Source organism: Trachurus trachurus (assembly GCF_905171665.1).
Source record: "Trachurus trachurus genome assembly, chromosome: 24".
Classification (NCBI taxonomy): domain Eukaryota; kingdom Metazoa; phylum Chordata; class Actinopteri; order Carangiformes; family Carangidae; genus Trachurus; species Trachurus trachurus.
The window spans coordinates 12593393-12737571 of record NC_139910.1 but is presented as its reverse complement, the minus strand read 5'-3'; the positions used below and the strand labels follow the sequence as shown (position 1 = coordinate 12737571).

Here is a 144179-nt window from a genome sequence, read left to right as displayed (position 1 = left end):
GAGTCTACTCTAGACTATAGTGTCATTTACCTGCAGCTTTCAACCTTTGTTTGTATTTACTCATGACATTTATATAAGAAGGGAAATCTGGTCTGATATTTGCATGGCCGTTTGTGGTCGCAATTATATAGATGGGGGTTTTTTTTGTGTGTGGAGTTTTGTGGAGAATCCCCCAGAGAAGGCCGAGTGCAGACACTTCTCCTTTTAAATATGTCAGTTCTCAAAAAAGGAAGAAACAAACAAACAAAAAAAAACAAGAAAAGACCGCCAATTTAATCTTCCTGTTCCTTTTTTTTTTCTCTCCTTCCTTCCCCTTTTTTTTGCTACCTGCCACTCAGGGTGTTAGAGAGGCTGCCGGGCCACAACAAACTCCTCCTGCAGCATCTGGTCTGCGTCCTCCTGCACATCCTGGAGAACGCTGACATCAACAAGATGGACGCCCACAACCTGGCGGTGTGCATCGCCCCCACGCTGCTGCAGCTCGACGGCACACCGCTGGACGAGCAGAAGGAAAAGATGGAGAAGGTATAGAAAGTCACGCTATGAATGTTACTTTCTCACTTTTGCTGCTTTGAAGCTTTGTGGTTCACGGTGCAAAAAAACCTCAGGAGGTTTCAGAAGTAAAGGTGTGCTGGCACCGACGCCTCTTTGCTGTTTGTTTAGTCAGGTGTTACTTTAAAACAAAACTAAAAAAAAAAAAAAAACTGAGAGTAGCGCTGAGCTGTGTCTGGATCGTATCCCTGCTTTTGTACAAGCTTTGATTTCCGCATTTCTTTATCTAATTCTCAGTTTCACTTTTCACTACAGATGTTGATTATGTTTGTGTTTTTCCTTTTTTCAGGCTACAGAGCTGACTGAGTTCCTGATCAACCACTCTGAGCTCCTTGGAGAAAATATCCCACATCTGCTTGACACTGATGAAGGTACATTTACACATCATTGTATTTTGTCCTATTAACCTCTTATCACGTGAGGTTGTGATCTCCTTTTAAGTGAGGAATGAGTCATTATCTCTCTGCTTTCGAGAGATAATAACTTCAGGTTTCTATGGTCAAACAGAGAATAAACAGGTTATGAATATGAGATGTATAAAGATGTGACCACATAATAATGTGACTCACTTCATACATAGTAAATTCTGCAAGAAGAAATATGAAATTAAATGTTAATCTGATGCACTGAACACAACATAACTCACTCTCCACCTCCTGTCTGAAGTTAATTTGAGTTCAAAGTTAAAATTTAAAGATGCTAATTGTCGTTTCTTTTCCTCGCTCCGCAGACTCCTTGTCCTCCCAGCATCACGACTCTGCCTACGACAGCACCGACCCAGATGGAGACGGTGAGGTCGGAGAGAGTACGAGCTCTGCACATGGATGCTCTGGCTCCTCTGGCTCTTCCTCCTCCCTCAGCCCCTCCACCACCAACTCCTCCTGGGCGTCCGATGGCGCCTTCAACCCGAAGGCACCGTTCAACCGCCGCTGCTCCGAGCCCATCATCCTGCTCTCCCCCGACCTCGAGAGCCTGTGCGCCCACGCCAGGAGCCACGAGGACTTCTCCACGGAGCGGAGAGGAGACTTCGAGGAGCAGCCTCTGAAAAAGCAGATCTCCGACGACTCCTTTCTGCTGCGGGGACGAGGCGGACCCAGGTCGGTCCTGTCCTTTTCCAAACTGAGCAGCAGCGCCAACATGGACAGTATTTACGTCAAGAGCTCCTGCTCTTCCCTGGAGAGCGCAGCCTCGAACCAATCGGAGGGCTCGGTTTTCACCAGCTCTCCGACGGGATCGCCGGCCAGCTCCAGGAAAGCAGCAAACACCGCCACCGCCGGCAGCCAGGCTTCGGCGGCTGTGAAGGCTCCGCAGGACGTCGTCGCAAGGCCGATTTCAGAGGAGAAGAGGCGTTCACAGTCGATGAGAGTCGCCACTAAATCCCTGCTGAGGACCAGGAGTTTAGGAGCGTTCGGCCGGGGCAGCATGAAGAAGGACTCTCAGAAGGAAAACGCCTTCCCTTGTGAAACGCTGCAGGAGGACTCTCAGAGCGAAGCAGATCCACCCGCTGAGCTTCCACGCCCACGCCCCCTGTCGGCCATCGAGGTGTTCAAACACGCGGACAGCAGGATGCCCTCGCGGCCGCCGTCGTACCACCAGGCGATGCAGAATGTGGGTCTCCCTCCGCAGTACAGAGCGATGACCGTGCAGGACGCCATCGAGCTGGGGAGGAGATCCCGTCCATCTTCTGTAAATTATGACGCCCTGCCTCCCTGCTCCTCCGCCTACACGGACGGTTTTGCCCAACAACCGGCAGCAGAGGACAGCGCCAACGACGTGGTCGAGCGGCGGCAGCCTTTCCGCCAGAGAGCCATGTCCGAGTCCGTGTCGGGCCGCCATCACGAGGCTCTGTCACGGAGATGCAGCCAGCCGGTGTTTGAGGAGTTTTCTTACGCCAAGGAGTCTTATGTTTGATTTGCTTTTGGGACTGTTTCATAGATCTGGTTTTAGCTGTATACGGACACTTCTTATAAAGGCAGAACTGCAAGTTAGCAACTCACTCACCAAGCTTCTTCTATTCTCTTTGATTCCTTCAGGGCCGTGTCATGCATTGTTAGTCAGGTTCACTCTGACCTACTGTATAAAACTTAACATAGCAGCTTTATAACAGCAGCAGCTACTTCCTGCTCTTTACTCCACATGTTTTCTCTGTCCTGTGACTGATCAGGCAGAGAAACTGTGTTCAAGGTCCCGATCACTGAACTCTGTGCCAGAGCAACGTCTTTATACAAATGTACATATTCATTCTTCACTGTTTCACTTTGAATGTCAGCTATGTGCCACCTCTGAGGTTGCACTGTCTATGTAGTACTATTTGTAGTACATGTATATGTTTTTATCATGATAGATATTTAGTCTATCACAATGAAGCTATCAAATAATTGAATATGCTATGAGTTTATTGTTAATATAGTGTTTATAGTGTTTGCTTTCTGTAAATCCTCTTCACCTTGCATGGGCGCCTTCTTCCACTACATTAAAGCACTTTTGGGATGTTGAACTATGCTTTGTTGACTTGTATGCTAAAAAATGTAAATATGTCACATAGATACAGTATATAGATTTGTAAAGTTTACCAGGGGGTCCTCTGGAGTATGAAAGGTTGTATGTAACCACACAACAAAATGGAAGCAATGATTAAAAGACAATAACAAAATAATATCAAGAGTGTCAAGTGTCCTCTCCCTCTGTTTCTGTTATAGACCTCTTAGAAAAGCTTATCTGGTTTAACTTCTCTCTGCTAGATGTGTTGCATAACAGACAGAGACTCACAGGTTTCATTGAGAGAACAGTCTGTTCTGGCACATATGCTAAAACAGAAGGAAACCAGACATGGTCACATGGACGGATTTGGTTTTTCTCTGAATTGCTGAGTGCAAGATGAGCAGATGCCACCTCGACTTCCTTCCTCTCTTGAAGTATTTTAACACAGTCTTTCCTTCCTCAACAAGCTGATTTTAAATCATCCAAATATTTCAGCGAGATTGAGGTCGAGTGCAATTTGGCAAAACTGTCTTGAATATTAGGACAGAGAATTTCCAAAAATGTCCAATACGTAATTAATAACACATGGTATAAACAAACAAAAACAGCATCTATAATCTAGAAATACATTTTAGTAGGTCAACAGAAACAACTTAGAAGTGTTTATTAAACAGTTTTGCACAGGGGGGAACAAAGACAGGAAGATCTTCACCACGTACTGCAACACAATATCACCACAAGCTGAATTAGCACACATATCTGCAAAAAATAATATAAAGAAATACCTATTTATTGATATTACTATACACACTATCTGGAACAAATATTGCTTTTATAACATCTCTGACACTTCTCAATGTGTATAACTGCAAACTTTTGAGATTTGAGATTTGACAAAGATGTCACATGACTTTGGATTAGGTCAGCAGCTTGAATTCTAACCCCGACGTGCACTACGGCACATTGACTCAGGGGCTGTAATTCAGCATCCAGTGACGCAGATTGTATGTTCATGCAACTTTGTCAAACAACAAGATCTGAAGGAACTCTTATCTGTATCTGCAAAGCCTTCTGCATCAACTGTTGCAGACATTTGCCCACACATGATGGAGGTGGCGTTACAGGTGATTTCCTAACAGCAACTGATGAAATCTTTCAATAAACTCTTGCAGAACCTAGAGGCTTTGGAGAACCAGTGAAAACATCAAAGATATATTTCCATTATCATACTTGTATATGTTATTACTAACCAACTACAGCAGTGACCAATAGTAGAGGTCATATTTGATTATTTGTGTTATCAAATGAGTAATCTCTGAAATATGATTAAAAAAAAACTGGCTGAATGTCCACAGCCACAGCAGTAGGCTACTTTGGGCTAACTGGTAACATCAGCATGCTAACCTGCTGCTGTTTGTATCATAGTCATGTGAACTGACTGAAATCAAGATTACTATGCGTAGTATGTACAGCCTACCCACTAATCTCATGCACTTTTCCCTCAGTACTTTAAAGAGGAACTATGCTACGTTTTTACTTAAATTAAAAATCCTCGGCCCTTGTGATGGTTAAATAAATGACTTGTAACTTTTTATGAGTGAGAATGGAGGCTCTCTGCCTTCTACCTGGCATCTCTTGGCTGAAAACCAACGTTGTAACATCAGTGTGGTACTTGGCCGCTGCCCCGGTGTCCCAGCTCTCGTCTTTGTGGCACAAATGCTCTCCGTAACACGCAATGTTTATGACAGTCAAGACTGCACAAATTGTTGTATCATTGTATATGTTATATAATGTTATCCACCGCTCCATGGATTGCTTTTTCGCCGGCTTTGTTAAAATCAAATTGCACATGGCCAGGTGGAGGGTTAGCAAAACTGTGGAAAAGCGACCAGACTTGCATAGTTCCTCTTTAACGGACCTCCTATGTTCTCCACATGCTTAAAGAAAGCAAAGTCAGAGTGAGTAGAGCTTAATGGCTGGCAACGCTCCTGGACCTGGCTCTCCTCCTTTGGTCCCCCACGAGCAGGAGGCAGCTCCCACTTTTGTGTCACTCGCTCCCTTTGGCGATTCACCAAGCACAGACTCTGGACTCTTTCAAACCGATGCTGAAGGCACCTGTTCTTGCAGGCTTTTGCCCGCTAATTTGGTAGGCCATGTTGGTTATTGTTCATGTTGTTGTAAAGCGACCTATAGGGCCTCATGAAAGGCATTATATAGTCATTGCCTTCTGTGGTCATCAACATCCTGCCAGCTGATGGACAATGCCTCTTTAGATGTTTTTAAAAAAAAAATCAATTTTACTGTGCTCGTCAGTCTACATTGTTCCTGGCTGCTCAGCTCAATCAGTATGAGTAATAGCATGCCAGTTTTTTTTCCACTGGAAAATTTCAAAGGAGGTTAAATCGAAAGCAACTGGACTTAGTTATTTGTCTAGGAAGACGTTTCACCTCTCATCCAAGAGGCTTCATCAGTTCATGTACGCAACTGACCAGGCTGGGACTGGTCCAACTATCTGGTGTGGAGACTCACTATTTAACCTCTTGTGTGGGCGTTCACAAGGGTGATGATGTCACTGGTTCCCTTTTGTGCTCCAAGTGCCAACGACAGTCGTTTAAATGACTGCCTTTGATGGAAAGTTGGTTTCGACTTCGTTAGTGCCCTATTGTGTTCTAACGACAGTCGTTGGAGTCACTTGCCACTTGTGAACAGTGATTGTTCTTTGAGGCTAGATTGTTGAATCTCCTGGGAAGGGATGAAAGGGCAGCATTGTAAATTGGACCTCCTTTGAAATACTATGACCTGGGCAAATGAGAATATGCACCGGCTTCCACTGGAAAAGTAATAGGCCTAGGTTTTTCAATAATCAGTGTTGCACAAAGTGAACTGACGTCACAGTACATACACGTGCCAGTGTGCCACACATCTCCGTGTGCATGCCGCCATTTCTACGAGCAAATGAGATGCGTTTTGAAATGAAAAAGTTGTGTGGACATGCCATTATTTGTTATATATTTTAAACTTTATTTCAAAATAAACGTTTTTGTTTTTACGATAGTTGGGATTGAGATTGAACACAAAATCTATTCATTGTTTCAGTAAGGTTGGTTTTCCAAAAGCTTTCAACCACACGTCACATGGACTTCCTGATAACGTTTTGTTTTTGTCACAAATATAGTTGAGGCCTGTTCTACAGTACCTGTTATACCCATTAACACTGTAAAGTTTATAAATTACAATGCTCTATGTTCTCATCTACAGTAATTTGTTTCACCATCACATTTCACCCTCCTAATGGTTTTTATTATCACCTGTTTCTCTTTCACTGTACATATAGCTACATTACTGTAACTAATAACCCATCTTTTCCACTTGCCTGCCTGTCTGGATTCATTACCACCTGTCTTCCTAATTGCACGAGTTGCCACCTGCTGTTTTAAAAAGGCTGAGCGAGTGAGTCAGCCTGACAACACGCTGAGGTGTGTGATTTACCTTCCTCTACTGTGTGTAAGTTAAGTGAGAAATATTGTTGAAAGTGTCCTAATTAAGATTGTGAATGGTGTAAAGGGGAATAAATGCTACAAGTCTGGAATAAAATATGGAGATTTTAATTTAAAAAAGAAGTAGACGTGTGTACATTAAAGGACTAAAAGTATGAATGTGGAAACATGCCCTGCTGGTTGCGTAAGCTCATGGCTGGCAGTCAGCACTAATGAGAAGAGGCCAACGCAGTGGCAAGCTGAACAGCTTTCCCTTCAATAAAGAGTAATGATTTGTGACAGCTGAAGCGTAAACAATATAACATGCAGAGAGGAGAGCACTTCACAGCCTTTTATGGCACAGAGACCTCTACGCTCATCTGAATAGACATTAATTATTCCCTTTAAAAAAAAAGATCAGAAGCTCATGACATAACTCTGGCAGGGTCGTCTCGAACAGCTGAGGCTATATTTGGTCATTTGTTGTGGTGTAATTTTCATTGAAATGTTATATAATAATCATTTGTTTGGCTATTTAAATAGTGTCAGTGTTGCCTGTTATGTAACAAATATGCAAAATGGCATCAAATAGTCGTATAGTGTTAGTAGTTTATGTTTGTTCTGTGCTGCAGAACTGTGGTACACACGTAGTGACAGTAACAGTGGTTGTGGAAATACTAGTAACAGCAGTGGCAGCAAAATGGTAGAGGTATAGTCGCATACTGTATAAGCACACGCAGAAGCAGTAGTAATAGTGATAATAATAGTAACAGTAGTAGTAGTAGGAAATGTAAGTAGCTAAGGAAATGTTATACAAGCACCCTTTGTTTGCTTAGACAGAGCCCTGTTATGTAATAAATGAAAATGAAAAACTGTGACACAATCATCTTTGATATAAGGATGCAATACAGTTAACAAACAAACATGCCAGCACCTCTGACCACAGAGTTGGCACAGTACCATGTAGATCTTGGTGCTCCGGTGTTTTTTTTTTTTGTGTAGGCCTATGTTTCTTTTACACTTTAAGTTTTTTTGTAGAGCTGAAAATGGTCTTTGTGGTTAACAACATCTTCAGTCAAGTTTCATCTTTCCTCCACTAAATGACTCATGCCACCCACGCTTCAGTCTTGCTTGTGAGCAAAACACATGTGGCACAGTTTTGCTTTGATTGGTCTTACCAGATGTTTGGCCTGCGCCTCAGAACCACAATAATAAATTGCTCTGCTATATGTCAACAAGTGGTATCAACAGAAATGTGTAAATGCTAAATGAACTTTTTAAAATCTAAATCACATTTTCTTCATCACCTTTCACTTAGTGAATGCCGAGAGAGCAGCAGATGGTTTACTTTGTCACCTTTTGACGTTTTGATGCAGGAAGTGGTCCGTGCATCAATACTCAGAACTTCACAGATGTGTTGCAACACAGAAGATACTAGACAGGGTGAAAGTTCTTCCTTTAGCATCTGTGCTTTTGTGTTACTGTACTCCATGTCTGCTGACCTTTGTTTGATATAGTTAAAAGTTTTTTCATTTTATTTTTTTTCATGTAGCCTATATTTATTTGCCTCTCCATATTTTGAGAATGTAAAGCCATCCTTGACTTTGGGAATTGCATTGCATTTAGCAAAAGAGTCTGGCTACATTTTTGTTTTTGTTCTAGAAATTCTTTCCTTTAGTCATTATGGTTAAGACTCAATTAAAGTACTCAGAAAAACATACCTTCACTTCCAGGGCAAACTTAAATCATCTGATGAAGACTGTGTGGTATAATAGAAAGATCCATTAGAGCTACTAAATGACCCAGAGTGAAATTCCACTTTGTGTTTAAAGATACGATACAATATGATACAAATTACTTTAACTCATCCCCCAAAGGAAATTAATTTGTCAGCTCATCTATCATTCGCAGAAGAAGTAGGAGCCTGATGGCTGTAGGCTACAAAGGATTTTCTTCCTACAGTATCTCTCTGTCCTGTGTTGAAGAGAGAGGAGCCGAGCCGTCCACCTCCACAATTTATTTTGTTTCATCAAGGTGTTGGGAAGTGGATGATCCCAGTTGTTTAGGATGGACTCTACCATCTTCAGTCTCCACCACATTCCCTCAGTGAATATATCAGGGAAACAGGACTGAAGTCTCCTGATTATTACAAGTGCATCAGGATGTTTAGTCTGTTTCCTAGCAACAACTTCATGGAGAACTTCACATGGAACTTCAGCAGTTGCCATGGATGGGATGTAGCTACACAAGTGTTGTTGTGATTTGAAAACATCTCAACTTTCTGAGAGTCTTCACCAACATCTCCAGCTCATCACTCTTGTTGGGCAGAGAGTTGATATTTCCCATGATGACTGACGGCAGAGAGGACCTGCAGTAGGCTACATCTCCACTTCCAGCCCTTTAACCTTTGCACCAACCACACGGCAACAATGAAAGCACTGCTTCATCTCAGCTGGAACAGCGTGGCATCCTCCAGACCTTGTCCATTTTCAATGAAAGAAGCTCCTCTCTCCTGAACAAACTCCTCTCCACACTGAAGTGTGGAAGAAAAATAAAGCAAAGGTTGAGTAAAAAACTCTAAGCTGCCAGACTTTGCTGCCAGTTGAAGATTAAACTGATATAGGCTAGTATTAGTAGTAACTAGTAGCCTACTAGTGGTAGTAATAATAGTAGTAGGCTAGTGGTGGTAGTGGTAGTAGTAGTAGTGGCAGTTTTTGTTCTTTTATTTGGATCTCTTCTTTCAAGAGCCCATAGCATAAAACATTACAGAATACAATCATTTTAATTTTATTAGATAAGGGATGAGAGGTTGATGAGGAGAGGAAGAAGAGGAGAGAAAAACAGCAGGATGAAAGAGGCACAGAAGTTGCAAAACAAAGAAAAAGGAAAATGTGCGAAAGAGAAAAACAAAACACACCATTTTTAAAAACGTAAACACGTGATTGACGCAAAGCCACTAATCGTCTCCTGCTGTGAATTCACTGGTTTTAATAATTCATGATAAACCTCAGATTCTTCTTGCCATAGCATTGAAACACAATACAATAGCTATTGAACAGACACAAACCAAAACGTATAACACATGAATGGCATTATACACACAAAAACAACTCATACAGATAGCCTAATATTACATAAAAGCTATACCCTCAATCACAGTCATACAGTTAAAATAAAGGAGTTCAAATACTCCTTAAAAATACCCTAAAATGTTTTTTTCTGGTAAATTCCTATGTAGTAGTAGTAGTAGTGGTAGCTGTAGCCTGTTGGTGGTGATGGTGGTAGTATAAGTAGGAAGAAGGACTAATAGTAGTAGTAGTAGTAATCCTAATACTAGTAGTGCTGCTGGTAGTAGTACAGTATTACAGATAATACTAGTACTACCAGCCATAGATATATATTATTATTAATATATATCTATGCTACCAGCAGCACTGTGGATCTGCACTTCCACGGTTTAAAAATGTTTTACGCGGAAGTGACGTCACGGCTGTTACCTGCACTTCCTGGATACGGTTGCTACAACAACTCGTTGCTCCCCTTCCTCCAGTTTGCGTTTAGCAGCCTGTCCGCCACAAACAATTGTTCACCACTCCAGTGTCTAGTGGTTTTCTGGTGCAGTTTCGGACAGATGGCTTTTGTTTCGCAGAGCCACCGAGAGCCAAACGCGACCTACACCTTCTCCAGTCGGCCCAGACCCGTGGAGAACCGCTCCAAGTACCGAGACCCTCCGTCTGAACAGTACGTGACACTAATGTTGTTTATGCTACATGCTAAATGCTAAATGTGGACAGCTAAGTTAAACTGCTAGATGTTGAATGCAACTCGTCCCATCCAGTGTAATCTGGCCTACTTGCTGTCAGCCTGTGTTTACATCCGTAACTTGCACCTTATGGTACTTTATGTTTCAACAAATGGACATTTTGCACTTTATACTCTCCCATGTTATTCATCAAACTGATATTATTAGCTACCAACGAAAAACTATAGTAGTTAAACAGGCACCTCAGCCAGTTAAATTATTGATAATAAATAGGAAAAAGTTATGCAATATGTATATAAGATTACATAGTGAGGTAAATACTTTTGTTCTTGAACATAGTTTGAATGGAGGACATTTCACTTTAAACTTAAGTGAAAGTACATTTTTAAACTGTAGTAAAATTACCTTTACAGGAAATATTCTAAATACTTCCCCCGCCTCCAGACAAGAGGAAAATACCTAAGACATATCTCAAATACTGTGCCATATTTAACTTTAACATACTAGGCCAACATGATTACAAATTTCACCTTTAAGACTCACAAGTGTCAGCATCAACTGGACTTTTCTTTCTTTTTTTCTTTTTACAATTCAGAACACGCAGTCATTATGGAAACATTTCCTATGACCGCCGTGTTGTCAGAGGAAACACTTACGCGAAACACATCATACCGACTGTAAGTACGAAATAACCCATCTTGCGGTGTTTTTACTGCTGACCTTCCACTTAGTCCTGAAAATGTGTTTCATTGTGCACCCTTGACAGACAGCTCAGCCAGACCCTGCTGAAATACAAAGACAACAGGAGATCAGGAGGAGAGCTGCTGCTCGAAGACGCGCCAGAGAGCAGCTCAAACCCAAGACTCCTGAGGCCATGCAGGGAAGAAAACACATTGATGTGCAAACAGGTGAAGCATCTCTCCTGACAACTAGAGAACTATTACCACCATACATTTGGAAAACCAGAAGCATTAATGCTCTTGACTTTGTTTCCAGATCTTTATCTTGAAGAACTGGGTGATATTATAGTGGCTACAGACATTGAATGCCAGACTGACGCTTTCCTGGACAGACCCGCAACCCCACTCTTCATACCTGCCAAATCTGGCAAAGATGCAGAAACACAGATAGAGGAGGGAGAGGTGGGTAATTTGAATGGCAGGTCGTTGTACCAATTTTTTTTTTTACTTTGACCCAATTATATGTTGCAGTATACAGTATGTCATCTACTGTCTCTGTCAATTGTGAGTCCCCAAAGCGTGTGCAAGAAAAAACTGTCATGTCAGATATCAATGACAAATACGATATACAAATAGTGGAGGTTTAATCAAATCAACGGCAACATTTTGACAACTAGTATCCTCTGCAGTTGTTCAACTTTGACAGGGAGGTGCAGCCGGTGTTGGAGGTCCTGGTGGGGAAGATAATGGAGCAGTCTCTGCTGGAGGTGATGGAGGAGGAGGAGCTGGCCTGTCTGAGGGCCCAGCAGAGGGCCTTCGAAGAGCTCCGAAACAACGAGCTGGCAGAAGTGCAACGCCTCCAGGAGCAGGAGAGACGCCACAGAGAGGAGAAAGTAAGCTAATGAAAGAAAATAGGAGTAAGTCTACACCAGTGAGGATAAAATCAGGAAGTAGCCGCGATGCCATACATGCATCAGTCCTGAACATGCAGCTGAGACCGGGCTAAAGGATCTGAACCCAATGGGTAATGATTTAAACATCTAAAAACCAGGCTAATGAAACTGGAATCTGGATCATATCTGGAGATTTGTTATATGAAACCTTACATTCCCTAACTCTAACTCTTCTACTGCTAGACATGTGACCCTGCAGAGCCACACTGTTGTCTAGCATGGTTAGAAGTGTAATGGTTGTTTCACACCAGAGGTTTTGGTATTCATGTGCTTTCACTGTGCTTATCTCTCTGAGCACTTCTCTCTGTGTGGGAAAAAGGTCACTGACTCAACTGTTATCAGAGTTAGACTTAAAGCAGTACTAAAGAACTTTCAATATTGGTTGCGTTTGGCGGCGCCAGTGGCCCAAAGCGGTAGTGTTTTGCCTGAAGGAAGACTCCATTTCCCATGAGCACCAGCGCATAGCGGTGTAAAAATTCTGATCTCCCAGTGCATGGAAATTAACAGAAGACGTCCAAACTAAGTTTCTGTTACCAGCGGATCATTTCACAGTAAACACACATACACAATCTGACAGAAAGGTGCCGCATTGCCTGCTCCCTCCTCGTCATGACTCGTGAAAGTGAAAGTGAAACTTAAGTGAGAGCCAGTGTCCTACCATGCTCCTCAAAGCTGCTTAGTGCCAGTGAAGGTGATACAGAGACTCCCTCAGGCCATGACAGAGGTGTCATTCGACCTGTTGTAAGTCGATGTATCATCACAAAAGTTATGAAAATATAATATGAAGGTTGAAAAGTTCCTTAGTGTTGGTTTAAATAGTACAAAAGTATTAGACTCTGATAACAGTTGACATGTTTGTTTGTTTATGTTGTTAGGAAGACACTGTTGTTAATCATATCTAATCAATGTGCAAATTTGTTATTTACATAAAAACAGAAAAAGTGTGCCCACCACTTTGATAGCTTTTTTCCCCCCTTTGTCTGTTCCTTCTCAGTTCTTCTTCTAATTATTCAATGGCAATCCTCAGTAGTCAGTCATAAAATACCATTGTTGTACCAAACACGAAACATTAGGACAGTAAATATAACAACTTTAACAAACGGCATATTACAAAAAAAAAAGAGATACCAATGATCTTGTTTTGTCTTGTCTCAGGAGCGGAGAATTGCCCAGCAGAAGGAGGTGCTGAAGAAAGAAAAAGAGACCGCAGAGAAGATTGCCGCCCGCGCGTACACCCAGCAGTACCTGTCTGATCTTCTACCTGCGGTCTTCAGCTCTCTGAGAAGCCACGGCTACTTCTATGACTCTGTGGAGAGAGGTCGGCCTCCTGCACCATTCACACACAGCTACCCCTTTCCAACACATGAGGGCATCAGTGCACTCCATGGACATTTCTGCTACTGGTCGCCTGACACACAACCTCGTTCATACTCGTGTACTGTGTGAGAGTTTTGTTATGAGTGTTTAACCTATTTGTGGTTTGCTTTCCAGATATCGAGACTCATTTCTTCCCATGGCTGATGGATGAGGTTAACAACACTTTGGAGAAGAGATACTTGGCCAGAGAGATGCTGGACAGTAAGGGAAGACCGTATAATATTTTCAAATTGAGGAACTCCTGTGTTCAATTTCTACAAGTCCAGTTGCTTTTTTACTACCAACTCCACAAGAATAAGATGACCTGGATGACTGAGAACCTTCACGGACATATTTCAATTTCTACAGTTACCTAATTTGTGCAGCTGTATTTCTTAGTATTACTTTGTATTTTCTCATTGAGCAGTGCACAAACTCAGCGTTGCTTGGCTACAAAATATCAGACCACACACAAAAAAAAAAAACATAATTGTCTGATGGAAAAATCTAAGATAAGGGTCTCCACAAAATACAAAACAAAACATCTGAATCTTCAATTTAAGAGCATCTGTTTTAAGATTGAGCCAATACGTTTTTAGCCTTTAAAGAGTTCCATCTAAAAACCAAACATGAGTTTTATAGATTTCACTTGTTAGTTTTTTCAAGGCAGACGTTGCTGTCCTTGTCCACTCAAAGGTATTTCACAAGTCCTCCTCCAGGGGTCATCGGGTCATAGACACTGTTGGAGTACCATCTAGTGGCTCTTTGCAAACATTACAGAGGTCACCACTGTCAAGACATACATTATTGTTCACAGAGCAGAATGAAACTAAAACATTTCCATCCCGTCCGTCTGTTTCAGCGATCATCCATGATGTCACCCAGAAGAGACTGACGAGTTTCAAGGAGCTGGAGACACAACCAGCCAAATCTGACACTTAGCACAGAACCATTCAGCACTAAAAAGTTCACCGAGGTACATCGATGATATGAATGTATAAGTAAAAATAAATGTTTGCAAACAAAGCTACCACAGTTTGTTTCTTTGTTGACATAAAACCAGTGTGTTAAGCTCAGGGTGCAACATCGAAATGACCACGATACATCAAGGAACATCTTATACAGTACCAGTGTAATGAGGATTATTCTGCGATCTTATGTTATTTGCTCCAAAATCTATAGATTTGTGGTCAATTGGTAAAATACTGGCAAATTAATATGTTTTATTATTACACATTTTTCGCATTTGCAGTCCTCGTTTATTATCAGTCATAGTTTTCTGTTAATGAAGAGTTTATTCAAATTTTCAATGAAAGTTGATGTTGACAGTTTCTTCAGTGTTTAAACAGTAGAAGCAGTTTTGTGTTTTCTATTTTTTCCAGATACAAAGCCTCTGAACCCTGGCTCTAAAATGTTATTGTTTTATTATCCCTGTTTTTTCGCACTTCATGAATGAGGCAGTATGAGATTTTTTTAAATGAAACTTTCAGTCATATTGTGGCCTATATCGACTTTGATGGTGATTTTCTTTTGCTTTAGCTCTTAGATATTCAGTGACTATAGTCAAAACCAGAACAGTCCAGTTATAATGTGAAATGTGGACGTGTTTCATGTCTAGACTCATTCTTAGTTATCTGAGTCTCTGTCCTTCACCTCATTTTTGTGATAATCAGTCATAACAGTCTGTTTTCTGTTTGGTATGCAGCATATTTGTTCATTTTGCTGCTTATCAGAAGGAAGTTCCTGCCTCCTGTTTACTTTTTAAAACACAAGCCAAAGAAAATCTGACCGAAAAAGTTTTTTTATCTTAAAAACTGTAGGAGTCATAAAGCAGGTGAGCAACAGTTTTTTTTTTTTTTTTTTAGGAACTCTTAATATTTAAAGAAGCATTCAAAGTGCTCTCCTGTGACTTTTGTCTATTTGCATCTGGTATTGCTCTGCAAACAGTTCATTCAGGTGCCCTAACAGGCAAATTCAAGAATATTTTTGCATTGCCGGGACTGACTTCTTCCGTTTTATTCATCTGACTATACACAAAACAAAACAAAACAAAACAAAAAAATAGTGTTATACAGGGTTGATTGTTATACCACATTTTCTTATTGATTATAGGGGTTTCTATGTGTAGGCTACTTAAATGAATGCACTAGACCATTTAATTGTTTGACTTTTTAACTTGTGTTTTTATTTCTATTGATCCAAAAACTATTGTAGTTAAGGACGGGCCTGCCCTGACGTTAATAGCAGTGGTGAATAACGATGATGGTGAACGTCATAGCAGGTGAAATAGTACAAAGTGTTTGGCACGACTGTCACATCACTCTTCGGTTTCGTATTATGGTGAGAAGTAGGTCTAACCTCCGATATATACGACTCTATTTTAATCCAGGCTCCTCATTGGCCAGCTCACCTATGACGCCTCCCACCTCGCTCAGCCGTGCTTCCTTGGTTCATGAAGTGCGGGACAGATGACGCCCATTTCATTTCCCCAGTGAAATACAGAGCAGCAAAAAAAAAAAAAAAAGTTTCTGCTGTGATGCCACTGTAGAGAAAAGGTGACACCTCAGACTTTACACAACAGATAAATGATTGTTTTGACAGTGATTGCTCAATTGTATTCACAGCTTAATTACTCAATAACAATTTAGTCTCAATCTTTTTTATTTTATTATAGCCTATGAGTCTGACTTTTGGGTAAAACTATAAAAATGGAAATAAAAAAAGGTTAACACAGAATACACAAAAGTACATCTGTATTTACTGATAAAACCCAAATTTATTGAATTTAGGTAACAGAATAATTGTACTATACCTCTGACCTTCATATTGTGGCCTATTTGTGATATGAGTGTTACATCATGGTATGGTTTGTCATTCATTGTCTTTTAGACTCAGAAACTGATAGGCTAATGATAACTATAAATGATTCAAACAACAAAATTCTTACAACATAATCTCATAACAAGTAAACCCTAACCCTAATAGATATCAGTATCTTAAGATATACAGGCCTTTGTAGGCCTATCAAACACATTGATTTGTGTGCCAATGTTTAGCCACAACCTCTGTAAGCTCGAAACAAAAGCCATAGTAAGTTTTCACACTGGTTGCCAATTTAGGTTTCAATTTTCATGTCTGAATGAGTTTTATGGGCTCCTAAATCTACCTACCAATACCTTTTGTGTACCTATGTGTGTGGCACATGACCATACACATCACAAACTGGTGTCTTACTTTTGTGTCTGTTATTGACATGAAGCTTTTGTAACCATTGGATTTTTCAACAATGGAGGCCATGGTGATGCTTATTACCTGCACTTGATGTGTTGTTTTAGGGGTCACTAGTAAACATAGTACTGGCCATAATGTTTTAGGTCATTCCCATTGGTCCATGCCAGAAACATATGTGATTTTTTTTTTAAATAGGTACTTTTAAGAGTGTGTGTTTCTATGCAAAACTGAGCTAGACCATCTTCAGTTAAAATGTCCCCTGCACAATTACTGAAACAGCCAGGTGGTGTGGTGCAGGTCCCCGGACCCCGGCTTGTGAACCCTCCAGCCTACCGGTGACAGCAGGAACAGGCTGGATGTATGAGCGCCATATTGCGCCTGGCTGAACAGGGAGGAGGGGGAAAATCTGCGGCTACGAGCGCGGCGGTAGGCTACAACCATCACCCACTGTCTGCCCCCAACAACCTCCACAACACCTCCGGTAAGAGACTTCAACACAAAGTGGACCACATAGTCTGAAGCCTCAAAGTCCAGTTTGCTCGGAGCTGTGCCTTGTAAAAGATATAGCTACACATGCATGTAGTATAGGCTACTTTTTTCACACTTTTTTCCGCGCACTTTCTGCTGCTCTGCACAAAGGAGACAAATCTCACAACAGGTGTCAGTGGGATTACAGGGAGGATGTGGCGGAGGAAGCTGATCGCGCACAAAGAGGAAACATTGTAACAGCTTCAGATAAGACAGAAAAGGTTTGGTATTTAAACAGTATATTACAATATGAGTTATTGTGAAATCTTTGTCATCTGTCCTTTATTTTTTATTTTTTATTTAGTCGCCCATGGGCTGGACTCGCTTCCCAGTCGCTGTGTGGGTGTGTACTCACTTCACCCATGACATAGACGCAGCCTTATCCAGGGAAGAGCTATAGGATATATATAGCCTATATATACACTGAGAGTCACCACTTTGTGTCAAAACAGCCTCTAAATGTGACAGTGTGAGTGGACGATCGTCTTGGTTGGTTAATGGTCACCTGTTAACATTGTTTCTGTGTTTTCTAAAAGCGACTTATTTATTGAGCGATACAAGATCAAAGCGGCTTCCGTAAAGATGAATTTGGGGTGTGGGTTTGTTAGCAAATGAAGACGTCAAAAGAAAAGGCTTAAAACAGAGCAGGGTGGGGACTATAACTTTATCATGACCAGTGGGTGAGGCATGTTGAGTACCATATTTAACCTGCCTCGGTGCCTGGATGATTCAGCCGTGTCAAGGTAGAATGGAAATAGAGCGTTTCCGGTGGCGATTTTCAGAATAAAACTCTTTAGGCTCAGAAAAGTAATTGAGAAATAATTCAGGCATTACGTCATATAATATGAATAATACTCAACATCTGAGGCCAGCTTCTTAAATGTAAGGATTTACAGTTGTTCTTTGTTTTGTAGCATTGTAATTTCAATATGCTGGAAGCAATCTGCGAACCACACTTTGGGTTCTTGAAAATCACTGCAGCACTTTTTGTTTTTAGCGACACCTGTGTGAAAAGCCGAATACATCCAGCGAGTAGCACTCCTGCCAACTGAAATGTGGCTTTGATGACCTAGAGGTCACAGGAGCATGACCACACTAGTTTGACTATAGACGAGTTTCCACTGCAGGAGTTCCTGCACGTCCCATTCTGAGTTTGACTCAGCTCAGGGTAAATTTAAAGCCCCACCCGGGAGTTTTTCAGGGCCGATCCGAGTACCTACCCCCGGGTAAGGACTCCTTTCGGCCTCCTAAAGGTTCCTGTAAATGGCCCTGTGGGGGAAGTTCAGTGGAGACACGCCCCAACGACCCCGGCCCTGTAAAATTACCCCAAATTTCCTGCAGTGGAAATGCGCCTTATGATAATTTGGGATATTCTAGCCTTCTGAATCCAACACATCTCAGTGTTGTTGAAGTGTCAATGCCACGACAAACAGTTCTAGAAACAAAAGTTATTAATGTAAGTGCTCATTAAGTGTAATTAGCAAAAATACATAGATAAACAAATATAATTAATTGACACAACAACAAAAATAATGAAACACGATCAATGGTGACAATTTGTTGAACTTGCCTAAAGTCTTTATACCATTGTATAGCCTAACAATTATCATTGGGCCTCTTTTCCAGGAAGTCTTTAACAGTAGTAATAGTCCTAAATTCCTTCAAACACAGAGTGAGAGAGTTAGTGACAAGGAAAAAACATTGAACCCTGAATTAAATCAGGATCGACCAGACTCGTGCTTTTACTGTGAAGGTCAGTCAGGTGAGCTTCCGGCGCTTCCCTCCGCCAGCTTGTCGGTCGTGGCGGTGATTCATCCTGATGACTGTCGCCTGCAGGAGTGCCGAGCTGCTCTCAGCCGGGTTTAAGTAACGCAGAAGTGGCTGAAACTCGTTTCTCTTCTTTCTCTGTTTCTAGAAAAGACACGGCGAGAAGCGCAGACACACGGAGCACAAGTCTCTCTGGAAACTTCCCCCTTTTTTTATTTAATTGAACAGCTCCTCGCACTAGAGCCGGGAAAAGGACACCAAAATGCCTAAAGCGGTAAGAAGCCATTTGTTTATTGATATTTTCAACACACTGGTTTTTTGTTGTCAAGCTTGACATGACAGGGGGCGTTTGTGGAGGATTGGTTCATGAAGCCAATGTGTTTAAAAACAAATTTAACATCTTTTACCACTCTAGTCCAGAGTAAAGAGTACTTTTTGATTATAGTAAACTGTTGAATATGTGGTACAGTGAAAGGTAAGGTTAATATACTCACATTAGAATATTTTATTGACTGTAAAAATGAATAACTCTGATCTGAGATTTTATATTTTAATAAGTTCACTTTTTGTTGTTCAGTTGGATAAAGTAAACCTCAAATCACATCTTAGCTGGAGCAGATTGCCAGTGTAAAGAGGATGCTATCAGTTCCTTAACTTTCAAGCCTACAGATCACTGTGAGACCATATGATGTGGTAATTCAAATGATTTTTTTCAGAGGGGGGGGCGTTCTGTTAAACTTTTAATTAATGGATTGTAAGAGGCTTTGAAATAAACAGGCACTCCTTCACTGACTGAATCAGAAACAAAGTCCATTTTTTTCTTTGCAATTATGGCGTTGAAAATGACAGAAACAGTGAAGTGTTTGTTAAAGGGGAATGCCGGTCAAATCACACATTCATCTTTTACCCCCAGGGGCTGTCCCATAGATGGATGAATAGATAGATAAATGGATGTGTATCTATGTGAACATCCTCTTTGGTAAAGTTAGGAGCAAGAAACATAAAGATGGATATCAGATAAGCATCATTTCTCATGTGTTCACTGTCACAAGATGCATATCTTTAAGATCACTCTCAGTATCTGGCCCTCAAGCAACATTACATCATAAACAAGAGGGGTGGTGGTGGTGGGAAATCTCTTGTTTACATTAGCATCAGTTTGTGATGAATACACAGTCCCCTCCTTAGTCATTACAGGTTATTTTTCCAGGTTGACAAATCTGGATTCTCATGATCATCTTGGAAAAGTGAAGTAGTCACTGACTGTCTGTGGTTTTTCATCAGTAGAAAAGCAAAAGAAAAGACTAAAAATAGATTCTTTTTTTTTACTCTGTACTGCTTTTTGCCCCACCCCAGCCAGCTAGGCTATTACATATTGCACAGTGGCACATGACACCGCTCACTGTTTGGAAATTTCTGGTAGGCATATAAACAGCCCACGTATGTATATTCTACAGTACGACGGAAAATGGGATGGAAATTTCATCAAATGTGGACATTTCTTTCAGGACTGAACACATACAACTTTGTTCCCTGTAGCCTATTTTGTCCTTTATTTAAAAAAAAAGTGGGATGGATGGAAAGTCGTCAGAGAACATTCAAATGTTGAAGTTTAATCTGTAACACATTTAAATTTGGGAAAGATTTTAGTCAATAACAGAGCAACAGAAGAGTCCTGCTGGTCTCAGACTGTGACAGATGTGCTGCAGTTGAATAGAGCAGCGTGATGACAGCGGCTAAAGCCTGGGTCGGTGTCATAAAGTGTGTTGTCGGTTTGTTTAGAATTGCCTCGGGGTTGTCATGAGCGTCACCGTGGAAATGACATCATAACTGTCAGATAGCAGCTGCCCAGCTGCCACAAAACAGCCTTTTTAGACGATAATCTCGGACTGTTTTATTTTCCATTATATCAAGAACTCCCTTTTTTCTTTTTTTTTTTTGTCTTTCAGTTTACAGGCTGTTCAGTTTGTGGCCTCATAGCCGACTCAGCTTTTACAGCATAGCATGAATGATATGAATTGGACACTAAGTCTATTTTAATGAAGTTATTCCTTTGATGCTGTTTTGCAGCAGAACGCGGAGAGCCTCCTGCCTTCATATTAATCCTGCCAATGCTAAGACTCTCACTTTTAGCATTAGGGTGAGACATGTAAATGAAGGGGTTTATGTTTGGGCTTCTTTGAAAAGTGTGAAATTGGATTTCAAGTTTTGAAGAGTGTCAGTGGTTTTTAGGCCTGTAGCCTGAAGTGGGTGAGGCCGGCTGGGGATGGTGGGAATGGGATGTGAAGAAACAACCCCTAAAGCTACAGCGAGATGAGCCTAAAGCCTGCAAAAATTTAATTAATTACCAGTAAACTAGCAAACACACCCAAATATACTACATTTACTGTTATATGTCACATTTGAGAAGCTGGAAGCAGACAATACAAGATCATTTTGTTGCCTGTTGATTGATGAAGTAATGATGGTTCCAGCCCAAGTTAAATTTCCTACTGGTTTAATGGTAATGCTTTATAAATTAATGGAAAAGTGGATGTTCAAGATACATATTCAGTGGATAAAGTAACTAAAGTATTGCCTTTTAAAACTAAATATTGTTAATATTGACCCCTATGAGTGTCAGCTTTCATGTACTTATTTTGGCGTGAAAACGGGGTTCCCAAAGTCATAAAAGTAAAGTTTCAGAAAAGTAAATGATCATTAAATCTCTAAGAAAGTCTTAAAGGAACAACACCCACGTTGAATGTTTAGAAAATAAAACTATATTCCAACTACAGAGGAGTTAATGTGAGCTGAGGTTAGGAATCTGAATTTGGCATCCTCCTCTTATGTCATCCTGCTTTTGCTCCCGACCTTTCACCTCTCATCTAACACTGAATGCAAATAAATCTATAAGACAAACAGTGGGTGTCTTAACATCTTTTAAAAGTTGCCTTTCACAAACCTGCTGTATCACAGTTGAGAAATTTGAATGTAAAGTCGTACGGACGAGTGACGAGTGTAGTGGCCCTCCTCCTAATCACAGATCAAAGAGGATAACAGTGCTCGCCTGCCTCGGATTTGATTCTGACTGACACATTGACAGTCTGAATTATTACAGTTCAGATACTTGGCATGAAATCAAACATTCCTCCACGGTGTGTTAGGGAAACAGAAACTGGTTTTTATTCCAGAGCGGACCAAGATGCCCAGTAGCAGGAGGAGGTTGGACCAGATTTGAGCAGCGAGTGAAGACTTCTGACTCATGTTTCACTTATCTGAATGACACATTGTGAGAAGTAAAGGATAGCGCTCCTTGGCTCTCCCAGAATCCTGTTTCCTTGCGGTCGCAGCCCCGTGACACAAACCCATTTTCGAGGCGTGGTCACAGTCAACATGTATGGGTGTATCCTTTTTCATGTCCAGTCCTATTGTTAATATTTCTTTCTTTAAATAAATAATTGATAACTCATTCATGTTTGGCACGCCCAACTGTCCTGATTGATGAATCCCAAAATGGTTACGGGTTCTTTAATTGTCATTCTTGTGTTTAATGTCACACAATGTATGTGACTTTTCAATGCCTCACTGAAATCACAATGGGCCTTTTCTCTCCTCCATCCTTGTTGTGCTGCCTGCCGCTCTACATTCGAATGGCAGCAGCTCATTTATGGCTGTACTGCTGCTCCCCATAGCAACTCACTGCGACCAAAGACTCCTCTAAAGCCACGCAAACTATGCAGAGGGTTAAATATTGAATGGTCTCAGCTGAAGAATGCAGTGCAGCCTATTCACAGTTTAACTACTGAAGTGATGACCACCTTAACCCGACCCTCAGCAGCCCCTTAACCTCTCCATTGAAAAGGCGGAAGGACAATATTCACTTTATGATCATCATACATAGTGTGTAGGAAGGCGTGTAGGCCTACGTCCACGTTGGTGACTAAAACTAGAAAATATTTTGCATTCTTGGCAAATGGCTAGATTGATTGTTTGAGTAAGAGAAAAGTCAATGAATCAATGGATTGTCTAGACTTTAGCTATCGGTTGAAATCTCTGTATGTGTCCTCTTTGTCCTTATGTGCTAGTAAACTAAGAAACCTTTGGGTTTTGCAGTGTTTCAATAGATAACCTTTGACTTGTATTGAAAAAAGTGCATTGATCTTTTGTAGACAAATGATTAAGAAAATGATTAGTAATGAAAGTCCTGGTTTATTAAAGCGTATTGTTTTAATTAGGACAGGGATCCTAGTTGGCTACATTGGATAAGTATGTTGTTTTTTTTATTTTGATGAAAATATATTGCACATAAAGAGGAAAAGAAACTGAAAAGTAGTTAATACAGTATGTTATGTGGTTACAACATGGCTTTAGTTTCCTTTGGGGGCAATGCCAAGCTATCTGTTAGCTAAACTAGTTAATCTAGTTGACTATAACTTCATACTAACTAAACAGCCACAGGAGAAGAGAGTATTTATTATTTCTGTCGAAGTGACACTGCACAATTGTCAATCACTATTTGACTCACTGTACTACTGTAGGTTGTAGCTACAAGCTAATTAGCATCTGACAAATAGAGGGAATTTCAGTGTTTCATCCCTATACAGTCTATGGTTTCACCCACACTGCTCTCACTATGTGTATGACATAGATTATTAATTCATTTATTTATCTGTACTTCCTGCGCTACCATAGAGCTCAAGTGTTTTTGTTGTTTCTGTTTCTTGGTAACCAGAGTTTTGTACCTTAAAGCAGTGGTGTGACTATGTGTCATGATACAGTAGCTGCAGCAGGTCAGCTCCGGGCTCCAAGGCCCCTGTGGCTGAAACGATTACGTCACACTTCTTTTGCTACGGGGATTATTTTATACGGTTAAAAAAAAAAAAACGAACGCCTGTACTTTCCTGTGACTAAAATCGCTCATTGTGGAACTCTGGGTCCTCGCTCTGTGTATTTTTAGCACATGTGTCATGTTTTCTTTACCTCTGTGAATGGCCCTCAGTTTATTGTGAGTTGCCGTTGGAGGACTTCTCTTTGAGATCAGATATCACTCACTCAGTGGTTTCTGTTGGCTCCTCCGCTGCTGCTGCTGCTGCACACATTCACATGTTCCATTCTCTGCCTGGTAGGGTGTGTTTCTTTTTTTTTTCCCCACTTCTTGCTCTAAAATATAAACCGTGGCATTGAGGGAATCATCCCAAACTGTCAAAGCTACATCTACCAGTTCCCACAATCAGTTTTTAAACAAGAAAGAGAGGCAGAATATCGCTTCTGCTGCTGTTTTTTGGGGGGTTACTTATTTGGCTCCACTTGGGATATAGATGATGATAGTGAGGGGCTGCTGGGGCACTGCAGCTGAAAGGAGAGCTTTGTTTTGCTCTGGTAAAGTAAATGCAGCGTTTCTCCACCACCCCCTCTACTCCTCCTCCTCCTCATCCTCCTCCTCCTCGTTCCCCTCCTGCTTTTTCTAGCAGTCAGTTGAAGCTGGTGTAAGTCACTCTGACTCGGGGTGGTTGAATCCAAAAGTTTCAAATTGTATGCACATGTGTGTGTGTGTGTGTGTGTGTGTGTGTGTGTGTGTGTGTGTGTGTGTGTGTGTGTGTGTGTGTGTGATGGGGCCGAGCTACAAACTCTAAGCCTCTCAGGGTTTCATTATTTCTGATTTGCGTTGGTAAAGTAAAGTAAAAAGTTTGCCACGCCACAGATCCCGGCCTCTAATCTCCAGAGTGAGTCAGCTCGGCTAACCTTACTTAACATCAGCAGCAGACACACACACACACACACACACACACACACACACACACACACACACACACACACACACACACACACACACACATGGATAAAAAAAATGGGACATCCTTGAGCATCCACTGTCTGGACTGCTGCTGTGTTCTTCTTACATTATCCTGGTTGTTAGGTCCTTTCCATCCAATGCTGTGATCGGATTTGTCTTTTCTGTAGCAGCAGGACTTAAGTCCGTCAGTCAGTTGTGTGTGTGTCTATGTGTGTGCACTCACTGTAGCTCAGCCTCCGACTCACTCAGACTTTAGTCACCGCTGCTGCAGCCTCTAGACTTCCCTTTTTGCAGCGGGGGTTTGTCATTGAATTTGCTCAGCGCTGCTCACAATGGGCCGCAGTTGAAAGATGTCACCGGAGGGTTTGCGTCTCTCTCGCCACTCTGTGTCCGGCGCTCACCTCTTTGTGTCGTTGTCACTGAGCAGTAATAAAGTTCAGTCAATACCCAGAGAGTCTGTGTCTTTTCATAACCCCCCCACCCCCCCATCTCCCACACAAATACCGCACACATTTGACATTATACTCACAGAAAAGGAGATTCAGTTATGTGCATTACCTCAAAGCTGCTATTGTAAATATTTGTGCATTGTTGCATGGCCTTTGTGTGAAATTCAGATGCCATTTGCTGATTACGGACTGAACTTAACAATACTGAATATTGTTTCTTCCCATTATGGGACACTGTGGTTGACGTCAGCTCTTTGTTATTATTGTGTGAGCGCCGCAGCATCAGTCATGCTGTTTGTAATGGTTTTGAAATTGTGCATTAATCACTGGGGTGGATCCCTGTTAGTGGACGTTAAGTGAGGAAGTTTTCACTGCGATGGATGGATGGACCGCCTCTTTTTCTAGGCACAGGTCACGCTGATCAATCATTAAACAGAGAGCTGAATGATGGCTTTTTTTTCTTTCTTTTTTTTCTGTGAATGGGGTTGAGTGAGTGAGTGAGTGAGTGAAGGAGCTGCCTTATTCAGCTCAGTTCATCCACACAGAATAACATGTGGTGCCTGTTATTAGCTTGTGAGTAGCGTTAGTTACTGTATGCCTTTTTTTATTTTGTTCACAGAGCGATGATTATATGCTTCATGTTCGTGCGCTTCATATTACATCCTAAACATTTTGAGTTCCCTTCAAACAGCCCGTCTGTCTCTGAGAAAGCAGAGATAAACACAGAGCCCCGTGTGTTTACTCTGCAAATACACCCTCTCTCCCAAACACACACACACACACATAGAGTAAAGCAGTGCTCTGCAGTACCACCACCACATATTGGTAATTACCTATGAGAGCCTGTGCCTGTTGGTCTGACTGGGTCAGCTTTCTAATCTGAACTCCTGCTTTCTCTTGTTTTTTCCACAGGTCAATGTTCGCGTCACCACCATGGACGCTGAGCTGGAGTTCGCCATCCAGCCCAGCACCACCGGCAAGCAGCTGTTTGACCAGGTACAGTGGGACACCATCAGTAGAGCTGGCATGAATATATTATCCCCATGACTTCAAAAAAATAAAAAAAAGTCACTATAATACTATTAATACAGACAATCAATATAAATCAGCCCATCGACAAACAGCAACTCATGATTTTTATGGGGTTTATGGTAAAAACAGACAAGACATCATGTGTTCATTAGTGAGTTTAGTGTCAGGTTTTCTACAGTATATTTATCCTAACCTCAGTTAAGATAAACTATGCAAAATACTGTAGCCGCAGTCACATAATTAAAATAACTATCTTTTTCAGGAATGTTGAGCAACTTGAATTGAGTTTCTTCTGTGGAAGAGTTGAAGAGTCCAGCTGTATTTCGCTTTAACGTCACTAAAAAAAAACCCACTCACACGCTGCAGCAGCATCCGTCGCTGTGTCCGTTAAACTCAGCTGACGTCACTGAGAGAAACGGCCCATCACGCCTTGTTCCGTTCATTACATCCAGGTCTGAAAAGTTATCTGCTACAGACGAGATTAAAGCAGCCTGGAGAGTCTGACTCCTTATCAGTCTCTGTCTTCTTCCCGGTGAGAGTCGGGGAGGTTAATGGTTTTCTCCTGGTTCATAAACATTTCAGTCTAAAACGGTGCTGTGAGATTATAACAGTGAATAATGACGGATTAACGTAACATAACTGAACGATGAATGGCTGTGGTGATTTTTGTAAAGTCCTGAATGAAGTCTGTGAGGAAGTGAAAGCTGTAATGACAATAAACGAAACCTGAAGATGTTCCTATTGTGGTTGGTGCTCTCTACTATAGGGAACTTTTAACCATGGACATGGAGATAATGATCCCATTGTCCTTAATATTGCTTATTTAGAAAAAGCATGTTGTCTTGTTTATACTAAAATAATCTCAGAATACGTATTTTTAAATGAACCCTGGGATATTTTAACCTTAAATTGATTGTACAGCTGTTAATTTTGAAGTAAACTTATTAATGTTTCCTTATTACAGCAGATGGTGGTTGTGCAATAACTATGACGACTGTATCGCATGATATTTGACTATTAACCTTGTGTTTTCTCCCACTGCTGGTCACATGTGATGTGCGCCTGTTCCTCTTCTGGTACGGAGCTGTTGTGAATCCCGGGAGCTTCAAAATCCAAATGTCAATAACGTTTTATTAGCATGAGCTCTTACAGTCTGGAGCTGTATGACATCACTGGGGGAGGAAAGGCATTGTTTTAGCCACTTCCTGTATAACTCGTTTTTCTGTTATGAGTTTAGCCGACTGCGTGGCTGGCTGCGTGTCAGGGGATTCACTTTCATATCAGCAGCTCTGTGGAGGAGATTTTAGAGAAAAGTGTAAAAAAAAAAAAAAAAAAACAGTCAGTTATTGCTTTGTGTGATATGAATCTCACAGCTGGATGTCTGTTACCACATCAGCAGTTGTAGAAAGTATCAGAAGAGCTCCTGTTTTTGATGTGAACAGCTTTTATAATATGTGGTTTTGTAAAGGAAGGAAGAGCCGTCCACCTTTTGACATCCGTCTCTATTTATGGGAGCTGGTGAATTCCCCACCCTACTTGTTAGAGCGAGCGGCCCTCGGTAATCACTCACCTCCCTGTGAGAGTGTCAAGACAGGTCAGTGCTCTATTTTAAGTGCAAAGATGTAGTAGTTTTTCTAATTTGAGCATGGGGAAACGTGTCTGAAGTCGGAGCGCTCGGCACCCGGGTGTCTGTGGAGGAGACACAGGAGTCACAGTGTGCTCGAGAGGCCTCGTGGAAATGCTGAGTAACGAGCGGTGAGCTCAGCGTCGGGGCGAGCGCGAGGCCTGGTGTGGCCCGTGTGGTCAGGGCTGATCATAGCCTTTAGTCCCTGTCATGCTGCTCTCAAAGAGAAAAAGCTGCCACTCCCCAACAACACGCCCTCGCACAGTTTCACTGCTGTACGACGGCCGCTGGTTGTTACATTTAATAGTGAGAATGACAGCCATCATAGTTTACAATAGATGTTTTCGCTCGTCTTACGGCCTGCTGACCGGTCTCCTCTGTTAGCTGTGGAGAAATGGTTTGGATGTGGTTAAAAATGGAAGAGGATCGGCATGGCAACAGTTTTTAATACATATCTTGAACTGAATCCAAGTCTGAGTTATGTGGCCGACAGGTGCCAAGAGCAACATATGGAACAGATTCATGTAGACACCGGACACGCGTATCAAAACTGCAGCTATAGATATTTGTGTATGTGTATATATAAATAGATATGTATAATATGGCTGCAAAGTGAAGAGAGGGAACACGCTGCAGGATTTTGGTTTTGTTCACAATGAGTGTGTGGTCTGACAGCAACAGAGCAGTTTCCTTTGGGCCAGTGCCCACCCACCTCCCCTCCGACACGCTCCTTCATCTTTGTACCGGTCGGTCCCTATTTGGGGCCCTGCTCCCCGGACGAACCCCTCCCTCCCTCCCTCCCTCCCTCCCTCCTCAGCCGGCCCGCTGGAGGACTGACTCCACGTTACTCAGCCCAGAGAGGATGCAGTGAGTAATGCCGTCTCAGCCCAGTGGCATTCCTTCTCCCTCGCCACAGGGCCGGAGCGCTACCCCTCTTAACTGACAGACGAGTGTGAGACACGAGGCTGCAGACTCACTCGAGTCACGCCGACTGACTTTTGCCCCTGAGTCCTGACACAGAATCTGTAAAGATTTTAGTCCCTTCAACTCGACTGCAAATGTTTCACGGAGTTTACAGGTTTTTTTTTTTTTTTTTTTTTTTAATCATTGCCAGAATGAAGTTAGACTTGTGCTTCTGCTCATAAAACGCTGCTCTCACTGAGTTTGGCCTTCGGTTTTGATATACTGTGTATGGGATCATTTTTTCCGAGGGTTGGATACAGTCACTAACAGATTTACTGTAGCAAACAAAGTCTTAAAAACATTCGAATTCAGATTGAATTTGTCTTTTTATTTAACTAGATCAACCCCTGCAAAAATCCTTCTTGTTGCATGGGAGTGCTCTGCTCTCAGTAATCTTACTTAGAGCGAGTATCTGAGGTGTTAGTAGCTCTTGACGTACATTGGAGCAAACTAGCAACCCATTAAAGTGGAGGCAGCCTGCCAAAGCAATGTCAGTTTACTGAACCTGTGTCCCCAGATTCAGATTTAATCCTCCTCTAATGAACTCTATTATTTTCAGTATCCTTTATCAGCGGGAGCACATAGCATGTTCAGCACATTATGGAAGGTAGTTTATTTATTTGTCAAGTCAAGCGTGCCGTTATTGGAAGTTGGCAAGTCGCGCAGGAAGAAAATCGCTTTTCAGCTTCTAACGGTTAACAAGAAACAATCTTTGCTTCAAGGTGTCTGTGTTCTCGCTGCTCGCTGTCTCTGCCTCCCAGTCTGCCGACCCCAAAGGGAAAAAAGCAGCATGAAAAGGGCCGATTGTTTTCAGGAGGGGCTTACTGTATGAGTTTCATTACAGGTGAGATGCGGCGGCCTCGAGTGCTCTCTCATTTCAGGCTCCATTCTCGCGCTTGTTGTTGTCGGTGGCGGCACTGTGCTAAATACAATCCATCAGAAAAAGCCATTCATCTTCACTCCCACAGGTCGGCCTGCCCTGTATTTTGTGTCGCCCGCTGAGAGAGCGAGACTGGGGGGGCGGAGGGGCAGATTTTTAATTTGAACCTTGGCTGGAGCTTATCATTGGGACCGGGGTTTGGCCGAAGTGCCAGAGTGTTGAGTCACAGTTTATCGAGGAAACTTAGCACCTCACCTGCTGACTGGGTGGGGAATGTGGCAGGGATGCATTCAATAAGGGCCCGTCTAACTTAACACACACACACACACACACACACACACACACACACACACACACACACACACACACACACACACACACACACACACACACACACACACACACACACACACACACACACACAAAAAGATGAATTCCTGCACGATGCTGTTGGAAAAATGACTCTCCCTGTCTGACGGCCATAAAGAGCCTCTGGTCGCTGAGGTTTCTCTCGGAGGCCAGTGGAAAATGGCAGCTCCTCCTGCAGCGCAAGTGATTATTCCAGATCTATAACTGGGTTTTCACTCTTCTGTGCCTCGGCTGCTGCTGCACAGTCGAAAAATACTGGTTGAACAAGTCGAAGAACTGCTGATGTGACGACATTCTTCCGAGGTTAGATTGATGTTTCCAGTGCGGTTGAAATTAAAACTGTGCTCATAATCGGCCTTTTTAGACGTTAATATTAATAACGATAATAACGGTGAGTTCTGGCTGCTGCCGATTTGCCAGAAAACTAACGGGCGGCCTTGTAAAGCTGGGGGCGCTCCGCTCCGGTCGTCTTCTCAGTATGTTCCTGGAGTCGGAGACAGGATGCTGGTCCAGTCTCACTCCCCCTCGAAGCTCAAACAATAGCACTGCTTTGTTTGAAACGGTATAGGAGCTGCTCAGAATGACATGGGTTGGATTCGGTTATAAATATGTCGACTTCCTCCCACGACGATCCTCATACACTTTAAACTAAAACCACAGCCTCTGGTCTCTTTCATTAACGGCTCAGGAGCCAGCTGCAACTGACATTATTAGTTATTAATCAATTAGTAAAGCCACAGAAGTTGTTGTTTTGTTCATTACATTTTTTAAGCGAAAAAACGATGTGATGAAGTGAAATGAATGTAATTGATTTTAGGGGATTTGGGTCAGAAAACAACAAGGAATTTGAAAGACTTCACGTAGAAATTCATCACATTGCGAAATGCATTTTTTTTTTTACAGTTTTCCAACATTTTATGAGAAAATGTATGAATTAATAATTATTATATAGCTATAGTGTTTACTGTTGTTGTTGTTTATGGGTCTTAGTTAAGCATCAATAGGACATCCTCAACTTTAACTGACTTCCTGTAGATATTAAATAAACAGTGTTTTGAAAAGCACTGTGTTTATCTTGACAGTAGTTGACTACAGTTTGTGTCATTACCAGGCAACAGAGGAGGATGTGTGATACTGGTAGCTCAGTACGTCCCCTTAAAAGTTCATTTGTAAAAAAAAAACACCAACTATATTGATAATTAGTTGATCATTTTTAGTGATTTTTATAATTTGTTAAACAAAAATGGTGAAAAAAATGAACGCGAGGGTTTATTTTTGGCTTCTCTTCATAATGTATCACGGTAAATTGAATACTATTGGGTATTTCATTGGCTAAACTGTCAATGAATTAATGAGAAAACAAACCGCAGCTTAACTGACAATGATAATCAATAATAGTCTTTTGTAAGCAGAGCTGCTGTGTTTTAAGACTGGCCTTCTTCTGTGCAGGTGGTGAAAACCATCGGCGTACGTGAGGTCTGGTACTTTGGACTTCAGTACATGGACGAGAAAAGATACCACACCTGGCTGAAACTGGACAAAAAGGTAAGACGCAGCTAAAATAAGATGTTTGCCGCTTGACTTTGTCTCATAAAAATCCTCCACTCTGTGTTGTAATCCTCCATCATGAGTCAGTCATAAATTACAGTACAGTAACTATACAGTAGATACTGTTATACATCATTGTGTTATTTTTAGAAACTTCATCTCATTTGTTTTCAAAGTTGTTGACATAATATTTCCCTTTTTAAACAGAGTAAAATTCCGCTTTTATTACAGTACACATCATGAAATCCTCCACCTACTTTTTTCAATGTATCAAGTCCCGACAATTCAGATTTTGCAACACTGCTCTTTGTGGAGTAAGAGAGAAAGAATGCATTCTTCTGAAGGGGACGATACGATCAGACCTTCACTGTTTGCCTTTCAGTCAATCAGTAGCCACCATATTACAGTATGTACATAATCGTATGCTGCATCGAGGTTCCACTCGGGGCATGGCGGCTTATTTTTGACTTTCTGACTGAGCTGTACGTGTAATCAGCTGGACAACAGTGTGACCTCTCTGTGAACCATAACGGCTTCTGCCTCTTCTGTGTTTTCCCTGAGTAAACACGGGTTAGCTGGATTTGACTAACTGTAAGACCTGAAACCAGTGATCTAACCAATTCAAAGGCTGTGACGGGAACAGAGCAGAAGAATAAAGTCAAAGAGGACACAGGAAAAATTTCCAGATTGTTTTGCTGCCACGGTTTCTATAGCCTATGATCGACCTGCAGTTTTTTTTTGTTTTTAGACCAGTTGGTTCTCTACTTACAGGCTCTTAAAGGAGAACAGGTTTTGTAGAAGTTAATGTAAGTCCGTCGTGTCTGCAGAAAAAAACAAGAAAAAGAAAAAACTGTCTCGTGTCGGTTTGAGTCGTAACAAGTTGCAAAAGCAATCCTTATGTAAGCTGCCAATCACAACCAGCTGCATGATTGTGTGTGAAAGCAACACAACAGGTCAACAGGTGGAAGCTGCACAATACTGTCAGTATAACTAACTTAATGATGATGTAAAAATAGGACTAAATGATTAATAAACAGGTTAATATACAGCTTTAAATCACTGTGGATGCATGGAGCAGCCATCTTGGATTGCAAACTTGGTGTTACTCAGTTCCTCAGAGTTGAAGTTTCAACTGCAGGGGACGTTTCTGATGAAGTGTCCGACTCAGAAGTTGGAAAATCTGAGTTCGTAGTTCTTATGGAGTGCACAATAAAGCAGACTAAACTGAAAATGGTGGAGTTGCATTTCAGTGCAAGTTTTGGATGGGAAGAAAAAAAGTGTGCAATAGAAAAATGGTGTGTTTGGATGATATGTACAGTAGGACTGCAGTGTAAAAATCAGTGGAGCAGTTTTTTTAACATGCACCTTACTCTACTGCCTCTAACGCACAACATTGATCAGACGTTGTGAATAATGTAGTGAGCAGAACGAGACCGTCGCTGTCTAATGGGGCTGAAGAGACGTTTTCTGCTGGATGCCTTCCTGACGGAAACAAACGTAGGAAACCACATTTAATCCATCTAGAGAAACTTCCAACTCGCCTCTTTGCATTTCCTAATAATAAAGGAGGGTCGCAGCGAGAGAGAAAAGGTTACGCCTGCCTCGGTCAGCAGCAGTAAACTCTACACTGTGTGCTGACACTGCGCTGCAGCTCATCAGCACAATGCAAAGCTCAAACTGGAATATTCCCGGTCGTGCACGGCCCCATTCTCTCTATCAAGACCGCTTGGTTCCTGCTTTGAAATTAGAGGAAGAGGCACATTGTGTAAACACATACTGTACTGTAGCTGGGAGTTATTAAAAGTCTATTTCCACTGAATGAGAACGGTAGATCCCTTTTTGGAAAGGGCAGGGCGCCCGTGAAACTGCAGAACGTATTGTTTCCTACTTGTAAAGTGTTGACACACAGGATTTATGTGGTGATACCGTGGTAGCCAGTAGCACAGTGCACAGGTTTTAAAGAGAGGACATTGTACATTGGTAATATATTTACATAATCATCATCACAACTCTCTGAACTATCCACTTTCAGTTTGTCAGTCGTAGCTGGAGCCAACAGAGCTGCTGTCTTAGCTTAGCGTGAAGACTGGAAACAGAAGCCAAGAAATAGTTTGATGCACCAACTTGACGTTTACACTTTATAATATATGTACATAGTTTTATAGCATAAGATGCATAATACTAGGCTAGGTGTTTTTTTCCTGACTTTCTGTAGGCTAAGCCAAAGGCTAAGAGAGAGAGATCAATCCTCTAATCTCACTCTACACAAGGAAGCTAATGGGCTGTCTAGCTATTTAATGTTTATGTTTTCCTTTAAAGGGATAGTTCAACATTTTTGAAAATTGGCCCATCGCCATGATCCCCCTAGTAATAGCAGTAGGTTCGTTACCTTTAATTGTTGGTCCAAGCTGCTTTTAGATCGGGGGAGAAGAATACCGAGCGGCGCAGCTACACTACGGAGGCTAATGGAATTTCTTGGTTTTGCTCATCAAACTCAGCAAATACACAACCAAAAAACTCAATAACGCTGTGGTGGACAAGTTGTGACCTGCACATTCACCACGCTATGAGATAATAGCGGAAAGTTGCGAGATGGAGTTGTTTTAGAGGCAAAGTCGGACTTTACACTCTAGACGGCTGCTCGGCGGAGTGATTTCAAAAGCGCCTGTTTACTGCAGATACGTCCGTATACTACGGCACTGGCTGAGGTGCGCACACTGTGTCCCTCCGACCAGTGGTTCACTGAAGAAAGTAGTTCCGAGTATTTGCTTCACTTCTCTTAACTTTCCGCTATTATCTCATAGCGTGGTAAATGTGCAGGTCACAACTTGTCCACCACAGCGTTTTTGAGTTTTTTGGTTGTGTATTTGCTGAGTTTGATGAGCAAAACCAAGAAATTCCATTAGCCTCCGTAGTGTAGCTGCGCCGCTCGGTATTCTTCTCCCCCGATCTAAAAGCAGCTTGGACCAACAATTAAAGATAACGGACCTACTGCTATTACTAGGGGGATCATGGCGATGGGCCAATTTTCAAAAATGTTGAACTATCCCTTTAACGCTCAAACAGACCTGCTGTAAAACTGTATTTTTTTTTAATTTACTTTCTTTTCCAAACAGGATATATCAAACAAATTTGACACTCACATAATTATTACAGAAAGAAAACCACATCCTCATGTACGGCACACAAGAGGAAGAAGTGAATAAAAATAACATTTAAAAAAACGAACAAAAACAAAACAGTTTGTAACTCTGCTTTAATTCATTCATCGTCAGGTGTCGTCCCAGGACGTGAAGAAAGACAACCCGCTCCAGTTTAAGTTCCGGGGCAAGTTCTTCCCGGAGGACGTGTCCGAGGAGCTGATCCAGGACATCACGCAGAAGCTGTTCTTCCTGCAGGTGAAGGAGACCATCCTGACGGACGAGGTCTACTGCCCGCCAGAGACCGCCGTGCTGCTCGCCTCCTACTCCGTCCAGGCCAAGTTCGGAGACTACAACAACGAGGTCCACCGGCCCGGATACCTGCTGTCTGAACGTCTGCTGCCACACAGGTGAGATCAGAGGGGAGCGAGTTAGAGAATTTATATGATACATTAGGGCTGGGACGATATGCTTTTCTCCCGATTCGATTCTTCTACGATTTTTTGGATGGTGATTCGATTTAAATTGCGATTCTACGATATTGCCGATTCTCTCGATTTTTAGTCTGCATTTTTAACATTTATCTGCACACAAATACTGTAGGAGCCTATAAATGAACATACTCCATTATAAATTGAACTTAAACCCTTTTCAAAGCCTGTACTCCCTGTATGTAAAAGGAAAAATTGCACAATATTTAAAAAAAAAAAAAAAATCGATTTTTGAAAAAAGAAATCGATTTAAAAATCGTCAAACAGGATATCGCGATATCTATGTGAATCGATTTTTTCTCCCACCCCTATGATACATGCATATGCACTTGAGATGGAGATGAAACTGCTTTACATGATTAATTTAATGACAGTACCGGATACAAAGTGGCCTCAGCTGCAGCCAAAAGGAAAGCAGACATTGTTTTGATATTGTCATAATGAGGCTTAATAACGAGGGACAGATAGGAAGCGACACCGTGGCAGGGCGTGTCGGGAACTGGTATCGTCTCCATTCAGCTCCAGTGATTCATTGAGTCTGGAGAGAGGAGAGTCTGGACCAACTGGAAAGTGTTGTACCCGTCAGGAACAAACGGAGCAAGTTGACATTTCTGAATATGTCAAGAGTCGGGAGGTCGTTGCACTTCTCTGCAGCGTGTGATCTGTGTCGGTCCAGAGGTCGGCAGCGTCTCCAGAGATCTGCACAAACTAAAAGAGCTGTCGGAGTGAAGAAGCCTCGACAGTTGATTTGATGTGCAGTACTGGAGAGGAGGACAGATGTTTTGTATTATTGTTATTACAAGCTTAAAAAAAAAAACATGTCTGTCTTGGCACTGGATTCCAGTGTCACTGGTTTGCCACAGCACCCGGTGTCACACCCCTTATTGTGCTTTTCCCCCTCTGGCTGTGGTGCACGAGAAGCAACCACAGCGCCAAACTAGTGCAGACAAGGAAAAACACTGCACCTCAGGGAAATGTCCACTGTGCCATCACGAAGATGAGCTTTGCATAATGCGTTTGTATGAAAATGATCCATGATGTTGCTTCAAACATCAGAGATTATCAGATGGTTTTGTCTGTTAGCGGTTTGTGCGGTGGTCGGGGGCTGATCTTTGTCTTTGTCGTCTTCTCCGTCCCCGTCTGCAGAGTCCAGGAGCAGCACGAGCTGTCCAGAGAGCAGTGGGAGGAGAGGATCCAGGTGTGGCACGAGGAGCACCGCGGGATGCTGAAGTGAGTGGGAAATGTTTTTGATATAAAGTCGCAAATAAAATGCAAATAACAAAAAAACAAAAACTAAACAACAGCGGCTCATTTCCTGTATCTCCGTTGTCCATCCTCGCAGGGAGGACGCCATGCTGGAGTACCTGAAGATCGCCCAGGACCTGGAGATGTACGGAGTCAACTACTTTGAGATCAAGAACAAGAAGGGGACAGAGCTGCTGCTGGGAGTGGACGCCCTGGGACTCAACATCTACGAGAAGGAGGACAAGTAAGCATTGTGTTAGGACAGACCCTCGGAGCAAGCAGCCGTGTTGTTGGTTGGTGTCTGTGTTCTTGTGTCTCGCTGCAGCCCTGTGACACACACACACACACACACACACACACACAGAGAGCTAAACAGGCTGGGCCAGGTCCACGTCTGCACTTAATCACTCATCCTGTTTCTCAGCAAGACAGTATGACAGGAGTGACAATCAAGGCCAGATGGATACAGTCTTTAGGAGGAGCTGTAACATTCACACTCAGCAGTTTACTTAACTCACTCATGTCTCGTTATTATGAAGAAAAAAAAACTGCAGCATCTCAGCAAATCAGTTTTTGGGCACAATTTTGTCAGAAAATATGTTTTTTGCTTGATGTGACAACACAACCACCTGCAGCACACACTAATATCACACATTTATACTGCAGATAAAACCGAAAATCTGTGCTGTCCTTTTGCAGACCTTCATTTTCCTCTTAATCCATTGCTCGTTCCAGCCTCAAGAAACAAGCAGCGCAGGGGCGAGGTCCATCTCTGTAGTTAATCACTACCCACTTCTCCTTTCTCCTCCTGCACACAGTGTGGCAGAAAAAAAAGAAAAGAAATATCCCTGTTTTGTATTTGTTTGTTTAGGTGATTTCTGTCCCTTTTGAAGCAATGTGGTCAAAGGGAAACCTACGTTTTTTTTAGAGACTTGGCAGGATGTCAGCACTGCAGCCAGTCTGGCCTGTGATTGCCACTTTGTTTCTAGGACAAGACAGTTTGGGGAGGTAATCACCAACTATTTGGGTGAAAAAGAGGTCTGAGAGCTCCTGTGGTGGGTGGCCTCCAGTCTGCGGGGTTCACTGAAGTGAAACACACTGTGTCGAAGGGGGGGGGGACTCTTCATCCCCAGGTGACTCGCCTTTCAGTCACTGACCCCGAGCTGGAAATCCCTCCAGCCGTCCTCCTCCTCTGGCTCGGTCGTGTTGTTTGTTCGCTGCCAGATTGTCGCTCTTTCCGTATTAAAAGCACGGCTGCACTGTGTGTGTGTGTGTGTCAGCTTTCATGCCAGCGTCTATTGAAAAGCAGTTTGGTCTACTTTGTCCGCCTTTTCAGTGGAAGGAGTTGAATGCAGCTCGTCGGTGGCAGGGTAATGACAGCGTTTAAGCAGCCGGCTGCCCCATGAGGCGTCTAATTGAACCTTTAACTGGAGCTTCCTCCTCTCATATGAGCACAGGAGGTTCCTGTCAAGTCTAAATGATTTAATTACTCGTAACTGCTATTGTGTGAAAGTTCATCTGCCGTCTCATTCGTCCCAGATTGTGACTTTACTGCAGTATGAAACCTCCCAACAAGTGGGGAACACATTGTGGAGGAACATACAAAGCTCTTGTGTTGTGTGTGTGTGTGTGTGTGTGAGTCTGTCTCTTTATGTGCTCCCTGGGATCAGCAAAAAAAAGAAATGCCTCTCCTCCACGGTGCCCTCTGCTGTAGCCATGACTACGCCGACTGGTTTTTCAAGCTGTGCGGCACTTAAGAATGTGAGGCTAACCTACAACACTGTCTCTCCAATGAGGGCAGCCGGCCCACAATGCAGCAGTGCAGTCAAGGCTTCGCCAAGGCGCAGTGTCTGGTGCCGGTTTAACTCCTTGTTGCTCCGACCACAGCACTGCTCTTTTTCTTTTCTTTTCTTTTTTTTTTTTTTCCAAAGGACAGAGTTTCTAGAGGTTTCCCTGAGCCCAGAGTTTCAGCTCTTAGCAACTGAAGTCAAACACACACAGCATTTCATTTCCAGAGTCACTTATTCAAAATTACAAATCGCAAATTACGACAAATTAAATGATTGAAATGAATCGTACAAAGGTAGTAATTAGTATTGTGTATCTGAAGTTGTTTTTTTAACGCACTCATTTAGAGCAGAAACAAATAGCTGCAAAGGTTTTTCATAGATTGACAGGAGAAAAAAAACAATTAATCATGGAAATAATTAAAGTAATCATTAGTTGCAGGCCCAGAGTCATTTTTATAGTAAACATATTAAAACAAAAAAGCTGGTTTCTGCTTCTCAGTGTGAGGATTTACTACTTTTACCTGTTTTGTATAATTATAATCAGACTATTTCTGGTTTTGTTAATAGGACAAAAGAAATAATTTGAAAATATCTCCTTGTTTTTTTTGTTGTAATCAGACTGTTTTCATTATGTTTGACATTTTGTGGAACAAACAAACAAATCAAGAAAATAATCAGCAGATGCACCAGTAATGGCAAATCAAAATATAATTCAACAAAACATAGAAACAAGTAATTGCAGTTCACAGTTTTACTCTGCATCGGTACCCAGACATTTCTACAACCAAGTGCTAATATATCCCACAATACTTTATTCATCAATACTTTATGCAGAAAAAACCAGAGGCTTTGTAATGAAATCCAGCTGCACCAGCTGTGGTCTGACCGACAGACATGAATCTATCGATCTGCAGCTCAATAAATCTCAAGACTCTCTGACAGAGACATGTTCAATTGTTGTGATAACTTCCACATTGTTTAGTCAATTCCACGAGCGTGTGTCAGGCTCGGGAACGGAGTCAAATTCCAGTCGGGCAGCGGCCGGTTTCACAGCAGAGTTTCGCTGCGAGGTCGTGCTGGATGGCTGCTTTTCTAGATTACAACACTATCGGCTTGTCAGTGTTTACAGTACTACTTTGTATTGTGTTGAATGAGACTGGCATCCGTTCAGTGCGTCTGGCACAATGGAACGGTGAGCCACGCCCGCAGATTCATCCCTCGCACTTCAACAGTGGATATACAGAAATCCATGTTCGCAGTCACAGCCTTCAGACTCGTATGACGTATGTATTTGGCATTTTGCTTGAAAAATGACCAAACCAATCAATCAGTAAATGCAACGTTGCTTAAAAAACATTTAAACTTCTAAATAAAAGCCTGCAAACTGCATTTAAATAGAATAAAAATACAAACGTTCAATAAGATTTGTTAAACTAAGAATAAAAATGTCTTGAATCAGGATTAAGATATCTGTTTCCTCCTTGTCTTAGCTAGTGAACCTTTTAAAACCTGCAGTATTTGATGATTGGAGGGAGAGGCAGTCAGCTAAGTGCTGCTAAACCATTTCAAGTCTTATAAACTAGTGATAAAAATTTAAAATCAATTCCAAGCGAAACAGGAAGCCAGTGCAAACACGCTGAGATGGGTGTGAACTCCTCTCTGGTGCTTCGGTTCAAGCTGGAGTCTGCTCACTGATTGTTTTGGGTTGGGTTGCTAGTGTTGCAATTGTCCTTTTTTTTTTTTCAATGATCCACCTCTTTCAATAATCTTCTAATAACACCTTCAGCATGCTTTCCCTCAGACTGAGTGTGTTTTTGCAGCCATGTATCACAGGATAACGCTCGTGTTTGTGTTGTCGCTTCCTCAGATTGACCCCAAAGATCGGCTTCCCCTGGAGTGAGATCAGAAACATTTCCTTCAACGATAAGAAGTTCATTATCAAGCCCATTGACAAAAAATCTCCGGTGAGTCAACAACACCAACACCCTCCGCCTCCCTTTTTTTCCACGACAGATTTAGAAGTTCCTGTTCGTCTTTAGGTGGAATTCAGCTCTTTATTTCAGCTCAGCTTCCCTTCTCCTGGCAGCAGCAGCATCTCCGTATCATGTATCAAGACCCATTAGACACATCCTCAGTCTGACCCAGCATACACATTATCCAGGGCCAGTTTCCAGGTAGTGCTATTAAGTGCTGGACTCCAAACACACACACACATACACACACACACAGAGAGGAGTATAAGTGGTGTATCTGGGTCCCTCAGGCTGCAGTATAAGTGGAGCAGACTGAGTACAAGTGTTTTCTATCAGTAATCTGTATTTAAGGTTTCCCTGCACCTGTTGCAGTCTTTGTCCTTTATCAGCAGAGCACAATCGACAGAAAGGGAGCAACAGCAGCAGCAGCAGCAGCAGCAGGAGGTTTATTTGGCCCCTGTGTTCACTTGTCACCCTCATTGTTTGTTTGTCTCTTCTCCAAATGTCAGGACTTTGTGTTTTACGCTCCGAGACTGCGCATCAACAAGCGCATCCTGCAGCTGTGCATGGGCAACCACGAGCTGTACATGCGCCGCCGCAAGCCCGACACCATCGAGGTGCAGCAGATGAAGGTCCAGGCCCGGGAGGAGAAGCATCAGAAGCAGATGGAGAGGTATGCAGAGAAACACTGTCAACACTGTCACAAAATAACAGACAACAACGATCTAAATCTAGTTTTTTAAGGGATGTTTTGAGACACTTCGCTATTTGACTTCGCGGTTTGACTTCTACTGGGTGATAATTCATTTAATTGTTCACTGAATTTCAGCTGCATTCATGCTCAGTCTGATTATTTAATGTCTGGTTTTACATAATTCAATTTTCAAAACAATAATATACCAATATTTACAAAATACAGTATATTAACACTGTGAATTAGATTTTATTTATGTGGTCCAGCAATATTTTTTGACTTTACATCTCTGAATATGTTCACTTTTTGCACCAACAAGAGTTTTACAGCTGCAACTAACAGTTATGTGCAAGTGTTTTCTTGATGAATTGATCGATTGTTTTAAGGCCATAAAACGTAAAAGTGAAAGTACCAGTCATTGGGTAATAATGCAGCATTCCTCTTCGACTGTGGGAAATGCACTTCCTGAACTGCCTGAACTGAAAGTGAATGGATGTTGACCCTGGTCTGGGCTACAGCTGTCGGCCCACTGTCTGTCCCATACAGCTGTTCAAACACAGTGATGTAACAGCGCCCAGACGACACAGTAAACACCAGAGGGAGAGCCGTTAGATCACCAGGCCCCGACACACACAGTTACACAGTTGGGGTTCACACACAGTAGCTCTGACCGGTCAGTGTGTGCGTGTGTGTGTTTGACCAGACGGTTTCCGGTGAAGCTGAAATTGAAATCTAATGAAACTGTCAGGGAGAAATCAGCTTGTTGCTGCAGCCTGAAAGAGAAGTACAATAAGTTAAAACTATTTTAATAATAACAATATTGTGGTATGAAGAAGACAACTGAATGTGCTGCACGTGACAAAACACAAAACAAAATTAAGAAATAAAAAGAAACTGAAAAGAAAATACAACTTAAATTCACTGAAATAGAAGATGAGCTGATGATTTTATAAAACTGGATAAACAGGTGAATAAAAGCTGGAGTGCAAAAAAATTGTTTATTTATTTTATTTTTAATTCTCAGATTTAAGGATAAAAGATGAATGTTATTACATCTTGGAGACGTCATTAGTGCTCTCATATTAACGATATCTGACTATTAATCAACCTAATTATCAATAATGAACAATAGCTGCAGCCATGAACTGAGTCACAGTTCAGTCTTTCCCTGTTGGCGATGACCGGACTCTCGTCTCACAGCTGCAGCTCCCGCAGCTGTTGTCATGCCACCGTTTATGGGATGTTGTAAAGTGGAGGTTAATCACAGGTAACTGTCACCCAACGCTTGTGAACGTGCAGCAATTTGACGTCGCTCAGCTGCAAATCACGTGAGATGAACGACATTTGACCGAAAGAGTTCAGTAATCTGCACGTGACCGGGACAGATGCAGAGTGAGTGAGTGAGTTGTGTGTGTGTGTGTGTATGGGTGTGTGTGTGTGTGTGTTGCACCGGCCGTCGCCAGGTCAGCGGTGACTATGCATCAGCCGTGTCAGCGCCCTTTGTGTCGACTCACCACCGGCTGCTGTGTGTTATCTGCAGGGCCCAGCTGGAGAACGAGAAGAAGAAGAGGGAGGCCATCGAGAAGGAGAAGGAGCAGATAGAGCGGGAGAAGCAGGATCTGATGATGAGGCTCTACCAGTTTGAGGAGAAGACCAAGAAGGCAGAGAAAGGTGAGGAGGGGGAGGGGGGAAGGAGGAAGGGAGGGAGGGAGGGAGGGAGGAGGCGTGGCTGTCATCCATCATTCAGCCTGAGAACAGAAAAGTGTGTGTGTAATGTGCACATAATTACAGCATGTGTGATTTATGCAGGCAGATGAAAGAGAGGCTGACAGGTCACATATGCAGGTTTTGATCCTGTTGATGATGATGAAACAGTCACTTCAGTGGTTATATAATCTGTTTACATGAAGCCTGGTCAACAATATATATTTATTAGTTTCCTGTTTCTATTTTTGTCCAAACAAACAAAAAAAAAAACCACGTGTGAGCGGCCTGATGCTTCACTTCCAGTTCCACCAGTTTGTGGTGGTAAAAATCTTGTCTACAGGCATTTGAGCAGAAAGATGCACTGATCGGCCTCAGGAAGTAGGTCACTAAGTGTTGACAAAATTACAGTGTTACTAAAAATTTGAGGCATTAAGATTATGAAGGGCTTTTGTTTTATTATAAAAGTGATTTGTAGGGATTATTAGTGTAGTGAATTGCTTTAAATACCAGTTGATTATAGGTATAGAAAAAACCAGGAGGTTCACGTTGTCAGAGTTTGATGTCCAGGGTGTGTTGGTTTGTAGTTCCCCGAAACTTTATCTTATCAAACGCTGTCTGGCCATTGTATCTCTGTTTTCAGTACAAGCACAACAGTAATTGGTCTAAACGCAGCTGTTAGCACACAACAACAAAATACTGTAGATAATATCTACCACTGTCGCAGCTCTGATGTTGTGGAGCAGCTTTGATATTGGTCAAATGTCACAAATTATCAAAAATAATACCACTCTGGATATGTGTAATAGTAATAAAAGAAATACAATACAACTATAATAAAAGATGAACTGAATACACATGAATCAGTGGTAATACAAAATGACAATACAAAAACAAACACACAAGTTGTATTGTGAGGAAATGTGATGTCATTTATTAAGTTAATCATGTAAACAAATACAGGCACTGTTTATAAGGACTTAATAAAAAATAAACAGAACTGAGTATAGGCAATAAGTAGAAGAATAGCAACAATTAGAATATGTCCAATGTAATCAATAGAACTGTGATTCAGTTCAGAAAATTAATTGACTTATTTTAAGTGATTAATACATTTTGAAGATGTCACCTATCATGATGGACGTTTTTCACTGTTTTCTGTCTAATCGTAGGTGAAACAATGAAACAGTTGATCACGATAATTATTGGCTCAATCACAAATCATCATCAACAGTTGCGACCTCTCTGACCAGTCCGTTTTATCGTCTGTCTCACGTGTCTCCGTGTGTTGTGCAGACCTGCAGGAGCAGCTGCAGAGAGCCATGATGCTGGACCAGGAGAGGAGGAGAGCCGAGGAGGAGGCGGCCCGTCTGGAGGCCGAGCGCCAGGCCGCCCTGCTGGCTAAAGAGGAGCTGGCCCGCCACGCCGAGGACCAGAAGAAGAGTCAGGAGCAGCTGGTCAGTCCTTTGTTTATTTTATTTTATTTTATTTTTTTAAGAGTTAACGGCCCCAGATGTGTCAACACCAGGTTTTCAGTCCACATGTAGCTGTTAGGTCGTCAGCTCTGCAGCAGCATCGTGTGTTCAGCAGCGCTCCGCTACTGCAGCTCCACACAAAACCACTTTGTAGCGTCTAGCTGGACCACACCCCACTTACTTCAGCCTTACCGCCCCCTCACCCCTGGCTGCTCGGCTGTGGACCACCCACGTGTGTGTGTGTGTGTGTGTGTGTGTGTGTGTTTCCACTTTAACAGTCCTGACAGAAAGGCTGTGTTTCCTATACGACTGCAGCACCGACGGACACTCGCTGTAACTGTGCGCTTAAACCTTACTAAGAAGATTGTGCAGTGGATTAACTTCCACTGACTGTGATGGGAAAAGACGGGAGGAAGTCGTCACCAACTTTTTAAAGCACGGACAACTCATTAACAATGTCCTTGTGTTTGCACTGAGTGGCCAGCTCACACCCTCTGTATTTAACACTGCACCTGCTTCAGTGAATGAGAGAGGGAAAGAAAGGCTGTCGATGTCATTGTGGTGCTCAAGAGAAAGCAGGCTCCTCAAAAACATTCAATTCAACATTCACATGTTCTATAGTCACATTATTGCACATTTTACTAATAGGAACAAAAGTCCAGAAAGCTTTTAGAAGCTAAAGTCACTGTACTACCAAACTTAAGATCATTTAACCACCAGAAGACTGTGCCACAACTTAACTGGAAACCACAGTGAATGTTTATCTCAGTGCCTTTAAACCCACAAGTAACACAACACAAACAGTTTACTAACTTCTTTAGTGTGATTATTTGGCAGAAATTAGCATTTTAACATTTTATTTATGATGACGATGTTTTAGGTTGTTTCATACACAGATGTCAGGTAGAGGTTACAATAATATAAGAAAAACTATTTTTACAACACCTCTGTAGGAGCTTGTTTGTGGAAACTGTCTTTGTACAGAAGCCTGTAGGGGACCAGATTCATATGACAATGTGCACTTAAAAATGAAAATGAGTAATTCCTCAACAGCATTATAGTTTATTCACTTTTTTTTTTTTAGTAAAAATGAAAGTTAAAGCAATGATTTTCACTTTCTGTTACAGCATCACATTAGTCTAGCCTGCTGCACTGTGGACCGTTCAAATTTGAATATTAAAATGCATTATCGACAATTTCACTCAGTGTTACGTAACTTGGCTTCACATCCGTCATAAACACATCAGGAGAGGAGACAGGTGTCTAGTGGCTCTCAGTGTTTACACGCAAGTGGATGAAGAATGGAGCAAAATATGAACTGAACTGTTTGTTGCTTAAATCAATGGGACTTTATAATAAGTACACCCTATTAAGCATAAGTTAAGCTTTAAATACTCAATTCATCATTTATAACACATGAATACTCATTAGTATGTAGTTTATAAACACAGTTAAAAAAATGTTTTACACATCATTGATAAACACTAACTGTATTTCTATACCTTGCACAAGATATGTGATTATTATTTCTTGACTGTGCTTCAATTATTTGTTAGATCAAGGTGAGATCATGTTATAAGCCTTTCGGGTTTCAGACCTCACCTGCACATTTCTTTTTCGTATCTTTCTTACTAGTAACAGAGAATTTCTAATATTGTCAATAGACTGGCTCTGCTAGTAAGAGAGATAAGTAAATGTTTTGTTTTATTTTTTATGTGCAAATAAATAAAGTCTAAAAAAAAAAAAAAAAAAATTATAAACATACTAATCAGTATTCATGCGTTATAAACGAAGAATTCAAATTTTATTAATGCTTAATAGTGTGTACTTATTATAAAGTGTTACTGACATTTGACACTGCAAACCTGCCATTCATGTGACATAAACAACAATTAAAAATCTAAATATTCAGAGTGTGTGTTTGTTGTGTGCGTCTAAGCTCTTTAATAATCGTGTCCTGGTGTGTGTCTGTTTCAGGCTGCGGAGCTGGCAGAGCACACGGCCAAGATCACCCTGCTGGAGGAGGCCCGGAGACGCAAGGAGGAGGAGGCCGACTCATGGCAGCTCAGGGTGAGAGGCAGCAGATAAACACACATAAACACTGTAACCAGGCCTGGATTTAGGTCAGTTTAGCCACTTTCTCTGACCTGATCACTGTCCACGCAGCAGGAAGCACAGCGGTGAGTTCAGGTTAACACACACAAACTAGAGTAAACTGACTTAACCCGTGTGTGTGTGTGTGTGTGTGTGTGTTGCTCATCCAGGCCAGGGAGGCCCAGGACGACCTGGTCAAGACCAAAGAGGAGCTGCACATGGTGATGACGGCGCCCCCGCCACCTCCCCCTCCCCCCATGTACGACCACATGGACGACAACAGCGACAGCGAGGAGAACGCCAGCGAGGAGAACGCCAGCGAGCACAGCGCCGACCTGCAGAACGAGGGCATCAACGACCACCGCAACGAGGAGGACCGCCTGACCGAGGCCGAGAAGAACGAGCGCGTCCAGAAGCAGCTGAAGGTGAGCTCGCTGGATCCCACACATCCCATAGTTTTATTGAAGCATTAAGGCCCGACTGGTGTAACGGACTCATCTGAGTCTGGGTTTGATTTAGAAATGACATCAGCTAGAGGAAAATATTGCTTCTGTCATGTTCAGTTTTGGTTCTGTCTCATTTATGCAGTTTTGCCCCACACAACACAGTAGTGTAAGTCTAATAATTCATTGTAGGCTTCATGGCATTGTATGGCATCATAGCCCTCCACTGCAAACACTCAAACTCTTACCAAGAATATTTGTCTTATTTCTTGTCAAAATGTCTAATTTCTACTCAAAACTTATCTCTTTCCACTTAAAATAAGACACATCACCTAAAAAAAAGAAGACTGTCTTTAGATAATTTTCACTTGTTTCAAACATATTTTCACTTGAAATAAGTAGACAAATCTGCCAGTGAAAGCAAGTTTTTTGTAATAAGAAAGGAAAAACTTGCTCCACTATCAGATTTCTCTACTTATTCCAAGTGCAAATATGCTTGAAAGAAGTAAAAAGTGTCTAAAAACAAGCTTTTTTTTTTCTTGTGATGAGTCTTATTTTAAGTATAATGACATTGTTTTGACTAGAAATAATACAAATGTTCTTGGTAAGAGTTTGAGTTTTTGCAGTTATTTACATTTTACTGCAGTGCTGCACTGAGGCCATTTAGAATATTATTATTATTATAATAATGTTAAATGTTAAACTGTAAAATGTTGAGCCTCCAGTTCATATTTGTCACAAGTGTTTGAACCTTATTGGAGCCATCATTACAAAAAAGGGTATTGATAAACATGATTGTCGAATTAATCGGTTATTCGATTTGAATATGAATATTGGCATCAGCACCAAAAAACTCACAAAACCTCAGTTCATTACTCAATTTAATGTAAACTACACCGTGTAAGTGAATGAGTGAACAAGAACACGAGACGTGACAGTGTCTTAATGCTGGAGGTGTAGAAGCAGCAGTGTGATGGTGTTGTTTGTCCTCTCGTCTCATGCTCTTCCTCCTCCTCCTCCTCCTCCTCTGCCCTCAGGCCCTGACCTCGGAGCTGGCTCAGGCGCGTGATGAATCCAAGAACACCCAGAACGACCTCCTTCACTCTGAGAACGTCCGGGCCGGCCGAGACAAATACAAAACCCTGCGACAGATCCGACAGGGCAACACCAAGCAGAGGATCGACGAGTTCGAGGCCTTATAAGCAGCCGTCGGCCTCCGGGCCTCTCGGGGCAACGTACCCTTTCTGAATGGTCACTACATCTCGCTCCTTGGCTGACATAACACAAAAACACACACAGACACTCACCCAACACACACACATACACACAAGTTGCAGACTTAACTGGAGCAGTATAAGCACGGCAGAAGCATCACTTATACGGGGATGAACTCCTGTTACGGGTTCGTCTGGCAGGATGCAGGGCTTTGCAAATCCTCTGAAGAAAACTTAGTGCCAAACCCCTCCCCCCTCCCTCCTTCTCTTCTTTAGTGTCTCAGATCTTATTTGTGTATTTGATTGTGTAATCTGATCAGTTCAGACCAAATCATGATTGTTTTTAACCAGAGGTGTGATGAAGTAGTGGGAATAGCCAAATTTTATCATCATTATTATATTATTATTATTATTATTATTATTATTACTATTCCATGATGTGCACATAGAGTACATGTAATCAAAGCCTGGCTTCTTTTCGATGTCATTTGTTGTGTAGGAAGAAAAGGACACTTTGTCGTTATGGCGACCACTCAGAAAGGGGAAAACAGTATAAGCAGAAAAAATGTATGTTTGTCTTTGTTTTCCATTATATTTGAACACTTCCATTTATGTTTAATACTGCTATACAGTAGTTACAATCATGCCTAGTTAGATATTTATACTGTATATGGGACATTAAAAAGGGTATTTCATCTTGGTTTGTATATTTTTGCTATTTTGCTATCTACTAATGATAAAGAAAACATAATATGTTTCAAAGGTTTTATATATTGACCAAAATAATAGCAGTCTTGTGTTCCATATGTTTTCCTTTAGATCACTAAATTAAAGAGATTTAATTGTAAATTATTTTTATTTTTTACTGTAGGAAATATCCAGCTGCATGCCATTCAATCAGTTAAGGAGATTGCTATCTATCTAGGTACTTTTGGTTTGTTGTTTTTTTTTTGTTTGTTTTGTTTTTTTGCCGTGCAGTTCACAGCATGCTGAGGAATGTCTTTATCTTCAGAGCACTGACCGGGACACTTAGGTTTAATATATTTTATTTCCGTCTGTCGTCATGTCGCTGTTGAGCGAGAGATGAGATGAGCGCGTGTTGTGCGCTTTTACCCTCCCAAGTGGCCTTTCTCTCTGGCTGTGCCTCTGCAGGGTGCAGGCCCAGACGGTCGGTCTTTACTTCATAGCCAAGGTGCACAGTCACAAAATGTATGGATGTAACTCTCTGATTTAGTGTTGGACCTCCACTGAGGTGAAATGAGGGTTGAGGTGAACGTTACAAAGCGTTTTCATTTTTGCAGCGAGGTCACAAAGGACTGACTCAGACAGTTTAACAGCAGCATCTCACTCTCCTCTCTCTGGACATGGACTAGAGAAGCATCTACTTACACTGTAATGGAAACACACAGCTCTGCTGGCCTTTGTACATGAACAGGATTTTATAATGAGGTGTTCATCATATTGGCAATAAAAAAATATATGATTTCACATCAGTGTGTATTTACTTGGCTTCAAAGCAACTTTTCTGTTTTCATTTCTGTTGCTGCTATGAGCCAGACCTCAAAACGTCTATTGGATGGATTTTCACATTCATGTTCCCTTCGGGATGAACTGAAAATTTCAATTTGTCTAAAATGTCAAGTATTTACTGTATGAATTTATTATTTATGAGTTACTCCTAATGTGGTAACAACGATATAACTGTGATGTCTGTGGTTCAATTCTGGCCTGTGGTTTTTGATACATGTCAAACCCATATTCTCTCTCCCTTTTTTATTTTATTTTATTTTATTATTTTACATCAGGGTGAAAAACAGGCCTCATGAAGTTGCTGTACAGTAGTTTGGTATAGTGTGCTATTCAACAGTCAGTACACCTTTCACATCAGGCACAAACATTTCAAGGCTTAATACGCTGTAATCAGTGCCTTTACTACTGAAAAGCAATTTAAGATAATAGCATCTTATTAACTTGTGTAATTATGTACTTGATGGGTTTTTTAAACACTTAGTAGCCTATTAATGTACCATTTAGCCTACTTGTAACGGACTAACTTTCACTAAAGAATTATTACAAATTGACAAACTAATTTTCCTTTAATAAAAATAATGACTTAACACCTAGAAGTGCATAATAGTTGTGAGAAACACATCCATGTGAGATCCTCCAGGCCCATTACTGCAAACCTGATGGCTTTGAGGGGTAATGAAAAAGTGCTAACAATGTGTTATGCTGGAGGAGGATTTTCTTCAACCTGGCAACCTGAAAGTTGCTCTGGTGATGTTAATAAAGCCTCAGTAAATGCTGCCGCACCCAGGTCTTTTCATGTGTAATGAATAGATGTTCAAGGTTTAGAGAGGAACAGTTTTAATGCTCGACAGAGAAATAAATTAAAATCTTTACAGTATGACGTAGCCTGACGTACAGCATGACGTGTGTGACTCATCAGTCATGAATCATGGCTGACTGTAGCTGTTGACATTCGATCAGGTGTGTCTTTACGTTCTCCCGGTGGTGATGACGTATCTCTCAGAACGGACCACGCTGTTGCCGAATGGTTGAATGGTTCGAAAACCCCGGTTACCATGGATACCCTGGAGCGGAGGAGAGCGGGTTAACAGAGAATTCCATGTCAGTGACATCACTGTTCCTTCCGGACCACAGGACACGTTTTTTTCCCCCTTTCTCCTGCTTCTTCGTGGCTCAGTGTCTGAAACCAGAGACTCGTCTTGTGTCTTTCACACGCTGCTCGGACCGGGACAACAAAAGGCTTCATTGTGCACGAGGAAACGCCGCCGGACGGACGGCTCGTCCACTGATGCAACCCCAAACACTTCCTGTAGCACGCGGGCGTGGCTCCAAATTTCATTTGACCTAAAGTGTCTTTGCCGCTAATTTTATTTGCATGGATGTGAAGTTGCTTCTCTCCTCTCACATCACATTTCAGAGGAAACTGAGATGATGTGAATGCAGCGAAATAGTCTCTCCAGTATTAGTTTAACACTGCAGAATACTTTTTCAAATAGCCCAATATTGTTGCTCATATTTCCAAATATTGACCCAGAAATGTAAAGAAGATAGACATTCAAGTATCTATTGAAATATAACTTCTACGATGAAGCACTCTGTTAATAGCCTAAATGGTTCACATGGCTGTGTCATTATAGGAATAGGAACAGTTCAATACTTATTACTTCCTAGACGTTTAGAGGAGAATTGATTTGGCTCTCATTTCTGGACAGCAGAAACAATCCTAACCCTTGGCTAATAGCCTACTACAGTATATTAGACATTTGAATACAGCAAGTACGGCAACAGCAATATCTTAATGTTAAACATAATTGACTCAAAAGATAGAACAAAAAAAAAAGACCCTTATATTTGGTCAATAAAATGTTGATGTTTTAAAATGTTTAGTTTGTTTTAAACTTGGGGTTCTGAACCTGATTGATTAATTTAATTCCACTGTGTTTTTACTCTGCATATGACAGTACATTTGTTGAACTCTTTCCTAATTAATGTTGCCTCATAACTGCCAGTGGTAAATAAGCAACATTTTGCCACCACAGGGGAGTTTTTTCCCCCTATAATATGAGGGCATGTTAGTATGTTACAGCAGTTCCTGCTGCCCCTAGTGGCAAAAAGGTCAGTCAATAAACAATAAAGTAACAAATATCTAACCCACTTGCTTGATTTATGGTCAGGTTGTTGTAAGCAGATTGAATGTTTTCAGCCATAACTGAGAGTCAAGTATTGATAAATGAATACTTTATTAATAAATAGAATTGACAAATTGAGAAATAAATACATAACATGTTCATGTTCTGTACAAAATGTACACATCAGTCATCAGTCACAGAGCTTCACAGGAGAAGTTGTAATTGTTGACAAATACATGGCTAATCAATTAAAACCATAGATACTTACAAATAAGTTACAGTGTGTTATACACATTCAGTTTTTGTTTGTATTCTTATGATGTGAAACAGCAGAGTTACAGGTGAATTGGAGAAAAAGTAAATCTTAACTGATACCAGGGTGTATCAGGGCCCCTCCCAGGGGCCCTCAGGAGCGTCCAGGTTCATGAGACGTCCCGTCAAACAGCAGCTAGTGAGACACCTCACCCTCTCTCCTCTCTCCCGCTCTCCCTCAGAAATGGGCGTCGCCTGGTCGGGCTCTCTGCCTACTCCCAGTGTTGGACACCTAAACACAACACACACACACAAACAGCTATATAAACACACCCTGAAGCGAACTAAACACTTACACTCTTTAATTCATTCTCAAACACACACCAGAACACACATAACACTCCTCTGCAGTCACTGAAATGCGCACAAAGAGACACACAAGGCCACAATGAGGTGTATTTACACTCTGACGCAGGTGTTCTGACCAGTGTTTGCATTAATGGGAAGGTGTTTGGCACCTGTGATAAGGACAGTTAGTCGATCATTGCCATGTAGCCCAGCGGTCACCTCCGACTGTCATGGAGGCGTCCAAAAGAGACGCTGTCCTGACCTCTAGTGCTCTAGTGACCGGACCAAGAGCTGATGCTCTATTCATTTTAAACACTGTTTCAAATTCATGTGATGTAAGAAAAAAAAATCATTTATAGTGTGTGGTTGAATTGAAAGTCTTTATTGTCCACTGCCGTGGAAATTCATCTTTGGCCTCATACAAGATAACTATTGTGTGTGTGTTTTCTGTAAAACGCGTTTTATTTCATGTGAGAAGGGCTGAAGATTTGAAAGGCTACTCTTGAATTATTGGTGAAACACTGGCAGCACATACAATTATTATAATATTATAACCACATCAGATAATACAGTATCATGTCCCATAATGCATCTATTACTCTATTATTACTTCTTGTTTATAAGACAAGAAATATCATTAGCTGTGGATTTCTTCATAAGTGAATTAGTAAGTTGATTGTCATAATAGTGGTGGAAGATAAAAACCATGCAACTCAAGTTTAATCAGGTTCTTTTTGTAAAGCCTGATATCAGATTTAATGTCGCAGGAGATCCAAACCCTGCACCAGCTCCTCTGAAAAACACATTAAAAAAGTAGCTTTTTTTCATATTTAGATTTTATTTCAAATTAAAGATCTAAAACTTTATATCGTTTGAGAAGGTAAGAGTCAAAATAAATAAATAAATAGATAAATAATTAATAAATAAATAACAAAAGCAAGGAAGCTATACACAAAGCTGTTCTCTCTAGAAGCTGATAGTTTATGTGATGTAATATTGCTTATTTACAATTGTACACTCATCCAAACTGGGGATGATCAGCAGCGTTTCCACTGGATGTGGATGTGTTTTTTTTTAAGTTGTTTAATGAATTAAATAACAAAACTGTAACATTATCTAATCTGGCGAACAACAGTCAGATGCGTCTCTTTTTCTTGTAGGCGTTTAAGGGAGCTGAGCCGCAGGAGCTCACCCTGGCTGCTGGAGCTGAACTTGTCCAGTTCTCTTCGGTCCTGCTCCACAGCGCCTCCTTCTGGACCCTCAGCCTGAGAAAGAGAAAGAGTTGGAGGAAAGAAGTTAAGACAACTTCAATATTACTGTTAATAATGTTCTTCTTGTTCATTTTTAATGATTAAAACTGAATAACATGAGATCATACGAAACGTTACTGTCCTTTTGTTGTTAGATGTGCTAAATAAATCAGCACATACTGTAAGGGAGCTGAAGTGTGCGGTCTCCTCTTTTCTCTTTTCTGTCTACATTTATGTTTGAGGCCAGCACCTTTTTAAACTGGATGTGTGTGACCTTTCTACTTTTTTGTAATCATGAATCTGGAAGAATAAGTCTAGATGAAATATATAGAATAGTCAAATGAAGAAATCATCTAATATGTTTCTAAAACTGCTCAAATGTAATAAATATGGGGCTGAAAGTCAGTTATAATGGAGGGAAGGGGGATTGAGTCTCTGGTCCTCTTTTCATATTATAATATTAATCATATCAAAATCTTATATACGTAACAAAATGTGATGTAATTTTGATTCGATCTAGCACTATACGAAAGGTCAGAGGTCATAATAACACAGTATTAAGTAAGAACGTTAATTTCTTCTTGTGTATAATAACACTGTGATTTACCTTTGGACACAGCGGGTACCAGTTGAAACACTGGGACTCTTTGTTCTCAAGTCTCCAGCCGTCCAGCGGAATAAGGACCTCGCCGAGAAACACCTTTCTTCTCAGGGCTCCTGAATGCCACACGGAGGCCTGCAGTCTCTTTCCAAACAGCAGGTGCCGCTCTATTTGAAACTGTAAAAGCAAACAGAGAGAGATAAATATGATGCAACAGCAAAAAATCCAAATAGTTACATAAATGCTTTTTTTTTCTTACCTTCAAAAGCTCATTATAATCTGGATCAGTCGTGTTTTTCTTCACCGCCGTCTTCATTTTGCCGCTCTTTTCCGGAAGCACGTAGATTTTGACGTAACTACAGGCAGAGAGATAACATGTACAGGATGCTGAGCTTTTGATTGGTTATCGCACATCAAAACAAGGTCATACAGTAGGCCTACGTGATGCATAGGCTATAGGGCGTTTACTTATCATACTTACGGGTTACACTTCCTCCTCTTGGCGTCTCCGTAGGCCAGATTCCTGCAGCCGCCGACCCTGATCTCCAGACGGGAGGCGCTGGTGTTGTAGGCCAGAGCCAGCTCCAGCTCTCCGGCCACGTTGATGCTGTCGAAGAAGCCGCAGTCTGTGCTGATGCTGCTGCTGCTGCCCTGAGGGAGCGAGAGAGAGAAGCAGGCTACAGCTTAATATTTCACTTCTGAGTTCTGGAGGGAACTAGGACGCTGAAATTATCTCATCACATCATCTATAGTTTGATATTTCGACCACACAGGATGTTGCTCGTGGTTTTTCAGCTTGTACTCACTCTCTTTCCTCCTGAATACTCAGAGCCGAAGGAACTTTCTTCTTCTGCCCCGGTGGAGGAGCCCTCGTGGTCGCTGTCTTTGTTCTTCTTGAACAGGTTAGGAAGACTTGGGACTTTGAAAAGCTGCAGAGAAAAGAGGGATTGTGATTAAGACTGATAAACAAATACAGTACCAGCTACATTATCACTCACTACTGAGGCTTGAAGTTGCTATTCCACCTTCCCACCACTAGGGGGAGGTAAATGCCCTAGTGTGGATTGTGATAATTCCCAAAAAGAAAATCCATCTCAACCTGATCTTAAGAAGCGTGGTGAGAGAATAAAGCAACCTGTCTGTCGCAAATGACACAACTTACATAAGGTTGACTTCCTGTTTGGCACACAGAGCTGATATGACTGAAATGAAGGCAGGACAGAGACAGAGTGCTGCTGCAGCCGACTTACATGAGCTGTTTTGCTGATGTCGGTGTCAGACAGGCTCTTTTGGGTGCTGTAGATGAAGCGTGGCCCTCTCTGGACCTTGTTGTCCACATGGTCCACCTTCAGCAGGTCGTTTTGAGAAGTGGAAATCCCTGCGTAATGGAAAGCGTTAGATATAGCTATTCAAAATTTCTGAAGAAAAACCCATGCAAGTCATTGCAGCCCGGCCCCTATCTGTTATCTACAACATAATCCTGCTGATGGTGGCAATGTTGTGAGATCAGAGGCGTTTTTTTTTCTTCTATTTATTATTGCAACATATTATTTTCAGGCGAGTTTCCTTTGCGGTTATTACTCTGCATGTATTCGCCTCATTGAGAGAGATCAGATGGCGATAGTGATACCAGCAAAAAGGAAGTGATGTTTCTCACACACGCTCGCACTCCTTGATGTGTTTACTGGTGCACCGTGGATGAAATGAATCTCCACTAACAGTGATAGTTTTATCTGATGATTCGTTACAACTTACTTCTGATGTGACTTGTGAACGAAACCATTAGATCTTCCACTGACTTGGTGAACGGTTTGGCGCTTTTCAGATCCTGCAGAACAGAACACAACGTTATTGACAATCATCACTTAATTTCATTTAAACTCTGTTATCATGGAGTGAGGCAGGAATTATGTCGTCAATTTACCCCAGATCTGCTCAGAAAATGATGCTCCATATGGGGCGGGGGAGTGGGAGGCACCACGGATATATGACTGTGGGAGAACAAAAATAAAAAAAAAGACATTTAAATTCAAGTTTCATCCTCAAATTCTGAGTTAACTGAATCAAAAACAGTTCCACGTGATTAAAATGAACACATGAAGATTCATCATACCTCAGCACATTGTAGGTCTTTAATAGCGTCTCCCCAACTGTTTCATATTTGTCTGTAAAGAAGAGAAATCAAAATGAATGATGCATGACAGCACGTGTTTTAAAGCCACATGAGCAGGGTCAAGATGATGTTCATGATAACAGCACGTGAATATACCAAAGTCCTTCTAGGCGTCTCTGAATATACTCACTTATGTAGGGCAACATTTGACACGTAAAATTGTATTTAAACATCTTTAGTGGTCAAAGACGCCAAAACATACGATCAAATATGGCCACCGTGTCTCTTATACTTTGTCACACTGTAAAATGCTCAGGCTGAATAATTCAGTAACTTAAACATAACCTGGATCATTCATATTTTATTATTCAGTGTTTTTATAACTGGGTGATACCAAGGGAGTATTAATAATTAATAATAAATAACAGTAAAAATAAACAAAAGAAGCTGATTGTGAATACGTGCAGACTAAGTTTTGTAAAGTCACCTGCGCTCGCTGGGAATTTCCGTGCCTTCTCCTCTAAGAACCAGTCTCCAGATCTGATCTTCACCTCCCTGGGAAGAAGAGAGACATTATTAGAAAATGAAGCATGTGCTATTCTTCAACACTGTTGTTTATTTTTTAAATCTTTTACCATCTTCCTTAAACTGACAGAGATTATTTTTTAACATGCTTCAGAAAGTAAAAGCCTGGGGGAAAGAGAACTGTTGACCTGTGGTGAACCATCATAACCTGAACACATCAGTATTTTTAGGTAATGCTGTCATCTAATTTCCTATCAAAGATATTTTAAGTCTAATGGATTGACCATGTCATCCTGCACCAACTGATTCTTGTGGTGGAAACAACTTGTAAATACAACATTGGCATGTGTCATCATCATCACTCACTCTTTGTGTGACTGTGGTGAAGTTCTAAGGAAACTTCTGCATTATAGTGATAATGAATAGCATGGGGAAACATGCAGCAGTTACAGAAAGACATAAGTTTTCATTTGGAGATATGTCTCTGGACTCTTGATCAATATTTATCTCTGGTCTCTAACAACTCCTGGAAGAAATATCTGAATTTTCAGCCGCTTTCTAGTCACCAACTGTGTCTGTTTTCTGCAGAAACAGCGGGTTTGACCACATGACGAGAGCACTGAGAGAAGGGCAGGGCATAAAGTTTATTTTAATTGTTATGTCTATAAAATATCAGGAAAATAAAATGCAGTCTCCCAAAGTGAAGGTGGACATTCTCACATTTTAGAACATGGCACCAAAGATATTTTCTTTTTATGGTCAATTGTCAGATTTGAGAGGAGCTACAGGTCCAGATGACACTTTAAGTCCTGTCCTTTGACATTGTTTTCAAATTGTCATCTACAGTAATATCTTGATAAGATCCAAAATGCCACACAAAGCTGCTTAAAGAAGAGATTTAAGTTAAAATTTCAGATTTAAGGAGGCAGAACAAGTGCTGAAGCAAATGACTGAATTGAATTGAATGATGAGATGACTGAGTCTAATTTTCAAAGAGAGTGAAATCCAGAAATTGCTCTTTGAGAGTTGGACATTTCAAAGTATGAAGCGACAGGTATTGTCACTTTCTCCCTCTCCACTGACTCGTGCACTGTTACAGTCATTTCACGCCGTGATTTCAGCCCAACCGACTCAAACCCCCTTCAGGTCTCTTATTTGCATTAAACAGGTGTTTTGGCATCGTTCCTGTACCTGTAGGCGTGGCAGACTGTGCACTTCCAGTACCCCGATCCCACGCCCACGCGGCACCTGCTGCAGATCCGGTGGCTGCAGCCTCGGCAGACGGCGCCCGAGTTCCAGACCTTTCCCAGAGGCCTCTGGCAGCGGGCGCAGGTTCGCTCGCCGTACTGCCGGCAGTAACTCTTGGCACCTCTCCTGCGAATCTCCTGGAGCTCGCACTTCATCCTCCTGTGGCGAGAGAGAGACACACAGACAGAGAGAGGGACATTTAACTTGCTGCACACAAGTGGAACAAAATACCAGCAGAACTGAAATCAGCCCCAACTGTAGCACTTTTAAATCCAGGTTAAAAACATTTCTATTTTCACATGCTTATAGCTGAGAAGAACTTAAAACTTTATCTATTTTTCCTTTATTTCACTTTTATTTGCTCTTGCCTTTAACTCTGTTTTTAGTGTTTTGTTTGTTTTTATTCTGTTTTATGCTTCTTTTTTAATGTTTTGTCTTTATATAAAGCACATTGAGTTGCCTTGGTATGAAATGCGCTATATAAATAAAGATGCTTTGCCTTGCCCTGCCTTGCCTTAACTTCCAGTTACCTCTGTCGGTGCTGAGGTGACAGGACCACAAACACCATTTTAAATCTTATTCACATGATGAACGCATTATCACAAAGAAACTAACACTGGTTTTGTTCCCAGACCAAAAACACACGTTTCTCCGACCACTTTCAGTTTTGTTGTTATGATGAGACCATGATTGATGACTGACAGCAGGTATTACTGAACTGCAGCATCACTCAGAGGGAGCTCCTGTATTAAATGTATGTAAAGGACTCACCTGATCCTGTCCTCCTCAATAATCCTCAGCTGCTTGTCTCTCCGAAGAACCTCCAGGACTCGCTCCCTCTCCAGAACTTGAAGCACATTTAAATCCATTTTTCTTTGTCTCTGCTGCTCATGTGTCACTGTCTCTGTCTTTCTTCTCTCTGTCTGCCTGCTCTGCTTCACCGCCTCCTTTTTAGTTCCTGTCTCCTCCTCCTCCTCCTCCTCTCTGCTCTGAACACTCCTCCTTCACGGGGACTCAGCATCAAAACCCCCTCCTCCTGAAAGAGTCAAAGATAGTGACATGTAAAATCCCCTCTCCTGTTCTTCGATGTCCTCAGAGGCTCCATCTGCGTCAGTCAGAGCAGGATGTGGACCTCCTGAGCAGATAAGCTTTTGAGTTGTAACGTTTCCACTTGGATGATGAAATGTATTCTTCCCTCTAAAGGCAAAGTGAGGAGCTACAAATCTGCCACCTGATGACGCAGTCAGACAGTCAGTCAGTCAGTCATGCAGAGTAAAACCATGCAGTGCATTAAAGGATCTGTTGACACTTGAACCAAACACGCATTTCTATCTCAATAGAACAGGACATCACACACCCACTCAACACCTACCTCATCCCCCTCCCCTCAGGACCAAGATACAGGGCACTGAGGTGCAGAAGGGCTCGCTTCGGCAGCAGAAGCCTAATACCAGCCGTCATAGCGACCCTTAACAAGAGGCCAAGATAACCTGGCCAGAGTGTAAAAATGTGTGGCAATGTGTTGTAATCTGTGTGTGTTTGTATGTGTCTATGGTGAAACGAAATGTGAAGAAATGGTCATGTGAAAAAGAATTTAGAGTCTAAAGTCTAAAATCACTGTGACTTTTGAGCAATATTTCAAGCTCTGTCCTCACAACTCATGTCTAGCATGTGTTGTCATCTTCCTGTGCTCTGTCCTGCCAGCCACACGTCTTTAATTCAGAGCTCTGAAAGAAAAGAAAAACCCAAACAAACACCACTTCCTCAGCTGCAGGAAGGGCAGTGACGCTTCACTGATGCCAGCGCTGCAAATCAAACCAAATGCCAACTCCTGCATTATTGATGGCTGACGTTTGTGTCTCTGTGTTCTAGTTTCCGTTTATTTTCCTTTTTTGTTGAAGGTCACTAGACATATTACTAAATAAGTATTTTTTATTAATTAATGAATCCCAGTCAAACAACTGAAAATCCATTGTTAGCAGAGGAAGCTCATGGTTCTGTGGAGAAAGTAGGATAGATGTCTGTTTTCTCAAATGTAATCAGACTGAAAAGATTTATTCTAAAAGGAATAGTTCATCAATTTGGGAGATGAACTTAATCCAGTGGTTCCCAACCTGTCGGCTCAGTGTCAGCGCTGCAGGTTTAACCATGAAGAATAAACAAACACTGTAAATGAGTTTTAAAAATATTTTTTGAATACAAAAATATTGGGAAAAAATATATAATACTAAATATACCTATTTGCAGCACTTTATAACTTTACTCAGCATACTCTTATTATACGTCATGCCAATGATCATGGATTTGCATTTGTTCTTTCACATACTATCCATAGCCTTTCGATCTATAACCTTGCACTATATTATATTGTACTGCATGTATTGGTTTCCTTGTGTATTATTGTCTACTTGTTGTTTCTGTAGTGTTGTATGGATGTCTCGAACTTTGTCCCCTTATGCATTATGACCTTTGTGACCCTGTTTTGTGTATTTTAATGGCCTATGGTCTTTTTAACATCATGCCGGAGGACTACAGTTGTAAACTAGCCTTTGACTAACACTGACAGTTACAAAATGTCCATTAATGTGCACTGTCATCTAAATAAATAAATCAGTCATTGGCCTTAAAATAAAAAGTGGTCTCTGTAGCCAGTGGGCCAGGGGTTGGATTTGAGGTGTCAACATATATTTTAGATTTTCAAGTGAGCCCTGAATTAGAAAAGGTTGGAAATGCCTGGTTTAATCACTTTATTGTAGAGTGAGATGAGAAGTTAATGCCATCAACGGGGCTGCAGCCAGAGCCAGCAGGTGGTTAGCTTATAGCTTAGCTATCTCATTTATCTTAGGTTAGCTAACTGTAAAAACAGGAAAACATGGAGAAAACTGGCTAACTAGTTCCCTCCTGATTCCAGTCTGTATGCTTCAGATTTACCACAAAGTGACATCTATCCTCTCCACTCATTCTCGGCAATAAACAAACGTGAAGTATTTCTCCAAAAATGTCAAAGTTTTCATCCTGTAAGTGGGTCTCAGTCATTTCTAAATGGTGCAGGTGTGAATCTGTAGCAGACAGATGAGGCTCTGAGAGTAGAGAGTTTAGCTGAATCTGAATGAGGGGTCTGTGGTGGGAGATAAGAGCCTGTTCCTGTCACTATCCAGAGCTGCCAGGAGGCCTGAGAAAACAATCAGCTGTAATTAGGTGTGATGGCTCACAGAGGGACGCGGCTGTTATCTGTCCTCTGCTGACGTGGTGCCTGAGGGGATTCTTGTGAATGTCAGTGAGGCGACCAGAAGAGCATTTTCTGATGCAAGAGGGCATTTACTGACACTGTGTCTGTGATTTGATGCATCGTCTGATGACGATGACTCATATCCCTCAGGTCGACAGTTTGATAGGAGGCTGATCATCATTTCTGCAGTGCTCAAGTACTCATACCACACTCGCCTCTAACGCTGCAGAAGGAACACAATGATTCAGGCCGCCCGTGGTTTAGTGGGGGGTGTGAGTTCACATCCGAGAACAGAAGGTGGTAACCTGTGTCATGCAGCCCACCACAGCAGTGACAGAAAAAGGACACCTCACTGATTATGCTGGGACCCAAATATGGCCGCTGAGTGGCGTGTGAAACACCAAAGCAGTCGCACGGCCTCTGACATGTTTCCCATCTAGAGCAGGGCTTCCTGGAAGACCTGTGTGAGCGGCTGCCTACCTATAGAGTCAGCTACGACCCGTCACCGCAGCTAAAGTTTAACTTAAGACCCTCATCATGCACGGCCGCACTCTCACACACATGCATACCACAAACTCTGACGCAGAAGCCGTGGGTCTTTTATTATAGAAACAATGACCTGACAAGGTCACGCAAACCTCTGCTACCAGCTGAAGATCTCCCACAATACTTTGCAGGAATTTGGCTGCACAGTGTTTGTTTCCTTTCAGTTCTGAGTAATCTAATATCAGTGAAAAAAATAAACTCAGCAACACTGGAGATAAAAGGACATACAGATTTTGTATTTCACTTTCAGTCCTGACACCTTGGTTTCAAACACTCATATAAATGCAAACAAAAATTGATTTATATAAATTCTCATATTGTGTGACACAATGATGCAGAATGTCAATAAACCTTAATCCAGCAGCAGGGCAGTAACAGGAAAAGTACATTTCCACTGATACAGTGCATTGACTTTAAAAGAAATCACAGGATTTCTCCCCAGACGATGACTTCAGCAAAAATAAGCTGTGATTACAAAACATTTTTTACTCAACCACCCTCTTTCATCAGCTGTAGCCTACATGTGACAATCCAGCCCGTCTTGCAAGACAGAACAAACTCTGGTTTTGGAAACATGAGAATGAGGTCGCTGCAAAGATAAAGCAAAGTGAAAGAAGCTGCGCGGTCTTACCTTCAGGGTGACTGCACCGTCGGTTTGGTCAGGCCGAGGAAGTCGCTGCTGCTTTTACAGAAGCTGCACGTTACATAGACTCAGGCTCAGTTTCCTTCCTTACTGCATTCACACGTACAGTTGCAGGCTGGAGACGCACAAAGGTGCAGCTATACTTGCTTGTTTATATCTTACACTCTGCTCTCGTCTGAACATGTTTCCTCTGCTACATGTGAGATGTGTGTGAGCAGAGAGTGTGTGTTTACAGAAAGCACTGAAGCCACACAGTCAGTACAGAAGAGTTTTTGTTTTTTTTAATATGAAATTGTGTATTTGTCCATAAATTCCACTTCTGGCAGTATTTGAAAAACAAAAAACAAAAAACAAAATAACTACAGTAACACATAACGAAAATATCTAAATCTGTTGAATTTTTCATTTTCCTGAAATTAATTTGCTAAACAGCTGCTGTGAAGTGGAAAATCAAAGACTAAACAAAGAGTGTGTTGATCCCACGAATAATAACCACACACATTTGCACACACACACACACACACACACACAGTCTTGGACACAGGCCTCGGTACGCACAGACTCTCATCTTTAACAACACACTCAGTACAGCTGCAGCACCTGAGAGTCCTGCTTCACCTGCAGAGCATCACTGACAGACTCACACAGTGAGGAGATGCAGAGCGACTACAAAACGACCACAGAGAGAGACACAAACCACTGCCAGAGACAAAAAAAGACAACAAAGAGGCAGAAAAGCACTAAAAAAAAGCCACAAAAGACACAGGACGAACTTCAAAGTTGTGTCGAACGACCACAAGAAAACACTCGAAAAGAAATGTCAAACAAAATTCAATAAAAAGAAAAAGAAACACTATGGAAAAGCAACGACAACACTAGGCAGGTGAAAACGTGAACACAACTTCTTATTGAGGAATCATCATGGTGATTCCTGAAACGCCTCTCGTGGTTATAAATACTTCTTTTATCAATATTTTCTTCCTTATCCCTTTTTGTTATCGTCCGCCACGTTCCCCTCTGAGGAAAGTCAGTGAGCAGATGTGACGTCTAATGTGTCTTTGGTTCAAGGCTCCATTCATAAAAAAACACTCTCTTTAAAAAAAAACACACACAATCAAAAAGCAAATGCACATCTTTCACACTTTGGATACATTTTAAATTCGTTCAGGAATCAGACATACAAATAAAAAATCTAAAAAAAAAAAAAAATGGATGGATTTTTGGATTAAGATCTGAAAACAGATTATAAGTGAGGCACCTGTTGAACCCACTGAGAGCAGGTTAACTGTGTCCACATGGACCGAGGAATATGGCTTCCTTTTGGAGATTTAACCTCTATCTGATAACAGTCTCTGGTTTTAAGAAGTGTTTAGATACGTCTTGAGCTGTAGCGTCTCCTCCACTGATATCCTGTCGTGGTAGAAGCTCAGTCCCGTCAGGAGCTCGATGTCTCGGGCCCGGGCGGTGTGGAACTGCAGCCACGCTTCCACCCACGTGAGATCTGACTCGGTCTGAAGAGAGATAAGAAGAGGGGGGGGGATTTAGGAGAAGAAAAGATCTATTAATGGGTGATGTATTTTAAAAGATCTTATCAGCTGTGGTCATTGTTTCCATTGTGGGATTTCTCAGCAGGTTTCTAAAGAAGAAAGTGACGCGGTGGTGGTTGACGTGGTTAACTCACGGCACATCTCTCTGTGTGGTCGGGTCGGTGGGGCAGGATGAAGGACATGGCCTGCAGCGGACCCTGGCAGTTACCGGGGCTGAAGGTCGAGTTGCCACAGCTGGTCAGGATCACGAAGAAATGTGTCGGGATGGGAGCCTCGGTCCTGGAAGAGACGAGAAAAGATCACAGCTCTCGTCACGTTTTTCTTTTTTTTTTTTTTTTACTGATGATGTTTGCAGAAAAAATAACGAAATGCTTTCATCCGCGTAGCTAAACATTCGAGAACTTCGACGTCAAAGCTGCAGGCCTCAAACCAAGAGATTATTTCTGATACAGTAAAGCTATAATGACATCATGACTCCCATCACTTCAACCAACAAAGAGGAGAGAAAACAGGTTGTCCATGTGTTAACTGGCCGACATTTCCAGGGCCTTTCAGGTGTGGGACAATTCAAATGCACCATAAATACATAAAAAACTGAGTTCAATTCATCATAACAGTGAACAAATCTGGAGAAACCAAAACAGAGTTGACGTCAGACGTCAGATATTGAGAAATGGAAGCTTTTTGCTTTTGGGTTCTGAGTATTTTTAGCTTTGACAAAATCCTCCATTTCCAAATGCGTACATGTGCAAGAGCACGTTTCTGTTTTTTTCAATGTCATCACCGGCTCTGAGACTTCAGGTCTAAGCTGAATTCGTGGGAACCTGAAACTCCGATAGAGTTTCATTATCAACCACAGTTCACTTGAGACAGATAAGTTTAAAGTCGTCTTGCTTCTCTGCTGTTATCAGTAGGGGCATTACAATTATATTTCTACATGATGCTTTTGCTGTTACTCCCACTACTATTGATATCATTACCATCACTTCACTGCATGCAGCCCACCCCACCCCCACCCTCTAAATACAATCGTTCAGGGATGGTGGTTTTATAAGTGAGTTACAAGTGCTTTGACATGACACTATACAAATAAAACGACTTAAAACAAGTGGAAAATTAATTTGCAACTATTTTGTTTAATCTTTTTGGGCATAAATACCAAATATTTTTTTTTACCATTTGTACATGTCAAAAGTTTTTCTTTATAAATGACACTAAACTGAACTGAACATCTTTGGCTTTCAGACAGTTTACTGAACAGAACGATCTTATATTATGTTTATTTATTATCACTACTAAATCCACAAATATCTGACAAACTGTTTGATAAGCAAAGCTCATTGTTGGCTGCCCTTCTGATTGATTGATTGATTGATTGATTGATTGATTGATTGATTGATTGATTGATTGATTGACTCATTATAATTACCGTGACCCTGCTTTGATTGCATCAACGTTTCCGTCAAAGTTCTCATCAAATATCGGCCCGCTCATGACGTTGACTCCGTTCAGCTTCTGTGAATACGCTGGAAGCAGGTTGTGATGAAAATGGTTCCAGACATCTGTGGTTAGAAAGAAGATTCACACACACACAAGGAATATTACTACACAATACACCACAACTGATGATCATGTACAGTATTTTCTGTGCTATTGGCTCCCTGTTGAAGACGACACAGTGCATCAGCAGTGATCGGCCACTAGGGGGCAGCATCTGTTCACTGGTTAATGATCAGGCCTCCAACATCGACACAGTAAAACTACAGTATTTACACGGGGTGTTTCCTCCAGTGGTGGCTCATACAATACGAATGAGAAAGAGTTTCCATTTCCAGCCTGTGTGGCCCAAGTGGAAACACAACCAGAGCCGAGTTGGCTCAAACTCCTCAATGAATCAGCACCAAACCCTCTCCAATACTACGGTATATCGACAAGTCTCAACAGATGCAGCTGTGCAGACCTCGGGGTTATCACATCATGTTGATCCTACATGCAGGCCTACTTTCACCAACGATGACACAAGTAATTCATTCATAGTGAGTCGATCTGAGCTTGCAGGTACGAACACACAATCCTCAGGGGGATTTAAGGTCGAATTAAGCAACATGTGTATGAGCAAAAGGAGAAAAATCAAGAGTGAACCAACAGTGATGCTCATTAAAGCAGAAGTAAGCGGAATGTTTGTGTTAATATAAGTCTTAAATAGTTATATCTTCCGACAGCAATCACTTATATAGAGTGTTTGGTCTGAAACACGGGTCTGTCAGTCACGCTGCTCTGCTGTAAGCTGAGGAGAAAACTTTCCTTGTATCCTACAACCTTTATCCAATGAGGAGAGAGAACGGCATAAAGGGGCGGTCCTCTCTGTGTGTGCAGCCAAGGGATGCGCGTGAATGTGGTGACGTAGGGACGAGGGCGGGGACTGCTAACTCCATCGGCTGACAGGAAGTTAGCCAAAACGACCGGATCACTTACTTCTGCTTTAACACACAACCTGGACCATTTACAGTAAAACACAAAGATTACATGTATGGTCCCATCTACTGTGATGTTGCCTGGTGAGTCTTGTTGTGAAGGAAGCTGTGGCGTCTGCAGCAGGAAAAGATCCCCTGACTAAACCTTTAATTGTACTTTACAGAAGGCGCACAACTGAATGAAAGTACAGTAGTCCCATGTAATCACAGCGGTTAGATCGCTGGACTACTGTTTTGTGTATTTAAGAACCAATTGGGCTAAAATATAGGCTTTTGGAAAATCAGCGTTGACAAGTATAATATTGAGAAATAAAACTTGGCTCACGAAGAGAGCAGGCCGAGTACAATACCTGCTCTAGGAAAACTTGAGTGTTGGGAAGTTTCACATAACAGAGCATGACATTGCTGTATGTCTAGTTGAGATCCAGGGTGTCTTTTCAGTTCACTTGTTAATTGAATTGTTCAGCTCAAACAGCTCTTTCATTCGGCTGGCAGATGAACCCCCTCCGAACTTTAACTCATTCACCGCCAGGACTCACATGTCATACTGTGGTTGCAGCCAGAAAAACAAAAAAAAAGCAGCAAAAAGATGTAAAAATTCGGACTCACCTTTAAATGCAGGAAACATCGGTGCCATGTTGCTTGTGATTAGAGAGTCAGTAGCAGGTCCGCTGACAGGCAGATCTAGAAAGTGGCAGACGGAGTTAAACAGAACATGTCAGCTACTGAAAAAACACAGATGTGGAAAAAGTTTGACACTTGATGTGGAAACAGAGATTTACTAGCTAAAACTAAACATGTTTGAGCTTGTTTATTTGCACGAGTGATTAACATGCTTATCTTATTTTATTAAATCTTAGGTGAAGCCTTGTTCCACAATTCAAACATACTCAATTTAGGCCAAAATAAAACAAAAGAAATCCACTGGAAAAGCTATGTAGATCAGTGGTTCCCAGAGTTTTTAGGCCATGCTTTCTACTTTCCGACTTTCCGAATAATTAGCATTTTGGGTATACACTTTTTTTTTTATGAATCAAAATGATTTATTAAAACGCTAAATTTTTCTATTTACACTGTGAAAACCTCATTTAATATAATGTCTGAGTTATTTAATTATTAATAAAGCGTCACCATTACCCTTTTCAGGGTCATTCAGGTCATTAATCGACTAGTAACTGAATTTAAACCTTATTAAACAACATAAATCACTCTTGACCACAGTGACGATCCAGTTTAAACATCCTATTTTTGTCTGACTTTCGCACAGCTGTTGGGGAGGTTTTACTTCCTTCTTTCACTCTGTCAGTTCCTCTTGTGGAGCCACCTGTATCCAAGGTTTCATTGAAAACACAGTGTTTCTTACTTGGTGGGGGGGTAGGACTCTTTCTGTGTCAGCGCTCTTACAGCACGGGTGCATTTTTACATGAGAATGTGGCTCTGAAAACACGTCAACTTGAATTCAACACCCAGCTGGGGACGAAGAGCTGTGACCCCAACTACCACACACATGCACACAGGGAACACACACACACACACACACACACACACACACACACACACACACACACACACACACACACACACACACACACACACACACACACACACACACACACACACACATACACACTCACTGGGGGGATGCAGCAGGCCATAGGACAGCTCCGAGTTGTTTCTATAGCGAAGACACAGCTGGCTGGCGGTCGGTGGGATGCGGACGTCAGCACGAACACACGCCTCCAACTCCGGACTCAGGGGTCGGACTCTGGTCTGAGAGAGAGGATCAGTCAGCGGTGGACAGTGTGGAGCGGGACCTCGGGGCCGGACGGCCGGCCGGCTCTCTCTCTGGGAGTTGTGTAGTTGTGTAAGATCATTTGGCTTGATTTGGCTTCGCCTGTGTATGTGGGTCAGCCTGGGTGCACTCTGTGTTTGCAGAGCTCCTCAACAACAATAATCTCCTCTCACTCCCATCATGGAAGAAAACGTAACATTCAGACACACTACAGTAAGGGTGTAACCGGTTACAGGGAAAAATGAAAAATGCTACTTCAATGCTTAAGAGAATAAAAGGTCCAATAGAAAGAAATAAGGGCAAAATCACAGTGACATTTTTTTATGAAGCTCATCATTAAAAATTCTGCCTTAGAGCAAAGCCTGTATGGCCTTTTAACATGTTATAATACACCCTATCTTAGTAGTTCTACGTCTCTAGCACTTGTTCGAGCTACCTGTTAGCATGCTAACTTCAGATGGAGAAAATACATGAAAAGTGAACAAACACACAAAGTTGCTTTCACTACGGTAATTAAGTTAAGGACTGAATGACACTGAGGCCTTTTAACAAACTTTACACGATGAAATCCAATTGGAAAAGTCACTTTAGAAATGAAACCTAGTGAAATTGTATGGATATTTAAGAAAACAAGCTACAACAACTCAAGTATCTGCAGTGCTTTAAAAGTATAAACAAATTTGCAGTCATTATTAGGTTTTAGTTTGTCTAACAAAAAGCCTGTAGGAATTCAAAGTTTTTTTTAGAAAGCAAAGAAGAAGCTAACATGCTATAAATGAGGGGATATTTCCTTGGGTTTAAATTGATATTTTCCTTTTACCCTTAAATCACCAATTTATATATAAAAAAACAAAACAGGAATCTTCTTGGTAAGATTTTTGAAATTATTTGTAAATTTACCAAATTATCTGTCCCTGATTACAGGCAGATGAAATGCAGCGTGCAAAGCTAAAGCATATTTCAAACAAAAATAGAAACACAAGCTTCATGCTCTGAGGGCAGATCAGCATCTCGGCCTCGTGCTATTTCATTGATTAACTCAATACCGTGGTTGGCAAACGAGCTTGGAGCGAGTTTTATATGGGGAGATGTTAATTTTGACGAGCTGCGCAATGGAAGTTTTCTGTGGGTGTGCAAGTGGGTTGAGCCTAACACTGTATGTTATAAAACAAAACCATGGTGCCGGAGTGAATACAGTACAAGCCATATTTAGCTTGTACTGTATTTGTATAGAGCTTGAATGGAAACAAATCTACATCGCCACTTGCTCTATCATCCTGACAGTAAAACACAACAGTGTTCGCTCTCCAGGGAATCTTTCACTCTGCCTGAGGTCATGATTTACACTTAAAGCAGAACTATGCAGGATTTGGGCTGTAATTATTGTGGCTCAGAGACACTGTGATGGTAGAGTGACCTATTATGAGGTGAATGGGGTCTAGGCCAATGCGCCCACCCCCCCCACTGGCTGAAAACCGCACTTGCAAGATCAGTCCTCCGTCTCGGTGTTACAAATCTCATCAATGGATAGAACTATCGCGAGAAACTGTCTTACGGCAGTACGAGATAAGAACGCAGATGACGTCATGCATGTCATGAATCGTGATTGGTTTGAGTTCGGAAAGTCGGAGGAAACCATGGAAACATGAAATGTTTAGAAGTTCGGCTTGTGGCTAACACTGAGCTAATGCTAACACAGACACACACACACCATGGATCTTTTATAAGATAATGTAATACATCATGACACACACACGCCTTCGCGTTTTGGAACCTTTATTCATGTGTGTGTATGTCTGTGTCTTTGTCTGTGTGTGGCCGTATTAGCGTTAGCTCCGCGTTAGCGTTAGCTCCGTGTTAGCAGGGCTTAGCAAACACCGCTCTCTACCTTCAGCAGTAAACACAAGCACGTGTAGGGAGGGGGTGGAGGAGGTGGTGGCGGCGAGTTTGTTTTTTACGACAGTGACATGTGCCTCCTAGAACTGTGGTGGGGGAGCTCCGGAGAGGGAAAAAAAGAGAAACCAACGAAGGAGCGAGCTATTTCCGGTCGAGTTGCATAGTTCTGCTTTAAGTACAACCACGTAATGAGAAAGACAAGAGCACAGAGGATGAGTAACAGCTGCTCAGAGAAACATCCTAAACAACCTCGTTTCTATCTGCTGCCAAGACCGTGCCAATGAAGAAACAGAGCTGGGACGAGCTCAACAACCCAAACAGGCTAAACTGCAAAAACTCAAAAATCTTACCAAGAATATTTGTCTTGTTTCTAGTCAAAATGTAATTTCTAGTCAAAACAAATCTCATTATACTTAAAATAAGACTTATCGCATTTAAAAAGTAGCTTGTTTTTAGACACTTTACTTTTTTCAAGCATATGTTCACTTGCAATAAGTAGAAAAATCTGATAGTTAGGTTAGTTAAACTTAGTTAGTTAAGTTTTTCTTCCTTATTGCAAGCACAAAAAACCTGCTTTCACTGGCAGATTCTTCTACTTATTTCAAGTGAACATTTGTTTGAAACAAGTGAAAATTATCTAAAAACAAGTTGAGTTATAGGTGATGACTCCTATTTTAAGTGGAAAGAGATTAGTTTTGACTAGAAATGAGACATTTTGACAAGAAATAAGACAGATATTCTTGGAAAGATTTTGAGTTTTTTGCAGTGAATATGTTTGGAGACAGAAGACAGCTCCAAGCAGAGGACTCACTCACCTCAGGCAGGAGGGTGTACGACACCCAGAGGGGCATGAGGCGGTCGTGGCTGTATCCGGTGAGGTAGTCAGACTGGTGCAGGAGACAAAAGGTGGCGCCTTCTTGGAGGACGCATGGGGTACCGAACGGTTGGTGGAGACGACGTAAGCTGACTTTATCACCTTAGGAGGAAATGTAGAAATGTCACGAAAAATCAAAACCAAAAAAAAACCCACCCAAAAATCACTATAAATGCAAAAATAGTTTAAAATGATTCTTACTGGAGCTGGTCGCTGTGAGATTTTTGTTCAAATCGGCCTCCTGGAAAAAAAACAACACACAATACTTGTGAATATAGTTTCATGCAAAGATGTAAACACAGCTTTAACTGCATTCAGAGATGAATGTAGTTTTGCTTCTTATTCCTGAACCCCCCTGACCCCACCCCCACCCCCCGCAGTTTGGCAAAAAACTTTCTGTGGTCTTTCTCTTCTCTGGACTTGCACGCATGGCATGTTTGAGATTTACCCACAGATTCTCATTTCAGACGTTCATGTCAGAGAGCTGCTCCAAATGCTTCAGCTCATGTTACCAGAAGTCAGTTCATAGAGGATTTTGGAGGTTTGCGAGTTGTAGAAGTCAGACGCAGGACATTTGTATCCGTAATCTGCAAATGTTTAGTGGGAATCTGCTCTTTCCTGTTTCTGTTGCGATATAGCCCAAGAGTTCTGGTGGCTGTTGCCAAAAAGCTTTTATTTAGCTTAAACAAGACTACAGCATTTGTTTCCAAAAGGACCAGATGTTGCTCTGCAGACTCTACAGATGTTGACTTTACAGTACGTGGTGAGGTTGCAGGCAGGATTTCCCTGCGATGACAATCCCTTCAAAAAATGTTGAGACATTTCTCTCCACAAACCAAGTGTTAACCTCTTGCTTGGGGAATTTCCAAAGGACCAAAAGTATCACACGTAAAAAACAAACGCGCGACCTCAACAGCCTGTTACAGCACATACCGCCGCCTCGGTTAGAGATTCACAGGAGCACTGCAGGTCGGCAGCGGGGGCGGGGGCGCTGGCCTCACAGGGGGTTGCATGGGAGAGCTGCGGTGGGTGAACTGGAGAGTGGACTGTACGGCGCAGGAGGTGGTTCAGACTCCCGTGTGTCCCGTTGTTTGGGGCGGGACGGATACCGAGGAGATCTGGAGGAAGGGAGATTTAAAAAAAGAGGAGATAAAGTAGAGTTTGTATGCTGGTTAGATAGAAACAGGAAAAGTCAGTTGGATGAATCACATAGAAATGTGGAAGGTGAGGTGAACAACATGAGGTATCACGCCAACTACTCAAGCTGAAAAAGTAATGAACAGACTCCATTTGGTAGGCTTTATATCAAGTCTCTTACAGTAAAACCCTGTCCATCTGTCCATCAGAGGAACACAGTCTTTAAACACACTGCCAGCTAAAGTTAGAAACTGTGACAATTACACCACCTTTAAACAGACCCTAAACAGTGGTTGAAAACAAGCCAGACCTGGTAACGTCTTCGTCTTTTCTATTTTGTGTATGGACTTTTAACCTTGATGTGAAGCGGGACTTGTTTTTTGTGTAAGATTTCTACATGTTTTATCCATTTGTCATGGTGTATTCATTGTCTGTATGTTTTTTATGATACCTGCCTTAGGACAACGGATGAAACTCTGACATATTTATATTGATGCTTTTTGCTGATATGTTGATTAATGTGCATCGTCCTAATCAAATAAATAAAAATAAAATAAAACTATGCAGATTTGCATATTAACTATACGTAATTTTTACCTAAATTAAATAGCTTTGGAGTCATTGTAATGGTTTAATAAATGACTTAACTTACTGTAGCTTAGTTGTAAACAAATGCACATGGCCAGGACGAGGTTTAGCAAAACAACAGAAAAGCGATTTACATAGTTCCTCTTTAAATTATTAACAGCCCACTATAAAGTACACGCACACACACCTCTCATGCCCACTGTATGGAGTGTGTGTGTATGCACCCATATCCTAATGTGGACTTCAGACTGGATTGTGTTTTCCCACTATACGTGAATATACCATTGTGCTATAATACCAGAGCAAATTCTTTGGAAGTAAAAAGGTAAACAATGACTTTAAGTATGTTTAGGAACGGTTTCAGCAAGTTGTGTAAGAAGAAGGTACGTACAGTATAAGTAGATTTTCATTGTGATGTGATGTGAATTATTTATGTTTTAATGCATTTCTTATTCTTTAAAACTTAGACCTGGTTGGTGTCGCAGCCTTTTTCTTCTGTACCGAACTTAAGTTCAGTTCAGCTTTCACGACTGAGAGGAAGAATGCAACTGAAACTTCATGAACTGTCAACACCAATTTTGTTAATGAGCTTTTTCTGAGTAATGCAACTGTTGCTTAAAAAACAGAATTAATAATTAGCTACTACTAAAAAAAACATCAGTTTCAGCTAAGGAGGTTTTTAGTGCAGTCAGCGTATGTGTGCTCAACGAAGCAACTTACCACACATGAGGTTGTATACTTCAATGTTTTCGAAGGGCGGCACGACTGTGTTGCTTTTAAATCCTGGACCGTGGCCAATGAAGATTGCCTGGAAAAAAAAGGCAAATACACATTAATACACTGACACTCATTCAAACAGTGTTGCTCGACTTAAATAACATGAACTCAAACACTCAACGTCATCATTAGGCCATGTGTAAATATTTGAAGTGAACCAATGACCTCAGGTGACCTCGAAGTTAAGGATTTATATTTTAGGAAAAGGAATTGGTTGGGAGGGACCTGGAGATATTTGAAGGTGAATAAACTGTTTATTTCCAGCACACTTTGCCTTTTTCCTCTGCTAAGTGCGACACTTGACTCACACAGCAACTTTAGTCGGCTAATTATACCAAGTCAAATTCCAGCGTGAACCACATCTGGAAACATGCACAGACTTATTGTTGACTAACTGGAGGTGGCAGACACACACACACACACACACACACTGGCAGACTCAATCCAGAGCTGAGATTGTGTCGGTGGAGAACAACTCCACACAACAAGTCTAATTACTGTCCTTGAGCAGTGGTTTCCAAACCACACAGTGATTGTCTCATTTGTGTACTTAAGATGTTTTTGCTCCTATGGTTTCATTTGAAGAACATCAACAGAAGATGCAGAGAATAAAACATTAAATCATCTAATTTTGACACAGATCTGGGAAGATTACAGAAAATTATGTTGCTGCTGCTTTGATGGTCTAGTATAAGAAACAAAATCTACAGTATACACTGATTTCTACCGACAAAAAAAATAAGACTGAACTGCAAAAACATCCAAAATAGACTTCAGGGAATCAGGTAACTAACTGTGTGGTTAAATGCAAATGAAAATAAGTGAGTAAAAAAGTGCTGCTCTTTGTTCCTCAGCTGCAGTGAAGCTGACCTTAACCAAATCCCTTAACCCCACGCTGAGCCTCTGAACATTAGCAGCCCACAGTAGAAAAACCGCTGTTGAACCTTTGGAGCTAAAACAAATGTATGTGACGTAATGGGAAGGTACTGAATGTACCCAGTAGACCTGCTCCACATGGGAACATATCAGGGATTTATCCTTTAATTTAATTTTTGGATTAGGGTTAGGAGAGCTATTCCTTTGTTCCTCTTTCCCCCTCTTCCTCCTGTCAGCTGCTATAACGTAATCACGCCTCGGGGAATGACTTACTCAACTAGTTCAGAGTTTTCTCTAATATTTGCTTTGCTGTTGTGAAATCCAGGGTAGTTTTGCCCCGTTGTGGCCAAATACAAATAAAACAACCTGGGAAAAGAAAATATCTTTCTCTGGTGAGGCTGCTCACAGGTCAAGTACACTTTGCTTTCTCCAAATCAATCGCAGGACTGCAGCATCGGATTAGACGGGTTTAGATTGAAAAAAACAGTTTAGATTGAAAAAAATGGCTTTTATCTGAGCCTGGAGGAAACCACTTTCTCTATAGAGGCTTTACAAACTCTAATTATTGCCTTTATGAGCGGTTAATAGGCCAGTCGTTGAGCTTATAACAACTTCACACATTTTAATCGGTTGTTTGAAAGTCAGAAGCAACAGGCAAAGATGACAGAAAGAGCATTTGTCCATGACACAAGTCCTACATGGGAGGTCTTTAGTGACTTGTCAGACTATAAATATATATTTTTTGACACTTCTTATCGGAACAGGAAATTCCACAGAACATTTACTGTTGCACGCAACACACACATCCTTCCCGTCTCCAGCCTACATGGTGAGAAAGACGTTATCCAAGTTGTGAAATCCTCCTAAACATTTACGTAATGTCATCATGAGTCATTGACTTATTGTGCTTCTTTTCCTATTTTTTTCTATTTAAACAGGACATAAGGTTTGTCTTGAATGTCTATAAACACACACGTCCGACTGACCTGCATGTTGGTGAAGAGGTTATCTGAGCCGTGGAATCCACCCTGACAATACTTGACCTCCGCACTATTCCTGCAGAGATAAAAACATTTCAGTTTGTCAAAATAAACACACAGACTGAGATAAGTGAAGTATATGTTAGCGGTAGCTTAATACACAGCACATGGAGGTGTTGATCTTCTCATTTAATTCTGGTAAATTAGCTTATACAGTTTGTGCCTGCTATGATTTTCACTTCCACCAGGTCCCATATTTTACACTTTTTATTGCGTTCAAGTATGTCAGTCCAAATCCTGCAAGGTTGAACGGTGGTGGTCCAGGTCGATGTACTTCTGACATCACAAAGTTATGAAAGACCTCATGGCTTGTTTGAAAGCTCAGTTCTTGAAAAAAGGGGTGCATGCTTTTCTCCATGGACTTAGCACTTTGACACTTTCAGAACCTAGATCTGCTATTTAATCAAAAAAAGACACAGGACTTTCACTTTATACAATATAGGACCTTTAATAAGCGTACAACACTATACAAATCCCTGGCACTGTAACCTTTAACAACTTGCCCTCTCTCTGGCTTTCCCCTGTTGTTCCACTGCTGTGTTGACTCAGAGGTAATGTAAAGGATAATCCAAAATTATCACAGCTTGGGTCTTATTATTTTAGTTTTGGCTTTACCTTTACCTTTGTTTCTTTTCCAACAAGTCTGGCTCATGCAGGGTTCATGTTGGATCTCAGCCTTTCTTTGGGTAAATGTGATTTATTTACAGTTGAGTCCGCAACTATAATGAACCAGAATTATGGTTTTTAGAGAAGTAAACTGGTTGTTCACTTACTTCGCCGCCTGCCAGCCCTCGTACATGTAGAGATGTGCTCTCTCTATTCGTCTGTGGTTGGCGAAGTGCATCCTTTTGGGGAGGTGTTCTTTGAGGTACGGCCTCATTGGCTGATTAGGGGTCCTGCACTTCAGATGAGACACAGGAGAGTCGAATCAAAAGGCCGCGCAGCGAGGAATGAGGCTCTGTTTAACGTGAGGCCAAGCAAGCAGATAATTGTTCATTCTTCTTATCAATACAAGAGTCACATTTGGAAATACTTCGCATACCGACAGGTTCTTCACAAGGCCGGCGTAGTCGACTGAGGGGGAGAAACACAGGACAAGGTTAGAGGCAGTGGTTACAAACAAACTGACACTGAGTGATGCTGTGTCTCCTGATAAAAGGGGAGGTCGTCGGGGAGTCGACAACTGGAACTCACAGGAGTAGAAATCCTCTGGGAGGCGAGAGGGTCTGATGCGAGCAGCCGGGCCTTGGATGACATTGAAGGCATCGGTATTTTTCTGGTAGCTGGACACATATGCTGCTCTGTCACAAGAGGCCTCCTCCATGCCTGTGAAAGAGGAAAATATAAAGTAGAAGAAAGCAGTCCAGTTATCTTTTCTAATAAAATGTGACAAAAATGGAGTTTGTGAATCAATAGTGACTCTTTGTGGTTGTTTTCCAGGTCTTTATTCTTTGCTTTTGTGGCTCCTTTCCCTGCAGTTGATGCACTTACAGTAGAGATGTGTGAACACTTGTGTAGTCATTTCCCCTATTTCCCAACCCTTCAGATGGAAAGTATGATTTGTGCTTTTATATTTAGGTTAACATTTGTTCGTCATTGTCTCTCCATGTGACATGGACTCAGAGGAATCCTTCCTTCAGCCTCAAAAAAAAAAAAAAAAATCTAGCAGAGAATGTCAAAATCTTTCCCTGGAAATCATGACAATGTCTTTGATGAGGACAGCCGGGCCACTCCCAATTTCTCCCGCTCCTTCATCTTAAATATAGCAAATTACAAGCCTAAACATCGGGTCTCCAGATGTCCATCTACAGAAGCCTCAGCACAAAATGTCCTCATAACACACTGCAGAGACTGCTTCTTTTAGCCCTAATTTACCCCCAGATAACAGATTCGTTTTTCAACATACTGCTCTCCTCAGCACAGTCCTGAGTTTACTGTACCAAGCAACAGGTGCAGAGACTCAACCAAGATAAACATCTGAAGCTGACGCTAAGCCTGTAAAGTCTCCCCAGCAGCTCTGTCCTGTGACTGTCATACCACAGAGATTTAGGAAGGAGGCAGCAAGTTTGCAGTTTACAGCTTTACTGTAATGAAACTCAAAGGAAGCTAAAGAACAATCATCTTTCTACTGCTTAAATTTCTCCATTTATTTTTTTAATTTACTATTGAAATAATTGGTTGTTGAAGTAGTTAGAGCCTTTAAAACAGAAAGACAAAATGTCCTCCTCTGTTATTGACTATTGGCCTTGATCCCTTTGTTGAATTGTATCTAAATTGTAGATCACTTTTTCAATGTTGCATTTTCCTTTTGTTTCTTTTTAGTTGTTACACCAGCAGATGTTTATAATTCTTATGGGCTGAAGGGACTGCAAATGAGCCATGACGAGAAGTCCTACAGTATATTCACTACAGCAGTTCCACTTTAATTAGATGTAACGACACCTACAAGTTTTGTCCCTGACAAATAAACTAAAATAAGTTGTAGGTAATTTTCCCTGTGCCTTTTTTTGCATGTGCAATGCATGGTGGTCTGTTATATATTGCTATTGGCCAGTGATTTCTGCCTCTGTTGTCTCACCGTGGTCAGATATGATTATCACGTTGACACAGTGGTGCAGGTTTTTCTCTGTCAGGTGGCCCATCATCAAACCCATGATCTGGTCCACGTTCTTCAAGGCATCAACCACCTGGAGACACGGCAGCAAGTTAATGTGTCGTCATCTTACTGCAGCAAACTAATGATTAGCAAATACTGGGAACCGCCATGTCAGCACTGGTCATAATATTGAATTAATTACTGTACAGTTACAGTAAACACATTTCTTGAAACATTCTCAAATCTGTAAACACAAAACTGCTTTCGCCCAAACCCCTGATTCTTCTTGAAAGACCAAACACACACCTCAAAACAGTTTTATCTGAATCAAATTCTGTTTTCAGATCAACATATTCAGACACACAACACAAGACCAAGAGCAAGAACAGCAATTACATATACGTTATACTGTATATATAATATATTTCTACATTGCAGTTGAATGATGACATGTGCTGTTCTTGTCATGGTGAGAGGTTGTCTAAGGATGAGAGCGAAACTACAGCTTATACAGTAGCTAGTTGGATTTTAATTCTTTCCAAAGAAACTGAGCACTCAGATATCACACTTGTATTTATAACCTCATCATCCATTATCAGATTTCCATCACACTCTCCCAAAACACAAGGTGTGAGCTTCATGGTTTCCTGTTATTGACTTCTCCAAGTACTCTCACACACCTTCCTGCTATTGTTTCTCCTGCTGTATCTTCCTCACATGCAGAAACTCCACGCACACTCTGACGCTGCATTCAGCATCATGTGACTTTTTGTTGTTGATGTTACTTCTTTTTTTTTTTTTTTTTGCTCTTTTTTGGAGAGACGGTGTTGGAGAAAACTCTGCAGGCTGAGATGTAATTACTATAAAGGTCCAGAGCGAATGCATTCATGTTTCTCTTTACTGTAAAGCGCTCACTCTTTCTGTCTTGTCTGTTGTTCTTCCACATCTACACCAGATAGTTTATGTAACGTGTAGTTAGAGACTGACCTGTCTGCTTCCTGGCCCGTAACGATGTCCTGTTGAGTCAGGTTCATCCAGGTACAAAGTGTAGAAGTCAGGTCTTTAGAAGAAAAAAGAAAAAAAAGAAAAAAAAGAAGAACAGTTGAATTTGATGTTTAGTATTCAGTATTTTTTTAATCATGACTCAGCACATTTTCTTTGTAATGATAGATTTAAAAAAACAACTGTAATACCTTTCTCCTTCAGGTAAACTGAGCCATTCAAACAGCTTCGACAGTCTTTTCTCAAATGAGGTGCCTCTGTGCAACATAAAGGCAGCATGTGGTTTGTTAGCTGAGGTTACAGTAATGCACATCTGTATTATGGCATGAAATCTGTTGTGAGGAATTTAAATCTGTGTAATGTAATGACATTAGTTCTTACTTGTCATAAACCATGTAGTGAGTTGGGTAGGTGCCATCGATGGCTACGTCCGAGCCCGGCCAGAAGTAGGTCGCTGCTTTCAGTTTCTGTCGGATGGCAGTGACCCAGACCTGAGGAGAGGAGGAGGAGAGGAGAGGAGAGGAGATGAGAGGAGAGGAGGAGGAGAGGAGAGGAGAGGAGAGGAGAGGAGAGGAGAGGAGAGGAGAGGAGAGGAGAGGAGAAGCAGAAGATGAAGAGGGGGAGTGGAAGTGATGGAGGAGAAGGAGAGGAGAGGAGAGAAAGTGGAAGTAGAGGGGAGAGGAGAAGAAGAGAATGAGTAAGAAGAGGAGTGGAAGAGAAAAAGCAGAGGGAGAGGAGAGGAGATGAGAGCAGAGGAAGTGGAAATAGAGGAGGGGAGGAGGTGGAGGAGGAAGTGAGAGGAGAAGAAGAGTAAGAGTAAGAAGAGCAGAGGAGAGGAGAGGAGAGGAGACGAGAGGAGAGGAGAGGAGAGGAGAGGAGAGGAGAGGAGAGGAGAGGAGAGGAGAGGAGAGGAGAGGAGAGGAGAGGAGAGGAGAGGAGAGGAGGAGGATGAGAGGTGTAGCAGAAGTGGAAGTGGAAAGGAAAAGAAAGGTAAAGAAAGGAAAAGAAAGGAAAAGAAAGAAAGAAAATGGATTAATAATATTATCAATATTAAATTAAAGAAGATTAGGGAGAAAACAGAAGAGAAGCAGAGGAGACAAGAGGAGATCAGAGTGTCGTGTTTCATCTCATGATTAATTCAGACAGGTTGAAGTGTAGCAGAGTAACAGTGAACTCATTTGTCACAGCGTTTAGTCCATTAGGAGGAGAGAAGTGTAATCCATCTCAGGCCACTCAAGTCAAACAACTGCATGTTTTTTATGCTTAATCAATACCTGTGTTTTATCAATGCAGCAGGGCGTGCATCCAAAACATTTTGGCAGATGCACTTAGTTGTATTGGATGAGATGTCATTACGTAGGAATGCATTTCTGCAGAGTTCATACTTCTTCTTCGCGGACGACGTGCAGCTGACGAATGAGATTTAAGAGACCTCCAATTTCTACGGAAAAACCACAGAGCATCTAAACAAGCACGAGTCGCAGCCCTCACACGCTGTCATTTGCAGCGCAAGCAGAATCCATAATTACATCAAGAAGCTCATTACGAGGGGGGGGAAGAGGGGAAGGGGGGGAGAGCCGATCCTCGACTCCTCGTGGCGTTCATAGAAAGCGCGGTTTGACAAAGATAAATCATGCGCGCACACAGAATCACGGTGTGTGAACATTTACAAGCTCTCAGCTCTGCGGCCTTTCTGCACAACCTTGAGTGACTTACTGGCTCTCCGGCGTACCACTCGGGCTTAAACTTCTCATCCGTTTTCAGGCTGAAGAAAGTGTTTTCATTCACGTCGTACATCTTGTTGTCCACGATGCCGTGCGACTCGGGGTAAAGGCCCTGCAGGAGTCAAGAGGTAAAACAAACACACGGTGGACGTGAGCTGCTTTGATCCTGAGGCAGCGGCAGATTTACAGTGATTAACTCCTCTCTTCCATCTCCCTAACCTAAATATTACTGGGAAGCGCAGCAGCTTATTCTAATTGCAGGGTCGGTTTTCAACCAGCAGAGGTGAAATCCACTTTGTAAGCCCCCCCCACCTTTCTGTTGTGGTTCAATTCAAAAGCACATGTAAGCAATTACACCTCAATGAAGAGAAACTGGCTTCACAATCACATGGAAAAGCCTCCACATGTAGAAGTTCACCCATTGAACTGACATCTATTAACAACGGTGGAAAAAGTAATTACATTTACAGAAGGACAGTGCTGTAGGAGTATTTATAGTATTTTTTAGTTTAGTTGTAGTATTTCTATTAGTTACGTTGTACTGTAGGTTAGTTTGGAAAAAAACATGATTTAACAGAGAGTTAGAAAGAAAGTAAAAACTAAGTTATAATGTATTTTTTTCTGCATTAGAATACCTAAAAATTAATACACTGCTATATAATTTGTTGTATATTTACATTATCCCATATGTTTCAATCAATTTCAAACTTAATCTTAAATCTTTATAATTATAGGGGGCATATTTGGGTTAAAAATACCATTTGCACATGTTGTGGTTTTCTGCCAGAAGCTCGAGTTGTGTCCTGGCTGTCTTTGTGATACACTTCTCTCATCTTGGTCTTTCTTAACTCTATATTTCAACAGGATGAATGATTTTAGTCATTGGGTCATTGGTTCATAAGTTTTTAGAAATAGAAAGAAGCTGAGCAAACATCAGCAGGAACCTCACCTCCCAGCTACTGTGAATCGATTGCTGCAATGACTTTCGAATGACTAGGGGTGAGGACAACAACTCCCATGATCCCACCCTGTTCCCTCACATCCCTTGACCTTACTTTTGTTTAGAGGAGTGCGTTAAATCATCTTACAGGTTCAGGTTTGTATATACAGTGGTTCAACGTGGCTCACACACTGCCAAGAGGATATTTGGGTGACCATGTGATTGATTTTTTATTGAATTTGCGCTGGTTGTGGTGTTGCCTAGGAATATGTTTGTGTTTTTGTGAGACATCTGACTGCTACTGTAGAGATCAGTTTGCTAAACTGAAAGTAAAAAGAAGTTTAACCAAAAAAGGTTGCACAGATTTATTTATGCTATACAATATATATCATCGGGACCATTTTGTAAAGTACTTATTATCTTATTACCTTTTACAACTAGCACTTTATTCTATTAATTCATGTATTTATTGTGTACGGACTAGTTATGTGTTTGTGCTATGAGAAATGAACAATCTTGTCACATGCAATGACAAAAAAAAAGTTTTCTATTCTGTTTTTCTTGCAGTGGAATACATTGTTGTATTGGTGCCAGTTCAATGAGCTGCTCTCCCACAAGTTACAAAAACAAGTCAGACATATCTCATTTGTATCCCAATACGTCAACTCACAGTCACGATGCTGTAGTGGTTTGGGAATGTCTTTGTGGGATAAACAGGCCTCATGTACGGTGTCGTTGTTCCTCCATTTCCTGCAACACAGCATCACTTCAGTCAGACCGAGACCGAGACACCGTGTAAAACCAGTAAAGAGTGGACGTGGAGTCGACTTACGTAACCTGTTGATGAAAGGAATGTGGCTGCTGTGATCTTTCAGATACTCGGCTCTGAAGCCGTCCAGGGACACCAGGATGAGAGGGGACTTGGAGAAACTGGGGAAAGGGAAGAGAGACAGAGAAGGAAATGAGTGTGAGAGCGAGAGGAGGATTTAGGAGGTGGCACCGGCAGCCTGGTGGTCATTTCGTACAGTACCGAGAACATAAAGCAGCTCTTTGTGCCTGAAAGAGGAGAAACGAAATCAAAAAATCAGAGACCACACAGACGCACGGAGGACGAGAAGAGGAAGAGAAATGTGACTCTGCTCATAATGAATCACCGACTCAGGCAGTTTTGACATCAGCACATTTCTTTGTTAACGGAGATGAAACACAAACCCACTCCTTTCACGGGAGCATGAGATTAATCAAATTTGTTTCATCACTGTTCTCCTCATGCAGAAGTGACAAGCTGTTGCAACACTACCTGTCATTACTAACACAACTGTTTACACAGTATCGTATCAAAGTATTAACCAATTTGATTAGTCATAATCTCTGACTGGATCAGATATCTTCTAACGTAAACAACGTATTGTAACTTGTCGCCTTTGACACATACAGTATATAACCACTTCTACAGTACTTCTACTGAGTCTGACGCACTGTGAAAAACTCAGCCTTGTCAAAACTCAGGATTTGTAACAACGTCACTGTAGCTAAATTACATTTTGTTCAACTCCAACATCTAAACTAATAACTACATTTTTGTCCATCTCACAGCTGTAAACATTAACAGTGACCTACAGTATTAACAGCTGTTATAAGAAGCTGTTCTGTCTGATGTGTCTGCAAACAGAAGCCTATTTACACTTTCATCAACACAGTGACATTGACATTTACTAGGGGTCATGTTTTAGGCTGATACTCATTTTCCTTCTTCCAGAATAATTGACTCTTTATCTTAAAGCAGAAGTACGCGGAATGTTTGTGTTAATATAAGTCTTAAATAGTTATATCTTCCGACAGCAATCACTTATATAGAGTGTTTGGTCTGAAACACGGGTCTGTCAGTCACTCTGCTCTGCTGTAAGCCGAGGAGAAAACTTTCCTTGTATCCTACAACCTTTATCCAATGAGGAGAGAGAACGGCATAAAGGGGCGGTCCTCTCTCTGTGTGCAGCCAAGGGATGCGCGTGAATGTGGTGACGTAGGGATGAGGGCGGGGACTGCTAACTCCATCGGCTGACAGGAAGTTAGCCAAAACTGCCGGATCGCTTAGTTCTGCTTTAATAATCTTGCAGCAGTATTATGCAGTTTTACAAAGAAGTATATTGATACAATGTAAACTATATATTAATCCATAAATTAAATGGTCAAATTTAAAGTCCATTTTGAAACAGGATGCTGAAAACATATTAAATAAGAAACATACAAATCAATTTGCAACTGCAGTTAAATAACTGAATTCAATTGAATTAACAGTAAAGGTTTAATCAGGAAATTGGAAGGGCAATTCCATTTTCCACTTGTTTTACTTTTACTAGCTCTCTCTTTTGTGTTTCCAATTAAGATTTATGTGACTGGTTCTTGCAGAATAATCTGTATATTTAAGAAATTAACATGTAAAAAACATTTACAATCGACATTTTCCAGAAGAGCTGCTCTTTTGCACGTTGAGACCAAACCACAATTTAAAATAAAAATGTGGTTTACCAGCAGAAACAATATAAACTAAAGTCCAGAGAATGACTGACTTTGATTCATCAAAATACAGACAACTTTCATTTGTCTAAATATATTTTCAAGCCAAAAGTAGCTTCATTTGGAGCCACAGGTTTTTTTTTTTCCATAGTCTAATATGTGTGTCTGGGGTTACTCCCTTACCAAAGCAGAAACACACACACACAGACGCACACATTTGTGACCACACTCACAACACTCAGCAACACGTGCCTGATTACTCAGAGTTATTAGCACATTTTCCATAGAGACGGTTAATCCAGTTCAACAAAACCGACGGCATCGTAAAAAAAAAACAAAACTCATATGTTTGGGTTGTTTTCGCACTTCTAAAAAAAAAATCTAAGTAAACTAAGATGAAGAGACTGAATGACCGCACTGTGACATAAAAAAAATCTGTTTTTCTCTCAGTTTAATTTCCACTAAAAGCTGCCCACTGGCAACAATGTCCTGTGGGCGACGCAGCTGAATGGCTTCATTCTCAGGGACTGAAGACAAGCTGAATGGTATCACACACTGAGCACATGAGCTGATGTAACATAATCTACTCCAACAGAGATTTAAGCTGTTAGTTTCTTTTAAAACCCAGTTTTCAGTTCACATTACAAGAGTGAAACAAGAGTGTTGCATTACCCAGGTGGACACTGTCGGTCTTGACTTTCCTCAGCGGTCGGCTGCGGCCAGATCTCCTCTGCAGAGAAACAAGAGTGATGTCAGTGACAAAAAAAGGTGCAATATTAACATGATTATCTCAGAGATGATGTAATTCTGATCTAAACAAAAAGCATGCAACTTAAAATTAAAAATGTGAAAGAAACCAGCTTTATTTTGGACAATAAAGAGATAGGACCATGGTAAGACACGCTTGAAGTGAAAGGAGTCGCATCCAGTTATGAATTATCACAGTAATCTGCAGCTTTCCTCACATTTATGGAGCTTTAGGCCTATAGTTAGTTTCAACTCAGCGTTGCTCTCATAGTTTTCTTTCTGGCAACTGTTTTTTTTTTAGGGGAAAAGCCCTAAATTTAACTTCTTCAGCACCAAAACAGCAGACAGACGTTGCTTCATCATGACGTCACCTTTAGTCCAAACAGCGAAAAAAACAAAACACTCAAGGACTGAAATAGAAATCAGCCGACACTGTTTGACCTTATGCATAAATTCATATAAAAAGGCTTCCAGGGCCTTGACTGCCACAATGAAAGGAGATGGTTACGTCTGACTGACATAAAACAGGATGTGAAAGTGCACAAATGCAATTTGAGGCGTCATACTCATATCCACGAGATGAGAAAAGACAGAAGGAGGCTGAAAGTTCCTGGTGTTCCCTGGCCAGCGAACACATCTCTCAACTATTAAAGGGATGGTTCACCCAAAATTCAAATTTCACTCATTATCTACTCACCCTCATGTCGACTAAGGGCTGGGAGAAGTTTCAGAGTCCTCCGTGCCTTCTCTGAGTTACAGGGGGGGTCCGCGCAGCAGTATTTGTCCATATAATGGTTGTGAATGGTGCTCACTTTTCTTCGTCCAAAAAGACACACCAAAAAACATCCAAATACCTCCATAGTGCTCGTCTGTAATGTCCCTCTTGTATTGAAGCCCTGACATGAGAAATTGTTCCGAAAAAAATTAAATAAGTCTATATTTTAAGCTTGTTTGTAGTGGAAGCTCCCAGTGTCTCAGATCACTGCTCTTCCTGTGTCAGTGACCGGTGGAACAATTTCTCATGTCGGGGCTTCAATACAAGAGGGACATTACAGACGAGCAGTATGGAGGTATTTGGATATTTTTTGGTGTGTCTTTTTGGACGAAGAAAAGTGAGCACCATTCACAACTATTATATGGACAAATACTGCTGCACGGACCCCCCCCCCGTAACTCAGAGAAGGCACGGAGGACTCTGAAAATTCTCACAGCCCTTAGTCGACATGAGGGTGAGTAGATAATGAGTGAAATTTGAATTTTGGGTGAACTATCCCTTTAACTGTTCATCACATGGGTATTTTCCGTAAAACTTAAGGTTACATCACAGAGAGAGTCCGTGAACAAAGCAGAAAACAATCAACCATCAAATTCTTGCGCCAGACTTTGAGCTGGACAGCATGTGTTCACATGCACAATAGAGAACATCTGGACCTTGTTCCCTTGGAAACAAAGCAGGAAGAAAAAACAGTTTTTCTTAAAGAGGTGTCATCAATTATCTTGACCACCTCATATTTACGAGCATAATGTGATACAGATTTTTAAAACCCGTATAAATTTATATGTTTTCCAAAAAGGGGTCAGCACAACAATGACATGTGTTATGGTGAATAACATCTCTGTTCTCACATCAGAGGAGCATGACGTTCATCTGGATTGTGTTTCTGATGACTTTGCAAAAAAGCAGTACTGTCTTTATAATAATATTTAGTATCTAAATAATCCACTGTGCTCAGAAGCTTTAACAATTTAGAAGTTATAGTTGGCCGTCTGTCAGCCAACACTGACAACAGCCAGAATCTGCCCATATGTGGAAGTAGCATGCGACAGGCGTGGTGTGTGTTGGGACAGACTTAGATCTATCCTAAGGCAAAAGAAATGCAAATATGTGGCCAGAGTAGTTTAGCTATCTGGGTTGGCGCTGCACAAAGTTTACATTTTTTACATTACTGTAGGTGCACAGGAGCTTTTTCACTGAAAGCCGCCTCCTGTTGCTGCAGGAAATGACGGTGATGATGATGACGGGAGCAGAGAGAGTGAATGACCACAGGAAGTCCACCCATGAGCTAAACTCTATAGCAACCGCTAATTAGCTTAACCTGCATGTGTTTTGGACTGTGTGGGAAGAAACAGGACTACCAAATACCAGAAAGGAACTCATGCAGACACTATCCTGATTCCTACGGATGAAACCCAGAAGCTTCAGGCTGTGAAGCAACAGTGCAAAACCACTGGACCACCGCGCCGGCCTCAGTTGAGAGCTCTAAAATTAGCTAAAAGACACAGAAACAATTACAGCACCCAGTGGGCATGTCTTTGGACTGTGGGAGGATGATTGGAGAGAAATGTAAAAAAAAAAATCCACACAGAGAGGCCTGGAGATCAAACCCAGAACCTTCAGTGCTGCTAACCATTGGACCACTGTGCCAGCCTCAATTGAAAGCTGAAAGGCCAGAAATAGGGCACGAAAACACTGCACAGTCGGGTGGAAAATCTCTGTAGGTTCATCACCACAAGTGATCAATCTTACATCACAGTCATGTGACTCATTCAAGATATAACGACACTGATGATGAGTACTGATTTAAAACAAAACAGATGTGTAGGCCTGTTCGATTAACGGTTTTAAATCGTAATCGCAATTATTTAGTTAGGATGATCTGACGATGTTAAAAACGTGAAATCGTAAAATCGATTTTTTACTTTAGGTCTTTTTCCATTACAGCTGAGTTCTTCAGCGGGGACGGGGTCGTAATGCCGTGTCGTCTCGCTCTCTTTTTTCGATCCTCACTCGTCTGCACCTTGATTACGGACCACAGCGTGGTTTTCCACACAGCAGGCCATTTACAGTAACTCATATGACAGAATAACAACAGTCTTGGAACAGATCAGTGGTCGCTGCTGTCGGTGTGTTTTTAAGAATAGCGGGTTTGATTCTCGTGTCGGACGTCGCACTTGCAACTCTTCCAGTGACAACACTCTGGCCGATCAGTGGAAGGCAGTCGGTTGACGTCATGTTTTAGTATAGATAGATAGATAGATAGATAGATAGATAGATAGATAGATAGATAGATAGATAGATAGATAGATAGATAGATAGATAGTAGGGCTGGGACGATATGCTTTTCTCCGGATTCGATTCTTCTACGATTTTTTGGATGGCGATTCGATTTAAATTGCGATTCTACGATATTGCCGATTCTCTCGATTTTTAGTCGCATTTTTAACATTTATCTGCACACAAATACTGTAGGAGCCTATAAATTAACATACTCCATTATAAAGTGAAGTTAAACCCTTTTCAAAGCCTGTACTCTCTGTATGTAAAAGAGGCTAACAAATACACATTGCACAATATTTAAAACATTTCAAAAAAACATATCGCGATATCTATGTGAATCGATTTTTTCTCCCACCCCTAATAGATAGATAGATAGATAGATAGATAATCGGTTTTTGAGAGAAGAAAATCTGGATTTTATTTTTGGGCAAGATCGAACAGCCCTAAAGAGATGTAATCAGGACAACAAGCTTGAAGTATTTATCAAGTACAACTTTCCCACGGACAAGGTACAGTAACTCCAACCGGGAAGCTCAGGGCCTCCTCTTTCACCTTTCAGGCTGCTGCATCCCAACACATCTGTCAAGTCTGCTGCTGCTGACTGGACTCATGACAGAGGGAGTCTTAGCATCTGGGTGAGAAAGCCCCTCCTCGCGGCCTCTCGAGGCCAGCAGTTGCGGTTTGGACCGAACGCGGGGATGCTCCGTCTCAGGAGACAAGTTGCTGTGGTCTGTAATCCACGGGAAAACCCGCTCTCAGCGTTTTATTCTACACGCCGTCAACCTCTGGAAGAAGTCGAACCCTTGGGTTATTTTTGTTTCTTTTAATCTGTTTCCAGCAAAGCTCACCAACAAGGCTGCGTTATGAAAGAAGGAGAAGTTCCGCCAGAGCTGCAAAGATGTGAGTAACGCCAAGACTGGCCGAGTGAAAAACTCACAATTTATTCTTCCCATATGGCTTTCATGTTTGCTGGGGAGGGAGTATAACTTAAAGGGGAAACGCCACAGCAGAGGAAGAGAGAGAGAGCACCCCACCCAGGCCTGGGGACAACCGCCCACACATGGAAAGAGGGAAGAGGGGTGTTTTGGCACGGCGGTTTGCAATAAAGCACACACTGACGCCGCTGCCCACGTCTAACCAGAAGGAATCTATAGCTGCAGAAGATATGCCAACCCAGGGTGAAGAACATTCCTGTCCAACTCAAATATGTGTTTATGACATGTTTTGCAAAAAAGAAAGAAAGAAAGAAGAAAAGACTTGTTGCACCAACTTGAGAGAAACATACACTGCAAAAACTTAAAATCTTTCCAAGAATATTTGTCTTCTTTTCAAAATGTCTAATTTCTAGTCAAAACTAATTTCTTAAAACAAGACTCATCACCTAAAAATGTACTTGTTTTTAGATCATTTTTACTTGTTTCAAACAAATTTTCACTTGAAATAAGTTTTTTGTGCTTGTAACAAGAAAGAAAAACTTGCTCCACTATCAGATTTTTCTACTTATTTCAAGTGAAAATAGGCTTGAAATAAGTAAAAAATGTCTAAAAACAAGCTACTTTTTTATGTGATGAGTCTTATTTTAGGTATAATGAGATTGTTTTGACTAGAAATAAGACAAATATTCTTGGTAAGATTTTGAGTTTTTGCAGTGTACCTCCTGATGTTAACATTCACATCTCTGTCTCACTTTCACTCTCACCTCTTTCTCTAGAAGCCGGTTGGTAACTTGAGCTTCTAAAACACCCCCCCCCCCCCCCCCCTTTGAAGCTTTTATGAGGGAGCAGCAGCAGTGCTCTTTCTCTCTGCATTAACTACATGTGGAGTTCCTGGGAGTCCAAACAGCATGAAGTTTTGTGCCGTAGCAGCCGCAGCACAGTAGCAGTTTGCAGGACTGTTTGTTCACCACCAGCCTTTACTGAATAAGTTCGCTCTCTCCAGTGTAACCTGAGATGATTATTTCTGTCTGGCTCTCCGTACACGCTGCTGCCAGTGTATCTTGATTCTCTGTCAACAGGATGTTTGTGAAAACCGAGCCTCACAACAACAAAATCAGAAAGCAGTGACACAGTTACAGTTTGTTTGTAGGTTTTTAGGTGATCATCCTAAAAGTTAGTTCAGAGAGTTAGTTTTTTTCTTCAATCCCACTGACAACCGGTGCAGTGTATGCGTTACCTTTAACCTATTCATTCTACTGCTAGGATTAAGTGCTGTAAGGTCAATAATCAAAGCTACCGTACAGCCTTTAAAGGGATAGTTCAACATTTTGGCAAATTGGCCCATTGCCATAATCCCTATAGTCATACTGTAGCAGTAGGTTCGTTACCTTTATTTGTCGGTGCAAGCTATTTTTAGAACAAATTTGTCAGTGCATGTTGTGATTAGAGCCGAGTCGCGAGCTGCTCAGAGCTACGCCACAGAGGCTAATGGGATTTCTTGGTTTCCCTCATCAAACTCATCAAACACACCATCCGACATTTTGATATTCATATGATAGACAAATAAAGTACACATCTACTGGCAGTGTCATGGCGCAGTGTTTTAAATAGTGGGTCATCGAATACCTTCAGCGTGTTGACAAGGACGCTGACACTGTTCCTCAGAGCAGCTGAGCTGAGGGAACCAGTGATGTAAACATTACCTCGTCTGGATCTTTAATCAGTAACTTAATAATAGAGCGATGGCAGCAAAAAAGGACACAAAGATGCAGATGACATGTGATGAAGGCCTTTAGCCAGAGCCTGATTCCCTAACACACTGAGGCATATTAATTGCACTGCATTCTTTATAAATATATAATTTATTTTATATAAAACAATACCCTATTTCAAATGAATCTCAACTGTACAAGCCCTGCTCCTTATAGACACAGCTGGTGATTGATATGTACAAGGCTGAAACACACTGTAGTTGAACTGTGTGTAGGTTGATGAACAGTGATGCCCACCTGGGTCAGTCGGTCCCTCGTACATCTGAGACAACACAACAACCAAGACGAGCACCAGTAGGCACAGCAGGGCACCCTAAACAGAGACCAGATGTCAGCAAATACACATACAGTAATACATATAGTTATAATTCACAGTGTAATATAAATACAGTCAAACAAAAATTATGTCATCTCCATAGGAAACAATGGAAGGACGAAATCTGGAGTAAGCCCAAACTTAGAAGCTATGTTCAAATTAAAGAGTTTCAAATTACTGCACTGAACCATATTTAACATTAAACTCAGGGAGAGGTCAGAGGTCAGTTAAGATCTGGTACCTTGCCTCTGGTGATTGAAGTAGGCAGGTATAAGAGTATCCCTGTTTTGTGTGATCTTGATATTGTTGAAGATGAATTTCCCTTTTTGTTTCAATGCCCTCTGTACAATGAACTGAGGAAATCCTTGTATGAAAAAGTTCAGGCGAAGAATCCTGACCTGCTTTGGATATCTGAGTGTGATATGTTGATTTGGTTTTTCAAGGAGGAGATGAATGTCCTAGCCAGATTTATTGAAAAGGGACACTGAGGGACACTGAGACAGAAAACACTGTATCCCGCAGTGCGTAAGACTACTTATCATTATTGTTTTGTATATTTTGGAAAACCTGCCTGTAAATGCTGAAATTTCCATTGCACGAGTCGATGGATACATACTTATGAGGAGACATTTTAGCAGTGAATACTGTTTATACATAAAGTGACTAAGGATAAATCAGTAGAAGGTAAAAGCAACAAGAGGTAAGAAATTGCTGATTTCTTGATGATTGATGATCGACCTACTACTGGGGCTTCAACTTTAATATTAAGTGAAGATCAAATAGAAAAAGAATCAAAGTTCAACATGTTGATATTGTGGGAAACATGTCTGTTAATTTACAGCTTAAACCTCTGGCACACCCAACATACTGTATTTGAGAGTCAGTTATAGCATGCCGTTGTAACAATAAAAACACTCTTCAATAGACTTCTGGCTCCTTGAGCGAAACCATAAAACAGGAAAGTCTGCAGAACAATGAGACTTCCCTCGATCAATACGCACAAACAGAACGGGAGCTGTGACTACACTTCACAGAGACTGCTTTTCATCTGTGCTCACAGCAGTGGCTCCATGGATGGTAATGGATTTAAGTTTGTACATTCATGCTCCCCAGAGGATGAGTCTCCTAACTTTTCCTCTAACGACACATTGAGGATTTTTAGGTAAGTGTCATGACAAATATTGGGAGTTTTGCCATCAAAATTGGGTACAGATACCTACGATGCCAAAAGGATGTAGGATTTCTTGGTCGCCTAAGGTTTCCTCTAACACCAGAAGCAGGTAAGGGATTTTCAACATTCACTGGATAGACTCACTCAATATGCTGCACACACATTCATGCTCTGGTCAGAATTAACTTTCTTGACATCAACTGCCATTATGAAATGATGAGAAATGTTTAATCTCTGTGTAATAAAATCCATGTTACTGTTGGGATGTCATTACAATATCACGAATCAGTTCAAACACTTTATGTGGTTTATGACTCAGCACCATTTATCTCTGAGCGCTACTACTGTGTTCGACAAAAGCCTCACTGAGCCAAGTCCTGTCATTGTGTTTATTTATCCAGCCTCTGATCTACTCAGTCGCTCCTATTGTTTTTTGTGAGACTTTAATCTTTATTGAAGACTGGATCAAGGCCGTGCAGTGCAGAGCAACGGGGGGCGGGGGCTGTTATTTATTCTTTAAACCTGACTCTAATCGTTTCCACCTTCACTCGTATACCATCACCAACTGTCCAAATGTTGATCAAGGATGGAGGCCTACAGTACTTTCCTGTTATCTGCGGTTTTGTAATTACAGGGGTGTTTTCAAGGAAACAGGGCAGGGTGACTTGGCTAAAAGTGTGTTACAGTATCAGTGGATATTGAAGATTATCACCACAAAAGTCAAATCTATATTCTTTCAAGCTTGAAGGCTGAAACATACAGATTACTGTGGCTTTAAACTTTATTTAAACACTGGCCAAAAATCAAAGACATCTGAGGTGGAACAGTCACAACAATTAAAATGATAAAATCCGGTCTAAGTCGTCTAAAAACCTAATTTCAGCCATCCATCCATCTAAATCTGCACGACGAATGGCTGTTTGCGAGCCTGGCAATTAATTATAACAAGGACAACCTTACTGTAAATGAATATCTATTGTTTTATATTGTCCTGCCTATGTATATCAGAGTTCTTGGTTTATTTAGATATGAGCATCTTCCCTATCATGGCTGCTTATTGTGAAGCCCCCTCTGCACCCACACCAGGCGTGCAGTGGTTATCATGCTGTTAAATTATAATAGAGTTTGAGAGGCGGGCTGAAACCTTGATTTAAAGTCTGTTGCCATATTTTAAACGTCCTGTTATTCTCAAATACTCTGTGGTTTTACAGACTAGTCGGCTTGCGACACCTCAGCCTGTCAACGCTTTATATGAAACAGATTCGATTTATCCTCTAATCCATATTGTGACGCTTCATCCGGTGACCACTTGTCACCAGACTCGCCACATGACACTAACATTGACCACAGAGAGCAGTAATCTAAGAGCGAGTCTCTAAAAACAAACATGAACTTACTCTTGAGTTGTTTTCCTCTCTGTTCTATCTTCCTGCCGCAGGAACAATCCCATTTCCTCACAAAGGTCATAAGATTTTATTCTTATCACAATGGTAGCAAGTCACCGGATCCATTAAAGTCTCATCTTTTCTGTCTTTATCTCAATAGGGGAAAGTCTTTTTTCTCAATGAAGAACATCCTCCTCAGCGCTAAACTCAAAATTAAGACTTCAAAATAAATAATAAACATAAATCCAAACAGAAACTCATTTTAATGAGGGCTGTTTAAACCATAGCGAATGAGATGCTTTGACTTGTCACTACTTTGGATATATTTCCCCATGTTGTAGTCAATCGCACCTTCTAATTATTCCCTCCCAGAAAGCTGCACTATGGTGTGTAGTTAAGTCTCAGTCACACTGGGTAATGTGGGAATCATCCGCCACGAGTAATCCATTTAGTGTGATTCACACACACAAGACTTGGGATTCCTAGACAGGTATGAAAATATGCTGCTGCTGCGTGTGTGTGGTGTTGTGGTATGTGCACTTATTTTCTCCAGCTATAGGTGAAGTGAGAGAGAGAAAGAGACCTGGCTTCTTGGGAAAGCGGCGTTGTGGGCTGTGAAAGTAAACAGTCTGTCTGGTGGAAACCTACTCGTCTCCGTCTGAAAACCCACTCTGTTACTATTGTCTACACACAGTAAAGATCTGATCAGACTGCTGGGAGTCACACTGGGCATAAAAACATCTCCTCACACGAGACTTTATGAGTAAAGCTCGAGTAAGAGTAAGAGTATACCTCTGTTTTCTGTCTTTCGTCTGTATAAATTACAGTACAAGCACCAGGATTATAACTACAAGCAGAAATGCGTGGAGGCTGATCTGGGACAGGATGGAGCAGACTAGACGTTGCCACATGTGCATCTAATCAGTGCCAAAGCAGACAGTCACTAAAAACACTGGTTCCTGTGGTTTCAACTGGCATTTTGCTAGTAAATAGTTAAAAGGTGTGTACTGTATACTGCAAGATGATGCTCTAATCGCTACTCTGACTCTTTTATCCCATCCTCTATCAGGCTTCTGAATAAGATTGTCATGCATAGGTAGGTTAGTTTGGTTCTTTTCTCCTTTTTATTTATTTATTTTTTTTTACTTGCTTAAGTGTATGTGTGTGTGCGTGTAGGGGCACAATATCTTGGCTTATTTCCCCTGGCTCTTAAATGTTGAATGTCAATTCGAATGTGTTGCTGAGACTCTTTTCACGTCATGCTGGTTGTGGTATTGTATTGTCCTTTGTTTATTTATGTATTTATTCACCATGGCTAGGTGCAACTGCAAACTGAATTGCCCATTGGGATCAATAAAGTTTTCTCTCTCTCTCTCTCTCTCTCTTTCCATCTGCCCGGTTTACATTTACAGTAAGTGATGAGGCAGATGAGGGCCGGTGCCACACAATCTCACTCAACTCGTATCTCGTAAAGCATTCGGCTAAACACAATTAACAAACATCTTCTGTGACAAATCCCCGACCACAGCGACATAAAAGAAGTTCTTAAGAAACATATAATCACGTTTTCCCTTTGCAATTCTTTCAATTATGGTTTTCGCCTTCATGTAAGTCCCTAAATGTGTCCCAGATTTAGTAGCCATCCGTAATATGTGGTTGGTCTGAATGCCCGCTAGGAACTGTGAACAATAAAAGCCGCTGTTCTTTTCTGAGAGTTTCTGTTTGTGCCAAGAATCCACCGCCCGGGGGGGAGATACAAAGGGAATAATCACTTAAATGTCCAAATAGAAGCTAAATATGTATGAGTAGTAAATCTAAAAGGTAACTGGGTTTATTTTTTGACCTTAAACTGGCAAAAAAATACAGACATTCAGCAGATTTCAGTAGAGAAAGCAGCTGGAAAAACCACAGTAACTATTAGATAAACGGGATAACAAGTCTCTGGCTGCTATATTCATTCCTTTTCTTGCTCGTGCATCAGACCAAATCCATTACGTTGGGGGTTTTGGTCACACTATTTGTAGACTGTGCTCTGGGATGTCATAGTTACATTTTCTTTTTCTTTTTTTCAGCACTGTGGTCTTTGAGGTCCAGTCTGTGCTTCTTCATACCAGCGACTGTAATGTAGATCACCTCCACCTGCAGAGACGCTCCTGGCCTCTGTGACTTTACACTGTGGTGAAAACATGTAGTTTCCACGTTCACACTGTTGGTCTCGTCGGTGTGTCAGCCATGGACCCACAGCACTGACAGTCAACAGTAAAAAAAAAAAAAAAAAAATACTAACTGTGGTTTTCAATTATCTGAGGTAATGATGTGTGAGATACAATCACAGGCTGCAAGTCACGCTCAGTCTTGTTGATTGCTCTGTTAATGAATGTCTTGACTATCCTTCAGATTATTCAATGAATCGTTATCTCTGTATTACTGTATGTCTGACACACTGTACTATAAGTAATGTGACATCTATAAACGTCTCTGTTCAGACAAAAGTCCAAAAATGAAGTCACAGAGAAAAGCTGAGAGTCTGCTCACTGGAGAAGCTGGCACCAGTAACTGTTTGACATTTGTTCACCGTTTTATAATCTATAATTAGAATATTTGCAGATTAAGTAATCACTCTAATGATTACTGATGACTCAATATCTACTGTAAGTGAACTTTGTAGACACATTAAAGGTCCAACAGGAACAGTACAGAGCTTTATAAAGATGCAGAAGATAAAACATATATTTAGATGACTAAATAAAGTCTCAGTATTGTAAGAGCATGGAGGTAAATGACACTATGAGGTCTTGCACTGTTGAGTAACAGAGGAGTTAGGTACTGTAGTCAGGTAAGTGTAAGTGTTGGTGGTTCAAACATACCCCGATGATTTTTAACCTTTTGCTCCTCTTCCTCCTCTGTCCAATGTTGGTCGTTTGACTCTCCACCTCTTGGGTCCCAAATAAAGCCGCAGCCTGTTCATTCGACCGCTCCTCTCCTTTACTTGCCTCCATGCTGCTGCTGGACAAAAAAGGATTTTACTCCTGCCTCTTGTTTTTACAAAGCCAAGACTGAGTGAGAGTCGGTCGGGGCTTCCTCCTCCTCCCCTGTAGAGGTTTAATTGCTCTGGGTTTGGGATATGACGGCTCTGCTCCGGTTGTAGCACCGCCTCGTTTCTCTTGACGTGCACAAAGTTGCGACGAAAACGACCTAGACTTGATTTGAGAGACGAGGCTGCGGAGTCAAGTCACTTTGGCTCAAGTGTCAATTTCCAAGAAAGTCTGTTCATCAGCGAGTCCGAGGTTTTGCAGCCACATCACGAAACGAGGTGTGGTTTGTTTGGTTTTAATTAAACACACACGAACCCACTCTGGATATTTAGTCTCTTAAAATATTTATCAGAAAAGTTAATCAGATTAAACTCCCAGCTGTAAGAAAGAGTCATAAAGTCAAACCAGCTGTTGCTGAAAATCTTTAAATGTAAAATGACTGAGCGATGCCGCCATCTAGTTGTCAGACTACGGTATTGCAGGAATAATTTAATTTAATTTAATTTAATTTAATTTAATTTAATTTAATTTAATTTAATTTATACACCTGCATACGTTACGTGTGTGTGTCTGTCACCTACAAATAGATGTCTGTGTCAGGTGTAGTATCATGTTATTAATTTGCTTTTAACAAGGAGTGTCAAAACATAGTTGTTTAATATATTATGTTGTAAAAGGTTGCAGTATAAGCCACATATTGTTGGGCACTTAAATCTATCACAGTTTATCATATCTATAAAGCCAAGTTTTTATTTGTATATGTACAATCATGGTTTTATCCATTAATAACAGCTGTTAAATAAATGTATTGCATTAAAAACTCTAATGTTTTGAATGGTAATGGTTGAAAATTTTAAACCACAAATAGCTATCTAAACTAAGGACATGGACTTTGTAACATTTTCCCCACTGGCGACAGGTGTTTGCATACATGAAGTCTGGAAACAACGGTTATGCAAAACAACCTCAATGTGACAACACTATAAAAACTTCACTATAAAAATTTCACACTGACTCGTCACACCTACTGTCATCATCCGCTGTTACTACAACAACATCCACAAGATGGAGGTGTTGCTGCACTTTTACAGTGACACTGAGGCCGCTTCCCTGCAGCATAGATATTTCCATGTCACTTAAAGAAGTGTTATAAATATAACATAATGCTGCCTCTCGTCCCTGGCAGCTTTAACGCGGCCATATTTCAGCTCTGTGAGGTCCAGGTTTCCTTCACATTCGCTGCTCCCCCCGCAGTGTGATAATGGAGATCGCATGTGGCTGGAACTCCTGACCTTTGACCTCTGCCTTGCACTCATAAACAGCCCAGGGTGAACTGTTCTCACTGCTTGTTTAACTTTGTCCAAAAGTGTGTGTGTGTGTGTGTGTGTGTGTGTGTGTGTGTGTGTGTGTGTGTGTGTGTGTGCGTGTCTGCAGTGCACATGTGTGTACCACATGCAGTTGAGTATGAAACTAAAACTGATTTTGTGTTGTCATTTTAAGCAACGAGGGGGTCCGTGTGTGCATGTGCGTGTCCTGCTCAGTGAACTGCGTGTCTCTCAGCAGAGTGTCTCCCTACAGCTGTCCCCAAACCCAGCTGGACATTACAATATGACCTTTGAATGTTGACCTACACATGTAGCACTTACTGCCCCTCGTGTTCCCGCCTGCTTCTCTCTGTCTTTTCACGACACGTTGTCCATGACGCTGCCGATGCTGCTCACACTGTGAACCTGTTTCTATGGCTTGACTTTACAACACGGGCTACCTGAGGCTCAACACTAACAATAATACTGAACTCAGATCTGCTTATATTTGAATTCCCACTACAGTAAATACTATGTATTTTATTGCATAAAGCTTCAAACAAATATGTACTGTATATATGTGAATATATTGGTGACTTTGAAATACAATATATAAGAAGATAAAAAAGTTTTTATCAACCTTAGAAACTGCTGTTTTCGGTAGCAACACCTTGAACTCTGTATGCACCCGTTTCAGTTTCCTCCAAGGTGCTTCAATGGTGGTAGTAGAAAAACACATTATTCTTTCACCCCTAGAGTATATGGCTGCATCATACATACTTTATTATTCAGCTTCTGTTTGTTTCAACACTTCAGTGGAAATAGTGTCATCGTGTTAACATCCAATGGAAATACTAACATAAGCAGGATTTTATGGCTTAAGCACAAATCTAAACCGTATAGAGGGGGTTGAATGGGGGGTTGAATATTGTAAAAGCATGAATGGTGTTCCATTTATATTGTATTTCATAGTGTATAGTGCATGTTTAATTCAGTTTTTAGTGGCTCCTTTGTTGTTCCTTTTTATGCATTTGCATTATTTATTTAATGTGTAGGGAAGAATTCGTCCACTAATGATAATATCCACCATAACAAACATAAAATTATGTGTTTTCATCATCTGCAACAAGTGCCTGCAACAAGTGACGCAGTTATTCTTCAGTTTTTTTAGCATCTGCTGTGAATGTGTCGCTATAAAATTCAATTAGACACCGCGGCCTGAACAAGTCAAAGCTGCCGGCAACACTTACAGTGAAGTGGAGTGGCTTGAGCCCCCGAGTGAGCTGTGACTTATGTATAATACATCAGGGAGGAGCAGCAGTACTGTACTGTAGGTGTGCTTAAAGAATTCATCAGCTGATCGTTATGGGCACATCTATCCCAGGAGATTTACTGTAGGCGCTCGTCGTAAATCTGCCATGAATTGTGCATTCAACACGACACAGCCCTCTGCACATTATATTGAAAGCCTCATGTCTTCTCAGACATATCTGTCACTGACTACCTGTCACAGAAGCTCTGAGTGTCTTTGGTCTGCTGTTTGCTTTGTTGTAGTTGTCCTGAAATATTGAGCACCTTTCAAAGCTTTTGATATACACTCACCCACAGCTGGAACATGAAACAGTGCTGCCCACCCACTGACTTTATGTACATACATGTTGATTTATCCTCACTGGATTGGACCCTGATTGAGTTGTTGATATGAGGACTGTCAGCATGTGACAGTAAAATATGTTTCTGGCAAAGGAGCGTTATAGTTTTTTTTATTATTATAAATCATTTGATATCCACTGTATATTTTCTGAATACATATCTGATACAGTCACTGTACTGTGTAATATAGGCAACACAGCACAGTGACCCGCCATCCCCCCTCCACCCGTCTTGAAAAAGCTTATTTATTCGAGCTGACATAAGCCTGTTGAGGAGCGTGATGAGGGAGTGACTGCTGGTGCTCACAGTCTGCAGCTCTGTGTTGAAGCCTCGTGAGCTTGGTTCCTGCTAATGATGCTGTGTGAATATGCTGAGGTGGCATGATGCTTAAAAAAGAGACAAAGCTGTGGAGAGGCTGTCAATGCTGCTCTTTTTTTTTTCTTTTTTTTGCCCATGAGAGCCTTACCACAGGTTCATCCAATATACATTCAGTATACTTTCTTATCATTATCATTTACAGTTGACTTGTTCTATATTATACAGCAAAAACTTTATGTAACTTTATGTAACTTTATGCACTTATGCGTGATTAAACAGAGAGCAAGATCAACAGATGTTCAAGAAGACTCAATTCTAGGGATAGAATAGAATAGAATAGAATAGAATAGAATAGAATAGGTATTTTGCAGGGGCATTACCAGGCAACGCCCCTGGTATGTTGAATAGAATGTGAATAGAATGTGTAAAATACGCAGGAGTGAATAGAATAGAACGGGATATAATAGAATAGAATGTGTAAAATATGTGAAATAGAATAGAATACAATCGCATTTAATAGAATATATAAAAGAAGATACAGAATAGAATAGAATAGAATAGAATAGAATAGAATAGAATAGAATAGAATAGAGAGGTATTTTGCCGGGGCGTCCAGGCAACGCCCCTGGTATGTTGAATAGAATGTGAATGTGTAAAATATGCAGGATAGAATAGAACACGTAGAATAGAATAGAATGGGATATAATAGAACAGAATGTGGAGAATAGAATAGAATGTGTAAAATATGTGAAATAGAATAGAATACAATCGCATTTACTAGAATGTGTAAGGTGAAGAATATATAGAATAGAATAGAATAAAGGGCACCCTCAGAGTCACACACTGATACATTTTTAATGTGTAACGTGTGTTTCTGCAGGTTTGCTGCATGTATACATAACAAAGACAAACAGAGGAACCTCCCTCTCTCTGCAAAAGCTGAAAAAATGTTCAGAGGTGAGTGTCACTAGAGTTTTCTGTCAGTGCACAGGATATATTTTTGGAAATGTTCTCCAGTGCAGAGAGAACAGCAGGACGCCACATCGGCCCAGTGCAAAGTGACAGTGCGAGACACCTACTAACAGACAGTGGTGAGCCAACGTCTCCACACACATAAACCTATCTGTTGTTTGGAGTCATGGTCAGTGTCTGCAGCTGCACACTCTACCCAAAAAAAGCCCAGGATGATATTTTGTCATGAAGCCTGCCAACCCCGCTCAAGAGTAACATGCTATCTTTATTTTTCTTTTTTTAAACTTTATACCAGTCATCCTCATTTTTCTTTTTTTAAACTTTATACCAGTCATCCTCAATCGTCTTTTTCTTCCTACGGCTTCTTCAGAGCTGCGGCTCCTGAACTCTAAGATGATTTCTTGCAGCCCACCATAGAAGTGTATAGCTACAGTTATTTTTTTTTCTAACAGTCTTCCATCAAAAAAAAGGAGATGTGTTGAACTTGCGTGCCATGAGGGGGAACAGGACAGAGGCACAATCAATAGCAGACAGCAATCAAGCCAACAAGTGTGACTCACTCACGCGGTCCCTTATGACCAGTGCATGTGCGACTTCATAAAATACAGAACATGCAGTATGATTGACAGGCAGACTGTGGGAAGAAGAGAGGTCGGGGTGAGCAGCCACAAAACACAGAGCAGCGAGGAGAGTAGAGACGAATCAACGTTTAGATTTGTTTATTATAGGATGTCTATAAATCATATGGTTCAGTTTGTTTTTATGTGCTCAACGTTACACAGGACTGATCAGGATCACTCTGCTTATTGTTAGTGGACATTATTTATTTGCATTTGTATTAAACCTTCAAAAATCATATAATTGTGTCTCCACTTTTTGGGATTCTTGGATTATGCTCCGTCAGTGTGGTTTTGTGATTCATTTTGTAGTTTTGTTTTGTCTCACATTCTGTGTAGACATATTGCACTCAATGAACCGACCTCAGCACTTTGTCTTCTTCTCAAATCAGCACTGTAGGCTTTTTTTTTTCAAACCACCCTCATGACTGCTTCTCATGCTAATGCCAACCACACACTTCTTTAAATTTATTTTAGCAGGTTTTTCTGTTGTTGGAAAATGAGTGAATATTTTTTTGGGGGTGTGACAGACATTCATTTCATTAGGGTTATAAGAGAAGGAAAGGTTCGCTGCAGTGAATGTCATGTCATTTTGCACTGAGCTCCAGAGTGAATTTAGGATGTGTGCGGATAAAATGTGAAATAAACTTCCTTTAACCAGATGATAGGGATGAAAACGAACTAGCTAGTCGTGTTTCTGCTGCATTTAAAGCAGCGTTTATTATCCATCTTTCTCTTCAGTAAACCATTGAATAAACTGATGCATAATTCAGGCAGATGTCGTGATCAACTTGTGTGTTCAGAGCAATAGATTTGCAAGAATTTCTGTTGTTGTTATGGAGGAGAATTTGACAAGATCACGATCACACATCTATATAAGAGGAAAAAATGACATCTGTAGTGGAAAATATTTGCAAACACACTTGTAAAGTGTCATTTGAGTCAGCGGCATCTGGGTAGAAGACACATTCCTAAGTGCATCATCCATCAAAGACGGTGGTTTTGTGTCATCTTACTCTGACATTTCGTCTAAACAGTAAACAGTGGAAATAACCTCTTGACAAAAAAAAAAAAAAAAATGTCTGAGGAAACAAAGTGAAGGATAATGACCTGAGAGGCAGACACTCTCATGTCCAGTCCACAGGAATCGCAGCTGGAAATCTAAGGAGCTGTTAAGCGTCTCATTACCATGTGTCAGATGTGTCAGTCCACAGGACGTCACGATGCAGCAAGAACCCCCGAGTTTATTCTCTCAATCATTAGGGTCCATCAATATTACAGAGGGACCCAGCTGATCAAACGCTGTAACCTCAGATGACTTCCTTCCTGAGGTGGTGAAGAAAGGGTTGCTACCTATTCTTTTGTGCTTTTATTCTTTTGATTAAACGTAGCCTTATTAGTCTTGAATACTTTACTGACAGTAGGAAATATTAATAGCAGTGAAACAGTGAAGACTCAGGCTTAGACTTTCTGGATCTCACCAGTGGCGTGCACAGATTTTTTGAAGGGCAGGGGCAAAAAGAAAAAAAAGGGCACAGTATACTGTAGTGTGCCATTGAAGAGGGCACTTTAGACATGTTTATGTTATACAAATGGCACATTACTAACTACTGTACACAGACTGCTCAGGTTAGTTTGTTGTTAGGATCAGCATCCACATTTTCAATGAAGTAGATGCCATGTTAGTACCAGATAATCCAAACTGGCTCTGTGAGATATACAGTAGTTCTGGCTCAATAGGGCCCAACATAAAAGTCATTGCAACAGTAATGTGTCATAGTATCTCTTGGTCCTAATAGTCTTTTGGAGTTTAATGTGTTTTCTTTACCCAAGAGGGCAATTCAGTGTGTTTTGCCAACCAGGAGGGCACTTTAGCACACGTTTTGGCTCCCAAGAGGGCACTTAAGTACGCGGTTTTCAACAATTGGGCCGCAGGGGTGCACACACCACTGGATCTCACAGCATTTAAACGCCTTTTAATTGCATTGTATCAAAAGTGAAATGGGTAAATAATAATCAAGACTGTCCACCTTTAAGAAATAAGCCCGTAGTTCATGTGTGCAACAGGTTATTATGACTCATGGTTACGTTTTGTTGCCAGGCGACATGTAGTGGCCGTTGTGAATATGACAGGAGCAGAGGGAGAAGTGCAACAAAGTCCATAGAAGAAGGAAGTTGGGCCGGTAAAACTTCCATGTTATTATATCACATTGCTTTAAACAAAGTTAATCACATCATAATTATAGTAGACTAACTGTGGCAACAAAAATTGATTTATTTTGACCGAAACCTAGATCTTTTTCCTAAACCTAACCAAGTAGCTTTTGTCCGTTTACTGACGTTATAAGCAACCTCGATGTCTATCGATACGCCGTCTTTATTCTGGTAACCATGACGACGCGACTTGCTGCTGTTGGTGTGCGTTCAGGAAACACTCTTGTGAGTCATTTCAGAGAATTAAAAAGTATCAATGGCCGTCTAGGTTCTAGGATTTGTTTTAATAATCACACCTGCTATAATTTGAATGGAGATCAATTATATCTAATTGCATGACAAGCAAAGTTGATTTTAGTATTTTCATATTATGCATGTTTTGTTTTGTTTTCCAACAATGAAGAGTTCCTGCTGCTGATAATTTACAAAATATATCCCTGGTTGGTTTTTTGCCAATATTGATCCACTCTGAGTTGAATCAATAACTCAGAGTCGATACATGACCTTTCTCACTTAAGGTTTAATGAGGGTCATGCTGTCAGTGTTTATTGTGCATCTATAAGAAGAAAAAGGCGGTGACAGGGTGGGTAATCGCCGCTGAAATATTCATATAGAGAGACAAGTGTTATGTAATAACACAACTGACATGTGACAGAGTTCATTAGAGTGGATGGTGGCAACGTAGGCAGCAGGGACGACTTGTTGAGGACGACAGACTGTGGGACGACAGGCCAGGAAACGTGGTCTTATAAATCTGAGGGGGAAAAAAACATCCTCAGAGCTGCAGAGGAGGCGAAGCTGCTGACAGGATATTAATCAGAAACTATTTTCATCATCAGTTTAATAATCTGAAATTTTCAAGTATTAACATATTCTCTGTGTATAGTATTTAATGTGATTTTAAACTGAATATTTTGGGGGGTTTTAGGCCAAAATTAGCCTAGTAGTTTTGACGATATGACTTAGAAGATTGTGAGAGTTGTTTTCACTACTGACAATCTGTAACTTAATAGTATATTGATTACAAAAATCTAAAATAACAACTATTATACTACTACTACTACTACTATTATATTGTCCATTTTACAAGGTGATCTTATAATGAGATCTTCAATTTAAAGATAAATGGTCAGATAGGCTGAACATGTTATTGTTTACATTTGTGGTGGAAAACACTGGACATCTCAGTAATTTCTTGTCTCTGTGCCACATATCGATATTATCCTGACCACATTTTAGATTCAGAAAATTCAGAAATGAAGAAAACTTGAAAAATACAGTAAATGTCTGGAAATGAAAATGTTGAAATGAGATCTGTGGTGTGGTTATGGCTCAGTAAACAACTCATTTACAAACTTTAACAATACTTCATTTTATACACATATTACATATATTATGTGGTATAGACCTATTAGTACTGGTGGTGCTTTATTATCTGACATCCATATTTAGACAAGTCTATAAATTATCCAATGTCAATTCAGAAATTAGTTAATTTCATGCATGATGATTTCAGATTTCACTCAACCATAACAAAATGTGCAAAGGTCCTCAGGTCAGAGGTCACCTAGACTATTTGCCGCTCTTCTTCTTCGCCAGTGCTTTCATCCTGTGGAGCAGCACAGGTGTACCTCCCTGTCTGTCTCAGGTGCAGGATCTAATGAGCAGCTTCACCTCTAATTGGAGGGATGTTTTGGAATAATTATGAAATGACAGTGGGAGCAGCGGCAGAGTCGTGGAGGCGGAGCCAGTGATGGGAAAACTAAAGAAAGACTTTAATTGAATGTCAGCAGGAAGCTGCAGGCCACGTTGAACCTCATGTAATGAGATGTACAGCAGGCAGCTGAAGGGCACGCCTCCCAGGATGCTTTGCTGGCAGGGAGGGGGCGGGGGTGCAGAGTTGGGGGCGGGAGGTGGGGCGAAGGGGGCGTTCGGGGTGGTGGGTTGCTCCTGTCTCCCTGGCATCGCCTTAATGATGTGCTCATATCATGGCATTATGTAATGTGCTCTCCAGTAATGTTTAGTCAGGCTTACACACTCTGAGGCCTGCCAACCCGCGCAGCTGTTAACATCAAACTGTGCATGCGTGTGTGTGTGCATGTGTGTGTGTGTGTGTGTGTGTGTGTGTGTGTGTGTGTGAGAGAGTGGACAAACCCATGTGTTGGTGAGAGAGGTTTTGAGTTATTTTTGCCTGGATGGCTTCAAAATAAATGTGCATTATTCCTCCAGGAGGTATGGATTTTCTTTTACCTGCAGTTTATCAGTTGGCCGACGAAGCACTGAAAAAAGTGAACCGCTCATGAAGATGGCGCATTATCCTGCAGCAGAGAATCAGATAAAACTACAGTATAATCTATCCACAAAGGTCCCATATTTGATTTTTTACAAATGTATTGAGTCTTGAAAATGTCCATAAACGGATGTATTTGTTTTTTTAAGAACCATAAAGGGTATTTAACATCTATTCTCACAAACTTCTGGTGCTCTCCTCTGATTGGCTGTCTGGTTTCTGAGAGATGTATGGCCAGGCCACCTGATACAACATGACCTGCTACTGTAGCATTAAAAAACTGATGGGTAAATGTAAATTGGCAGTGATCAGTCAGTGCTGAATTGAGCATTTTTGATGAAAATCTAATTTAGCCACTGGTCTCTGATGTCTGTGTCCATGGTATTCCTTGACCTCCTGACCTCTAAAATGGTGCAGTGTTTCCTTTGCATTTTTCTGTTTCATAGTTTGCATGCTCAGTTGTTTATGGTTATTATTAGTAGTTAGTAGTTGTAATTAAATTTACCAAACATGTGCTGCTTAATTTGAACATTAAGGTCTGAATCTGGTCCCTACTGTAGGCTACATCACTTTCTAATCCTGAGCTTCTGGATACACATGGACGTATTTCTGTCCTGTGTCAGAATTTAGTTTTACATATATAGTGCTGTGGCTAACGACCTTGTACATCCATCAATAATAAATCAATAAACGGTTCAGTCAATGAATCGCTCAAAAATAGTGAAAAATGCTCCCAGAGACCATGGTGACATTTTCAGATTCAGATTCTTTGTGTGACCTACAATCCAAAACACAAATTTGATGTAATTGACTGAATGATTGGCACTGATGCTTGATTTAATCAATAATCACAGTAATTTTCAGTCAACTGAACAGAAAGTCAGTTCAGGGCCTCATACCACTGAATATACTATAGGTTTGTGTTAGATGTGTTTACCTCACAGGGAACCTTATTCCACTATTGACCATATTCGCAGCGTTGCCATCTTTCCTTACGTCATCACTTGGGGTGGGTAAACAAACCGTATAACTGGCTGCAAGCCGTACAAACCCCGGGAGTCCGATAAACTGCTTTCCTTTCATCGCTTCCCGGTTGATACAGATTTAAGGAAGGAATAGGTCGTTAATGTCCGAAGGGACATTGGGCCATATTTCAAAGTAAAACGACATTTGGGTTAAACTGATTTGAATTAAGTTAGCCGGCATTAGCTGCAACTGCTAACGTTAACGGTAATGTTAAGTGACGGCGTTGAATCTTCCCACCCTGAGTGATGACGTAAGCAAAGATGGCGACGCTGTTAATATGGCTGATTGTTAGGAGTGTTGACCATGACCCTGTCTCTTGTACAGCAGATAAGTTCTGTACTCGTTCTTCATCTCACTCTTCCTTTGGTTCCTGTTTACTATCAGATATACAGTATAATGAAGGCATAAAATGCACAGAGACATTGGTATTGAAGTGATTGATCATGCAGAAACATGTCTCACAATCATGCTCCATGCTTCACATTGAGTCTATGTTTAACATGTGCATTTAAAGGATCTCATCAGGTCTCAAAAACCAGAAGCGGAGTGTCGAGTAAAGCGATGACGAGCTTTGCTAACTTTCCCCGGGAGGTCACGCCTCCTCCTGCAGCTCAGTCGGGGTCGGGGTGACCTGCCTGTGTCGACTGCTTGCTCCCTCTTAACTTTCTCCTGAGCGCCTCGAGATGATGCGAGTGTCTTTGCGTATCACAGGACACGTATCACAGGCCTGTTCATGTGCGAGGAGATGAATCACCGCTAAAATCACAGTTTAGAGACGAGCAGCTAATGCGGTGTGACACCTACAATGGATGCTGGGCTCTCCTGGTTTAGTCTTAGATAAAAGTCGCAATAGCTTTAGTGGAGATCCGGTTAATATTGCAAAGGGTTTTACTTTTGCAATTAGTAAATGCCACTTTGCGGCGTTGCAGCACATTTACAGCGAGCTCTCTGGAGATCCCCTCTACAGCTGAGTCATTAAAAATGAATGTTCAGTTTTAAGACCTCTTTTTTAAAGCAGCAGATTATAAATAAAGTAATAATAAAAATCAATATCTAACACATCTAATCAGTATTTTCTCAGTTGATTTTGGCAGTTGGGAGCTCAGCCCAGGCGGCAGTGTGCTTGTTTTTTTTTGGGAGGGAGGTTTCCATTCTGAGCACCCACGAGGTTTAAAGTACATCAAAGCTCTGACTTCGGTGTGGACTTGGGCTGCCGCTCCAAAATTGAAGTAATGAGGGTCCAGGCTCGATCCCTTGCTCACACACAGCCTTGGGTCAGAACCTGCCACTGGAAAATTTGGTCTGATGGGTCAGTGGCTGCAGGAAGTTTCTCGGGCTCATGAGGATGTATCGGTGATTACGCAGTGGAGGAGACGCAGAGAGCCGAGCGGCCTGCAGCTGAAACCCCGCAGGTCTGCAGGACTCTACAGCTGAGACTGATGATAGTCTCGTTTCACACAGAGACCCACAGCCGACCTGAGGAATAAATAACACCAATACACGCGACAAAGCGCTATATTAAAAACTTTTTTTTTTGTCACCTGGGCTTGATTCTCCTCCTCATATTAATCCCCTCCCTGCAGGCACACAGCTGGCCAACGTCGTATTCAGCTGAACGTAGGTTGCAACTTGTGACATAAATTGTGCTGATGAGAATATTTTGTTGGTTTTAAGTTGCGTTATTAAACTCCCAAAATCCAGCGTCTTCCAAATGTTTTCTGTCAACACCATCTTCACACACAAGATAAAATATCAACTTTCTACAGTCGTGAGCAAAACCCAACGTTAGTCAGCGTTGGACCACCACTCTTTTTCATATCTAACCAAATCTAACTTCTGCCTGACACTATAGAGTCGTGAGAGTCCAACTTCTTTCTGGTTGTTGCACCGACAGGTCAGTAAGGGTTTTACTGCTGTTGGCATATTGTAACATCAACGATTAGAAGATAAGTGATGAAGTCAAAACCCAAACCAACAATGACTTGATCTCACTAACAAGTACTGTCTGTGATGCCACAGTCTACATTGAACATTGTTTCAATCAACAATCCGCTCTACACTGTCCAGCTGAAACAGTCTCAAGGGAACAAAAATGTGAAATAATCCTGCACTGGAAATAGTCCTTAATAAATGCTAATGCATAAAAGTATATATTCATATTCATGATCTCCTTTTTTTAGCCTTAATACTTGAGTAGGAGGAAGTGTAGAGCTCGGGGCTGAGAGCCACAGACGAGCAGTGGAGGCTGGAAAGGGTTTGACAGATTTTACAGTAATCTATTTCATGGAATCTGTTAACAATAATATAAAAAATTTGAAATGTAACTTTAACTGTTTGTCTTTACTAACAAATGTGCTATTATTACAATGGCTCTTTATTTGATTTAATGATTGACCTAGAGTAGAGATGCACATTTAAAGATGAACTTTTGTCATAAGCTGTGATCAAAGAAAAAAAAAAAACACACAGCATGAATGGAAAAGTCTTTATAGATGTGAGACGGGGTAGGGATGCTTTATTCATTATGTCTTTATTCTTCACCTTCTCCAAAGAGCATTTTCTGAAAGGCCACATTTTCGCATTTTGATCAAAGTGTTATAGATTAATTGACGTATTGATCGGGCCGATGCCTGCAGCACTTCAGTTTGTGAGGGTAGGATTTATGCAGGCTCAGTCACGGTTGACTTGACTGACCTGGTTATTGAAGCCAGAGCTATTTTTGGCTGGGCTCACGGTGTGGAACTTAAGATTGGCCAGGATCTATCGGTCGATGATGGAGCCGGCGAGGTGCAGCGCAGATGTCATCGTTTGTCACAGACATTCGGTTACAGATACATTTCAGGTTGTGAAGATGTTGTTTTATACGTTTATCTGCGATGGCACAAGGGGGAATTGACAAGCTCACACTCTGATGGAAATGTACAATTTCATCGCTGCAAATGAGAAAGCATTTTTTATCACCCATGAAAAAGATCTGCTGATGTTTCAGCGCAAGAACAAAAACATGGAAAATGAAAAGCACGTGTCTGAGAAACTAAATTAAATGAACGAGACCTTATCGGGATTGCCTCGACCTCTTTACGGTGTCCTCCCCAGACAGTGTCGCCATCTCCTGCTGACGTACGACACATCAGGGAACCACTGACTGGAAACCGGTGACACCAGAGGTCATCAGATTTGGCCCCAGTTAGACTTTCACTTGACATTTTGTCTCTTTGCGTCAAATCATCATCGTCATCATCAACATCATCATCGTAATGATCGTGTTTCTCCTTTGGCTTAAACACTTTTCAGATTCTCTCCTCACACTGTTCTCGCTGCTGAGCTGCCAGAGTCAGTGTAAACAAACAATATTTTAACAAGGCTGGAAACTTTCATATGAGGTTTATTTTCTCTCCAGTTTGAAGAATCGCTTCTCGTATTGCTTTGCTGTACTGGGGGAAAAGCTACAAGGTCAAAGAGCGGACATTGGAGTTTTCCTTGGAGCCAAAAGTAACAGCTGGATTCTTTAGACATGTTGTGGTGAGTCATGTTGAGAGCATCACTCATAGATGGAGAAGTTTCTTTTCAGATAAAAGAAGTGAAATAAGTAAATATATAAATATATTATATCAAAAGCCTTCTCACAGCAGAGAATGTGAATGAAGACTGAGACTTTTTACCCCCAGCTGCTCTGCTCAAGTAGCTCAGCGGTCACCAGAACCAGGCTGCTGTAGTCTACATGGTCCCACAGGAATTTAGGATATCCTCCAAAAAGTAAATATTTTTATATTATATCCAGTAAAAAGCAACCACCCAAGTATGTGATACTATGGTTAAGTTTCCAGGAATACTTTATACTGCCAAATATTTTAGTTTACAATTACATAAAAGACTGAACAGAGCCAAATCCTCACACCAACCACCAAACCAACGTGAACAATTAATTATGTAACTAAAATAGTTGCCTATAGTTTCCTTATCAAATCACAAAACTATGGATCGCTAAAATGTAATCCAATAAAAAATTCCTACCATAATTCTTTGAGGGCGCTTTTGTAGGTTAATCAATCGTTTGTGGATTACAGTCTTAGGTAAACATAATGATGTCTTATTGTTGGTTATTTACTGGTGCCACCAATTGATTACAATATTTTATTGCGAGAAATCGCATGGGTGTCTATAATCAATCAAGATTAATTAAAAACGAAATTGTACATATAATAATTTGTTCATCTTAATGAGAACTATGTAAGCCCTGTCCCTTCTCACTGTTTTGCTAGCTACATGTAGCAACTGTGAGCTAATTCACTTCTGGCGACCATTTTAAACTACTGTATGTGTCAGTTCAAAGGTCAAAATAACAAAACGTGCATTAGAATTGTTGCATCATGATGTTAAAACAGGGGCGACGAAGTGAATTAGCATTAACGCATTATTATTACATTAACTCTGAGAGCTGATTTACCAATGATAATCTATATAACAATGCGTTGCGATAGTGCCGATAGTGAACATGTATACCGATAACTGAAGTTCACATGAATGTCCAACCAGCCTCCTCCTGAGACTGTGACCAGATTTAAAAATAACCAAATAAACAAAAATAAACACTCCTCTCCTGCTCTGAGCTCAGATCAGGCTCGTGTCCTGCGGCTCTGGTTCATGTCGGCTCCGATCAGCCTCTGTGTTTTGTGTGCTCTTGAACCTCACCTGTCCAGGTGAGTAGCCACTCCACTGCTCAGCTGCTCTGTTGTTGTTGTTGCACAGTTGTCAGCTCCCCCCCCTGCACCTGTGGGTGTGCGACCTAAAAATAACAGCAATAAAAGCAGCAGAGATTCATTATGATGAAAAACAAAAACGAGCGTTATGGATTTTTTCACCAACACCAGCACTGAAGTCAGGCTTTATAAGCAATATAATGATGTTGATCTGACACCTGACAACTGAGTTCAGCTCAGTTCACTCTGCTCCTCTAACATGTACAACTTTGTGATGTTTGTCGCCTAATGAGCCAGACATTCTTTATGGATCAAGAATACTTTTAATGTTGTTAAAATGGAGAAAACAAGATGTTCCATGAAATTTAATAAGAACTTTCTTTGTACATTTGAATTGCAATGCAATGCATTACAATAAGATACGCTTTATTGTCCCCATGGGGAAATTTGTCTTGGACTTGCAGTGCTGCATACATTTAATCTAATGCTTCCACAGACACAAGTACAACAACAAAGTGCCATCGAGAACACGTTACAGAATGGAAAGTTCCAAAAACATATATTGCACAGACAGTAGAAGCACCATGACAGTATTGCATAAACCTTGGGGCCTTACATTTTTTTGTTTAGAATAAAGATGGTTTAACTTACATCTGGGGACACGGCATCGTCTTCCTGAAGGTAAAAGTTCAAACTCAGCTCAACTCATAAATGGTCCGTAGGTGATCAGCTTTTGACCTTCATGGCAGCCTGCACCATGCAGACAAAGAGGTTCGGATTTTAGCTGAACTGATGACGCTCTCCAAAACAGCCTGGAAAAACAAAAACATAATCTGTTCAAACACCCTGAGTCGATGTAGAAAATACAGTTTTTTTTGCTGTAAGTAGGAACACAAGTTGTTGACATGTTTCAGCTCACCTGACAGATGGATAAAAACTTGATATGTGGCGGCAGTGTGTCCCACAGGCTGAGGGTCCAACAAAGTTGAAGTTTGCAGCCACTAGACACATTTGATCAAACTTCTTCAGCCACTCACTAATGGACCCATTAAATACAAGTTTTTATCTTCATTTTCTGTTGTTCATTTTGTATTTTCGTAGTAGGCTACAGTATGATTAGGCGACCAGCTTGTATGTGTCATGTTTAGTTCTGTTGTTGCCCTTTTACTAACCCTGTGATTAATATTAATGTATGTATTAATGTATTGGTACTCCACTTTACAGACATATCTTGTTACTTTCAATGCCTCGTTGGACACAGCAAAAACAGACTTCCGTGCAAATGCTTTTAGCATTTCTGTGTTGTAGAAAATCCAATGATAAAATATTGGGGATTTTCTTTTTACAGTTTATTACTTTATGCAACATGTATAATCCTATGTCCTGGGGGCTAGTATTATGCATGACTTCCTGCCACCTCTACCAAAGTAAAAAAAAGAAAAAAACACACACACAGTGTAAGTTTTGACTTTTCACTGTGAATTTACGGTCTGTTGTTGTTTTTACAATTTCTTGCTTTGTTAGAATTACTGTATATTACAATAAATACCGTACAAATGCAGTTCTCTACTGTATTCTTGTAAATAGTGCAGTTTTATTATTAAATTACTTATTATATTTACAGTAATTTTACATGAATCTACAGTATCACCACTTGTTTTTGCTGTGGAGGTTGAACTGAGACACACAGACAGCTAGGTAGGCTACATTAACAAGACTGGGTGGGATGGATGGAGGTGGAGGATTCCTGTAGTGGGAGGGAGGGAGGTGGAGGGTGAGGGGAGGGAGGGAGGGAGGGGTGGTGCTGAATGAACAGCTCCTCCGCTCATAAAGTAATCAGAGAGCTCCTCTGCTCCGTCAGAGCAGCGCACAGCCATGAGCCAGCCGAGCTCCCCGTCCTCCAGACCCGCGCCGACTCTCCGCCCGTCGCCCTGACGCGCACCACGGCACCATGAAGAGGCAAAACGTGAGGACCCTCGCCCTCATCATCTGCACCTTCACCTACCTGATCGTCGGCGCCGCGATCTTCGACGCGCTGGAGTCGCAGAAGGAGACGACCCAGGTGAGGGAGCTGGAATCGAGGAAAAAGGAGCTGCTCAAGAAGTTCAACTTGTCCACGGAGAGTTTCGACGAGCTGGAGAAGGTGGTGCTGCAGCTCAAGCCGCACAAAGCCGGGGTGCAGTGGAAATTCGCCGGCTCCTTTTACTTCGCCATCACCGTGATCACGACCATAGGTAAGAGAGCAGCAGCGCTGTCTGTGTGGGAACTTTTATCTCTCCTTAAGAAAGGAAAAAGAAAAGGAAAAAGTTGGAGTGGATGGATTATATGTCAGCTCCAGTTCCACTTATTCTCTGTAAATATTTGTATAATGAAAAAATAGAAGAACAGATTTTAGAAAGAAAAAAAAAGTCAATATTAACTGATAGCTAATAAAACCTATAGAGGCAACAGGAGACACCAGATGATACTGTATATGTTCAATACATTTCTTCATGTATAAGAATTACAATATACATAGTAGGCTATATATTTGATAACAGAAGTGAAGGAAACACCTTAAATTGTCAAATAAGATTATTTAGATGTAAGCATAAATCTCCAATGAAACTATGAAGAATATCCAGCATCCAGAAAAAGATCTATTTCTTTCTTTTTTATCTACTATTTGACTTCATAGCCTACAGCACTTTTGTTTTTATTATGATGGTTAAAAGGTCTTAGAAATACTACTATAAATGACAGGAGCTTACATAAGATCAATAGTGAGCACCACAGACAGCCAGTGTCATGTATGAGGTGTTGGAGGCAGCTTGACAGCCCCATCCACTGCAGCACAAACACTGTGAGTGCTGCTTCCCACAGACCGAGCAGAGAGCTTTTCTCTGCTTTTCTCTCTGAAGTGAACACAGGGAAAATTGTTCTACAAACAGGTTTTGTCATCAGAGCCCTTTTTTTTTTTTTACACTGGAGTATTGTAGCTGCTATACTCTGCGTGCTTTGAAAAAAAAGGGGTCGCCTCAAAGTCAAATCTGTGGCGAGCGGAGGCCTCTTAAGGACAAGTGTCTCTCTGCTAATGTGAAATTCTGCTGCTCATAACTTGAAGGTTGTCATTAAAGAAGATGCTGCAGGGAAATTTAAGTTATGAAACAGTCATTTTGCCTCCTTCTCTTGTTGCTTCTGCTCATTATGTTCTTGATCCAAAGGGCCCTACAGCAACGCAACAACCCCCCCCCTCCCCAACCCTCCCAGCTCTTTACTCATTTTATTACACAGGCTTCAAAAATCAGCCTGTTTGCTTTAGCAGCTCGGCTTGGCTCAGATGTTTGCGTAACAGCCCTGCCAACTGCAACTGCAAGTTTAAATTTGTCTGACATTTTAAATATTGAATAAAGATAAGACTGCAGAGTCCACCTTTGTCTTAAAATGGGTCTCTTTTAAGGCTGTCGCTTCTGGTTTAAAAAATAACATTTCCTTTATTTTTTCTCTTTGGTATACGTTATCGTTTTATCTTTAAACCAACAGCACCTTTATTAAATGACCTGCTTCAAAGACATCATGTATCTGCTGCTAAGACAGTGTAACATGAGCATGAAAGTGTAAAAAGAGTCATAAAATCAGCGAAAGCACTCGTTGTTGTCATTTACTCAGCATCTACATGAAGTTTGATGATATTAAGTGACGTTAGTGGTCATACCTGAGCAGTTGAGGCTCTGTGAGCATTGAACTGAAAGTATTGTAGGTGCAACGGTGCATTTTATTGTTTATAAATGCAACTTTACAATTGTAAGAGGGAGATTGCATCGTCTCAACCTGCTGTGTTTAGCATCGAGGGCAGTTGTCAGTATAGTGACCTGTGACTTGTAACCCTATCAGATGCAGGCGACTAATCGCACACTAACCCAACCCCGGGTGTCTGTAACCGCATTCTGTAATTGTGAGCCCCCGAGGCTGCTACAAACACAGTGATTGGCGTTTCAGCCTGCCATTAAGTATTAATGACAACACCAGACCCTCGCTGTTCCACTGGCCTTCTGGCACACCGCATTAACGCTGTAGATACTGTACTGTACACCTAATAGCACGCCACCATGATGCACAGCGTCCTCCACATGCTGATGAGATGATAGAGTGGAGCAAAACAAAGGGAAACAGGGCAGAATATTTATTTTGTTAAGTTTTTCACCCATCAAACCTGAGCTACAGCTGTGATTTCTTTAGGTTTCTTGTAATACAAACAGAGGCTAGAACTATTTCTGTCACTGGCTAAAATACAAAAATAGCCACAAACCTCTTATTTCCTCTCATATTCTTTGAAATTATAATTAAAGTCATTTTAGAAATGAGGCCTCAGGACATTCATAGCCAACACAGGACAACCCCCAAGGACCAGAGCGCTCACGTTGATGTGAAAACACTGCTGCTCCTTTGTAACATGAGTAAAAGAGGAAATGAGTCAATCTTACTGTAACACGACTGTTTTGAAAGTCATATTGTATATAACACATTGGGCTGAGGTTGGCTCTATATCAAAAACAAATATTATCCCAGAAAGCTATGAATAAATATACACATCAATACACATTCATAAAGTGCACGACCGCCGGTGGAAAACGGCAAACACGCGACAAGATCTGGCCCCAGCATGCTCTACTAATAATTTAACATTAGAAGAAGCGGAGGAGAAGAAGCTGCAATCAGTAACCAGTAACCAGTCATCATCACTTTCCAGAGAGGAGAAGGTGGGCGTGGGGGTGGGGAAGGCAGAGGGCAGGGTGTCCATTTACTTACGTACCAACTGCTTGGGGAAAGATTGAAGCGATGTTAGATACTGTAGATACAAGGGGAGAGAAGGAGGAAAAAAAAGAGCTTTGAGCAAGAACACACTCTCAAGATGGCAGGATACTCAGGGAGCTCCTCTGTACAGGTTTGATAAAAAAGAAAAAAAAGCCTGGGGCTCACTCACACACACACACACACACACTGTGCTCTCACCCACTTCCAAGAGGATGATCGTCTTATCATTGCCACATTTACTGTACTCACTGTCCACGCTGCAGCTGAAGGTCATCATTGAGAAAAACATGAAAACACATGAAAACACTGACATGCACACATACGCACACATGACATGTCTCATATCCTCTGTGTTTTATCTGATGTGCTGTGTGTTGTGTTGTGTGATGTGCGATAACGGGCGGGAACATGTGAAGCAGTTGTGTTGCCCTTCGAGGGGGGGCAGATGGCTTGTGTTGACACAGAGCGCAGTAGTCTTTGTGTAACATGCCATATGATATCACAATATGTTTGTACAGGCTAAATTAAAAGATTAAGCACACACAAATTTCACACACGCAACCTTTTCTTTTCTTTTTTTTGTCACTTTTCCTCCTGCTGATAAAGAGCCGCTCAGACAAATAGACTTGGATTGAAGTTTTGGGAGTTTTTTTTTTTCTTTCTTACAGCTCATTGAAAAACATCCTTGAAACTTTTTTTCAGCAGCGGTATCTCTTTACAGAAACAACGTCTTAGATACTCTGGATAAACACAAGAGCCTGTTATGAATAGTTTCCCTGGCAATAAAAGAAGAAAAAGCTGCAGCTCAGTAGTTTAAATCATCCTCGTATTTTATGTTCAGGTCCAGTGGTGAAGCTGGTGTGGCGTCTTCAATTAGACTAGACTTCACCTTTGACCTATTATTAATATTGACCATGATGTAAGATTAGCATCCTGTCATAAGTCTTTTAGCTGCCTGACTCTTAACTACACATTACATTTAATTCCCTGTATATGTCATTCAAGGTTTTGCGTAATTTTCATGATCAACTTCATGTCTCAAAATAATTGTAACAAATGTTGACACTGACTCAGAGTGAAACTTAAAGGGTTGGCTCACCTAAATGAAAGATAAAACTGACAATATTATGTAGCCAAGGAAATAGTTTGGTTTAAATTTGACATTTCTGCTTCTGCACCTTGGAAGCAAACTTAATTTCTTTGTCTTGTTAAAAGCGTTAAAGGACCAATGTGAAGGATTTAGGGACGCCTAGTGGTGAGGTGCAACTAAAACTGAACCCACACCAACACACATTTACTCTTCCAAGAATGTAGGAAAACTTACAGTGGCTTTCGGGGAACATAAAAATGAGAAAGACCCTCTCTATAGTGCCAGTGTTTGGTTTGTCCATTCACAGCTCCTGTAGAAACATGGCTGTGCAAAATGGCAGCCCTGTTGTGGATGAACAGGGCTCATTCTAAGCTGTCAGAAAACCAACGATTCGTAAAGTCAGTACAAAGTTTTTAAAGAGGAACTATGCAAGATTTTTACCTTAATCAAACAGCTTCGGTGTAAATGTGCTGGTTAAATAAATGACTTGTAACTTGGAGATTCTCTGCCTTCAATGTAGCGTCTCTTGGACGAAATTCAACCTTGCAAGCGCCTCCGACCTTGTGCCCCAGCTCTCATCTCAGCGGCACCGCAACACAAACGCACCCCATATCCTGAAATCTCAGATCACAGATAAGACCACACAAATATACAGATCGTAACGCGTATATGATATATAATTTTATCCACAACTTTGTTGAAAACAAATACAAAACAGTGGAAAAGCGACCGGACTTGCATAATTCTCCTCTGAATTCATTTTGTAAAAGTCAATCAAAACCCATTGTATTGGCTTAAAGGAGACATATCTCAGAACCACATGAAACCAATAGCCTATGAGCTGCAGAGTTGAGGTAAATGAGAAAAAAAAGAGACAATATATTTTATTTGTGATCGGGGTGAGCCCACTCTTTAAGTAAATTAATCTCGCCGAGATATCTAATCTCTGAAGTCATTAACCTTCGTCTTAGGCTCATAAACAAAAACCTTTATATGTGATAGGACCCATTAAAGTCGCCATGTGGTTGTTATTAGAAAAAACATTCCTTCAAAATCACATGCTTTGCTTGGATTTTTATTATTGTGAATCACCTCTTGTTAAATAGTTTTTTGCTCAAAGATCATTTGGCCGTTTGCCTCTTGTTGATTCAGCAGACGTGAGCTCAGTGCTTCGATAGAGGAGCTCGCCGTCTGCAGTCTAAGAATCTGAAACCTATTGTGGGGAGAAGAAATGAATACAAATGCATCTGTATGAGTCGCTATAATCCCGACAGATAGCATCAGTCGGGGGTTAAAGCCTCGGACTGGTGATGAAAATCTGCTGCTTGGTTTGCAACACTCTCCTGTCACATTAAAAGTGGCCTGGATCAGAGAGACTAAGCCCCTTCCAGCTCTGCTTTAGTTGCTCTGTCACCACCAGTAGATCGGTTGTTGATGTACTGGGCAGCTACCAATGTTCGAGCTTTAATGCAAAGCAGGCTCTTCCTGAAAAAGAGCAGACACGTTCAGCAAATCCTCTCCGGGTTAGTGAATCTAATGTTTCTATATGTGGACTGACAGTGAATAAAATATCTCCTCATTTTTCTATTTTCATCGCTGACACAGACTTTGATTTGGCACCAGACGTGAATCCATTTCCAGCATCTGCATAATTAGAGGGCACATCCTGAATTATTAATGGTAATTACTTACATTAGTATCATCATTATTATTCAGTCAGCTTAAGAGGTTAGCGCAGTAAGTGGTTGAGTGCAGAAAGAACATAACTCTCATCAGACAGAGGGAGATGGATACTTCAACACTTCTCAGAAGAGGAGTCGGTATTAGAAGGACGTAGAAATGTGATAACACCAATAAATAGACATCTATTATAACGATGTGTGGCTACAGAAAGTCACAGTGATATATTCACACCAGCAGCAAAGTGGACAGATACAATATGCCTCCATTGTGGTTTTCTGTGTGGCGGAAAAAGGAAGGAATAATAAATGATACATTTGGTAAATTGATTTTATTCTTGGAATAAAATCAATGTGCATACAGTAGTTGTAGAAAGAAATTATAATTATACACTAATTATGTTTATATACAACTACTTTTTGAGTTTTCTAAGGAGCTATATACAATATACTGGTTAGAGTCAGGTAAAGTCAATTGAACTATGAGACAGAGGGTTTGGGTTATCAACCAAAACCATTAGCAGTCTGTGAAAACAAATTTCCCCATGGGGACAAATAAACTTAAACTAAAAAAATTGTCTTGCAATGTTTTGTATTGGAACAATACATATCAAAAGATATAGATGTGCAGCATTTACTTATTGTGTTGGTCATGTGGGCAGTGTCTTGTTTCTTTCAAATCATTTTTCTGTGGAAGATTTGAAATATATATTTATATATATAAAAAGTTTTTTTTTTCCATTAGAAATAAGAACATTAAATTGCACGAGGGGCTTTCACAAAAAGAATAGACGATTATTGTGATACTCCCTAAAGCAAGCCTGCGTTTCCACTGGAGCTTTTCAGGTCATTTGAAGTACTATAGCTAAGAAAGCCTTTTAATTTTTTTTTGTTGTGAAACTAGTGTTTCTAATATCAGCATTGCTTTTACAGTGAAACCACTGAAAACTTTTGCTCTGAAAATGTAAAAATGCTTCACAGAGCCTATATGCAATAGCCTACTGTAGATCAACTGAGAGCGACTGACTGCTGTATCAATCAACCTGAGCCGTTTCAGATTACAGTTTAATTGAATTAGGGTTGATTTGAGCCACTGCTGTGTTTCAAGTGATTTGGGGGGGTGTAAGGTAACTGTAACTCTTCATGGTGCTTTGCATAAAAGGCCCCAAAACAGAGTAAATTACCTTGCATAACCCAGTGTGATGCTGTGCTGTGCAGTGAGGCACTGCCCTCCCTGCTCATCATGGAGACACACTGAAATGAAATGTGACACAGAGCTGTTACCCGACAGAAGAAAGATGGATTTTTTTTTTTTGGTTTGCTTGTAAATTACACAACAGACTTTAAACAGGTTTCAAGGTCCTAGAGGTCCTGCAGCACAAACCATATACAGTATGACATGAATATTCATGTTAGCGACACATTAATTAAGAAAGAGCGCTGGACTCAGCTTCTTTGAGTCAGTCTCGCCACAGGGTTGCCAGTGAAAGCTCAAAGAGCTGAGAGGACGGCTAAGCTCTCTTTGTTTTTTTTTATTTGTGCAGCTCCGTGTCACCAAGTTACAAGAAGGTCGCAAACTTCAAAACACAGGGGGCTGGAAGTGAGCCACTAAGACACCGTGGCGCTTTGGTGACTGCTAAATACTGTGAGGTTTGGATTTTGAGCGATGTTTAATGTTAATTTAGTAGGAATATGTACAGTTGATTGTTATGTGTAGATGAGCAGTTTGATATATCTTTATGTTTATACATTTGCGTATGTATGTGCATTTAAAGTTTATATATTTCCGTGGGGAAATACATGTGAGTTATAGTAACATCGGGAATCAGCCATTCTGGGTCAATCTAATCCTCACCTTGTCTGTTATTGGTCAGGTTTGTGACATGTGACTTAAAAACAGGAAGTGGTGAAGTATGAGGTGAAGTAAAACGCGACTTTATGTCAGTGCATCTCCATCCAGCTCTTTCTTTTATCCAAAAGTGATCCCTTACCACCACCACTTATCAAAACCCTCAGGTTACACAACTGTTACCTTGTGCAACAAGTGACATTTACTGGCACAAAGATAGATTTGATGCCTGTCCTCTCGCTGTGTATTAATTACGCTCACACTCTGGGTAAAATCCCAGATATTGGGGGTATTACAACTGATTTGGACAGAAAGCTTTAAAACCTCCTGGCATTCGTACAACTCCTTGCTCTAGTGGTTTTATTTTTCTATGAAACTCTCTGCGTTGTATTTTATGTGCACCTGAGAAGCAATTTGTAAATCATTGAAGTCCGTATTAGCAGAGACATGACGTAGTGCGATGCAGAGTATGGTTATGAAGAAAGTCCTCTGCAGGAAACTATGTTGATGTGTTAAAAATCAACCATATAGTTCTTGGGGTTTACCGAGTGAACCGGAATGAGCATAAAACCTTTAATGAACACAGCATCGCTCCACTAATGTGAGTTTTAATAAGTTCTTTGTTTTGTAATCAAAGTTAATGTATTAACGATGTTGAGTAGAGTAAATATAACAGACCCACGAGGGAAACCGTAAAACTCGACGGTTGTGTAAATAATTAGACTCAAAGCAAACTAATCATGGTGTTTCAAGGTGTTTAATGGATTTTGAACCTCATTTCCAGAACTTGTTTTAATTAAAAAAACGCCTTCCTGTAACAGTAACGCATGCATTTTAGCATCAGATCTCTGACCACGAGCCGAAGGTCCAAACTTTTAAGGGGAGAAGAAAACGTTGAAACGTCCAGGGCTATAATTGGCCGGGGGGGAAGTTTGTTGCTGTTCTGGATCTGGAGGAATAACGTCTGAGAAAGTTGATAGAAGCGACTCTCATTGCTCACTGCTGCTCCGTTCACATGACCAGCGAATGTTTACCTATTGTACGTCTGCTTTATGCTCCGCTGCCTCAATGGAAAGTTGAGCGCTTGCCTGACTCACTAAACAAAACATGACTTTGTATTTATTAGGCTTCATCATCCAGCGGGGGCTGACTGGAGTTTAACCAAATCAAATAGTACACAGTAGTGAGATCTGAATCCCTTCATTTGATGTTTCCTACTGATTCTGTTCCAGAGTATAAATAGACTCGACGTGACGAGTAAAGTCCCAGCTACAGTAATATCGTGTTGAACGAGCTCCTGTGGGGTTTATTTTGATTTGAAATGTGAACTCTTTACTCATTTTTTTCCCCTTCTTCTCTGAATGGAAGAATGCCTATAATCTCATGTCTCTGTGTATTGAATTATGTTCCTCTTTCACAACCCAGAGCTTTTAGCGAGTACTGGATGCTGACGCTCGATTAATATCGTAATCCTTCTAGTGGAAATTTGAGATTAACTGAGACGTGTCCTCGCGCCCTAGACACTAAATATGTGTTACAACTCCATCAATGCTGCAAATGTACAAAGGGAGTGCAGTCTAGGGCCGTGGTTTACTGGAGACAGAATTTGTTGAAATGCACTCTAAATGGATACATTTTTGTCTATAATATAACTCTAAGTGCCAATGAACTCTATTAAAACACTAAGACTTCTTTGTCCTGTCTGTGCTTCTCAGCTGTGGCTCCCATAAACGTGTGAAAAAAAATCTACATCATTTGTTGGGGTCTATTTTCAGCGGAGGATGGATACACATTTGGTGCGAGCGAGTATTTATAGCAACATGGATGATGCATGATGGGATTATTTAAAATAAACTATAAGAGTTTCCTATGTTCATCATAATGAAGGAACACTAATGCGTTATTAATGGTGTCTGGTCAACAATTAAAAACACATTTGGAGCTTTATAACACAGAGGAATAAGAAGATAAAAGCTTGTGAGTCGTATAGTCGTATCTGCTTTCATATTGAAAACTTTTAAGACATGATGCTGGAATCATTTTTGACTATTTGAGCTAAGTCCAAACTTTCATCACCACATCTCCCTTTGATCAGTAACAAACCAGGATCATTACAAAGTGACATGTAATGATGATGATGAATAACGACATAATGCGAGCCTCTATGCTGAGCAGAATGACTGGCTGTCTTTTGCATGAAGCTGCATCACTGTGTTTCTCCTCTCGTGACCTGAAAAGGAAAGGTATTGGAGACTTGTTCAGGGTTGCAGACAGTTGGGATGTGATTCCAGGAAAACAGGAACAAAGCTGGTTAAAAAGACCTTGGCTGTTGTGGTTCTTTGATTTTCCACTGGACTACAAGCCATAGAGAGAGAGAGAGAGAGAGAGAGAGGCTTTATTGCTGTGTTTTTGTCCAGTTGAACGTCACTTTATTTGATTAGTTTGTAGGCTAGCCAAGTTTGTGATGTCACATCTTCTGGTTTAGCATGTTCTTGGGTTTTTACCATACATACTTTACTAAAATAAAAACACAGTTTACACTAAAATTTGCAGCACAGGCTTGTGGGTAGCTTTGTTTCATCGGTGCATAGCTTCTAATGTCATTCATAAAGTTTTTCTAGGGTTCATGGGAAATGGTGTTTATCAAAAGTTGAATACTTGGATCCTATATCTACTTAAGACATTTTCCACTTTGCGTATGATCTGTAACTATAGTTTAAGCTTTTCCAAAAACTTGTACTGATACGCCAAAGATTACAGGTTTGTTTCTAGGCAAAATGTTTTCTCTCATTTACTTTCACTTGTGTCAAATCGCACGGTTTATCAGAGGTTTTTGGCATCACAAGCTGCATGTGTTGTACAATATCATCATGGCATACTGCAGCTTTGGGGCTCTCATTGGGCTATTTAGTGTCACTCATGTGGAAAAACTACCAACAGGTGCTTTGTAAAACCTTCACTCTCGACAATATGTCCACCCAGACATTTTAACCACACAGGAATTATAACGCAGTCGCTCTCTGCTGCCGTTCTTAAACTATGGCTCGCATAGATTTGCGATATTAATGCTGCAATAATCTCAAAAACCTATGTCAGCCATTTCATACGAACCGCCTGCATTGTGTTTACGAAATTATGCAGAAATGTGGGAGAAGGCACTCGCACAAAAGCATCCAGACATTTTCCTAAACGATGCTTAAGAGACACAATATAATGGCCCACACTGAGCTGCAAATTATTTCTTGGAGAAATGCCTGAATGCTGATGGGAAATTTGCACTAAGAAGCTCATTATGTGTCGACTGTGGATCTGTGTATTTGTATATCTGGGTTGTTTGAACTCTTTTTACCCCCTTCGATGAACATTACAGGTACAGAGCCACTGTAGTGCAATGTTTTATATATATAAAGCTCAGTTGAAGCCTGTGCATCTGAAAGACAGTCACACAAAATGTACAGTATGTATCCTAAACTATTAAACAACATCAGCTGCTTCAAAATACCAATTTCACCAAAGCCCTAGTTGAGGCTCTACAGTATGTAGAGTGCATCGCAGGGCCTGAAAACAAAAAAAAAACACAAATAGCCACTGTTGCTATAAAAAGCCGATACACAGCGAGTCACATGACCAGAGCAGAGAAACTCTCCCTGAGGAACACACAATGTCATGAAACGCTGCTCACACACACACACACGCACAGTCCTCTCAGACGGGAGGGGGTGTTATACCAGCCGGCTCAGTGTTGATTGTGTGCCCAGAGCGCTGAGCTGTCTCCCCAGCGCCCGGAGATGGTGGAGCTTGCGTAGCCTTAGCTTTTCTGCCCCCATACAAGCATGTGCCAAAAAACTAAAACTAAAAAAAAAAGAAAGAGAGAAAAGAAACACATCTTTTCCACATGGAGCATGGTCAGCTCGTCAGCAGTGTTGAAAGCGTCTAAACACTGAGGTGAGAGGTGAGAAGTGAATACTGTATGTTTATGGTTCACGGAAAAAACAGGGCTTTCATTGCCGTCCTTATCATAACAACCTGAAGTGAATTTCTCACAACTCACTGGCTCCTGACGGCTCCAACCTTCTCCGAGTCCAGAGACTTGGGATAGTGTTGGATGCTTTGGTAGCCGGTGCGGGTGCATTAGCTTTACGCTGCTCCAACTGGCTCCGAGCAGTGGAATGATTCGGTCCGACAGCGCCAAGCGACCGTAGCTCGTCCTGGCTTATATACTGTCTCCCAGGGGAATTTGTTTTCCAATTTGTTTCCAGCATCTGCTTAATCTCTCAACAAGCCAACCTGGATGAAGTGGACTGTCACACACTGGGGCGTAATGATAATAACAATAACAGTGATAGGTGAGTCATGTTTACCCCCGAGGGGCTGAGATTTGAGCGCGAGCTTATGAGTACACATTTAATATCCATACACAAAAAAAAAAAAGTGCCCCATGTCGACCTTGGGCTAAAACAACAGGCTGCTAACCTATTTTCTCTGGAATAATCCTCGTATCAATCCCATCAGAGGTGACGCAACTGCTCCTGATCCACATGGTGACATGTGGTGGTGGCAGAATTGGTGGCAATTGACTCAAAAAACTACAGTTGTATTCTGACTGGTCAAAGATGCATTGTCACGAATGTAGGGAGCCAAGTGGCGATGGTCGTCTTGCACTTTCTACTGTTTGTTTTAAACATATATGATATGATAATGGAAGAAACCATTCAGAAAGAACTAGTTCAGTGTCTACATTTGATGATTCTCAGAAAACTCAGGATTTAGGTCATATTGCATTGTATAGTGTTCATTGTTGGGGTTGTGTTGCTTCAGGCACCAGTTACAGTAAGTGAGGTCTTTGAAGGTTTGTTTGAGAAATAGATCCATGTAGTCTGAAGGTTCATTAGAACTGCAAAGTGGATCAAAGGATTGCTATAAACAAGTGGCTGCTCATTTATTTATTTTACTGGATTGGCTCTTTCTATTGTATCAATAGTGTTGATCTAAATGAGTGAGGGCCACTGAAGTTCACCCTCTATTACAAACTTGCAGAAAGACCAGTACAACCACAACCTTTGCCTAACTTTAACCAAGGGTTTTAGTTGCCTAACCCTGTACCGTAATCATAGTTTTCTGTTTTTGCCATAACCACAATCTTCTCTAATTCCAGCCATGCTATTGTTGCCAAGGACAGACATTACAAGAATACAAAAAAAAAAAAACATGCTGTTGAACATAGTCTGGGGTTTTGCAGAGTTGTGCAATATCAGTGTGCTTGTCTGGTGATGGAGTTGGAGTGAACACAAGCATTGCTTAAAAGGAAATGCATCATAATAGCGTGAGACCATTGTTATTTGTGATTATTGGTGCTGATGATTTTCATTTGCATCATCATAGTGAGGAAAATCCTCCTGGGTCCAGGATGAAGACTCATCTGTACCCAGCACTGGTTCCCTGTGTCTCTTCCTGTAAACCACACATTACCTAATGGATATAGGCTAAAAATAGAGCTTTTTTGCTGTGGAAAACTCTTATAGACTTACAGGATATTTGCCTCCCATCCAATTTTGGTCAAATAAAATTACGGAGTAATCTTATGTATTTGTTTTTACTACAATACACTAATGAGAGAGTACCTCCTCGTTTTGAACTTGTCCAAAAACAAAGCAGGGAGCTTTTGAACTCCTTCTTTGGTGTTGGAACAAAAAGACATCAACTTGCCAATAAACCTACGAGCTATCATTGCAACATAAAAAATAAATGGGCAGTGACATTTATGGTCTTTGGTTACTGCATCAGTCATTAATGAAGAGATAAGATGTGGGAGAGCATTTAGTCTCGGAGATAGGTGCAGATACAGGAAACATGGCGAGAGAGATCGAATGAAACAACACTAATTTATGTGAAACGCTACAAGACGGAGTGTCTAAGCTTTACCGGTGCACACGCCGCCAAGAGATGAGCTTCAACACACTCTTGTTTTGTTTAATGAACACAAGACACAGCTTTCCTGTGTCATCATCTAGTGAATCTACTGGCACAGTCTGGCTCATTACGCTCCTAATAAATCTCCGGCTGGTGCATAAACTTGAGTGAGGTGACATTTGTATGTCCTTATTATCCCAGTCTTCACCTCTGTGGGTCTGACTCTCCTACATAAGAAAGAAAGTCAAGCACATCATATCTTGCATATCATTATAATAAATGGTACTTTTTGTATAAAAACGGCTAGCCTGGCTAACACCAGACCTCATCTCAATGTACTGTAGATTGAGATTCAGTCTGGGAACCACCCGTTCATTTTTTCGTATTTGATGTGTGGTTTACGAAGCTGTTTGTTGGGCGCTATAAATGTCTATCAAATGCGTCTGTATGTAGCTTATAGCCAATCATATGAATCATACCCGATAACATATGTAGAACGACAGAAATCTGATGAGGAAAAAACGTTGCTCTTTTTTCAAAATAAACTTGCAGTCTAAACTACTTAATCGCCAATCACCCGTTCTGTGATTGGTGAGAAATTGGGTCCATGGTTTCCAGGCTGACTTGCAGAGCGAATAAAATCGTGCGCAAGGCAGCATGGGTATACAGTACCTAGGCTATAAAACGGCCCAAGTAATGTAAAATGATAGCGCAGATGCAAGTAAATCTCCAAGTAGGTTAAAACAAATGCTATGCATGGATTTGCAGATACTGTGTGACCCAGGTCTGGTAAGGTGAACCTGCAGATTGAGTGGAGGTGGAACTGATGCTCTGCTCCCAGTCTGTCTGCTCCCGCCATATGGGCAGCCCGAGGCAGCGGTTACCTCACCAAGGTGACAAGGAGACCTGACACACAGATAAGAAGGGATGGACATTCAGAGACAGTTTGGACAAAGTTACTGTACAACACTCTATGGTTCAATGAGGAATTTGTCCTCATGTAGCACGTCTGTAAGTCACAAAGGAGGAGATAGTAATCAGAGCTTCAAGGTCACTTCCTAGTTGTGGAGACTGAGTGTTTGACCTTCTGTGCTGCAGCTGACGGTGTATTTACCTCGGAGAGAGAAATAAATATGTTGCACTTTAAGAAGCTATTCAGTATTTTTGAAAACCTCACTGTCTCCATGTTTAGCTGCACAGCTCTTCCAGCCATTTACTACCTCTTATGAAACTACATGGCTACAGTAGTTTATTGTTGTTTTTTTCAGATTCTTTTTTTTTTTCTCTCTCCTGAAAAATAAAGTTTGAAAATAACAAACAACATATTTTGCAGTACAGGAGCACCGGGCCATGCAGTAAGGGGTTCATATAACACCTTAATAAGATCCATTACTTGATTTAATTGCCTCTGGTCATTAAGCCAGGTGCCAGCATGGTCTCATGCATCACATAACGTGACATATGATAGCTTTACAAGGTGGCAATGAGCCCGGCCAGACGGCTCAGGCGGGACGTTGATGGGCACTTGTGTCTCCAGTTGAGAGCCATTGTCAGAGGACCACACACACACTCCTGTCTGCGTGAGATGTTGATGTGTGTGCTGTGTGTTGTAAAGCACCCACACATTGCCTCATATGGGTTTGTGTTGGCTGGATGTACTACTTTATAAAGTCATTTCGGAGGTTAAAATCATTTTTGCTGTAAGGCTGGTGGATCTGCAGTGATAACGTCCACTACTATATAACTGAATATCAGGAGTTGTTTCATTTAGATGAACAGTGACTAGTGTTAACAGTCCAGTCAGGTGCCACTAAACCACTGTAGCAGAAGAAGGTGTAAAAAGATGATGCAGCAGATTTGCCTCAGACAAACAACAATGATGAAAATGTGACGGAAATATTGAATTTTCCTTTGTTTTAAGTCTTAATGTGAGAAACATCACATCAGTGGATGTTTACGTGTGCGTGTATAACTTGCAACATCTGTGTCCGTTGCGTTTCAAACTCGGTCAAGCATGAAAACTTTTTTTTCCCCCCCAAGTTTTTTTTAACACACAAATATAAAATGCATTGAAACAGGTGCAAAGAACTGCAGTCAGCCCAAACCCAAATGATGGCTCGGCTGTTGACGTTGTTCTAGCACTGCTGTCGTTACTGAGTTGAACTGAATATATTTACACTGACAGTGGAAGCCAGGATGTTTGGAAAAAAATCACCATGGGTGTAGGAGGTTATTGAGTCTAAAACATTGGTCTGAATTATGTTGTAGAATTATTTTTTCTCTAATCAAACCCTCTGGTTTTTGCATTGTAAAAATTAATACATAAAACATAGAAGCCAGACACACATGCAGGGTGGTCTCTCACCATCTGCCCCCATGTAGGCTAATCGCTCAGTGTTTACTAGTCGATCCTTCGTCAACATGTCATTTGGAGTTTGATCAGAACACGATGACTTACTTGAGATTGATGAAAGGCAAATGTATTTTATGAGTCAGAGGCTTGAGGCTTTCAAAGTCATGGTGAAGTTGAAGATAACTACATAAGAACTGCCAGGATGCTTAAAAAATAGACATTTTTACAGGAAAGCCTTTAATTTGGTAATCGAAATTTTAATCTTTTAAAGTGCAGTTCATAGTTTCTTGATGTGTAGCCTATCAGTCAGGCAGTCTCTAGTCTTTATAGGATAAGGATGCATCGTGCAACATGTGCAGGATGTAATTTCTGGCTGCATTTGTCAATTTCAGTTCTTTGTGTAACTTGGCACCTATGTTTATCATTGTGCCTGTGTGTTCCTCTGTCCTCTCATTTAATCCCGGGTTTTTCCATATTGTCTTCGTTTTTGCTGTGTAAACCGATCTGTCTCTCTCTTTCTCTCTGTATGTGTGTGTGTGCATGCGCTATGTGCCAGATTTCGGTGCCTCCCCTTCGCCAGCACATGTCAGTTTAGGACAGCATCTGCTCTCCGAGAGCAGCTGAATGAGCCAAGCAGAGTCCAGAGTGTGTACGAATATATCAGTGGAATCAGGTGACAGAGGCAGGTGACTGTGGATGAGAAGGGAGAAAATGCATCTCTGTAAATTAGATGCTGAGGGAAGGGGGGCAGGGAGGGATAGAGAGAGAGAGCAGAGTGGAAAGAGTCCGACCTTGTAGAATAAAGATAAAAAATAAAAGAGTTGAATGTGAGCTGAAGGGAGAGAAAGAGTCAGAAGAAGAGTCAGAGCAACAAGATGGCAAGACAAGCTGCAGCTATTTTTATAAAAGAGCATTCAGCTGAATAAAACATTACCAGGCCGCAGTCCAAATTACCAGAAATCACAAGGCAGGCGTGAAATAGCCATGTCAAATTATAGCAGGCTTGTCACATATGTTTGGTTTTTTAATGACACAGAGGCTGAACTATTTTCACATGCAATTTCTCATATTGCTGCACCAGAGAGACCCCCCCACGCCCACCCCCCCTTGCCCCCACCTTATCCAGTGTGTCAGGGCTTAACGAGCATAAAATGTTGTTTGTGTTGCGTATCAGCTGCCTATTAACTGTCACGTGACGTGCCGGACAAAAACAAAACACTGTTCGGAGCAACGAACGGATCAAAGGCGGTTAATAGTGTGTGAATTTTAGCAATCGTCTCCTGATTCACACTTGGCCCAGTTCCTAGCCTAGATGTGTCTCAAGTGTGTCTCGGCGCTTTATATATTCCAGAGAAAATGATCCTCGTCATCCTCGCCACCATCATCAGCAGTGGCATCTGTGACTAATTATGCACACTGTAGTCTGGAGTCTAGGTCTGTGCCTCCCAACGTGGTTTTGATCTGATGTGCCCCAGCGGCCTGAACTCCTTCACCTCCCATCACGCTCCTACTTCTTCCCTTTGAAATGATTTTCTGCTGGATCATATATAACATTATCAATCATAGCAATATTACTATAACATAAGTTGGTCGCTTAATGTTGGTCAAGTTTTTGAGTGGCAGATCCATTCCCCTTACTTTAAACTCCTACATTTCCTGTTTACTTTTAACTATTTTCCATTAGCTACAACAATCACTGTTAGCCTATAATGTTATGTTACCTTAAAAAAGCTGCTACAGTATTTAAATTGTTTATTACACACTTCTAGCTAGCATATCCACATTACATTATTTTTTGCTCACTGCTAGCCTTTCTAAAATCAATTATTTTTGATTACTTTTAGCTAATTTCTTTGTCCTTTTTAACAGTTCATACCTTTCTATCTTATATTAGCTGTAGTGGCTATTTCAATTGTTATCAATTAAAATAACTTTTAGCTAACCGTTAGCTGCTCGACTGGAATAGCCATTTGTTTATCCATTAGCCATTTCAACAGGTTATACAACATTAATATTAATTTCAATTGTTAGTTTAAATGTTTTGCAAATACTTATAGCTATTATTTATCCATTAAGTCCTTTTAGGTCATTTTAAGCTGTTCTTACTTTAGCCCTTTCTTCTAAAACAATCATTTCCAGTTACTTTTAGCCAACTAAATCCATTACATAGGCCTATTTCAACAGTTTGTGCATTGCTGAATAATTTTCTCTCCTTTTTTTTTTAACTTGACATGTTATCATTCTTGGCAGTGACAGGCAGGTATGTTTTGCACTCCCGACAGCTGTTTACCACTGGGAATTGGCATCTATTCCCAAAAGGAGCCATTTGAAATTCCCAGATCATATTACACAACATGTTCACTCTTTCTCTCCACTCTTACTCTCATCGTGCCAACACAGGCACACTTTTAAAGCAGATAACCCAAATGGAGCTCTTGAAACAGATACGTCTGTTATTTGAGTTGACCTCTTAAAAGCCTGGAGAGAAATCCCAACTCGGAGTTCCTACATTAGCAATGACTACAAATTAAAGACTTCCTGCCATCCAAATTAAGTTTTAAAGCTTTAAATGTGCCTTGACATTTTAAACGGACCTTTTTATGAATTTAGTATAGTGCAGAGAGTGAGTTATGAGTTTTAAAATCTCCTTTTTCCCTGCAGTTTAATTTCTTTAACTTTCATCTTCTTGCTTTATTTCCCGTTATATTTCATCCTTGGTGTCCTCCTCCACTCCTTTCCTCCTCCTCCTCCTCCTCCTCCCTTTACCCCTGCTCCCTCATTGTGTACAGTATCTGTGTGAACCTCACTTGTGCCTTGTGCAGCTGTGTTGTGAGTTTTAAAACAAATCAGTATCAACTGTGTATCAGGTACATAAATCACGTGATTTATTTAATTAGCTAACCCTCCCAGAGTTCTCACTCTCCACATGGAATGCCTTGCTTACTGACCTCATGGAAAACTGCAGCCTGCCAAGGTTTCCTCTCATATCCCCTAAAAAGGAACCTAAGGAGTACGTTTGGAAATAGATCCTGATAGGGATTTTTTTTTTTTTTTTTCGCAGTGAAAGCAAAACATTAGACTCGGATGGTCGGACACAAACAGGCGCAGATCGGTAGGATGGATGTGTTGCATGTGTGAGTGTTGTGAGTGTGTTATACATCGATGAGAGGATTTTTACTACACGAAAGGCAAGTTCAGGGCACGTGGCAGCCGAGTCACAGCTCTCTGATCTAACCCCCGTGGTCGCTTCGGTCTTCAGGCTTGTGATGCTTTAGTGTTTGGGCCTCAGCTGTGTGCTGGATAAGAGCACATGCTCCCAGGCCCGATTTGGAGCCCACACAGGGGTAACCGAGTTAAAGTGAACCCAGACAGACGCTTTGCCAATGTGCTGTCTCCTCTGGCGTTACATCAGATTGGTTGTGATGAATACATCCCATATCCCCCGCCTCTTTCTTCCTCTCTTGTACCGGCTGGAGAGGCTCCTTGCTCATTGTTGTTGCATATAATGAACGTTTGATTAGATAGATTATTCTGACTATTTTGCAATCTGCTAATGGCCACAAAATGACAGTGTAGAAGCTGACATAACTGGCATAATTGCAAGTAATATACATAACAAAGTACATCCTTGCAAAGGCCAATATACCGCATGTAGTTTCAAAATGACTCCAATATCATATACCAGTAAAACATCCTAATATGGTATACTTTAGACTTTTATATTTCTTTTACCCACTGAGACACATGTTCATACACCAACTGCAGTGAGCTACCATGTGGTACAATGAATCATCATGTCTGATGACATTCATTCTCAAAAATGACTGGGTTTGGAAATGACGGTGGTGATTGAGTTAAAATAGCCCACTTCAGAGGTTGATTTTACTTTGATTCTGTTCACAAGAATCGAAAACTTTAAAAACAACCTTGATTGGAGTCGAAGTTCATCTGTCTTCACTGGAAAACCAACAGTACTAGTCATTTGTTCAACCTTTGCTTGCATTAAAAACACAACATGGAGGATTCCCAACATGAACAATGTCTGATGGCAGCAGAAGTGACCGCTGCAATAATAAACAAAAAATGTAGTAATAATCCTCTCCTCAACAGAGATTTATGCCTTCCTGCTTAAGTCTAAACTTTATGAACCAGTGCATATGTTTTTTTCCCCCCCACCTCTTTTTCTAACTTAAACCCAGCCGTTTTCTTGGGCTAAGCCAAACTAAACCTTATACATGGAAGTGGTTGATCAGAAAAAAAAGTTAAAGGAATCATCAATAATGGTTTTTGGAGGCCGTGAAGACTTGTTGATTTAGTACACCATTAGTGGACAAATCAGACTTCCCTGAAAACATTTCATAAAAGGGCTCAATTGGCTTGTGGTAAATGTTTCAGGACTAATTCATTTGATTATCCAAGGGCGCTAACATATCCCAGATCTTGCTACTCACCATTTACCTCTATATTAGTCCAGTCCTAATGACTAATACATAATAATTGCGTAACTCTGCAAAAACAAATGAAACAGCTGTGCTGCTTTTTTTTTTTTTCAAGATGATTACGCTCAGAGACCATAAATGTTGATATTTTTCCGTAATAAAAAGTATTCCTAGAATTCCTTGCTTTCGCACTCATTACATGGACATTACACAGCAGCTGTCAGCGAGGCCTTGTGGGTCAAAAGCCGGACGGAGTAATGGAGGGAGGTGGAAGAGCCAGAGCTGCGTTTCAGTGCCTGAATAAACAAATCCTGGGGTCGTGTGGAGTTTGAGGTGTCTGTGATGGAGAATGGATGTTAGATAGAGGTAGGACACATGTCGTGGGAAATCCAGAATCATTACTAACTTTTTACTCGTTGGGTGTCATCCGTGGAAACACTTGATGCGCCTTGAAGTGGACAAGAGTTACAGTTTGCCAGGTCGTGTAATGATATCTTTGGCTAAGACGCAGCTGGAGATGAAAGCGAGCTGTGGAGAAGGCATGCTGGGAAGCCAGAGAGGGCTGCTGCTCAAAAGACGTCCCGTAACCAAACAGATGACATGGTCGCTCGCTGTTTATTTGCACGTTTGTACAGAACATTCCTCTTTGCTCTGCACGGCATTGTAGGGATGGCGTAAACGCAGATAAGCGTGGCGTCACACAGGGGGAAAGCTGCTGCGGCCACCTGTACGCCGAAGAACTAGGCCAGCCATATACGGCTGCATGTTGTGATAGTGCGCAACACCTCAGAGCACACTTGGGATTTGCGAAAGGAATTTGTTTACTCACCACTACAGCGATACACACGGACAGTCACGTCCTCTCCAGGGAGCCATAAATTATCACAGCTATTGACGTTGCTGTTCGTCAGATGGATTTCTTTACTAGCGGCAGATGTAACAACATGTAAAAGGTTATTATCATTCACATAAGATCAATAAACTACAACAAATGATGGTTCTCCTCCAGAAGGTGTTCATTTTACACCATCAGATCCGTTTAACATCAGTATTTCACACTCTGAGGATGTGAAGGACATGCCTCCTCACTTTCTGAAGTCTTGTCTCACTTGGTTTCATGGTTTTGTTTGATACGTATATCCAGTCAAATCTAATTGAACTGTAAGAAGCTCTTGTTGTCAACCAGAAACAATTTCATCCAAATAGCACGTTTGTTCGTCTTTAATATTCTTCGCCCTGTTTGAGTTTCCGTTTCGTTTGCTGTCTAAGGAATTTAATTCTTATCCTCTCTGTGATCTAGCAGTGTTGGGATTCACACTATCACTTTCACCCTACACTTACATTTTATTGTCAGACTGAGTTTGCAGGGCAAAGGCAAGTTTATTTATGTTAACGCGGCGTATGCACTTGGGCAGTTTCAAAGCTTAACGATGTTCACTAAGTGGCACATATCTAAACCCAAGAGTCCATGATTTTATGGCTGCATCATTACATCAAGTGGAAATATTCAAGATGAGCCATCCATGCGTATATGTTGACAGACGTTTCTCTTAGATGTATATGTACTTTAAAATAAAGTTATTCATGCTTGCAATAAAGAAGTAAAAGCAAACATGAATAAAAAGAAAATAAATGTAAATGAAAACATGTCCAAAAGCTTAAACTGAATGGCACTAAAAACACTTTTTTCCCCTTAAAGCAACTTGAGACGATACATCCTTTAATTATCCCTGTGTAATTATGCAAAGACAACACAATCCGGCAGGCTACTGTTTTCACCTTTGCATCTCCGTCTTGAGTGAAACCCTGCACCACACACACACACACACACACACACACGCATGCATACACACAGCGACGAGTGCATTATTCAGCGTGGCACTGGCTGGTCTCCAGGGTGTAGAGATGTCTGAGGACATTATCAGTCACCACTGAAGCCCAGAGAGAGAGAGAGAGAGAGCAGCTCTGCCACCAGCATTTCTGTTACCGAGTCTGCATGTCCTGAAGTTTCCTCTCCAGAGACTCGGTTGAGACTTTCCATCTTGTTAGACATATAATATGTGTTTATATAACATGCCAGGTTTCATAACATGATTTGTAATCTCGCTGTGGCGCGCATCAATTATTTGTATTTCATTTTGGGGAAGTATTTGTGCTCTTTTCTTTTTTTTCCTCCCTTCTTCTATATTGTGCACATTTGCATCGAGTTACTTATGCGTTTTCATACAAAATCCTTGTAAACTGGCCTCTGATTAACGCACCACCTCTCTGACAGTCCCACCCCATTAGCTGGGGTGATGTCCTTGATGAATAGGTTGCTCTCCTCATCTTGTTGGCGAGAACAAATTGTGCTTGCTAATCAAAGATACTGGAGTCCTAACAGCCACATTATGCCATTCTTTGATGTATTTTCAAAGCCTGTTTTTTCTTTTTTTTTAACCATCCCAGCCTAATTAATCAGTATAATGAAGAATGTAGATGCAGTGGATGATGTGGGTGATGTTGTGTTTTAGAGGCAAGACACTACGGCGAAGGAGATGCATTCACTGCTGTCATCTCCACAGACAAACTTGCAACCACGGGACTAAAAGGGTGAAATGACAACCAGCACCGACGATGTGATTTGCATTGCTACAGAGCTGGAGGATATCAGACATTTAATTTAGAGAATCTGAATGAGGGTTAATATGGCACAGCACTGAATAAAGCTGTGTGCCCATCTGCTATGGGAGGATTAAAAATTATGAAATGAATTAGATGGTTAAAAAAAAAAAGAAAAAGTTACCCAGGGTGGGAGTGAAGACTTGAAATTAAATCTCTGTATTACAGGACGTTGGCAGCGTTCAGGAACGGTAAAAATATCATAAGGGAATATTTGTTCTGTGTAAAATGATTTGTTTTGGAGCATTTAAATCAGGACCAGCCTGTTGCTGGAGTCATTAGCGCGAATGATTGGCTGTAAATTATGATTCAGTAATGGGAGGCAGAGGAGAGGAGTTTAGAGTATGGTGCACCTGTGTTCAGCTGACATTTATAAGCCTCATCTGCTTGTTAGTTTTGCCTAATAAGTCTTTTAAAGGCTCTTATCGCCTTTCAATGCTATGCAATTTTCATATTTTCTTTCACATGATAATTACAGAAATTAGGTTATGAGACAATCAGCCGCAGGTTGCGGCAAAGTCTTTGATACTGCTTTTATATGTTGCAACAATCCTTACACAAATTGACAATCTGAGCTAATTTTAGAGGGAATTACTGTTTCCTCAAGAAAAAAGAGAGAAAAAAAACTGATAGCCTGTAATTTCCCAGATGTCTCATCTCTCCTTCTCCCTGTCTATCCATGAAATATGTGCAAATAGTTGCAGCCATTCCCACATAATGACACCACTATTTTGCAGCCAAACGTGTTCAATATTAATGCTTCAGCCTCAACCAGCCGGCGCAAGAGTCTGGGGTTCTTCGCACGTCAATCAAACCTCTGCGGCCCATTGTTATTTTCACCTTTCAGAGCGATGAGGCTGCACTTTTTCCTCTGCCAGTGGCAATGACTGTAATCCATGTAAACAGAGCAAGCGGCCCTCTTGGCTTTTTTTTTCCCCCTGCGTGCCAGGACGAGACGTGGAGACGTCCTGTCTCATGATAACTTTGTCACTGTTGTGAGGGGAGGGGAAGTTTGGGGAGGAGAGGAGGAGGAGGGGGGAGGAGGGGGGGATGAGCTTGTCATGTGGACCTCTATACTCTCCCCTCACACACAGCGGCAGGACTGCTGGCCTTGTCGCCTCCGGCCCCTGCGTCCGCTGTTGACGAGCCACACTGTCACTCCGGTCGTCTCCACGTCTCGATAAGCCGCTCCCTGCTGCTGACAGCTCCTGACAGGCCTGCAGCTCACAGCCTCGGTGCTCACCTGAACACACTGTCCCACTCACTCCACAATGAATGGGTAATAAGTGCATTTACCCTCTTTTACTCACAGGTGAAGAGCTACTTCTCAGAGGGACACTATGTAATATTTAAGGAGGAAATGATGGTCTGTTGTGTCTGGTCGGACTGGTGTCTTGTTATCTAGAGTTCAGGGTTAGGAGTTGTTTGTGTGTGTTTACTCTCCAACAGAGGAATTCAAAGTTACACAGCTTCTATGCTTCATTTAGAGGCTGGTTTGTTCATTTCTATGAGGTTTAACTGGTGAAGGTGATGATTTTTGCAAAAGCTGTCCATAATGTATCCTCACAGCAGCCAATCTGACTCTAATTTTACAGTCGAAATGTTAACTTGATGGAACAAAGCATTGGTATAAATAAGATTCGAGTCATTCAAGGAAATGTCTTTCAGATATGGAATGTTTTTCAGAGAGAGAACAGTACATATAAAAGCGATGAAAATGTGTTTTCATATTGTATCACCATTTCTATTAGACATGACCTTAAACTGTAAAGTCAGAAGTAAATACTTATACACAGTTGGAGCTAATGTAATCGAAGCCTGCAGTGCTTTAAGCAAATGCAATGAATGATTAAATATGTATTTAAGAACCAGAACCACATATATTCACAGAGCTGAGCTGATATGTGGTGAGACAGACTTGACCGTATATAGTCTTATGCATTTTTGATAAGTGGTATCCACCGATAAAAAAAGCAGCTAGTTATTAGTCATAATAACAATAAGAAGTATAAGTGTGGTTTGTGTTGTAGGAATCTGGGCAGTCGTAGCTGTTGAAGGGCGGGAGGTGGAGTAATTCAACAGATAATACTGGGAAAGCCAATTTCAATATAAAGTGAAGTGTAAGATATATTTTTGAATATTTGCTCTAGCTGTTGAACATCCATTTCCTTTTGGCACTACAGTTACTCACATCTGCTGCCACTGTATCTTTATGCACAAGTGAATCTATGGCATACTATATTACTGCACAAATTGCTTATTTGTATTTTCTTTTATTGGCCGACTCTTCATAGTGCGGGATGTAGGTGTGCATATTTGCAGGAAAATGGCAGTTTAAATATGTATTGACTTGCCAGCTGTTTGATGAATATGCTGAAAAGGTTTGAAACAGCAAACATTTCGACTGACAATGACCTTTTCCACTCTTTAATATCTAAAAACCACATTTTCCATAGCTGGCCCCATCCACAGCAGTGCCAATGCTCCTGGCTGCTCTTCTAAATTGACAGGGCACCGATCCAAATCTGATGCAGTTACAGTAATACACACCGCTATAGATAAGAAACCTCACACCATCCCACATCAAATGACTTGAGCTATCACTCATAATTTGTCTGGAGAATCAGTCTCTTAGGTTTAGGGTTCAAGTTCAGGGGTCATGTTTTGACCTTAGTTGCACTGGCCGACGGACTTGGCAGCGCCCCCAGACAGGGTTTATGTTATCGTCATCTAATCTTAACAGAGTACTCGTCACTTATCTCATCTCATTAACGAGCAAGATCAGTTTCATTGTTGGGATAAAACAAAAACTCGACGGCAAAAGCAAACTGTCTCTCTCTCTGCGCATAGTAGTGAACGGGGTCGTGTTTTTCCTTCCACAAATAGATAGATACATCAATTGTAATGGCTGTCATTTTGGCGGCACAACTGGGAAAGCTTTAAACAGATTTGGCACCAGACAGACAGATGGCTCAACCGCATGGATCAGCGTGACAATAAAAACCAGAGCCCAAAGAATCAAATCAACCCCCAGAGTAATTACATTCTAACTATTGGTCAACCTTTTCCATTTGCTGATCCCATTGTTATCAGGGACATCATCTCTCTCCTAGCTCCTGTGAGCAACAGGTCCGCTGGTGGAGAATTTATTTCTGGTGGTAATGATGTTGTATGGGAGGGGGGCTCATATCCTCCGGGACAATAAGAGTGAGAGGAGGATGTTATGAGACAAAAGGTTGACACTTAACCTGAAATATGCCAGAAGGAAGATCAAATCCATCCTGAAATTCATGAGCTCCTCCTCGCCATGAGTGCATACAGTACACAGTCGCTCTGTGAGTCATGCCGCCTTATCTGCAGCCGGCTGGCGGTGAGCACTCCATAGTATTCTCCAGGGGGCCTTTTTGGTAAATGCAGACGTCACTGACAATGTGTTTATATGGCGGTATAAGTGGTTTATCAGCCATAATCTGTTTTATAAGTGGAAAAAAAATGAATGGAAAATCCTCCTCTGAACTTTGACATGACATGTACTATGACGTTCCTTCATTAACTAATTAGTTTCACTGGGAATTTTTTTAAATTCAATTTCTATTCTTCTTTTTGTGGCCCGTTCAAAAGGCTCAGTACACAAAAACCGCACTGCCGGCTTCTGCTACTCTGCTATAGGCGCCTCATCATGATCCGAGGACTCAAAAGACTGCGGGATAAAGAGCAATTTTATTACACAAACAAAATAAGGAGCAATAATTGCAGCCTGTCCTATGGTGTCCTGTTTATTTGATCTGGAAAAACGTAGAGGACTAATTAGGTGCAAATGTACTCATTAGCCGAAGCCACTCCACAGAGCGATTGGGTCAATGAATTATTCAAGCTCTCCCTCTCTCCCTCCCATACACGACATCAATACTTGGCCATTCCCGCCACACTGCTGTGCATTCTCATCTCCAATTGCATTCTGCCGCCGTGAAATGAAGAGTCTTTGAATTCATCAGAAGTGCTGCTCAAAGAATACAAATCATTTATATCTGTCTGCTCTGGGTTTGACGATCTTCCCAGCAGCCCCCGCAGGCGTCTCTCTCTCTCCTCTCAGACCCTCTGTCCTCTCCTCTGCACTGTAGATTTAATTAGTTCTGCCCCAGTAACCCGGCTCCTTTCTCCTTCTTTCCCCCCCCTCACCCCAGGATACGGCCACGCAGCCCCCAGCACAGATGGAGGGAAGGTGTTCTGTATGCTCTACGCCCTCCTGGGCATCCCCCTCACCTTGGTCATGTTCCAGAGCGTCGGCGAGCGGATCAACACCTTCGTCAGGTACCTGCTCCACCGCCTGAAGAAGTGCCTGGGCATGAGGCACACCGAGGTCTCATTGGCCAACATGGTGATCATCGGCTTCGTCTCCTGCATGAGCACGCTGTGCGTCGGGGCGCTGGCCTTCTCCCACTTCGAGGGATGGAGCTTCTTCCACGCCTACTACTACTGCTTCATCACGCTCACCACCATCGGCTTCGGGGACTACGTGGCGCTGCAGAACGAGCAGGCGCTGCAGAACAAGCCGGAGTACGTGGCCTTCAGCTTCATCTACATCCTGACGGGTCTGGCCGTGATCGGAGCCTTCCTCAACTTGGCCGTGCTGCGCTTCATGACCATGAACGCCGAGGACGAGAAGAGGGACGCGGAGCAGAGGGCTCTCCTCTCCGCTCACAACGGTCAGGCGGGCGGGCACATTAACTGCTCCGTGGACATGGCCTCCCCGTCCTCCACGCCGCCCGGTTGCGGCGGCGGCGGAGGGAACGCGGTGGGAGGAAGCGGCGGCGGCGGTGGCGCGGCGAGCAGAGGTCTACGTAACGTTTACGCCGAGGTGCTCCACTTCCAGTCCATGTGCTCCTGCCTTTGGTACAAGAGCAGGGAGAAACTGCAATACTCCATACCCATGATCATCTCACGCGACCTCTCCACCTCGGACACCTACATGGAGCAGGGAGAGGCGTTTTCCAACCCGCTCCACTCCAACGGCTGCGTGTGCAGCCTGCAGCGCCACTCGGGCATCAGCTCGGTTTCCACGGGCCTGCACAGCATCAACACCTACAGAAGACTGAATAAACGCAGAAGCTCCATCTGAACCGGGAGCCTTCGTGCTTTAAGGTCAAGTCCCACTTATGTCCACGTGGGGACTGAGTGCCCGCCTGCTGTGGTACGAGATTAGCCGTGGACATCAGGGAACACAACTCCAGTCCGACAGAAACACAGTACTCCCGATGTTTGCTTCTCTTCTGGCGCTGGAGAGCCTGGTGCTGCAGTCTCCAGGCTCCTGCCGTGTATTTAACTTCCATTAGCTAAGCACAAACCATTAAGGACTAACGTTGTTACCGATGCCACTGAGAAATAACGCTAATGGTCGTTCAAGAAGCACTCGTCGTTACACAAACTCTCAAACTGTTTCTGCTAGAAGACAGGGAGGAAGACGAACGCGTGCAGCTCTCTCTGCACTTCTGGATTCATATATTAAAAATTTACAATATTGAATTCAGCTGTTTCTTTGTTCATAAGACAGAATCTAATGTTCTAATATGAAAAGGGACAAAATACACTGTGAGACATGTTTTTAAGAGGGAGATATGGGGTTTATCAACTGTATATAAAACCCCGCTGAGAAATATTTTATTGAATGATCTTAAATCCACTTTTTTCCAGAGGGAGTCTTTGGTTGTAAGTATTAAACTCACTTCAAAAATGTGTATATATTTGGACACTTCACTTGTAGGTGTTACCGGGGAAAAGCCTATTTTTTCAGTGAAAGTTTTCAGAAACTATCTCAGTGTCTTTTTCCTTGTGTGTCTGTAACTACGAGTTTATGTTCAAGCCAAACTTTCTGATCGGCGTCGTGTGTGTGTGTGTGTGTCTCTACCTTCTCTTGATTAAAAAAGAAGAATCACGTTACAGGCGTTTCAGAATCAGCAACGAGAATAAGCAGGTACGGCTTAAATCTTTTGCTCAAGAAGGGGGACACTCGTGGCTGTCGCAGGGAATCGAACCTGTGTGACGGTGTCTCTAACCACTCGGCCTCCCTGCTGCTCCTCCTCTCAGACCTTTTTTTTTTTTTTTTTTTTTTTTTTTACAAACCACTCTGAATTTCTTTTCTGTTTTTTTTTTTTTTTTCCTGTGCACCAAAACTGTTTTATGTACTTGTTGCTTGTCATATGTTTTCATATAGCACAACTATATTCTGATCTGTTTAACTTAGAGCATGTACGCTCACTTTGTGTATAATAGAGAATCATATCTTATTCACTGCTGCACCTTAGAAACTGTTGTATATGCTTTAGGACACTGGAACACAGTGCACTATTTTATTTTGATGTTTTTCTTTTCTTTTCTTTTTTTAATGTAATTACTTTATGTTTTGTTATGGAAATAATGCGCCCTAATTAATTCTTGTTTCTGTTATATGAATTAATACTCTGTGTTGTGGATGATTCAGAATAATAGCAGTAAACCTCACTTTAAAAAATATGGCCTCAGAGTTTGCACCTCATGCACTTATTTGGGGTATTTGCTCCAACCCCAAAAACACACTTGATTCAGCCAACTGGGGTCTTTATGCAGTGTTTATTTTTGTTTTACATTGTAGTCCTCTGAAGGAGTACTCTTTACATAATCATTGTTTTATTTTATTTTATTCTATTTTTTTTTTAGAGTTTACTTACTTATGTCTGAATATGTTAGTCTTACCACGTTTATTCCACTCACGTTTTCATCTTTTTTTATTTCTACTGGAACCTTCTTATTAACTGCAATATGCCTGTTAATGTTGTCCAGCATTTCTCAGTAACTGATGGAGGGGCTGTGGTCCAGCTATGTGTGTGGCTACACATTTAAAGTATGTCTTGTTTTTTTTTCTTTAACAACAATAAAATATGGTTTAATTTAAAGCAATAGCTCATATGAGTGTTGGCTGAGTTAATAAAATCTGTTATTGTTATCTTTGTGGCCATTTGTCAAGTTCATGGGAATCAAGGCCGGCCAACATATGAGACATCAATGCACAGCAAAACCATTCACTAGATTTATATGGTATTTTGCATTATATAATTCTATATTTATTTAATTATAATAATAATGGGTGATTATTGCTCCTCCATTTCAGGCTACGTCAGTGATCTAATTGGTGGGAACGTAGCAGAGGCAGAGAAAAACAAGCTTCCTTTTCAAAGAAATCAGTTTTAATAATGGTTCATTAATTAATGAGACACCCTGTGTGTTTTGGTGAGAAACTAGACACGATCTTTGCTTGTTTACAAGAAAATACCTAAGGGCACCTTTAAATAATTTCTCATTCCAACAATTGATTTTTTTTTTCCAAATGAATGAATGAATTAGTGGTTACATAATGTTGCTTGTCTTGACATAAACAAAGAGCCCAGAATTGATTTTTTTTATTCACCTTGAGGAAAATCAGCTAAAAAAAAGAGTCAAATTAGTCTGCCATGAGAATAATTAGATTTTAACAAGAAGCTATAATAAGTGATGCTGTTATAGGGACTATAACTATGCCAAATGTGTAGCTCTCCTCTAACTTTAGCATTATGGACTAAATACACACAAGTGTCTGATGGAAAAACAACAATTCATTCAACTTAAAACAGCGGTGGCCCAGCAGAGACACTATGGCTCATTGTGTGTGTGTGTGGTCTCCGGCTGCTGTTGTTCACCGTGTCTGTACAATGTTGTATAGATTACAGGTGAAGTGAGCATTTGTGGTCCTTTATACAGTCAGTGGATTAAGGTCAGACAAACTGCATTCGCCTGCCAAATCTGTTGCTCTGAATTCAACAACTCCTTTCTCAAGTGTGGATAATTGTTTTTTTTTCTTAAATACATTTTGATCAAACTTTCCAGCAAACCTGATATGGAAAACTTCACATTTTGTTTTATTATATATTATATTATATATTATTTACACTGTTTAATTTCTTTCTATCCGACTTCTACAACAGGATTTGGTTTTA

General features: G+C 41.2%; 6 protein-coding genes across 8 annotated transcripts in view; 4 read left to right on the top strand and 2 right to left on the bottom strand.

Moving 5' to 3' along the window:
• Positions 1–3144, top strand: part of tagapb (T cell activation RhoGTPase activating protein b) — a gene marked incomplete at its 5' end in the record, with an annotated part of 21823 nt that extends 18679 nt beyond the window's left edge. Inside the window, 3 exons of the mRNA XM_084000394.1 lie at positions 339–525; positions 842–923; positions 1283–3144. Coding sequence (XP_083856520.1) covers positions 339–525; positions 842–923; positions 1283–2463 — 1450 coding nt within the window. The 3' untranslated portion in view covers positions 2464–3144. The remainder of the gene's footprint in view (positions 1–338; positions 526–841; positions 924–1282) is intronic.
• Positions 3145–10099: 6955 nt separating this feature from the next.
• On the top strand, positions 10100–14203 carry rsph3 (radial spoke head 3; the record flags this gene model as incomplete). The annotated part of the gene is made up of 8 exons (XM_084000243.1): positions 10100–10250; positions 10868–10949; positions 11039–11180; positions 11269–11414; positions 11642–11845; positions 13061–13223; positions 13397–13483; positions 14124–14203. The coding sequence occupies exons 1-8, from the start codon at positions 10141–10143 to the stop codon at positions 14201–14203; spliced, it is 1014 nt and encodes a 337-aa protein (XP_083856369.1). The 5' UTR covers positions 10100–10140.
• A 2646-nt stretch (positions 14204–16849) lies between these two features.
• On the top strand, positions 16850–49179 carry ezrb (ezrin b). 2 transcript variants are annotated; one of them, XM_084001107.1, is made up of 14 exons: positions 16850–16973; positions 18936–19061; positions 25925–26008; positions 31330–31425; positions 34704–34978; positions 36206–36289; positions 36402–36548; positions 39962–40058; positions 40577–40740; positions 42302–42432; positions 43762–43922; positions 45918–46010; positions 46205–46459; positions 47515–49179. In XM_084001107.1, the coding sequence occupies exons 2-14, from the start codon at positions 19050–19052 to the stop codon at positions 47677–47679; spliced, it is 1764 nt and encodes a 587-aa protein (XP_083857233.1). In that variant the 5' UTR covers positions 16850–16973; positions 18936–19049; the 3' UTR covers positions 47680–49179. The 2 variants fall into 2 exon arrangements, with proteins under 2 accessions (XP_083857233.1, XP_083857234.1); XM_084001108.1 differs by lacking the exons at positions 16850–16973; positions 18936–19061; positions 25925–26008; positions 31330–31425; positions 34704–34978 and adding an exon at positions 35675–36078.
• A 2601-nt stretch (positions 49180–51780) lies between these two features.
• sytl3 (synaptotagmin-like 3) lies at positions 51781–58556 on the bottom strand (the record flags this gene model as incomplete). 2 transcript variants are annotated; one of them, XM_084000516.1, is made up of 13 exons in its annotated part: positions 51781–51894; positions 53143–53215; positions 53808–53978; positions 54061–54157; positions 54283–54452; positions 54608–54730; positions 55052–55179; positions 55557–55629; positions 55726–55792; positions 55915–55966; positions 56402–56469; positions 57631–57846; positions 58459–58556. In XM_084000516.1, 13 exons carry the CDS (start codon positions 58554–58556, stop codon positions 51875–51877), a joined length of 1356 nt encoding a protein of 451 aa, XP_083856642.1. In that variant the 3' UTR covers positions 51781–51874. The 2 variants fall into 2 exon arrangements, with proteins under 2 accessions (XP_083856642.1, XP_083856641.1); XM_084000515.1 differs by lacking the exon at positions 51781–51894 and having other exon boundaries at positions 52919–53215.
• A 3814-nt stretch (positions 58557–62370) lies between these two features.
• Positions 62371–96415, bottom strand: enpp1 (ectonucleotide pyrophosphatase/phosphodiesterase 1). The gene is made up of 23 exons (XM_084000733.1): positions 96137–96415; positions 90635–90710; positions 84558–84615; positions 82201–82298; positions 82039–82118; positions 80421–80540; positions 79086–79195; positions 78896–78961; positions 78690–78762; positions 77685–77793; positions 76301–76432; positions 76149–76180; positions 75880–76007; positions 75053–75122; positions 73134–73221; positions 71622–71806; positions 70890–70929; positions 70630–70790; positions 67761–67896; positions 66736–66810; positions 65082–65214; positions 63787–63931; positions 62371–63616 (listed from the first exon to the last, which is right to left on the bottom strand). Exons 1-23 carry the CDS (start codon positions 96266–96268, stop codon positions 63464–63466), a joined length of 2400 nt encoding a protein of 799 aa, XP_083856859.1. The 5' UTR covers positions 96269–96415; the 3' UTR covers positions 62371–63463.
• Positions 96416–113349: 16934 nt separating this feature from the next.
• Positions 113350–141292, top strand: kcnk3a (potassium channel, subfamily K, member 3a; the record flags this gene model as incomplete). The annotated part of the gene is made up of 2 exons (XM_084000871.1): positions 113350–113632; positions 140358–141292. The coding sequence occupies 2 exons, from the start codon at positions 113350–113352 to the stop codon at positions 141290–141292; spliced, it is 1218 nt and encodes a 405-aa protein (XP_083856997.1).
• Positions 141293–144179: the final 2887 nt, after the last annotated feature.

Coding starts and splice junctions, on each gene's coding strand:
- ezrb (XM_084001107.1), top strand. Junction 36,290..36,401: donor GAGCACCGCGGGATGCTGAA/GTGAGTGGGAAA, acceptor CCATCCTCGCAG/GGAGGACGCCATGCTGGAGT. Junction 40,059..40,576: donor CCATTGACAAAAAATCTCCG/GTGAGTCAACAA, acceptor TCCAAATGTCAG/GACTTTGTGTTTTACGCTCC.
- enpp1 (XM_084000733.1), bottom strand. CDS start 96,268: ATGGAGGCAAGTAAAGGAGAGGAGCGGTCGAATGAACAGGCTGCGGCT. Junction 78,962..79,085: donor CACTACATGGTTTATGACAA/GTAAGAACTAAT, acceptor TATGTTGCACAG/AGGCACCTCATTTGAGAAAA. Junction 66,811..67,760: donor TGGCCTGCTGCATCCCCCCA/GTGAGTGTGTAT, acceptor GCCACTTTCTAG/ATCTGCCTGTCAGCGGACCT.